Consider the following 144,179-nt stretch of genomic DNA (forward strand, 5'->3'; position numbering starts at 1 on the left):
AAGTTCAGAGTCAAACTTCATCACGAGGTTCAGCATCGAAATATATGCGAAAGTGGTATGAGTCATTCCTCTTCTTCATGATTTTCACTGGGGGACAATAAGCTGAAATTGAGAGTTAAATGATTCCAACTTCTAACATTATCTCTACTTCTTGCTTATTCAGGTCTCTCATTACACAGGGCATTTGGTAGGGCTTTATCTTGACTGGATTCCTAGTCATGGCCCCAAGCTTGTGTTGCACAATTTCTGTCTTGCTGTAATGGCACAATAGATCTTGTAGTTCTTTTTTTTCAACTTACAAGTCAGTTCTGTAGTATTTGTAAGTCTAATCTATACCCAGCAGTTACAGGTCTAATAGGTCTTTATCCTTTGTGAGGTCAGCGTCTTTTGGTTCTTCACATATGAGAGTCACAACTGCAATGTTCATCTGTGTTTCAATAGGCCTTCTTCCCTCTTAAAGTCTTTTCAACAAATTGGCGTGGTAGATGACGGTATAACCATCCACTTTCATATTATAGTTACATTACGTTAATCACTTTCTGCAATTCAAAAGGTCTTTTCCACTGCAGGTGAGTTTGTTTTGTCTGTGGGTAGCAAAACCAAGATCTTCTTTCCGAACTTGAGATATCGTTCTTTGGCCTTCTTGTCATAGAAGTGCTTCCGGCTGCCTTGAGTTGCATACAAAATTTTAAAGCAAGTTTACAGATCTTCTCCAGTTAGTTTCTAAGGTCTAACATGTAGTGGTGTGTGTTTCTTACTTCTGGCTCTTCTTCTCTTGTACACAGGATTTTCGATATCCGCATCAGACTTTATACCATTCTTTCATACAGCAGTTCAAAAGGTGAAAATCCTGTAATCACTTTGAGACTTTTCGCTAAACAAATAGTACTGTCTAAGGTAAATATCCAAGACACGTAGTCTCTCCTTGCACATTCTATGCCATACTCTTTAAGAATCCACTGTCTTTCTTACAAAGTTAATTACATCTGGAGTTGTAGAGGATAGTAAAGAATTCGTACTAGTGATGAGACTACGCATATCTTGCATCAGCTCTGAAATCAACTGTATCTCTCTCTCATTCAAGACTTTTTTGTAAAGCTGCTCTGCAGAAAAATCCCAGGAGTGCTTTTGTTACTCTCTATGTTTCTATCTTTAGTAATGCTGTGACTTTTGGGTAATATATCATACAGTTCAGTATTATCAGCACAGTCCAGTTACCCTTGTCAGTTATAAGTAATACTGGTCCAATCAAGTCTACAGCTACTCTGTTGAATGGATTTTCTATGAGAGGCATCTCATCCAATAGCATTTTGATTACCTTCTCTCTAGGTGTTGTCCTTTTGCAGATGTCAAGTGAGCTACAGCATCTCGTCACATTTTGCTAATATATTTTGACGATAATTCTGACTACTGTCTTCATTAGTTGAGGCCAGTATTCAGTTGGTACAATGATATGTTTAGCTTCCTCGTTTATGTTTAACATCTAGTACAATGGTCCCTTCTGATCCTCTACACTGCAAGGCCCTTTACCTTTACCTTGTGCTCGATTTTCTCTTTCGCACTGTGTCTAAAATATTTTGCAGTGAAGATTCCTTCTCCTATGTTTCATTCAACTCCTGTAGACCTACATTCGACATATTACCTTTTGAGACTTACAGAGACTTGGTGTCTTTGTTAATTTTTTTTAGCTCTTGTTTCTATTCTGTCTAATTTCTCTATACTTCAAATGCCTTCATAGATAAGTGCCTTCATACACACGGCCTCATGGTCTCCTACATAGTATTTAATGTCCAATTTTATTCTTTCTATAGCAATCTTTTTCATTGTACCACCAATCAGCACAAATGTGTACTTTGCTTATCATTTGGTTATCAGATACTTGATTGGTTCTCGCTGCTCCACTTTTTATCCAAACATAGCCTTTATCTTCTGGCATGTTGTGGTTTATTGGCACCTCTTGATATCTGCTACAGTTACGACAGAAAGTGTTCGTACACTTGCGTCCTGAGTGGTTTTTTGCTCATAACTTAAAAAGTATCACGATCAGGCTAATAGAAGTAGAATGTATTATAAATATTATACTAACACACATTTACATACATTTTTATGTAAATTAAACCACAACTAAGTGGTTTATAAACCTAATAAACTGTTTATAAACAAATAACCAAAAATAGGAGGAGCAGAAAGTGTTTGTACAATTCAGAACGTGTGAAAAAACTGATATTCCCGTAAAAACTTTGTTTAGTTTAGCGAATAAACTACATTATCCCATTCCAGAACTAGACACTGGGTTCATAATTATTGGAATGTAGCCAGTAAAAAATTTAAATCCGACAATTTAGCGCCGTCTCCGTCATTATCTGCTTGGTCATATGGCGAACAGAAAACAACTGTTCAGTGATTTAAAAAACTGAATTATTGTAAAATACAAGTCTCGTGTGTCTCTTTTCAGTATTGCTACACAACTTAATGTGCCGAAATCTACTGTTCCAAGCATAATTACCAAGTTTAAGGTTAGAGGATCAACTGCTAACCTCCCTTGTTCCGGACGCCCCACCAAAATTCCAGAGAGAACCAAGAGGAAGGTTCTCAGAGAAGTTAGTAGGAACCCTCGTTTAACACGTAACATACAGAAACTGGTAAGGAAAATTGAGGTTAAAGTAAGCACCTCTACAGTTACAAACATGTTACGCTCTTCTGGGTTCAAAGCATATCATCCTCGTAGATCTCCATATTTAAAGCCTGTTTATTTAGAAGCACGATTGAGGTATGCAAGAAAGCATGCAGATAAACCATTTACCAATTGGAAGAGTATTCTTTCTTTAGTCAGACGAGACTAAAATCGAGCTTTTCGGCCACAATGATATTTGCTATAATTTCCGTAAGAAGGGGGAACGACATCTTCCAAAGAACACTATCCCTACAGTTAAACACGGAGGTGGCTAGATCATGCTATGGAGTTCCTTCAGCTCTTCTGGTGTAGGCAGCCTTCACCGCTTCAACGGAAACATGAATAAAGAAGAATACGTTGATATATTAGGCACTTATATCAAGAATGATGCTCGGAACTTGCGGCTTGAGCGTCGTTGGATCTTCCATCACGACAATGACCCTAAGCACACATCGAAATATGTGCAATCCTAGTTGCAGAGAAACCATATAAGCATTCTGGGGTGGCCATCGCAGTCACCCGATCTTAACCCAATTGAAAACGTTTGGCATGAGTTGAAGACCAGGTTTCATCAGCGTCATCCGAAAAACTTGCAAGAGTTGGAGGCCATCTGCAAAGAAGAATGGGAAAAAATACCAGTCGAGTTCTTCAAAACTACCTTCACACTTGGCTATGTCAGTCCGTCTTGGCCCGGTAGGTTAGGTGGTTAAGGCATTCGACTTCTAATCCGAGGGTTGAGGGTTCTAATCCCAGTTACATCAGCCATACTGGCTTTTTCAGCTGTGTGGGCGTTATAATGTCACGGTCAATCCCACTATTCGTTAGTAAAATAGTAGCTCAAGAGTTGGTTGTGGGTGGTGATGACTAGCTGCCTTCCCTCTATTCTTACACTGCTAAATTAGGGACGGCTAGCGCAGATAGCCCTTGTATAGCTTTGCGCGAAATTGAGAAACAAACAAACAGTCCGTCTTATAAAGTATCGTTATAGACATGTCATAAACTAAAATTTTGTTCCTCCATGTGTGAAGTTTGACTTCTCTGAACTTCCAATGAAAACGTCTTTAGTAAGTTCATAGATCACGTTTTTTAAGCCCAAATCACTTGCATCTCTCTACGCACTTATCAAATTCAATTAACATTATTATAAGATGTGGTTGTGGCCTTTATAATATTTTCGCCACCACTACAATTGCACAAATATAAGCCTACTCACCACTGTTGCTCTAGCTTACTTGTATCACTCTTTACAACTTTAGATCCTGACTGACTTATCATGGCTAGGGTTTATACATATATATAGACTAGATCCTTCACAGTATTATCTATGACTTGTTGGTGGTAATAATTTTCAACAATAAATAATGCACACAGCCAATATGTTTTAAAATAATGTGTTAAAACAAGTCAGACGTGTATACAAATGTTTTATTTAAAATGCTAATTATCAAATTTGTATCCAGAACTTAATAATTGTCTTTTTTTTCCCTCAAATCCACACAGTCTGGCTTATTTACTTTAGAAGACAATTGACAAGACGAACTATTCTTTTTACTCTTTTATTACAATACAGTCTGTAATAATTTCATTTTAAAAATCGCCACGATGCACTCTTTACAGTTGTTTGTTACTAAGCACAAAATAACATAAAGGGTTATCTGTGCTTTGACCACCACGGGTATGAAAACCAGATTTCTATCCATATCAATTCCCAGACATACCGCTGTACCATTTAATGGCCACTCTTTATGGCAAAACACACAACCACATGGTCAAGATCTTTCTTTATAATTAAATGTTCGAAGTGTATTTCTACCCTAATAGAGGTCTAGAATGTTCCATGCACAACTTGATATTATGATACAATAATGCTCAATTAAAACAACGAAAAAAAACTCAGAATATTATATTAACATGAGACAATAACATATCAATCACCAATTTATAACCATTAAACTACACAATCTATGATTCATAAACAATTACATAAACAAACTTACGATATACTATTCCTTCTAAAAATAAATAAATATATCCCTCAAGCTGTATAAAACATTTGATTCATAATTCTGTATTAACTTAAATTGAAACAGCTGTGTGTATCTAATATCTGAAAACAATTGTTTAGCTAATTCAAACTTTAATACATCTTAAAACTAAAGAATTAAACTGCCTTTTTAATCAGATAAATTACACCAATTAGTTAGTTTGTTTATAAATAAACATAAATCTACACGATCAGCTAGCTATCAAAACCAGGTTTCTTGCGTTCTAGGTCTGCTGACACACTCCTGTGCCACAAGAGGTGATATTTAATTAATTCATTTCTGTATGATATAATCAAAGAGGAACTATGAGCTTTTAAAATGTCAAAATTATGGAAATAAATATTGACATTATTTAATATTTATGTTAAATTTGATTTTTGTAACTAGAATTTTAGTTTATATGGAAAAGATAATTATACTTGTAATATACTATTCTTCTAATTACAGAAATTAATGCCTCATTGCATGTAGAATACTTTCTTTATGATCAATATACCAAATCAAAATAAATCGATATCATAAAGAAAGTATGGCATCTGTTAGTCATTAAGTTGAGAGGGAAGCATGAACTCAATGGGAATAATAATACAAATGGAATATGTTTTCTTTGATAGATTGTTTAGGCAGAATATTCATGATGAAACTTCGTAGAATGGATGGCAACTGCCTGTTGTAAAGACACAAGAGTAGAGGACGACGTTTTGAAAGTATTCCACCTTTCGTCTTCAAGTTAGCGTGTGTGCAAATGCAAAAAACAAACGGCAAACAAACTTGGCAAGAGAGAGAGAAGTCTGAAGAATTCTCTCCCCAACAGGGGTGATCAGAAACGTTGTGGTTCCTTTTCGGCCCCTCACGTGAAAGATTATTTAACTTTGCATGGGAATTTCAGTGTGTGTGTGTGTAGGTGCTGACGGTCTTTTATAGTATCCTGGTTTGAATGTGGAAAGCGTGTTGTGATTGGTTGGATTATCACTGTTTCTGATTGGAGGAGGGATTTCCTGTAGATTCAACCAATGACAGCCACAGGTTACTCACTTCTTATCTGGAATCTCTGTTAAGTGAAGGTTTATTCGTGCTAATATAAAATGATTTTTTGAATTTTTTGTCTTCCAGAATTTGTCTGTATCGATGATTCTAGTTTTCTACCAGTTTATTCTGTGTCCAGTTGAGTGGCATGCTCTGCAATGGCTGAATTTTGTGTTTTCATGAGTCTTGTTCTATTTTTAAGTTCCTTTAAAACTATCAGGTTGTCCAGAAATAAAGGTCGTGTTTGAAGTGCAAAATTTCGAAAAGTATAAACCAGTGTTGTAAAACATGCTTTAAACAAAGTAAGCACCATTTGCTTCAACACACTTTTGCCAACGTGTAACGATGCTGTTTATGCCCCTGCTGTAGAAATCAGAGTTTCTATGGTCAATAAACTTCCTGAAAGCTTCTTCTGTAGCTCCCTGGTTTTAAAAGCGGTTATTATTCAAAATGTTGTCAAAGTGCTAAAAAATGAAAATGTGTAGAAGAAAGATCTGGGGAATAAGGTGGATGAAACAGAACCTTGATTCCTATTTGTTCAATTTTTGAAGCGTCATCCTTGACAGGTCTTATAACGCCGATTTTGTTTATTTTCAGTCAGCTCATGTAGAACCCACTTATTCAACTTTTTTTCTTTCCAATCGCACTCAGGTGGCCGGCAATGCTTGATTTGCTTGTGCCTGGCTTTTCTGTAAGCTCACGTACTGTTGTGTAAGGGTTTGTCTCAACTGCTTCCCTTAACGTTTTTTAATTTAAGGATGGCTTCCTTCCACGACCTTCGTGGTCTTCAAGAGTTTCATCTCCATGTCAAAGCCTTTGGAATTAATGCTGAACGGTACGTTCAGTGATAGATCCATGGCCGAATGCCTGGTTGATGTTCGGTGTAGTTTCGGTAGCTTTTCGTCCAGTACTGCCTTAGATGTTACGAAACTCACTCTGAGTTGAGTTAAGCCAACCAATCAACGATGAGTTACTCAATATTCAGCTTCTAAATGTAATATTGAGAATCCAGACATTTATTTCTGGACAATTTAATATACACGTATCTTCAAAATGTGTTTTATTAAATTACAATAGAATACTGATGCATACTTTAACTTGCATTCATCTTATAAGCAAATAATAAATATTCAATTTACTATCACATTTAATTAAAACTTCAAATAATTATTTTTTTAGACTCTAGATTATTTTAGATCGATATTTACAAGGCTTAATAAATACTTAACAAACGTCAATCTCTTTATACAATTGTTATTGTAATATCAAAAGTGATAATGACAGTTGAGAAATCTAATTAAACTTGCTCTTCTACAAACCTCGTATCTAGAAATAATAGGTGGTTTCCTATTGTATTTTTTGTTTTACATTTCTATTAGTAATTCGAGACTTGCTTAACGACTGTTAACTTTAAAGCTTTTACAATGAAACTAGTCGCGATCTGCAAACCGTTTGCAGTAGTTTTCATGCTCTTTGCTTGAATTTTCCTTATTCTATCGTTTCCACGTGCGTCATTTAAGCTATGCTTTCTTGCAGGGATTATGTATTGAATCAATACATTCTGGTTTATTTAAAAATAAATTACTCTGTCAGACAAATTGATGTATACGTAACTTTGTTTAATAAACTTACACGTAAACTAAACATTAAATTAAAGTAATGGTATTTATGATAGTGTGCATTGTACGAAACACTTATGAGCATTCAGTGTATGAAATTGTTTTAGGAATTGAAACAAAGAAATTCATAACAAGAAGAATAAACCCTCTAGTAACAAAAAAGTAACTAAAAGGTATTTATAGTAATTATAGTTAGTTGTCACGTGATGTCAAAACACAGTGCTATCAAATTGTGTTGAAAAAATTACTAAGCAAAAATCAGGTAAGATGGTTCTGAATTAAAAAACCAACACACAATCCACACTTCACGTAAAAACACCTAAGTAACGATATAATATTTGTGTGTGTTTGTTTATTTTTGAATTTCGCGCAAAGCTACTCAAGGGCTATCTGCGCTAGCCGTTCCTAATTTAGCAGTGTAAGACTAGAGGGAAGGCAGCTACTCATCACCACCCACAGACAACTCTCGGGCTACTCTTTTACCAACGAATAGTGTGATTGATCGCCACATTATTACGTCCCCACAGCTAAAAAGCGAGCATGTTTGGTGTGACGGTGACTCGAAGCAGCTACCCTCGGATTACGAGTCGAGTGCTTTAACCACCTGGCCATGCCGGACCAAACATTTACAGAAAAAGTTCTGTATTGGCCGTAGCAAGCGTAATATTTATATAGATTAAGTTCTCACCAAAGTTTAGTCACTTTTGAACAATTTTCCACTTACATTCATGATCAAAAACAAAATAAAGGCGTATGAAAATCAGTTAAGTAGCAGTCACGCCAAGAGAATTATGGCTATAGGCGAAAATGGCTTCATATAGACCTCAGTGTTTCGAAATTAAGATGTTAAATGGTGCGTAAACACATCGAAAATTGTATGTAATGACATATTTCTTTCCCTCAAATTTAACTTACTTTATTTAACTTTGATTTACTTTTTGTTTCTTTAATGTTTTAAAGTTAAACCTATTCTAGAACACTGTCAGTGAATAATTAAAACGGTACGTTATTGCCTTAGTCATTTCCATTGCAATATCCCTAAGGAGTTAAGGAAATTATACAAAGTTCGCTCCAACTTCCCTTTATAGTTTGAAAAAGACTTATAATGTTTAATAACATACGTAAAGCAATTTAAATGTACATTTCACTGCATTGATGAATTTTAATAGACTCAAATGTGACTACTAAGAATTGAGAACCATTAAGAAAGAATCTATTTATGGTAATTACGTAATTAATGTGGCCAATAAGAAAAGCAAATCCTTTAGAGCTAGAGAGAGTGGACAAGAAAGATGTCCCCCTTGAAAATATTGTTAATTTGTGATGTCTTTTTTTAAATAACAGAAAAAAGTAAAATAATGTGTTTTAGAACGTACTCGACGAGATCTGTTCAAGTATGATCCAAAATTCTAATTTAAACACTAACTTTCGTAAATACCTGGACTTTTCATGATTTTAGTTACATTTTCTCATGAAAGGCATTGAGTACCTGCTGTAGTTTCTTATATCTTCTTATTCCAATTTGTCTACAAAATGATCAAACATATTTCTGTGGAATAATCTAATGTAAAAGTGAAACCCAAAACCAAACAAACCAGTTTCACAAGTCACTATTTAGTCGGCATTCCCTTGTATTTCAGTCCTACTTCACGTCAACATGACATGTTTTCAATAAGTTTGTGCAGACATTCCAGACTGACTGACTCTCATCTTTCTTTGAGTACTTCAAAAAGCTCATCTTCCGTGTTTGTCTTGCGATCTTTCGTTAATAGGTTTAACTCAGTCCATAAATTTTTAATCGCACTGATATCAGGTGAATGACCTGGACATTCTATAACATCAATTCTCTTATTTATAAGATATATTTAAACGATTCTGTGGTAAAAAAAAATTGGGATGAAGTATAGTTTATGATAATTAAGTCCAGAAATAAGCATCTGTATAAAACCAGAGTTAATTATTATAAAAACGCTTATTTTCGAATTTATTAGAATTTGTTTCATTTTAACCGCTTGAAGATTTGAACTATCAGTAAGGACTGAGTTTTAGTGTCATACTTAAAGTGAAACGTTGAGTGTTTAATTGTATAACAACTAAATTGAGTGCTATACATTTGTTAACTATTAGTTACAAAGAACTAGAAATAGTTTTCTGCGCAGGTTTCGTTGCTATTCCTCTGGTTGATCGAATAAATCACTGAATTTTCTTGCTAACTGAAACTCTAATTATAAGCTGTTTCATATAATTTTTATGTTTACAATTATCATTTATATGTAAAATAATTTTTGTACAGTATCAGATATCTTATTAAGTGGAGAGTTTCTGAGATTACTTACATAGCTTGAAAGATAAGTTTAACTTGGAATGAATATAAAGAGCTTTCCTTATTTTATAGTAATTACTTCCTCTAACTACATGTTATTACTTAGAAATAATACCATTTTTTTAACTTGGCAACTATTTATTTTATTTAACTCAATATATTGAGCGTAGCCAGAAATGGCCATTGAGGGTAAGGTTTGCTTGAGTGCTTGATGCAAGCGCCGCAGGTGCCAAACCATGGTAGGGGGGATCCGGGGACATGCTCCCCGGGAAATTTTTTAATAAAAACATAAAAAAAAGACTGAATTATGCATTCTTAGACCACCTTTTTGGCAAATTTCAGAATGACACACTGAGGTGTTTGTCTTATTTTTTTAATCATAAATAAATATATATGCCTATATATATATAATATATAACTTAAAGTTATCAGGCCCAGCAAAGTATACCTACAGTCCTGTCATCAACATAAAATATAGAGTCATTCAGGATAGTGCAAAATATAAGTATAGTGTCTATGATCTGTATTCAAATATCATGGACAGTGTACGTTTAGATTCCCTGTGTTTACTTCACAAATCAACAGTGGGTGGCACTGTGGCAGGCTGACAGCACCATGGCACTAATCTAGTACCATTGGCGCCATCTATAGTGAATGATTCAACGTTTATCTAAAAGAGACAAAAAGAATGTGACGTTGACAAACAGAAGTTGCGATAAACAAGCATTCACTATGTCAAGCCTGAAAAAACAAAGGACACTGCATGGGTTCTTTAAACCCATTCATGAGGCTGAACCTAATCAATCTGCTGCAGCCAATCAGGTTGAACCAGAATTGTCAACTGAATTATCAGAGTCATCACCGTGGCCTTCTACCAGTGCTGCCACTACCACCTCAGGTCCAGTCTGGAACATTGGAAATTACATTTCTGATGTTGTCAGCATTGATAAACAGGTAAGTCGACTCCTCATTACATTAATTTTGTATTAAAAATCATGCAAACACTCTGATGAGTTTTAGACTGAATATTCTTTACTGCTAGTGATTGTAGGCCTACAGGATGTTAGGCCTGCTCTGTGAAGTACAGCTCTAAGCCTTTCTCTTCGAGGTTATTGTACTCTCATAAAAAACTTTCCTATGTGCAAAATAACTTAATTAGAACTATGTCTTTTTGACTCTTTTAGATAAACGCTGAAACCAAAAAATGCCTCCTTGAGAATGCCTGGAAGCCAGGAAGTGATTATGTTTTCCCCCAGTGTGGTCCAAGATAGCTGCGTTTTCAGCATCGTTGGCTTTAACAGTGGAGATGGCTACTTTACAGTCAATACAAAAAAGGTGCTTTCTGCAAGTACTGCTGTCTTTTTGCTCCTGATGGTGCTCGTGTTGGAAACCAGAAATTGGGGCAACTAGTGAAATTTCTATACACAAACTGGAAGAAGGCTGTTGAAGACTTCAAGGCACATGAATTGAAACAGTACTACTAAGACAGGAAAGAAAAAGCTAACAATTTTTTTACAGGTCGTAAACACAAGTTCATCTGTGCACTTGCAGCTTGATGCAATTTTCAAGCAAGAAATGGAACAGAACAGGCAATATTTAATGCCTATTATTGATACTGTATTGACGTGTGGGAGACAGGGTTTAGCTTTGAGGGGAAAATATGATCCTGGTCCAATGTTTGTTGGTGAAACTGATGAGGAGCCCATCAATAATGATGGGAATTTTCTGGCAATTTTGCACTATAGGGCAAAGGGTGATGTCAAGCTTTCAGCAAGCCTTAAGAGTACAAAGAGGAATGCTACGTATCTGAGACCTCAAATTCAAAATGAAATCATCAATGCCTGTAATATTCATGTTCTTTATGCTTTGGTCAACAGGGTTAATGCTGCAAAGTGTTTCTCAATATTAGCTGATGAAACAACAGATTCAGGCATTTGACAGTTTTTGCTGTGTGTTAGATATTTGCATGCCAATGACAACTCTGTTTCAATGAGAGAAGATTTTTTGCAATTTATACCTGTTTATGATGTGACAGATGGAAACTTGGCTGACGTTATCATAACCAATCTGACAAAATATGGTATTCACATGGCTTACCTGCGAGTACAAGAGTACGACGGCGCTGCCTCTATGAGTGGGAAATAATTCAATGGTGTCCAGAGACACATAACTGATAAATTCCCACTTGCACCCTAAGTACACTGCAGTACCCATTCCTTAAACTTGGCAATTTCTGATGCTTGTAAAGAAGTTCCTTTGCAAAATTGCAAAGTTAATTTATAGCATTGAAAACATTCTCAAAACATCCAAACGAAAGTACGTTTTGGCTCTTTCGGTGGAGAATAAAGCACCTGAATCGAAAAAAGAAGTTTGAAAGTTTTTGGCCCACCCGGTTGGTTGAGAGGCATGACTCAATCATTGTCTTTCTAGAATTAATCCATGCAGTTGCAGATGCCCTTGAGACCATATCAGGTTGGCAAGACAGAAATTCTGCCACGCAAGCCAATCAATTGTTGTGTTCTATAACACAGCCAGAATTCGTCATCACTCTACTTACCATTGCTAAATTGTTTTCCTTTAGTTTACCTCTGTGCAACTTACTGCAGCAACAAAACATTGATTTAGGTGTTGCGATGCATCATGCAGAAATAGTGGATGATTTAATCCGTTCACTCAGAAATAATACTGTGAATGAATTTAACAACATTTTTTGTGAGGCTCAAACTCTGTGTAGTGAGCTGCAAATTGACATCATAATGCCAAGGCAGGTTAAAAGACAGATGTACCGTGCTAACCCACAAACCACTAGCCCTGGGGAGTACATTCGTATTGTTGTATTTGTACCATTTGTTAATCACTTTCTTTCACAAATATGTGACCGTCTCTCCAGTCACAAAACTCTTCTTACAAATTTCGTGTGTCTACTACCATCAGAATTTACAACAGAAGGGCAGAACCTACAGCACAACAATGTGACCAAATTAAAGAGTTGGTTAATATATACAAGGCTGACATTGACAGCACTTCACTAGTTGCAGCAGGTGAACTTAGGATTTGGTACAAATCACTTGCGAACAACAGACCCAAAAATTTTATAAATGCATATGCAATGTGCAATGCAGAAATGTTCCCAGTCATTTCTAGACTGTTGAAAGTACTTGCCACGCTGCCTGTGTCAACGAGCTCAGTGGAGCGTTCGTTTTCAACTCTCAGAAGACTCTAAACGTATTTGAGAAATACCACCACTGAAGATCGATTGAATGGTCTGGCCTCATTATACATTCACCGTGATATTAAAGCTGAACCAAACTGTGTTGTAGATGTCCTGGCAAGAACGAACAGGCGTTTGAGTCTTTCATAAATATTCGATTGTATTTTTCTATTTCTGACAAAACTTGCTGTATTAAAAGAGTGTTCAATCAGAAACTTGCATTTGACCATTTGTTGTGTGTGGAATTTTCTGCCATGCAATCACGGATCTTATGAAACTTCACAGGTAGCAACTGAACTTGTCTAAAAAGTTTGGGTCCATGGGGGGTTAACCCCCAACTCCCTTGCTACGCCCCTGGTTCGTGTTTGTTCTATTTAGGATATTCGTCATCATAAGAAACCAAGTAGGATGCTGTTGTTGACATGAATATCACGCATGCGCGATACTTTTGATGGAGAATTAGCCACATCGTTTCTATTTTATGAGAATACTCGAAACTGTTTTATCTATTATGTTTTTTGTAACACTTGAAGGTAATATATATTTACATATTATTTAAATATTTACATATTATGTAAATATTCCTCATCTTGATTGTTTTTATATTTACAAAAAACACTGAATTGGGTTAACTTTGTTTATTCTTTTTCAAGAGTCACGCCTATTTCATGAAAGTGGTGAAAAACAAAATTAAAATACATTTTAATAAAAACGGTTTTATACCAGTTCGATATCCAGATTTTTATTGGAATTTGCTTTCGATCTTTAAACGTCGTTAACAGACTAAAAGAACAACAGCAATAAGGAACTTTTCTTATCAAAAATAACATTATATATATATATGTATCTTCGTGGTGTTTTTCCCATGAATTTGGCTTCATCATGACTTAAGACTGTTTGAATAAAATATTATAAAAATATTTATTTTTAAAAAATTGTTATTCAATACAAAGTTGAAGCGTTGAAATTTGAAATATAAAATTTCATATATTTCAGCTGTAACTTGTAACATCATTAAAATATCAAATATGTGTATTATCTATGAGGAAGCCTATGCAGTGGAAAAAATTGTTATTGGCCAAAGCCGTTCAGTTTAAAGTATAAGCTTAACAAAATGACTTACAACGCATGTAAGATTAAAAAACGGATAGATATCTGTTGGTTCTTGTTTTTGAATTTCGCACAAAACTACTCGAGGGCTATCTGTGCTAGCTGTCCCTAATTTAGCAGTGTAAGACTAGAGGGAAGGCAGCTAGTCATCACCACCCATATCCAACGAATAATGGGATTGACCGTAATATTATAACGCCCCTACGGCTGAAAGGGCGAGCATATTTGGTGCGACCGGAATTCAAATCCGCGACGAGTCGAACGCCTTAACCCACCTGGCCGTGCTGGGCCTATATAGACAACTGAAATTATCAGTTAAACTTGATGAAACCATCAGTTTACTTTATGAAACAAACCGCTAATTCTGAAACTCACAAAATGGTTTGTTTAAACATTTGTGTTGCGAAGAATTTCGTTAACGTAATGACAATTTCTGGGATTAAAAATCTAATTATTAAGACATTCCGATGGAAATTGAGAAAACTATAAAGATTACAATTAAAATGTAAGTTATATGTTTATGAAGACACTACTATGTATATAAGAAACTCACTAGATGTAAATATTTATCTGATTTAAACAAAATAACACATAATTATTAGAATGAATTGAATGTTTTGTTGGTTTGTTAATAATATCAATATTTCCAACAGCAAATATATTGGATTATTATTATACAGAAGATTGAATACATTATTTTTAAACGATTTTGAGTACACAAATCAGTATGTTACGTGGAATCCGTAACCTATATAAAGCCGCAGTGGAACAGAAAGTATCAAAACTACATTTTTGACATTACTTAACATTATATAAGAAGTGTGGTTCAACCAAAAATTAATCTTTCTTGGGAAGAATAAGTAATATATTTTTTTAGATACAAAAAATATGTACTAAGATTGTATAGGTATGTCTAGATCGGGGATTTAGAATTTCTATTACGGGGACATCTTTTAACTTAATTACTCTGTAACAGAATGATGTGTGTGTTTTTTCTAATAGCAAAGTCACTTCAGGCTATCTGCTCAGCCCACCGTGGGGAATCAAACTTCTGATTTTAGCATTGCAAATCCGTAGACATACCGCTGTACTAGCGGGGGATCTGTAAAAGAGTGGAATATAGATCAATCTGGATAAGCAGGACCATTTAATAAGAGATCTGAAACAAGTGAAAATCTATGAGCACATAGGTCAGAGGTAAAAACTGTCTACCTGACCTACAGGATGATCTCAGTCTAGAAGCGAAGCCAACAAGGTTTTGTTTCATCACGATAAAGTCAAATACTTTCATCAGCCGCAAAATGAAACAAATATCCACACTATTTCATAAAGAGATACATTCATCAAGTTGGAGGACGTAAAACTTAACAATTTTTGGGCGAGTGGACTGTGAAAACAAGCGTTTGGAAACCTTCGATCTCGTATACCAGATGGATTATGGAAATACCAGAGCGAAGTAGTGTGCTTTAGGTATAATAGACGTATAACGGAAACTCTTGAGATGGAAATTATGTGTGATGGCTATTATCAAAATATGCATTTGTTAGATAAAGCATGATTAGATGTAGTAACACAAACTGTAACAACGAGGTAATCCTCTAAAATATCGTTTTAATGTACCAAACTAAAAGTCTTTATCTCCTGGTTACATGTCTTGATATCGGAATAGTAGCTCAAAGTAATATTGTTTTATTTCTTCGTGGCCCGGCATGGCCAAGCGTGTTAAGGCGTACGACTGGTAATCTGAGGGTCTCTGGCTCGTATCCCCGTCGCACCAAACATGCTCGCCCTCCCAGTCGTGGGGGCGTTATATTGTGACGGTCAATCCCACTATTCGTTGGTAAAATCGTAGCTCAAGAGATGGAGGTGGGTGGTAATAACTAGCTGCCTTCCCTCTAATCTTACACTGCTAAATTAGGGACGGCTAGCACAGATAGCCCTCGAGTAGCTTTGTGCGAAATTCAAAAACAAAACAAACAAACACTTATTTCTTCGTTCTATGTGCTTGCCATGTGTCGTCGGAACTAGTGATAGTTCAATAAACACTGTGCAAAGGGAACTAAATTGTTTATGTAATTAAACAAGTAAGAGGGTATTATATTTATTCATAAGGTTAAAACTACATAAGATCATAAAACTTAAAAAGAATTAAACAAATCAATAATTTTACTGTCTATGACGAATGTTTTGGAAGTAAATTAATGAAAGGGTCTCAATATTTGATTAGCATTATATATTTTGATTTATCTATACCGCTGTTTGCGAACACTAGTAGTGCTTTATTCACTTTCAACATATAATATTAGAACCCGCAATACATTAGGTGAAGTTATACGTTAACTTTTTCTGATAAACGACGAAAATAAAAACATGAAAACAGAGAAAACTGCTCACTGTTTGCCTTTTCAAACCATACTCTCAATAGAGATTTTCTTATCTCGAACGTTAATGGATATTTTTATATTTAGAAAGCATTTACTGTTCGTAATTAAAAATTCCTGAAATAATATCCTATTTCAATACGTCTAGTTTTTGTATATTACAATACTTTATCAACACGACGTTTTTTTTCTTCTCTTATAAAATTTACGATTGTTTTTCATAAATATACGTTATAAATATTTTGTCTAATAATGTGTGTCTTAAAATACGGTCTTTTTTATTTATTTAAGAAACAGAATATACTTTAATTTGAATTTTTGAAGAATATTTTGTCAGTGATATGTAAGTATTTCCCGACATTACTAGCGCGGTTTATAATGATGTAAAATTCATTAAGTTTCTTATAACCACAAATATTTATCGATCATCTCATACAGAAAGAAAACAGTACACCTGGTGCACTGTGCAGTTTTGTGCTTAACTAGAAACAAACATATCATTTCTCTTTTGTCAATTTTATTAAAATGTGCATAATGAACGAAAACTAGTTTATTATCTTTATTATCTTCAGCGGAGTTGAAGAATCTTTAACCTATGAAGGTTAAAAGCCAATGAAATAATATATGTTCGTGTGTGCACTTGTCTTTGTTCATGACTGAAAGTTTCGACATGTCAACTTGTTTGAATTTTAGTATATAGGAAAAAATACAATAACGCTTACAAGAAATTTATAAAATATTACTTGCAATTACGACAGTCGTGCCTTGCTTACTCTACTTACTCTACCATTATAAGCACTTGATAATTTTATTCTAATGATTTTTGTCGACACTTTTTGTTAGCTAACCTTTTATATACAATTGCTTCTAATTAGTTTTCTATTCCTTGTAATTAAGTCATTACTTTATCTTTATAGGATATAATGGGTAACACGTTAAGTTATCTTTCATATAAACTGCTACGTCAAAGGGTGAAGCTTTATTTGATGCCGTTGTATTTACCCTGTTGTTGTAACCCGAATAACGAACGCAAGAAAATTTGATTATAAGCACTTTTGTTTCAAAATTTTAGCTTAGAAATGTCCCAAAAATCAATATAGCTTTAACTTAAGCCTTAATAATACGTTTTTCATCGAATACGATATAGTAAAGCAGATTTTGTCATAAAACGTGCTTTAACAATCCAAATTTATCAATCAGTCGATAAACATTCAATGCTTTGACAACATTTTACTTCACCATAACCTGATTAATCGTTTTCCCAAAGGAAAATGAGCTAAAATAAGCTAATTCACAATAACGAAAGCTCACTTGAAGAAGGAAATTTTAATAAATAAATTAAGAGTGAAGTAGTTTTCCACTTGATGCGTTTTGAAATGTTGTACAGAATTAGACTATTTTATGTAGAAATGATTTGAGAGTGTCACCATGTCATTTCATGTCACTGCGTCTGATCACGTTCGATATCACTGTGTGTCTTGATATTAAAACCGCAGCGTAAACTTAGCTACAAAAGACACCGTTTGCAGGTTAAGCTGTTTAAAGCAAACCCATCCTCCTTACTTGATTTTCATAGTCAGTCTAATGCGCGAGAACAACAGTTGTCTCAATTCAGTTTTAACAGTCCGATCGTACAGAAATCTATGGGACTTAAACAGCCGGTTTGGCTAGCATGTTTTCGAATGGAATAGCAAGATTACTCATTTTATTCTCAAACTGCTTGAGATATGCGAAGCTCAGACTGATATATAGCCAATGAAGCACTACCAACTAAAGCATTAAGTTAGTCATAAGCATTTGTGACCTATGTTGTATTTTACAAAGTCATATAAGTTCCATGTATCCACTTATACTTTCTTCTTTCATATCAAACTTCTAAGTATATTTCATGTTTATGTTGTATATTATTCTCGTATACTATTTTGTTTCTAACATTCAGTTATTAGTTCTGAGAAACTAGTTTCTTTTTTCAAATCGCTTTGGTTTATTTTGTTTTCATATCCAAATTTTTTACTTATCATTCAGTTTTATAGCTTCTTGCTTTCTTTCAACAGTACTTATTTAGCATTCTATTGTTCCTCATTTTTTGTAACAGGGTCTTACCCATGTATCACACTACACACTATCCTTCAAATGTAATTGATCAGGCGCTTAAAAAAATCCTTAATAACTGCTTTTGAATTTTTGTGCGGAAAAATTGCTTTTGGATCTCTACAGTGAATTAACTGAATTAATGACGTCATGGACGTCTGGATGCTTTAGCAAAAACTGGAAGTGTTAATACAGAAATGTTTTAAACTAATAAAACCATAAGACACTTTTCAAATTAATCAAACGTTTTAAGAAAGCTATAACAAGCATAATTAATAATAAACACCGATTATATTTCATGTACTATATTATAATCATTTTTAAAATTTGTTCTTTGGAGAAAACAAATCACTTGAATAGAATAATAGTCTTATAATTTATTTAAGTAGCGGCTTGTTTTTTTATTTTTGTTAATTTTTATTTGTATTTTTGAAGAGGTTGTAAAAGATAGTTTCTAAAAATCTTAAATTTCTGACTAGTGACCAGAGAAAAGGTATCCAGTTCGCAGTATTCTAATACACACCATTAACGATAAGGGTTTGTTTGTTTGTTTGTTGAATTTCGTGCAAAGTTGCAACAAAGCGATATGATTTAACAGTTTTTTAAAGTAGAGGTAATAGGGAAAGCAGCTAGTCAACCACACCCTCCGCCAACTCCTGAACTATTCTAGTGAAATAGTAAGAAGAGATCGTGACATCACAATGTCCTCACGACCTGATGAAATTCGTACCAGCCACCCGCAGACTGCGAGTCGAGAGCCCTAAACACTAGATCCTATTCTAAAGGATACTATTCAGAGCTCTAACGCATTTACGGCTTAAGCTGTTATTTCTAACCCGACTCGCGAAATAAGAAATACAAGCTAACCCTCGCCCTTTTATTTACCAAGAAACGTTTTCATACAATATAAGAGAATGGATTAATTTCAAAATTATTATGTAATTTTCAACCTACTTTAGAAGTTTCCACGATAAATTACAAGGAGATCACTAAGCAAAGAAACATTACTAAAATTAACGACATTTGTTCTGACCTTTATCCACCAGTAGTAAATGTCGTAGAAGGGGCCACCGTTACTTCATTATTATTTTATATATATGTACGCTAACAGTTTCATATTTTGTGCAGGATAAACACCCATATCAAAATAGCTCAATGGGCAGTTCGCGTTGCTTATTGTGATTGGTGGAAGAAAAAACAGAATAACCCTACAATACTGTGTATAATATTTCATGAGAATATATACAGAAAATGTTTTAAATATTTCTATCGAATTATAAAACAAATAAAACAATACTAATTGTGACATGACACTCATTTGAATATCATCATAGGCTGAACCAAAACAAAAGAGGTTAAAGATACAAAAATTATATCAATATATAAATTATATCATTATCCTCATAAAAGTTGTTAGTCATATTTTGAATATGACTAAGTTATTGAAAAAATAGTTCCACCCATTCATTAATAAAGCAAATAAGTAATCTAAAGTTGTTGTTTTATCAGAAAACAAAATACACTTTTATATAAGTAGAAAAAGTTAAGTAAACTATATTTTTTCAAAAAGAATACATTAATAATATTTTTAACAAGAGTGAGTGTTGGTATGTTTTCCCATAACAAGGCTATCTGCTGAGTCCACCTAGGAGAATCGAATCCCTGATTTTAACGTTGTAAATCCGTAGACTTGCCGCTGTACCAGCAAGGGACATTTTAATAAGACAAACTGCATTAAACTTACACTATGTAATAAAAATTCCACTTTTTCTTGTTCCTGGACAGAAAGTGTTATTTCCCAATTGATTATGCCTAAAGTACATGGAAAAGACCTATTTTTCTCTTCAAACTTTGCTTTTGTGACCTGGGTAATGAAATTTTAAAATTTACCCATTTTCAAGAACATTTCAGGCAGATTCAGTGCTGAGTAGCTGGTAGAGAATTTTCTGAAACTTACAAGAATTTTCAAGAACTTTTCATAGTAATATATATATACAGGGGCTCACCACTCACCACTTCAGTTTAGTTCTAGCTGCCTGAGTGAACACGTAGACCATCTGATTTTATCAGAGATGGCATCAAAAAGCTGCAAGCATTTTCCAGACGCACTCTGCTACGTATGTAGCCAATTTATCAAGACAAGAGCGAAAACGTACTTTGTGACAGCATCTGCTAAAATGTGTGAAGCCTACAAGGCATATTTCAACATGCCTGTCAGGGATCAAGACAAACCCTGGGCACCTTATTTTACCTGCGAGCACTGCAAAAAAAATACTCTAGAAGGTAAGACAGACAATTTTTGCTCTCTTGAATAGTAAGATTTTATATTATACAAAATTTAGACCTTTTTTTTTAAATTTCCAATAGTATAAAATATCTTACATTAACCTCTTACACATTAGTTATGGATGAAATAAAGTTATTCTTCATAATAAAAGTTTTATTTTGCTCTTTTGCAGGATGGTACAGAGGGAAAAAAGCCATGAAATTTGCTATTCCAAGAATTTGGCGTGAACTCACTGACCACTGAAACAATTGCTACTCTGCATGGTGGACCCTTCCAAATATTAGGCTGGTAAGAATGCATCTGCCATCATGTATCTAGATCTTCCATCATCCATTGCCCCAGTGCTATACTTCCCTAAGCTCCCTGTATCCATTCCGCCAGAGTGAAAACCGCCATCCTCAGAAGAGAGCTGCAAATCAAAAGAGGAGGTAGACGTTTAAGACGTTACAATTTCAGAGATGGAGCTGGTGAGAGAAACCCATACTACCACAACCAAAGAGATCTCAATGACTTGGTCAGAGATCTTGGTCTAACAATGTCGAATGCTGAGATTTTGACATCTAGGCTCAAGGAGTGGGATTTATCAAATGAAAGTGTGCAAGTCGCAAGTCAGAGGAAGCGTCAACCACATTTTTCAAGCTTCTTCACTCGTCAAGATCGGCTCTGCTTCTACAACAATGTATTCGGTCTGTGCGAGGCAATTGGAATTGTCTGTAACCCAAACGAGCGACACCTCTTCATTGATAGCTCATCCAGAAGCCTCAAAGCTGTGCTGCTCCATAACGGGAATAAGTATCCATCTCTTTCCCCTGGCTCATTCAGTGCATCTCAAAGAGGAATACAACAGCGTCAACACCTTGCTAGAAGCCTTGAAGTATGATGAGTATGGCTGGGAGGTTATCGGAGACTTCAAAATAGTGGCATTCCTGATAGGTCTCCAAGGAGTCTTCATCAAGCTTCCCTGTTATCTTGCCTTTGGGATCAGGGAAACCGCAGCGCACTACAACAGGAAGCACTGGCCACAACGGACCTAGTTTTCTGTGGGGAGGCACAATGTTAAGTGTAAGCTACTAGCAGACCTCCAGAAGGTGTCTTTCCCACCATTTCACATAAAATTGGGTCTTATGAAACAATTTGTCACAGCTCTTGATAAGGAGTGTGCAGCCTTCAAGTACCTTCGAGACTTTTTCCCTGAGCTGTCTGAGGCAAAGATCAAAGCTGGTGTCTTGGTTGGACCACAAATGAAGAAGATCCTGGAGTGCACAGAATTCCCCAAGAAGCTCAATGGGGAAGGTAAAGTTTAGGCAGCTTTGTCGCAGTGGTTCGGGGCTTCTTGGGCAATCACAAGGCCGAAAATTATGTGGAACTAGTTGAGGCTCTGGTGAAAAAACTACGTCAAAATGAGTTGCAGGATGTTTCTGAAAATCTATATTCTTGACGCTCATCTTAATAAATTCAAGGAGAACATGGAAGCATTCTCAAAGAAACAAGGCGAGCGCTTCCACCAAGATATACTGGACTTTGAACGCCGCTAACAAGGAGTGTATAACGAAAACATGATGGGAGACTATATTTGGAGGCTGATACGTGAAAGTGATTTACATTACAGTCACAAATCTCAAAAATCTACTTACTTCTAAACATTTTTGTATAACTTTAGTATACATACATGTAGATCTTGATTCATATGTTCTCTTATTCAGACCTTATGTAAATGAAAACGTTTTTATATAGAAAATAGGTTAATTTCTAAATTTTATTATTCAGGTCATAAAAGCAACGTTTGAAGGAAATAATGGCCATTTTTTCTACTTTTACAACATAAGCAATTAAGAATTAACACATACAATCCAGGAACAAAACTTGTGTTACGTAGTGTAATAGACTTTTACCTATTTCAGGAACAAATTTCAATCTAAAAACGACTTAGCTTATACACAAACTGAGACCAGAAAATAATCAGGATAGTTCTGTTTACAAGTTACTTCTGAATTGATACATCATTTTTCTTTCTTGAAGAATGTAATATTATAATTTAAGTAGATGACTACCTTTCGTCACAAGAACACACAATCGGATAAATCCGGAAACTTGTGGGTTGCATTATTGCCATTATATTAGTTTAGGAGGTGGAAAGTTTATTTCTAATTTAATGTTACTTGTTTGAACAACGTTGATTAGTTCTCACTTATGGGGAGCATGACAGCTTCTGGTTAGTGTTCGTTTTCCTTTTTCTTTCATAAAAATAATAGTAACTAATATGTTTTATTTTGTTTTTACACATTTAAACTGTATTTTTCGTTTCTGGAAGATCAGGGCGGTGTTTGTGTTTTATAAACCTACCACTCTGCTCAAAGTTTCTACGACTAACTTTAAACTGTAAATTTTTGAAGTAATTTTTAGTGATTTTTAAGCTTATTTTGAGTGACATTGAAAAGACATTATTAGCTTACTGTTAAATTATATATACTGAATAAGTTAAATTACTTTTTAAAATGTCAACAATTTTTCAACTTGCTGTCACATCGGCACACATGGTCTAATATATCTGGTGAGTATAATAATAACAAAATCCGAGTTAACTGAATAATGCTAATTACATTAACTAACTACTATGTTGAGACAGGAGGTGACATAATTCTAACAATAAGAAATTTTTAATTTTTGTAAAAGCAAGTGCATATGAAGAAAACTAAGTAACTTATGTAAAAATGGCAATAAATATAATTTCTATGTCTGATGAAAGGAACAACGCGGTTATTTTGGATAAAGAATAATACATAAGCAAGGCTGAATATCAAGTCTTTAAAAATATGTGGGCAGGATTTTTACAACAAACGTTTGTGACTTGTTAGCAACAAATAAATCGGAACAAGAAAGAAAGAGCACACACACCACTGGTTTTAAATAATATATTAAAACAAGTCAAACGTAGATGTAAATGCTCGTTATATTGTTGGTTATCCTAGTTGTATTCAGAGCTTTAAGTTATTGACTGTTTTCGTTAAAACCCCACAAAGGTATGTTTACTTACTTCAGAACACAATTGACAAAATTATTATTCTTTATTCTGTTGTTACAATACAATCTGCGATAATTTTGCTTTAGAAATCACCACTATACTTTCATATGGCTAAATTAATAAAGAAACAGTTTAGATCAATTTATCTGTATTTCTCACTTGTTTTTTTCTTTCTGGAACTAGGTTCTGGACTGGCATTTATAAATAGCCCAACTGAGACCTAGAACGTTTTACACGCAACTAAATATTATTATGAAATAACGCTCCGTACAAATATAGACTGGTCTAGTAAAATAATGAAATAATACAAGTGCCAAATCATAACAATGGAACTACACAAACATAATTAATACACAGTTACGTAAACAAACCAGCGATAAACTATGTTTTTAAAATAACTGAATTTAAACTTGTCGTGTATAGCTAACACTGTAAATGCTTTGATTGTTTCAATTTCGTTTGTGAATTTACAATAGCATTATTCTGATAACAGGCAAACTAGCTCAAAAACATTTACTGATTGATTTTAAATAATGATTCACACCTTAGAAGAGCTTTAAACGTTTAGAACATAATGAATTTTGCCTGTTACCACTTTTAATATGAAGCACTACAGCTTATATTCATGTTTTTACTTATTTTTAGTTGACTCTTTACAAAAATTACTTTATTAAGAATATGCTTTCAAAACTGTTCTGCGTTTCGAATAAAGCATACAATTTTCATTTTAAAAGTTATTCTTATTTCGCTAGTTTTTATGTTCCACCTTCATGTACTGATATTTCTTCAGAAGAAACTATACAGTTAAGTTGTAATTTGATTTTTAATAGTAACTCAGGTGTTATGACTATTTTTGAAACTGGAGAATACTGAAACCAAGTAATTTAATTTTCGGTTTAATGGTAGTTTCTGTGAAAATGTGTATGGAATGGCTATAGATTTTAGATGCAGTGTTTAAAATTCTGATTCTGATGTATTATGATATAAATAAAATGTATGAAAAATTTCATTTCACCAACTTAATCCAGTTTACGCCTCATTGCTTGTCAAACTTGTTATTACTACAGCTATCTGCTCCCTGTTCACAGCGGGGAAACTAACCCAGAATTTTACAGTTGAAAGAACGTAGATTTACCGGTGACTCACCGAAATGCTGTTTTCAGGCAATTTATTATTTTATAAATAGTGTTTCAACTAATACTGTGTCTTTCATATCCCAGCTGACTTGAAGAATACTGACATTGGGTGAAAGGCATCGTCTCTAGCGGATATTGAAGATAAAGAATGGTTCACTTATTATTATACAACATTATTTACTTTATTTCGAAAAGTCTTATTAATAATAATAGATTTCATCGACGAATATAAATAGTGTTATTAAACTCTCATTTGTGGATCCATTAATTCATAAATGTAATGATAATTTAGAAATATAAAGTACTACGTATATATATATGTAAAACGTCTACTAGCTTGTAAGTTCACAATATTATACTTACGTTATTTAAAGAAACGTTTTTCAGATCTTATATCATTGTTCTTATCAAATTTCAAATGCACCAAATAATTATTGTGCAAGAGTGTGAGGGCTCGAACACTTCGTGAATATTCGAAGAAACAAAATGTTTCCTTTTCGATTCCAGGTTACTCCTTTTATTCTTCATCTTCTGGTCTAAATAAGGCTAGTGGAGTGGCAGTTTTTGTTAAATTTGAGATACTGACTATGGTAAAAGAAGTACAGTACATTAAGTCTGATGCTTTAATTTTATTTTGTATGATTCAAAATAAGAAATTTAATCTCTTTGTTGTTTATCGATCTCCTAGATTGCCTGTATTGAAATTTATTGATGAGCTTTCATTAGAATTGAATTTATATAAATATGATATTAATATACTTGTTGGTGATTTTAATATAGATGTTTTGGCATTTGATGATGTTTGTTATAAGAATGCATATTTTAAGTTTTTGTCTGAGAACAATCTTCGTATTATTATTTCTTCTCCTACACGGATAACCAATGTTACTAATTCTTGTATTGATCATTTTTAATTAGTGGAAATACTGTTAAAAATTGTTATTCTTATATTGTTGAGAGTTTTTGACCGATCATTTTCCAATTGTTTTATGTATAGACATTTTATCGGATCTAGAACATGTCTCAAATGTTCAAAAGATTAAGTTTAATGAATTGAGTTCTTGTTTGAATTTTTCAGATTGGTCCTGTGTTATGAATTGTTCTGATGTTAATGTTGCTTATGATAATTTTGCTGAAGTGTTAACTGATTGTATTCAAAGTTGTACTACTACTGTTTCCGTGTCACGAAAGTTTAGAAAAATTAAGCCATGGATTACCAGTGAATTGGTTTTGTTAATGATTAAAAGAGATAAGTTAAAAAGAAAGTACATCAATTTCCTGATGATATTTATCTAAAGATTAGATTTAAGTGTTTAAGGAATTATGTTGTTAGCTTGACCCGTAAGACTAAATGGACTTATTATCATAACCTGTTTAAGAATGCTAAAACTATTAAACAGAATTGGAATATTGTTAACTCTATTATTGATGTTAAAAAAAAAAAAGAAATTTTGTAATTTTGGTACTACTGATTTATCTGATTTGAATTATTTTTTTGTTAATGTTGCTAAATCTACTTGCTCCGATCCTAAATTTTGTTCTCAGGGTATGCCTCCTGCTCCTTCTTCTTCTTGTTACCTATATCCTGTTACTGTATCTGAAACTATGAATAATATTTTCTCCTTATCAAATTCAGCTTCTAATGGTGTAGATGGTGTTTCGGTTAAGATTTTGAAAGCTAATGCTAATCTTTTGCACCAATTTTGACTTTTTTAATTAATTTATCTTTTACTCAAGGGAAGTTTCCTAATGCTTTAAAGTTATCATTGGTCATTCCTATTTATAAATCTGGTAATATTTCTGATTTTACGAATTATAGACCTATTTCCTTATTAATACATTTCTCTAAACTATTTGAAAAATCTATGAAGATTAGAATTTTATCATTTCTTGATAGACATTCAGTTTTGTCTCCTTCTCAATTTGGCTTTCGGCCTGGGCTTGGAACGGAGGTTGCTGTTGCTAAACTTGTGGGAAGTATTACAGAAGCTTTGGATTCTGATCTTCATCCAATTGCTGTTTTTCTTGACTTAGCCAAAGCTTTTGATTCTGTTAATCATAAAATATTGTTAAATAAATTATCTTATTATGGTTTGAGAGGCATTGTTTTTGATTGGTTTTTTTCTTACTTTCACAATAGAAAGCAGTCGGTTTGTATCCATAATAATTATAGTGATTGGCTTACAATTAATGTTGGAGTACCACAAGGTTCTGTTCTGGGCCCTTTATTATTTCTCATTTATATAAATGATATTCTTTACCAACAGTTTTTGGAGATATCCAAGCCTATGCCGATGATATTGCTGTTGTTTATAGTAAACCAAATCTAATTAATGAAGCCATTATTTCTAGTGATCTTAATAAAATTAAAATTGGCTTTTCTGTAATGACTTATCCTTAAATATATCTAAATCTTTTCTTCTTCAGTTTAACCTTTATGGTGTCATTCCAGCTTTTCCTTCTATTTTTTATCATTCTAGTGATTGTTATACTTACCCTAATTGTAAGTGTCCCAAATTGACTCAAGTTTCCTCTGTTAAATATTTAGGAATTATTTTAGATCGAAAATTAAATTGGCAATTTCATATTAATTCTTTAGTTAATAAATTAAAATATAGTTCTATGCTAATTTTTGAACTTAGTCATTGTGCTCCTTATCATATTTTGTTAAGTGTATATTATGCTCTCTTTCAATCTTTCTTACAATATTGTATTTCAATTTGGGGTGGCACATATAAGACTTTTTAATTCCTATTCACAAGTTGCAAAAGTGTTTTCTCTCTTATTTTTACTCATAGGCTTGATACCGATTTCAGTAAATTTAACTCCCTCTTTCATATGATAAACTTTATTTATATTTTTTAGCTTTATCTACATTGCATGTTTCTTTTAATAGGCCTTTTAAAGTCACTTCATATTTTACACGACTTCAATCTTTTTTTCCAATTAATGTACCCACACCACGTAAAACAGTTACACTTCATCAATATCTTTATTTGGCACCTTGTATTCATAATTTTATTCCTTATAGTATAAGATCTTCTATTAATCGTGTTAATCAAAAGAAATACTTAAAACAATGGATCTTAAATACTGATGATAATATTCTGGGAACTTTATATTGATTTTGTAAGTTTTGATTTTACTTTATTATGTGTTTAACCATCACAGGACGAGTTAACTCTTTGTTGATGGTTTTATATTGATATTTGATTTTTTGTGTCTAATTTATTGCTTAATAAATTTATTATTATTATTATATTATTATCTATCTATATACAGTATTCCTAAATATATGATTGTTATATGTTTGTCGTATATGATAAATACTCTGTTTTACGAACCATACTCCGTAAAGTATATTTGCTAATGCAGTTAATGTATTTTTTAAAAATCTGATTGTTTTTTGCAGCTTTATATATTTAAAAAGCGCACTTCTTCATTGAAATTGCTAAACGTTTTCTACAGTTTCATCAGTCCTTGCTATAAACTTGGTTATATTTGTTCTATTACAAGAAAAATGTTGGCTCGCCTGATGGAACATGCAGATTTAATGTGTTGGAGTATGATCAAGTGTAGTGGAACAAGCGCTGAATTAGTGTGACGTAGTTTTCCACTAAAATTGTTTTACGATCTCAACAAGGACGGAGAAACGATAAACAGAATCTCCATATAAAAGAGAACTTACTTACACAAACGGAGGCCAGAAATCAGTCACATTTAGTTTTATAACCACATTCGTTTATTTGTAGAATTAAACAAATTAGGCGAATTTTATCCGCATTTTAACCTAACTGTTAGTAATAAAGGTATCTTGTTCTCTGTAATTCGTAATATATAGTTTTTATTTTTATTCAGTCTTAAATATGATATTATAAATCTATGTTTTTATGTTATCCTGACAGAAATGTTTAATGTTAAATTTTTATAAATCCAAAACTTATCTCGCAATAATAATGGTCTAAGAGCTCAGAACCTGAAAGGCATGGTTCAGTATGTTTGTTTGTGTAAAAAATTTGTTTCTTTGTTTTTAATTTCGCGCAAAGCTACTCGAGGGCTATCTGCGTTAGCCGTCCCTAATTTAGCAGTGTAAGACTAGAGGGAAAGCAGCTAGTCATTAACACCCATCGCCAACTCTTGGACTACTCTTTTACCAACGAATAGTGGGATTGACCGTCACATTATAACGCCCCGGCGGCTGGGAGGGCGAGCATGTTTGGCGCGACGGGGATGCGAACCCGCGACCCTCAGATTACGAGTCGCACGCCTTAACACGCTTGGCCATGCCGGGCCTGGATAAGTGTGAATACCCTTTTTTAATTTTGAAATAATAGGCTAAAGTAATAGCAGCTAGATTGGTCTCCTCTGATCGGATAGTGGGGTGTGAATAACAATCTTATAACACAGCTATAGCCCCAATGTACCGATTGGGTTTTCTGAGTCAATGAAACGAGAACCATGAAATCTAGGAGTAACAATCCAGATACTTAGCCAAAGAAGGAACCATCAACCATTTGTAAAACATCATGATCGATGTTTTAAAATACTTCAGTTAATGAAATGTTATCCTTTTTACTGTAACACAATCGTGAATAAACATACTATCATACAATGAATGTATTTACTCCATTTGAGTCAGCTAAGAGCGAATTGTGGAAAGAGTACGAATATAATTGTAACTTTTCACTATAATAGTTATTCTAAAGGTATTCAAAACAGAGTAAAGAGTTTTAATTTATTGTTTAATATTAATTTGTTAACGTTGACCATTGTATCAAGCAGGATTGACAATGAGTTGTAAACCAAGCTATTATCTGAATTCTTAATTTTTCCTTTCCTTTATATTCATGCATATAAACAAAATCGCAACACAACTTTACTTTAAAATTCATAGCATCAGGAAAATATACTTTGAATATCAAAATACCAACAATATAAGAATCAACATCAATTATTTAAAATATAAAATTCTTTTTTTTTCTCTTTTGCAGTATGAAAATTATCAACATAATTTTATACATATTTCTACTACATTTCTCTAGTGTATCACTTCGAAATAAGAAACAGGTAAAACAAATAGCCCTCAGTTAACAATATGCGATTATTTTTATACAACATGGCCAAGCGTGTTAAGGCGTGCGACTCGTCATCTGAGGGTCACGAGTTTACATCGCCATGGTGCCAAACATGCTCACTCTTTCAGCCGTGGGGGCGTTATAATGTGACGGTCAATCCCACTATTCGTTGGTAAAAGAGTAGCCCAACAGTTGGCGATGGGTGGTGATGACTAGCTGCTTTTCCTCTAGTCTTACACTGCTAAAGTAGGGACGGCTAGCACAAATAGCCCTCAAGTAGCTTTGTACGAAATTCAAAAAACAAACAAACACAATTATCCAATATTTAATTACTCGCAAAATATTTAAAAGAAATAAATTGATGATTTAAAAACACAATCGTATCTATGAACTCTGTAATGTTCTGTAACAGATGAATAGTAGTTAAAATGGAACTATAAACCTTATATCTCTTCTTGTAGTTAACAATTAGGTATTCAGTATTGGAAAATCTCTTAGGTTAAATACGAAAAAAAACCATCATACTTAAAATGATTATGTATAATAAATCACTTACCGAAAAAGAGTAATAAAATTTATCTAGAGGGTTGTGGAGAATTAATCATTCTATATGGGAAATTGTGGATAGGATACAAAGAGTCTGAAAAACGTGATAATATATTTTTCGCAAACAAGCGTTGTTTGTATTGGTATTTTAGCACTCTCTTTTAACAATATGAGATTCTTCTCTTGAATAAAATAGGTTTCTATCTGCAGGTAATGCGGCAGTTCTGCGATTCAACTTTCAAAATAGTGAAAGTTTTATTTTGATCAAAAATGCAACTTCAAAGGAAACATCATCGCTCGTTTCGTTACAATGACCTAAACGTACAATGAAACTTGTTCGTCCCCTCGAGACAGATGGATTCATAGAATATGTACAGCGGTGTTATGTATTATGGAAAGAATTGCAGAGGAAATGGATGAAGTTTCGTCAGAATATAGAAATATCTATTAGTAGAGGCAAGAGAAACAGATACTGCGCGAGAACATGAGCTGCTACTAAACACACTGTAAAAAATGAGAATAATATTTATCAAAAAATATCGTAATTTATAATTTTAAACGAAGTGTGCTGTCAAGTGATTTTGCGCACTGGATTTTGGTTAGGTCATTGACCACCAAAACATGACTAGAAGCATCCTCTGGATATAAGAAGCCAACTTCTTATTATTAAATATATTAAATGAAGACTTACTGCTATTTATCTACACCTATGAAATTCCACAAGCAGTTCACCCTATACCCACTCAGTTTCCTTATGTTACTATTTGGTGAGTTTTCACATAACTTTTATCGTAGGTCTTTAGCTCTTTGAAATCATCCATGAAACTGACGTTGCACTAATTGTTACAGTAAATTGCGTTGAGTTTGAGAAAGTATTGAAATAACACTTTATTCCACGCCCGGTGGAACGAGAATTTGATAAGATTGTTTTCCAGCAACAATACTTTTACCCATACTTATATGGTTGATCTAGACCGTTAAACATTGTACTAGTTTTTTTTTATGCGAAGCTCCATTAAAAAAAATGCTTATCTGAATAACCCACAACTTTAGGAGGATCCTAAAATGTACAATGGAAATTAGATTGCAGAAATCAATGAGTACCGTCTACATCAGATGATAACTAAGAATTACAGAAAGCATGGTGAATACTTCCGAAAACGTTTGGCGTACTCTATACCATAAAGTTTCCTTAATAAAACCTTCAGTTTCTGGTGTTTTTGTTGTTTTTTGTGAAATTAGTTGCCTTGGAATAAGTACTTTTCTATACAGTAATTGTTTATACGGGTTTTACTTGTAACCAACCAGTCTTAAAATATACTGTTATTTCTTCACATTCATTATCGAAATCACGATTATGCATACATATATATATAATTTATTCTAGCTTCTTCTTCTTTAACTAACAGCCACTTTAACTGTGTGATGCCTAAACATGTTTTTAAATAGTATCCATGGTGGATTTATTATGAACGTAAAACTGGTATTGCATTACGTAAGCAAAGCATGTTCTCATGCAAGAGGAAGAATTTATATATGCAGTATGTTACGCTTAACTAATCCGTTTAAGATTTTCAGGAAAAAATCGGGTGGCAGATCCGTTACACTTAATCACAGAATAAATCTATAAAGATTAAATTTGTTTTCGTTGTTTGTTGCCAGAAATCCAAGAAAAGTCCCCCCTGATATCCATAACAAAATATAATTATTCGTTTTCAAAACGAAATGTGGAATTAAATAAGAACGAATTCAATTTTACTTTAGCTGAAAAATGAATAAAACATTAAAAATCGTAGAAATGTAAAAATCAGATACAATTTTAAAGTTACAGTGTCAAATATAAAGAAAATGCGTGAAATATATTATAATCCACCAAAATTTTCTTTCTAATTACATCTGCATTCCTGTCTCATAATTGGCAACTTTAAAGAAATTATTTTTCTGCCACTGAAAACAAATACTGTTCACAATTTAAGATTTTATTTAACATCTAATTTATTATACCAGTTATTAAGTATTGAGCACCTTTGAATTCCATAAGAATTATGAAATGAAAAAATATATATAAGGAAACTGTGATCCAGATGAGAAAGACCAGTATGTGGGTGACCAAAAAGAAACACAGAAAGTACGTTTATACTCCATTCATAAAACGAAAATGTAAATAATATATGACTTGAAGAATAAGCATTGTAATATTATTGTATGTTAAAATAGATTTAAATTAGATTAATTGTAATAAAGACAATGTTAACAGATTTATATGTTGCTTAATAATATATTTAGTTACGATCTGCTCTCGTCTTTCTTTTTCTCAGATTGTATACTTTTCATTCTTTATGCTTTCTAAGGAGTATAACCTTTTAAACTAGATAGCATGGTACTATGAGAGGTTTTTTGTTTTGGAGGGGGGGTGTAGGGCTTCAAACACAACTAGCAATTCATTCATTATTACCCAAGTAATAATTCCAGTTTCTTTAATACACTTGAGAAGATGTCCTTTTTAAAAGGAATTTCATCTTTCACAAAACACGTATTCTCATTATTTTTACATTGAAGTTTTATTTGCTTCAAAGTGAAACAATTTTGTCATTTTGTTTTATTTCAATTGAGTTGGCTCGTTCTAAGCTCTTTTAACTTTCCTTAACAATCTCATGTTATTATTTGTTGGAAAATTGTGTCTTGAAACACTGTAGCTATTATATAATTTTGTTGCCTTTATTGAAGGATTTGGTGGAGTTTAAGCTATATACGCTTTTTTTTTTGAAGTTGTATCATCTACGCTAGCCGTCCCTAATAGTGCAGTGTAAGAATAGAGGGAAGCCAGTCAGTCATCACTACCCACTGCTAACTTTTGGGCTACTCTTTTACCAACGAATAGTGGGATTGACCGTCACAATGTAACGCCCTCACGGCTGAAAAGGTAAGCATGTTTGGTGCGACGGGTTTTCGAACCCGCGACCCTCGGATTACGAGTCGAACGCTTTAACACGCTTGGCCATGCCGGGCTATACTAACACATATCCACATAAATTTTTATGTAAATTAAACGACAAATAAACTGTTTATAAAAAAATAACCAAAAATAGAAGGAGCATAAAGTGTTCGTACAGTTCAGAACGTGCAAAAAACTAATACTCTCGTAAGAATTTTGTTTAGTTTGGCGAATAAACTACATTATACCATTCCAGAACTAGACACTTGGTTCATAATTATTAGAATTTAGCCAGCAAAAAATGTACTTCCGTCAGTTTAGCGCTGTCTCCCTTATTATCTGCTTGGTCATCATGGCGAACAGAAAACAACTGTCCAGTGATTTAAAAAACTGAATTATTGTAAAATACAAGTCTCGTGTGCGTGTTGCTACACAACTTAATGTGCCGAAATCTACTGTTCAAAGCATAATTACCAAGTTTAAGGTTAAAGGATCAACTGCACCAAACTTCCAGAGAGAACCAAGAGGAAGGACCTCAGAGAAGTTAGTAGGAACCCTCGTTAAACACGTAATGACATACAAACACCGGTAAGGAAAAATTGGGGTTGAAGTAAGCATCTCTACAGTTACAAACATGTTACGCTCTTCTGAGTTCAAAGCATGTCGTCCTCGTAGATCTCCATATTTAAAGCCTGTTTATTTAGAAGCACGATTGAGGTATGCAAGAAAACATGTAGATAAACCATTTACCTATTGGAAGAGTATTTTTCTTTAGTCAGACGAGACTAAAATCGAGCTTTTCTGCCACAATGATGTTCGCTATATTTTCTGTAAAAAGGGAGAACGAAATCTTCCAAAGAACACCGTCCCTAAGTTAAATACGGAGTTGGCTCAATCATGCTATGAAGTTCCTTCAGCTCTTCTGGTGTAGGCAGCCTTCACCGCGTCAAATGAATCATGAAAAAAGAAGAATACGTTGATATATTAGGCACTTATATCAAGAACGATGCTCGGAATTTGCGGCTTGGGCGTCGTTAAATCTTTCAGCACGACAATGACCCTAAGCACACATTGAAATATGTGCAATCCTGGTTGCAGAGGAACCATATAAGCGTTCTGGGGTGGCCATCGCAGTCACCCGATCTCAACCCAGTTGAAAACGTTTGGCATGAAATCAAGACCAGGGTTCATCAGCGTCATCCGAAAAACTTGCAAGAGTTGGAGGTCTTCTGTAAAGAAGAATGGAAGAAAATACCAGTCGAGTACCGTCAAACGATCATGGAGGGCTATGAGGAGAGATTGCGCCAAGTAATTTACCTGAAAGGCTACACAACTGACCATTAAAGTAGACGCACGAACACTCTCTGCCCCTCCTATGTTTGGCTATTTGTTTATAAACAGTTTATTTGTCGTTCAATTTGCATAAAAGTGTATGTATACGTGTGCTAGTATAATATTTATAATATACTGTAATTTTATTATCCTAATCGTGATACTTTTTTAAGTTATAAGGAAAAAACTACTCACGACACTCAATAGTTTTGAATAAATTAGCATTGAGTTGGCCTTGAGTCTTGAATAGAAGACTATTTTTAGCGATTTTTAACTAGTTAATCCTGTTTGTAATAGTACAATGTACATTCTTCTGTACTATAGCTTCCAGAGGTTGTAAATCTAAAATGTAACTAAAACTTGTTTTCTTTCCTTATCAGCTTTATAAACGAATATGGTTTCCATGTCAACTGAGTTTAACGTAGAGATATGAAAAAAATGATAGAAACGTAGATTGGTGACATGTCATAAAAAGACATATTAATGTTTACTTTATCATTTAACACTTTAGTTGAATAATTATGTTGCAGTATGATAGAAAGAGAAAAGTATCTTGTGGAAACACGGAGTAGACTTAGTTAACTAATTGATAATCAACCATATCAAGTTTCCTTTCTCTGATAAAGCTGTTGTTTTAAGTTTTTCTCACATTAGACTTTGTCGTGCATGTTACTGCTTGAAATGACAAGTAAAACATATATAAAGAATGTAAAATGGAATTACAGGTTTCAAATTATTACATATATTAAATTATTTTTTTATTAAAAATGCAAGAGTCGGTTTAACATGAATTTTGGTATGATGAAAAAGCAAGCTACTTTTATTGTATGCCAGTTATTATAAATACGGTGAAACTACACATGCAGTATTTTCGAATCAAAACAAATATAAAATTGACAATTTCATGAAATAATGACTCTGTAGGAAAGTTGTAACGAGAAAGTATATAAGTCAGCCACAGTGGCAAAGAAGTAAATCTGGCTTAAAACACTAGAAACGGAGATGTGCAAAGCACAAATAACTCACTGTGTAGTTTTCCTTTCTTATCTACAGATAAACAAATATTAAAATAGGCATTTTAGTTGTTTCTTAAAAATATGACAATGACGTACTTTCGAAATTTCAAAGTTGCGAATACATAAGAATATCGAATCAAAATAAAACATTTTATTGACAAAAGATACATAACATTTAGAAACTTCTTCTGAATACTAAAACTATTTCATTCTGTAATTTGTTTTCCAATGTCATCAAACAACCAACATGGCAGGTCTATGGTAATCTGTGTTAATAAAAGCTACATTGTAAATTAGGTCATATGATTTCAGAAACTAAATGATACAACAATTAATCATTCTTTCCAATACTTGAAAAGGATAATTAGTCAATACAAGAGGTATTTACAATTATTGAGACTAATGTATTCCTTTTCAAGTTGTCAAAAAGGGAAGACAATATATTATCCAATACAACAAATAAAGAAAAATTTCCCCCTGCTAAAAGCGGTTAGAAAAAGAATAAAACAAAATAATATACAATCCGTGTGGGAGATAATACAGCAAGTTTGACCAGAAGTTCCTGGAGGGAAATACAAGTAGAAGTTTAGTATTTGAACAAGACCCCAACATAATCACAATTGCAATGAAAATATCGACTCTAATTTCACTAAATGAAAGTAGCCACAAATGTAGTAGTTTCAAAATGTGACATCAAAAAAATTCAATATCCCTGTCGACGTGGACTGATTTAAAATCTCGAGTGGATTCTGTCTTAGGAACTAAAAGGTTTTTAGATATAGAGAGAAAGATTCAGATCTCTTTCTGCAGAAAGTTGCTGTGTAATAATGGTGATTGTTAAACTTCTTGTATTAAGACTTGTCTTATTAATGTTAGTACAGTCAAACACCAAGTAACGAAGTACAAACATAAAAACTTTCGAAAATAGTTTACGTATTCTCAATAAACCATCTAGGTGATGAAAACTAATTTCACTGAGTCGAAATATCAATACATTTGGCCATATATAATTAAATTAATGTCCTGATCAATCATAAGTAACCTCTTTTCATGCAACGCTTTTGCACTCTGCCAATATTTTTTCTCATTTCGTTAATCATTAAAACATAAGACCTGGAACAGACCTGCTGGCGGTAGCATTGTGGTACCTGTTAGTCATTAACCTCTTTGATGTCTTCATTACTTTATATACACAACAGAATTCAACACTATTTTACCTTTATTAACTATAGGATTACAATCTTTCTACTTTAATAGTCAAGAAGGGAAAATGTTGGTCAAACAAATCGTTGTCATCTTTCTCATTGGACACTGTCTCTGTACTCGTTCTTATCGAGATCGTACTGACAGAAATATACAAATGCAGCTCTTTGAAGTACCTATCATTTACTCACAATAACTCCCTCTTGAACTCCGATGTAATGACATAATTCCATAACTTGAGTTAGTTAGAACAAAAGTTCAAAACTAAGTTAAAATAGCTCCGATGATTCAGTGATAAGCTTGTAATATTATAAAGTTAAAATGTCTACCTCCATTCCTCCTACTGGCACATAGCAGGAAGTATATTTTCTGGCTCCTCAACGGCACAGCTGTATGTCTGCGGACTTAAAACGATAGCAACGCGGTTTCGATATTCGTGGTAAGCAGAGCACAGATAACCCATTGTGTAGCTTCGTATTTAATTCAAAACAAACTAAGCAGTTTTGAGTTTGATGGAAAAAATAGAAAAAGTTGAAAGTTATAAATATGTCTTTGAATATACATTGTTTCTTGCGTTATTCAACATTAAGTAATGAGAACTTATATCCTTATATAGAAGACATAATATATATATATAAATAGCTATATAAAATATGATAAATACCACGTCACTATAAAATAAATTTAATTTACTTACCATATGAAACTGTAATTAATTTGAAATACTAATATTGTATAATATGTTCAAATAATTGCATACATATTCTTATATACTATGTTCATGACAAACGTACATAGAATTTATGATTATTACATCTTTATATAAGAAAGGTCCGGCATGGCCAGGAGGTTAAGGCACTCGACTCGTAACCTGAGGATCATGGGATCGAATCCCCGCCAGATCAAACACGCTTGCTCTTTTAACTGTGAAATAGTTATAAAGTGACTGTCAATCCCACTATTTGTTGGTAAAAGAGTAGCTCAAGAGTTGGCGGTGGGTGGTGATGACTAGTTAGCTGCTTTCTGTTTAGCATTACACTGCTAAATTATGGATAGGTAACGCAGGTAGTCCTTGTATAACTTTGCGCGAAATTCAAAAACATATAACAAAATGTTTGTATAAACTGTTTTATACACACTGAAAAGGAATGTTAGTGTGAATAACTAATCGTTAATTTTTATTTTATTTTTACAAAATGGAAGGAGTTGATGTTTTAATAAGTGACCTAGATTTTTGCACTTGTTTTTTTTTTCTGTTTGGGAAACGTTTCAACTGCCAAGTACTTTTAAGTAGGTGACAAATGAAGATATGAATCATTGTATAAAATGAGTTAGATCTGGAGACCCAAGTACTTTTAAGTAGGTGACAAATGAAGATATGAATCATTGTATAAAATGAGTTAGATCTGGAGACCCATCTTTTGTCAAAGTTTAAATATTTGTTCCACACGAGAAAATTAAATATCAGTAGTTTAAATATCTGTTCCACACGAGAAAATTGTACATTAGTAGTTTAAATATCTGTTCCACACATTAAAATACTGTACACCAATAGTTTAGTTATCTGTTCCACACATTAAAACTGCACACCAATAGTTTAGTTATCTGTTCCACACACTAAAAAACTGTACACCAATAGTTTAGTTATCTGTTCTACGCATAAAAAAATGTAACCAATAATTGAAATAGATGTTCCACACATTACAAAATGTACACCAAAAGTTGAAATAGATGCTCCACACATTACAAAATGTACACCATAAGTTGAAATAGATGTTCCACACATTACAAAATGTACACAAATAATTGAAATAGATGTTCCACACATAAAAAATGTACATCTCCTCTTCCAGCTAGATTTGACGTGTATAAAATATCGGAAACCGACAAGACCGTTTTATTTAAGAGAAATCAAAAATGTTTACATACTCTTACCACAGATCTTGTAAAAATGTGAAATGACACACGTTTGTTTTTTGAAACAGAGCAGAGGTTTTTCTTTAAAAAAAAACATTAAAATTCATATTTCTTATTGAACGACCACACTCGCCATATCATCCTGTTGAAAATTTTACTATTATTAAAACTATTGTCACTCCAATATCTGGTAATGCATGTAATACACATTTGTTTCTTGATAACTGGGCAAACAGTTTAATTTAAGACCGATATCTCTGGAATGGAAGTAATGCACTTTCATTTCATACATGTAAAAGAGACACGTACGGTGAGAAACTGTTTAAACCTAAGAAAATTCCGTCCCTCATTTTCATGTTTCCATGACAACATTATGTTGTAGATTAATCCAGTTCTTTTTCAACGTTTGCGTGCTTATCTTGGATGTGTTACGTATTTGGGAACTTGTTTCTTCTTGGGTGTTCGGAAATGCGACAATTCTCCTTCACCTTTATTACCTATACCTCCTTTTGTTTGAAGTTAATAAGTAAAGTGTAAATTAAATTTCTGCTGTTAAGAGACGTGGACAATGAACCCTCAGATTCACCACCAGAGGTACACTAGCCACTAGACAACACCTGGTACAGGAATTCTTTGCACTAAATAACATTCCAGGACTGTGGATCTTCATGTATAAAATTAGTTTAACCACAACTTTGTGAAATAACAAAGTTTGACGCTTCACTTCCATGGACTTTACAGATTATCACACAGCTTTTCTATTGTTATAGCTTCAGGAGGCCCGGCATGGCCAGGTGGGTTAAGGGGTTCGACTCGTAATCTGAGGGTTACAGGTTCGAATCCCCGTAACACCAAACATGTTTGCCCTTTCAGCCGTGGAGGCGTTATAATGTAACGGTCAATCCCACTATTCGTTGTTAAAAGAGTAGCCCAAGAGTTGGTGGTGGGTGATGATGACTAGCTGCCTTCTATATAGTCTTACATTGCTAAATTAGGGACGGCTATCGCAGATAGCCCTCGAGTAGCTTTGCGCGAAATTCGTAAACAACAAACAAAAGCTTCAGGAAACCTGTTACTTGCCTCTAGCGCGAGCTTTGCTTGCATTTTATTAAAAACTTAATTCAGTCTGTATCCAGTGTAAACTTTAATAACATGAATACGCTTGAAAAAAAGTATAGATTTTTATTTCTGTTATCATTATTGTATCGTACTTCTCTCGCTTTATCCATACTAAAAAGTCAATAAGAAAACAATAAGTCAAAAATAACATTGTTTCAATAATAAAAGTAAGCACACGCCATACAGATGAATAATTAGAACAGGCAAATACTTATTTAAGATATTTCATTATATAGTGTATCTATAAGCTAGAATGTAGACACAACTTTATTTCTTCCCCACATGTATATACGTACATGAGTGTTTGTGTTGTGTTTGTACTTACTACCATCAAACAGTAGGTCAAGAGGTTACTAAATGTTTTACAAATAACATAAACACATAATCTAAGGATAATAAACCCGGTTTCGCAAATAACGCTGGCATTGCTAGCTGTGATATAGGGAAAACCAACCTTTACAAATGATACTTGGCGAAACAAAAAAATAGAGCCTTTTATGTTGTAAAAGAGAAATGCTTGATTTTAGTGTAAACATATATATATATATTATTGATACAGACGAACAGCGATACGTCTAACTGTAAGTAAGATACTTGGGAGTTATCCAAAAAGCAAACATGTGCTTCAGTAAAGCTCTTAGAAATCGTCTAAGAAAAAAGTGTATATTTTAGTACTAAATTTACGAATCATTTAAAGAAATTACTCATCTTTCAGTTAGATACTTAGAGACGCTACCCAAATCAAACGCAGTTTTTCATAAGGAAATTAGAAATTATTCAAAAAATACGTATATGTATCTATAGGTGTGTGTGTTTAAGTTAAAAATTTAGAATTAAAGCATGAATATGCTGTAGTAAGCTACTTAAGAAGTGTCTAGAAAATCACTTCTAACTTTAAATAAAGCTCATAAGGTTTTTGTTCATAAGTAATATGTATTCCTATTTAATTTACAGCATACCGGTAATCTGTAAACTTTCCTCATTTACAAAGCTAAAGTAAGGCACAAGATGTAGAATAACACAAGATTATTTGAATTCATCGAAATTAATGTTAATTATCTAAATCAATTAATACAACATAAAGAAAATGGCTTATGCGTTAAATAACTATATACTCATGTTTTTAATTATTAGAATTATCTGTTAAGAATAGAATAAAAGAGAGGTCAGTGACATTAAGTACCTGTTAAGGAACTACAATTATCACGTATTTTTCATCATTTTTGAGCAATTATCTATATAGTTTCTGTATAGCTAGAAAGTTCTGAGTCATATATCTTTCTCAACTGGAATTTTTTTGGTTTATCTTAATGTCATAAACAAACTTTTAGATAATTATTAAAGTAAACGAAAAGCTCAGACTTTAAATAAATTTCAGGGAAAAAAGTTTTAATTAGAGTTCATGACAAAATTGTATAGTTATATCAGACAAGTTAGACTACTTTTAAAAAATGGCATTATTCTGTGGGATACTATTGAGTTTGTAAAATCCAGTATTAATCCTAACAAAACTAGAGAAGTTAAACACAAATTACAAAGACACCTTCTGAAAGCGTTAAGACAAACAAAATGTTTATATAATCGGACTATCAGAAAAACAACCCAAAACATTTCATTGGTTTCCTAAAATCAAGCGTGAATAATAAATGTTTATAATAATTCAGTTGTGTGGGATTTGACAAGAATCCTGAAAATAAAATTTGTAGAATATATTGTGAAGGAAAGCGTTAAATTTTCGCGTCTAAAATTTTGTAGTAAGTATAATAAAATTTTCCAAATAAAGGAAAGCTAAGATCGTAGATTAGAAACAGAAATTGACTTATTAGTTAATGAAGTCTATTTCACTACACAAACACAACAAATTATGATATATCAACTTAACTGATTGAAAATGTCAAGTAAGTTTTGAGAAATCTTTAAGTAGATATATATTTATACTTAACAAAAGGTGAATCGTAAGAAAATTATAAATATACCAAGAAAAAATATTTTTATAATGGTATATGTTCAAAAGGTATTATTCACTATAAAAGTTAGCTTACCTGCTCCAACCATATCAACACTAGAGCTAAATCTTTCCAAAATATTCAGTAGTAGAAACCCAACAGAGCACTGTAAGCCGGTAGTTAGAAAGTGCACCATCGCCACACAAACACAGACTATCCAGCCCCAACCACCTTCAGTGTAATAATGTTGAAACAGTGTCTGTGCCTTACTCTCGTCAAGTGGTAATGTGATACCGTCATAAACTACATTACTATTACGAATCTCACCATTTTGATTTAAATACAGTTTTCCCTCATTTAGTGACGAAGACTTCCAGTTACCACGTGCTTTTTTATATTTGTATTTTAAATTGTTTTCAGGAAACATATTTCTAAATTCCTTGTTAAAGGTTTTAGCTTTTTCAGGATCTTTTGTATCAGTTTCAACACTTTTAATTTCAGAAGATATTGACGTAATTTTATTTTGATCATTAGGTGATGAAGATCTAGCCAGTACATTTGTTTCAGAGCACGTTTCGACTGGCGTATCCGTATTGTGTTTACTGTCTGTGACCGCCAATGTTTTAAATTCTGTTTCCAGAAACTCACTTTGAACACTTGACTGAATCACACGTGACTTTACCTTCTCTCTACTCTTCTCTACATATTCTACTGAGAGAGAAACATAATTTCTGTTATTCGACGAAGAACGAAATGTTTGGCTGTTAATCTCGGTGAGAAATACAACACAACCAGCATTTTCATAAACGTTGCTTCTAGGCCTTTCATCCACGGAGTGAATCATGTAGTTTCGTCTATTTGAGTATTCATTTCTGTCTTTGTTGGAAACAGAAAATGTATCATCCGGCAACGAAAAGGCTTTTAGATCGGACAAGACTAATGACTTGGAACGAAATAGCCTATTGAATGACTTACAGCTTTTACTTGTTTTACTTCTTTGAGATCCATTGGAATCGAAAGTCTTACTGTCAACAGCTTCAATACGTCGATAATGTGTTCCACAGTTAATGAGGTGAGAATGCCATGATGGAAGTGTAGCATAATCAACGACGTCAAGCGGTTTCGACTGGGATTGGTGTGTGTCAGACTTTTGAAGATACTGGGCTTTTAAAAAGTAATCGTTTGTTTTAGAAGCTATCTTATCACATGTTTCCATGACATCTGAAACTTTATTTATATTAATAATAATTGGATAATAATATCTCCAATGCCAAGAGATAATAAATATTAATTTACTTTCTAATGATAATAAAACCTATGAATCGCTTTTTCAGTGTACCAAAACCATGAAACAATTTTTACTTTTTGTTCTAAAAAACGTAAGATCAAAACTTCACTGAATACCTGTAGCTGTGAGACTGTAATGGAATAAGATAGGTAATTTTACATCAATTTCTTCATCTATTTCATTCCCATGAATGATGTGGCAGCTGTACACGTATTACCGCTGGCTTGTGAATCGAGTGTTACGATTAGATGTGAAATTATAAGATACGCGCACCAGAGTAAGACTGCTGCCGAACTAGGTTTCTAGTTTATCACAAGAACTACGGGGGCGCCACCTGAAATTATTTACTTTGCAAAGACATTATTGTAAGTATTCTTTCAACACAAAGCTTAACAAGTTGTACTCTGTTGATGAAACACTTATAGAAGTAAAATATCATTGTGAGTGAACCGGAATGGTTGAAGCACATTCAGTTTTAGTAAAATTGAAAATGAATTTGTTTTTCGGACTATATAGTACGATGAATCATACAGAATATTTGTAAAGAAATTGCAATAAAACTACCTCGTTTCAAGTTGAACACAAGACTACAATACGCTATCTGTGCTCTGTCCATCACTTGTATCGAAACCTCATTTCTAGAGTTGTATATATGAAGACACCCTGCTATGCCACTGGGGAGCTAAAGGAAGCCCGGTTATTAGTGGTGTATGTCCGAAGACATACAGCTGAGCCACTGGGTAGCAAAATTGTCCTTAATTATTTTTACAAGCATTTTATTTAATTACGTATTATAGTTTGATGTAACAACTTCTATAGGTAATTAAATAACAAACTATATATTTTTATTTTACTTGTTTAAAAACGATAATGTGAACAAAAGTTAAAGAATTAAAATTTACGTGAACCATTTTTATTCTGAGAATAATTGTCATCAAATTTGCTTTAAGCTCACACTCCAAATTGTATTTCTCTCAGTTTCTCTTTCTTATGATGTGACCCGACATGACCAGGTGGCTAAGGCACTCGACTCGTATTCTGAGGGTTGCGGATTCAAATCCCCATCGCACCAAACATGCTCGCCTTTTGAACCGTGGGGGCGTTGTAATTTGACGGTCAATCACATTATTCGTTGGTAAAAGAGTAGCCTAAAAGCCATTGGTTGGTGATGATGACTAGTTGCCTTCCCACTATTCTTACACTGCTAAATTAGGGACAGATAGCGCAAATAGCCCTCGTGTAGTTTTGCGCGAAATTCATAACAAACCAAACTTTTTTATGATAATTAATAATAAAAATAGTACTAAAAATAAAAATTATTGAATTCTAGTTCTTTAAAATTTCTAAATTTTTCCGATTTACACAAAGTAATAATAAAACTTTATTCATTTGGAACATTTACATTCAAAGTAACGCCGGTTTTACCTGGTGAAAAATATAAATAAGATTAGCTTCATTCATTTTCAAGAACACTTCTGTGTTTAGTTGTTTGTCAAAATGAACAAGATCTCAATCACAAAATGGGTTAGACTCTCCCAAGGTTTAGAGGTTTCTAATTTTGAGCAAAGTGTTAGAGGGAAATCAACCACCTGAAACGGCTACTCTCAGACTAAAATAATTTCAGTATTTCACCAGTGTGAAAATACACACAATATATATATATATATTTCAATCATATGTAACTCAGTTACTGTGGTTTTAACTATCTTATTTCAATACTTTTTGTAGCCTAAAACTGTCTATATTACTATTGCTAGCTGGGTTGCGTGTGTATCTATCACAGCTTGTAGTATTTAAAACTTATAGTGTGATATTATTTAATAAAACGCACATAAACGAACATCATCTCATCCGAGTTTTTTTGTAAGCTGTACATTCAGAATCAACTTATTAAATACAATTTCTTTATTAAAAGTAACTTACATAAGCAAATTAACGTTAACTACTAATGTAATAAAGATTTGTAAGACAAGTTCCTAACCTCTTTTTCTACCAAAGATATTTTAACTCTATCTTGTATATTGTAAAACTTCGTTTTTCAATATGGGTGACGTTTGATAACTATTTTTAAAGCTAGCAAAAACAGTTGTCCTTTGTTCGATTAAAATTTTATATCGAACTAAAAATTACGTGATACTGCATCAGCATATAATATGTTAATATTGTTATTGTATTTTTTATTAAATAATAAACTGGATCTCTTTTTTGTAGACAAACATATAAAAAGTTTAGGATGATTTTGATTATAACTTACAACAAATTTGAACTATTTTACCTACAAACATAAAATATTACTGTAAAAATATTCATAAATCATAAGAATAACATTTCTGTTACAACACGAACAAACAATTTTATTATTATAGTGCACTCCATAATTTAGACAGATAGTTGTTATAACCCCAGTTATCGTTTACTATTAGGATTTAATTCAGGATCTCGAAATTTCCAAAAGTCTTTTTTTCTCACAACCAACAAGAACCTTTCTCATTGAAAGAAAACCCGCACTTTGAGTAATGTTTGAGCTACCAGATACATTCTACGTCATTTTTATATTTAATATTATGTTGATTTCTAAAAACTTATACTAAAACGTCATTGTTATAGATTGTCATGTTTCGCTTTAACGCAATTTGTGACAGATTGTTTATTGCTAACGTGTTATTCAATTACAGTAGTAAGTGCACGTTTGACAAATATAACCATCAGTGCTAATGTAAGTTTATGACTAGCATTTTGAATTGTAAAAGTCGAATAAAAACGTCGTGTTTAAACCAACAATTCAAAGTTGAAATAGTTCATAGGAACATTAAGACATTATTCCAAATTATATTTCTCGTGCTTATTTTGCATCAAATTCTAGCGTATAGATTCGATCTGTTTTTTCTCACCATAGACTGGAAATTAAAACATCGATTTTACAGAAGTAATGTCTTTTTTAAGAAATTGATAAATAGAAGAGTTGCAACATTTCTGTTTGTTTTTCGATTCCCTCTACTATACTAAGATATCTAGTGGTCAAATATTGAAAATAAAACATCTTAAATATAACTTTATCGTTGTCTATTGTTAACAGTTTTTCATCTGAATAACCGATAAGAGGCGGTATTTTATGAAACCAGTGTAAACCAGAGCAGTAAGAGAAAACAAATATCTCACAGAGAAGTAATGTGAAAAAAGAATCAAGAAAATATTCAAATAATATTATTTATTTCAGAAATTAGCAAAGTAATTGGAGCTTATTGCCTATCGTCCTTCTTAAAAAATAATAATTTTTCGCCACGTAAATAATTTATGCAATTATTAGTATTTTCCAAAATGTTTTTGGTTAGTTTTGGTTTGAATTTCGCGCAAAGCTACACAAGGGCTACCTGCGCTAGCCGTCCCTAATTTTGCAGTATAAGACTAGAAGGAAAACAACTTGTTATTGCCATCCACCGCCATCCCTTGCGCTACTTTTTACCAAATAATAGTGGAATTGACCGTCACATTATAACGCCCTTTCGGCTGAAAAGGTGAGCATGTTTGGTGTGATAGAAATGCGAACCTGCGACTCTTAGATTACGAGTCGAGTGCCTTAACCACCTGGCCATGCCGGGCCTTAGAATAAGGTAAAGTCATATATTTTAGATTATATACTCTTGTTTCTATATTTGAAGAACACGATCTTCATTCAAATATTACTAGAAGACCTGAATAAAAAATACTTTAGAAAGGAACGTGAGAATAATATTATAACGATATTTTATTAAATATGTTGTTGCGATAATACCTGTTAAACTGTTGTCAGTGCAGTTCACTTTCACAAAAAGGGTACAAACCAAACTGAGAATAACTTTAATTAACTTTCTCTTATCAATATTTAAAATGATTTTATGATGTCTGCTGCTAAATTTAAAATTTTTTCCACAAGTGAATGATTACTGAGTATTGTTATAGATTATGTAAAAATAATTCACTTACATAGTCATGATATTCTTTTAGTTAATTACTGAGTATTGTTATAGATTATGTACAAATAATTCACTTACATAGTCATGATATTCTTTTAGTTGATTACTGAGTATTGTTATAGATTATGTACAAATATTTCACTTACGTAGTCATGATATTCTTTTAGTTGATTACTGAGTATTGTTATAGATTATGTACAAATATTTCACTTACGTAGTCATGATATTCTTTTAGTTGATTACTGAGTATTGTTATAGATTATGTACAAATATTTCACTTACGTAGTCATGATATTCTTTCAGTTGATTACTGAGTATTCTTATAAATTATGTACAAATAATTCACTTACGTAGTCATGATATTCTTTCAGTTGATTACTGAGTATTCTTATAAATTATGTACAAATAATTGTACATAATTATTGTTATAGATTATGTACAAATATTTCACTTACGTAGTCATGATATTCTTTTAGTTGATTACTGAGTATTGTTATAGATTATGTACAAATATTTCACTTACGTAGTCATGGTATTCTTTCAGTTGATTACTGAGTATTCTTATAAATTATGTACAAATAATTCACTTACGTAGTCATGATATTCTTTCAGTTGATTACTGAGTATTCTTATAAATTATGTACAAATAATTCACTTACGTAGTCATGATATTCTTTCAGTGGCTCAACGATCAGTTTAAAAGTTTATAGGCTGAAAATCTGGTTCCGATACCACCATAGCCCAGATATTCCATTATATAGCTTTGCGTTCAACAAAAAAAAAATGTGGTTAAAATAAATGTTTTTTCACACAATGAATATTCACACTTTGTAGAATTGAAGTCGCTGTCTCTTACTTTTTTATAATAAGGATATGTCATAAGACAAAATAATAATAGAATTCATATAAATATAATAGCATTGTTTATCGTGTGTCCATGTAACTATTTCCTAGGGTGTGGATTGGTCTGAAGACTCATTAGGTCCATGCGGGGAATATAAAAACACCCACTTTTTGCGTTTCAATAGTATTTTGGACGTTTTTTGTTGTTTTTTTATTACCAGCACTTCGTCATCTATTGATCAATTTTCGACAAATTTGGCTTGTAGGTTTATAAGGTCAATTGAAATATACACACATATCTGTGGCTTAACATTTCGTGTTTTTGCATTTTTTCTACAACTAATATCAAAGAGGGAACTTTTCATGTCTTAAGTTAACCTTCCACTAATCGAGAATTTACATACGTTGAGTCTTGTGGGCGGGTACTCCAGCTAATATAGAAATAAGCTTGATTTATATAATATACAGACAGAGTATGCTTGTTTGTTTTGAAATTTCGCACAAAGCTACTCGAGGGCTATCTGTGCTAGCCGTCCCTAATTTAGCAGTGTAAGACTAGAGGGAAGGTAGCTAGTCACCACTACCCACCGCCAACTCTTGGGCTACTCCTTTACCAACGAATAGTGGGATTGATCGTCACATTATAACGCCCCCACGGCTAAAACGGCGAGCATGTTTGGCGCGACGCGGGCACAAACCCGCGACCCTCGGATTACGAGTCGCACGCCTTACGCGCTAGGCGACAGAGCATGCACGCATAATACCATTTCTTATCTTTTCTTCGAGCTCGGGAAGCTTTGCCATAGATATGTTTAGAAAAAAGTAAATGGGCTTAAGAAGTGCGTTTATTTCTGTAAAATTCGGCCTAATATGAAATATGACATATTAGTAGAACTTGTGTAAGATCATTTTCCTTCAGCTGAGAAAGTGTAAAATCAACAAATTCTGGTCTTGTAAAATATAGCCACAATGGCTCACAATAAATCCTTCGTGTGTGACGTAGTTTTGTAATATCGTGCAATTGTGCAGGCGCGTGCTTTTTAATAATCAGGTTCTCAAACTATATGTCAGGCACCAGAAGTTTATAATTAGATCTTCGAGCAGCCGTTTCACTTAACAGCCATTGGATAGTTTATATTTATATATACATGCAGGGGATGGATAAAAAAGTGCCCCCCCTTGAAAATGTTTTGTCTGTTTCTTTTTGAATTTCTGCAAAGCTACACGAGACTTATCTGCGCTAACCGTCCATAACTTAGAATTGTAAGACTAGAGGGAAGGCAGCTAGTCATCACCATCCACCGCCAACTCTTGGGTTACTCTTTTACCAAAGAATACTGAGATTGATCGTTCCATTATAACGACCCCACGGCTGAAAGGCCGAACATGTTTATTCTGACGGGAATTCGGACCCACGACCTTCAGATTATGAGTTGAGCGCCTTAAGCATCTGGCCATGCTGCCCCTCTTTGAAAATGTTGTTAATTTGCTATATATTTTACTAGATAACAGAAAAATATGTGCAGTAAAACTTTAATTTTGTAGAACGCTCTCCACGAGATCTGTTTCAATATGATTTAAATCTTAATTTTAACACTGGCATAACACTGAACTTTTCATGATTTTAGTTATATTATCTCATAAAAATGTTGTGCATCTGCTGTAGTTTCTTAAATATACTTATTCTAATTAGCCTAAAAATGATTAAACAGGGGGGAGGATAACAATACTAGTTCTTCTAGAGAAACCAACAAAGTTCAGTAACGACGTACTAATCATATGCTTTCTTATATTATAAAATGATATTAATTGAAAAGTCTGTTTCACGCAAGTGAATTTTACACAAATTCTATTTTGAGAAACAATTAGATAAAATTCCTAGAGCACTAGTCACATCCTTTTCATTAGTTTTCGATAATTCGACGTTACGGTGTCGTTGAAATAAAACTAGAGAACACGGAAGAGGCTTCAGCTTGTATAATGTTTAAATGAACAAATCAGTAGATAAAGAAAAAATAAGTCTGATTAGAACGATGGTATTTGACAGGGAAACAGTTCGTTATCTTTCTATGTACTGATTATATAACACCTTACAGTCAGTTAAACATTAGGAAAAAAATCTATAGAAACCTACGTCCTTAAAACCATCCCGAGATGAAATGGTAAATAAATTTCTCTGTTTAGAGTTAAACACAAAGCTACACAATGGGCTATCTGTGCTCTGCCCACCACGGGTATCGAAAGCAAGTTTTAGCGGTGTGAGGCCGCAGACATGCCGTTGTGCCACTGTGGAGCGGTAAATAATTATCACAGGTTTATTGTTATCTCACGTTGACAGACAAACTATATTCACCAGATATTGGCTCTGCTGTGGAAATTTAAAATAACCAGGCCTGGCATGGCCAGGTAGGTTAAGACTTTCAACTTGTAATATGAGAGTCGCGGGTTCGAATTCCGGTCGCACCAAATATGCTCGCCCTCTCAACTGTAGGGGAGTTATAATGTGACAGTCAACCCCACTATTCGTTGGTAAAAGAGTAGCCCAAGAGTTGGCGGTGGGTGGTGATGACTAGCTGCCTTCCCTCTAGTCTTACACTGCTAAATTAGGAACGACTAGCGCAGATTGCTCTCGAGTAGCTTTGTGCGAAATTCAAAAAAAAAAAAACAATCAAAATAACCGCAGAGGAAAAAAAATGCAGTGAGCTTCAAGAATATTTCCAATTTAATCTTAAATGTTTTATTTCAAACTATATCTTCACTGTCCTCAGCATTTCAACTAGTTTATGAAACTTACGTTTTTGCGCTTAACCTGTTACTTATGAAGATAAACTTACAGGTTGTTCCAAAAGAACCAACAAACTACGTTAAAATACAAAGCAATTATTTGGCGAAGTAATTATATTAACTGTTTTGGTTCATGAGTTTCTAGTGAATAACTGAATATATTACACAAAACTTGAACGTTACTGTGATTCTAGTGTTATTATTTATTCAGTGATGCGTCATATACTTATTAGCTTCACTAATTTTGCATGCTTGTGGTTGGTTCTACGATGAAGGTCTTAAACAGTAATACCTTAAAAAGAGATAACGCGGTTTTGAATTCCCGTCACATCAAGCATTTTGTTTGGTGTTATGTTAAGGTGAACAGAATATTTTAATGTGTGTTACAGTTTAGTATAGCTTTAAATACAATATATCTAAACCAAACAATATTATAACTCTAAATGTAGTTTGTGTAACTATTAATGGCCTCTCCTTCTCAGGAGTTGGTGGGTATTACAAAATTAGTCTAAATTTGTTTCTTAAGTTTCGAGATGCACTTTCTGTTAATGCAATATTCAATAAACAGCAGTCATCATAAACAAAGATTGGGCTTACTACTAATATTTTATCTCAGTTTGATTTGTATTTTTCTGACACAGCGACTAAGGCTCTTAGAGAAAAATGTAAGTAAAAATGATAGTTATGTATATAACAGACTGTCTCTTAAGAATAGTAGAATCGCACATCCGTTTAGAGTTAGCTAGATAACCTCCTTCACCTTGCATCGTAACATGAAACTTATTATTGCCACTCTTACTAAATATGATCACTACCTGGTGGGTTCTGATACATGGAACTGATTATTGTCACTCTTACTAAATATGATCAATACTTGGTGGGTCTGATACATGGAACTGATTATTGTCACTCTTACTAAATATGATCACTACCTGGTGGGTTCTTATACATGGAACTGATTATTGGCACTCTTACTAAATATGATCACTATCTGGTGGGTTCTGATTTATCCTTCAAAATTTGATAGAAAAAACACACGCTGAACAGATAAAACATCAATATTAATAAATGTCCAACTTTTGTTATAAAACAATGTCATGACACCAAAGATCACAGGGATATCTATCATTACTATTTCTATCAATACAATCCCAAAATTCATTGCTTCCAAGGAAAACTGAAGGATATGATAACTGATCTATGAGATCTTTAGAATCCAACTGATTAGCATTTTTTCTAAGGTAAAGGAACAGAACACAAACTGTGATTCTGCAGTTAATGGCTACCTAAATAGAAATTTCTTCCAGCGGTATGTAAAATATTGGGGTACAGATAGAAAATGATGGTTCTCCAGCACAACCACGCCACTATCACAGAAATCATTCTTCCACTCCATAGACTTCTGGAGGATCATGATATTAGTAGGAGGCCATGGTAAATAAAAATAAAAATAAAAGAGTTCTGTCTTATTCAACTAACATATTACGTTCTCAAGACGGCTGGTATGGGTATTAGCACTTTAATTAAAATGAAGTATAGAACAACGTTTTCTTAACCTGAAGATGACTTAAGGAAGTCGAAATGTTGTTCTATACATTATTTTAATTAAATTGCTAACACCCACACCAGCCGTCTTGAGAATACAGTTTTATTTCAAATTGGTTTCTCGTCATCACGACATTAAGTAATTATAAATAGAAATAGGTTTTCAAGCTGTAAACTTTGATTACAAAACACAATAGGCTACATTTGGTAATTACTTTATTGGGTTAATTTAAAGTTTTGTGAGAAGTATTATCCCTCGGAATCTTTCTAAAATTTTTATATGTCAAACTGAGCTCATTGTTTTTGACTTACAGGCCCCCTGAACAAAATATTTTTATAAAACTAAGGAAAGCCAATGAGCTCCTCTAAACATTTTTCGTAAAGAATTGTGCAATCTCAGTCAAAAAACAATGTATCATATAATGAATGGATGCTAAGGAACAGGGCAGAAGTGATTGTTTATAAGAAGGTGTTGATGTGGTAGACATCGTACCCAACATCATAACAACAGAAAAACCATTCGACTATAATAATTCGAGATTAAAACAGTGTGGTCTGTAAACACAAACATTTAATAAAGTTCATTTAACACTTTAGGAAACCAAAATGTTCCTCATTTCAGGAATTACTATTCATAAAAAATAAAATCCTGAGGCTTGAACTAAAACTAATAATAAAACACACAAGTAAAATCTTACTGAGGGAATTCCCTTCACTAGAAGCATTTACTTCTAATAAATGTTCTTCGAGCATCATAACTAGATGACTGTTCATATAGAAGACTAGTTAATTAAACATGTCCTCTGAAACGTTCGATGATTTATGGACATCGTCACTTTAAAATATTTGTAATTTATCATTACAGAATTGAACTCTGAGCTTAAGAGTCACACTTTAGGGACAGACCAAACGAGACGGGGAGTTTGATAAACACAACGGTGCAGATAAAAGAAACAAAGTTCAATTTAAAGATAGAAACAATGTTTTTATGCATTTGCAATTTAAAAAATATATATAATCGGCTATGCTAGATGTGACCATTATTTACAAGAGTTATTTAATCCTAGTCTAGAATGGAATTAAAAGTGCAAGAAATATCAAACAACCAAGGAATTTAATTAGGAAAGAAATATTACAAACCTAAGATAAAATACCTAATTAAATTAATATCTGATAAGCATATTTTTTCAAATACTCTTTGCTGTGTATATAAAGTGTAATATCAAAATTAATAGAATCGCCCAGAAGTAATAAAACCAATGATAAATAAGCAAACGACCCCCGCTAGTACAACGGTATGTCTCCAGATTTACGACACTAAAATCAGGGGTTCGATTCTCCTCGTTGGGCTGAGCAGGTAGCCTGATGTGGCTTTGCAATAAGAAAAACAAACAGTAAGCAAATGCACAATGTATTTTTCATTCACCTTACTAAATAACTGTAATATACATCTTAGAAATTTAAAAGTACGTAATGCAGGTTGCTATTTGTGATGAAATTGTATTGGAATATACTAACTTGTTTGCTTGTAATATATAAGACAATCAGTTTTGAGTACATACGGTTATTCACAACGACGAAGCTTTACAGATAGAACAAATTACTCTTGGTAAAGGAAGAGCAGGCCAAAAGCTGTAGTTATTTGAAATGTGCTGTTTTTCAACTGTGTGAGATTGCAAGAAATTCATAAAAATGATTTTTGTCTGGTACAGTCTGTGGGAGTTGTATGATGTTTTGTGTAAAGTGCTATATAGACTCATCGAAATATAAAGACATAGCAGCCCGAAACTTAATTTTGCAAATGTCTCCGTCATAGGACATCTCTAAAATAAAAAAAATGCAGGAATTTCAAATATGTATGATATTTGTCTGTGGGAGTAGTGGTAAGATGAATTTTACGTTTCATCTCGAATGGTTGACATATAAATAACCGACATTCCAAAAACTCAACTTCTGTAAAGATGTTTATATTTAACATCGACAGAAAGATACAAATAATAAAAATATCTTATTCATTTTTGAGGAAATTGTCGCAGAGAATCGTATCTCAAACCATCGTAGAGATTAATTGAACTCTAGAGGAATGACGGACCAAAATTCCGTATTCCTTGTAAAATCGTTATAAGGAAACACATTACATATCTTTTAGTTGAGTGTGTAAGAAGTGTCGTAAGATACTTCTGTGTAAAGTGTTATCTTTAGTGGTCAGAGTATAAATAAATAATAGGCTAAAGATTCAAATTTTGTAAATATTTTACACTTTTAAACCTGTGGAATAACACGAAAGGTAAATATCTCAAACATGTTTGTTTGCTTTATGTTGCGGGGCCAGGAAACTATCTTTGAGCCAAATATCATTTTGATTGTTTGTTTGTTCTGAATTTCGAGCAAAGCTACACTAGGGCTATCTGTGCTAGGAAATTTAGCACTGTAAGACTAGAGGGAAGGTAGCTAGTCATTACCACCCACCTCCATCTCTTGAGCTACGATTTTACCAACGAATGGAGGAGTTGGTCATGACATTATCACGCCCCCACGGCTGAAAGGGTGAGCATATTTGGTGTGATGGTGATGTGAATTCACAACCCTCAGATTAAGAATCGAGTGCTATAACCACGTGGCTATGGCCGGACCCATTTCGATTGATGAAAATATAAGGAAACTGAAAGTTAAAATATGTTTAACCTTTAACCCTTTAAAACCGGGGCTTAGATCAAAACAGTTAGAAGAAAGTGTCTGGTTTGATTGATAAAGGATATATTCCCAAAGAAACTACCAATATTAATAATTCTTGGAAAAAGAAAGAAACTTAAGAAACAAATATATTTTCCTTCCTCCGGGGTAGACGTAATTAACTGAAGGGAGACAAATCTTAATTCAAACCAGCACGTTTTCATTTGAGAAGCTGAAAAAAAATGCATTCCTGTATTGTTGGTATTAACAGTGTTAATAGATCTTTTAAATTAACCTGTTGTGAATACTTGGTCACAAGAGCTACAGTGATAGAAAATACAGTTTGTTCCTACAACTTTAAGTTTTTTTTTTTTACATATATTAAAGATTGTGTTTTCTGGGTATGCTTTTCAATATACACATGTCGATAACTAGTTTTTTGTTTGTTTTTTAAATTGAGTTTACACATAATTTCCATTCAAGTTATATCAATAAAATCATTTCAAATTACAACTTAAATATTTCCTTACAACATTAAAGTTCGTAGTTTTACTTATTCAAAGGTAATATATTGATAGGAGCAAGAATTTACTGCAAATCAATAACAGAAGCTATATATAACATTTTCATTATGTAATTGTGTGTTTATACATATTAAATTATTTATACTGTTTTGATAAATTGTTTAACACCATATTTATTTAGGGTTAGCTTGAAAGGTTGAAATGATGTTCTTCGCTACTTTCATGCAGCCAAAAATATATACCTACAGCAAACTAAAGATAGTTGTCCCAAGATATGATTTTCAAGGTTTGTCTTTATAAAGATGTTGTTGTACTATGGACGTCCAGAACACTTTTCTAATGGTGCACCTGCATATCTTTGAGAGCACTAAAACAATAAGGCTTATTTGCTTCTAAATTAATTTCTATTGTGATCTTAAACGTTTTTCATATGTTATGTACGTGAGTGTAACTGGCAGCATAAATTTTCAATACTTCACATATTAAAACAATAGTGAACACTGAAGAACAAGTAAATGAAATATTTTGGGTTTATGCGCTTATCTATTGTTCATAGCCACTGATAAAACGGAAGTGAACGAAAGTATTCTGTAAGAATAACTGTGTGAAAATAAATGTTAGTAAATGAAACATTCTATTGTTTATGTTTCAAATATCAGGCAGTAACAGTCAATGACATGTTATTAAGAAACATGTTCAGTTTTATCTATTTATTTTTGTATACTTATAACTAATAAAATACAGGTATGTGACATCTTCCTTTCTTATATAATTATCTACCATATAAAGGAAGGTGTGTGTCCGCGAAAAAAAATAGATGTTCCTTATAGGTTTCCACATTTCTTGATCAATTAGTACCAAAACTGACACATTGATACAGTATGGCATGAGAAAGGTCATTAGGGAAATGGGTTAAACCCATATCTAATTTCAGAAAATCTATTAGATCAGCGCAGCTTAATACAGGATTATATGAAGCTGAGTTCCCATGTAATTTTATATTGATATCATTCTTGAAAACAGTATATTTTTCTTATAATTATTGGTACAATTACGCATTTTTAAGAACAAAACATTGTAAAATAATTGTGATAACAATACATCAAATTGTCTTTACAAAATAATTTAATTCATTATTTCTTATGATAAAAGATATTGCTTTTCACATTTTAAAAATCCATCACGTCTACTTCTACCCTTACAGAACAAGCAGTATGTTTACTATACGTCAACTCTAACAAGGAAGATAACATTTCATATTTAGAAATAATACAAATTAAAATATGTATGAATTATAAATACTACTGGATTCCCAAGAATAAATTAACTTTCATACAGGTCTGGTACATTAGAGTTCGTGTACATTTCACGTATACTTTCTACTCGGTTAGACTCTCGTGTTTCATCTGATATATAATAAAACAGAACAATGATTGCAGCTCTAGCAGGATATAAAGAACATAAAATATTATAAAATGTTTATTATAAGTTTTATTATCTCAAAACAAAAGATATGGTCTGTAAGAAAAGACATGTATATCGTTTACATGAAATCAGTTTATTAAGAGCATTCGTATAAACTCATATAAAATTATTCACCAACATGATTAGTAACATTTTCGTCCTGTACAGACATAAATAAATGTAATATAAGATATAAGACATAAAATCTGTATGCTTTCCCATTGAGGTATTGAAACAGTTTCAATAAAAGGTAAGCAAAAAATGTAAGTTGATATTTGTATGCAGTACTATTAAAAATTATCTGCCTTTGCAAAACAAGCACCTAGTAACAACATCCGCGGCCCGGCATGGTCAGGTGGTTAAGGCACTCGACTCGTTGTCCAAGGGTCGTGGGTTCGAACCCTCATCACACCAAACATACTCGCCCTTTCAGCCGTGGGGGCATTATCAAATGACCCTCAATCCCACTCTTCGTTGGTAAAAGAGTAGCCCAAGAGTTGGCGATAGGTGGTGATGACTAGCTGCCTTTCCTCTAGCCTTACACTTCTAAATTAAGGAAGGCTAGCGCAGATAGCCACTGTGTAGCTTTGTGTGAAATTCAAAAACTAACAAACAAACAACATCCGCCTATAGAACCTCAATTGGTCTAGCAACACCATTTGTTTATAGAACTCTAGTAACACTATCTGCCTTTGTAAAACTTATGGATATTGAAACTATAAAGTAACATGTGTAAAATAAAATGTTTTGTAAAGAACAATAAAAGACATAATTATATGGATAGCATAATGACAAATAAAGTTAAACAGTAAAATTATGGTAAGTTTTATGCTAAATAAGTGTTCTTTTCAGGACTAAAAGTGATTTACATATAAAAGGTCAGGAAATGTCAAAGTATAATTAGGTATGGAACTAATGAATTAGAAAACTGTTTTACGTAAAGTGACTGTTTTACTTTTAGGTCATAATTAAATGTAGCCATTAATTATATGTTTAAAAAATTGGGACATTTATTACGAAATCATCATGATTGGGGTGCCTCTTTGTGGGACTATGATGACATCGTCTGAGGTGTTGTCTACTTGTAATAGCAACCTCGTAACCCACTCTATGATGACACTTTGTAGAATTATTACGTAATCGTCTCTTATGACATCATCATATCCTCTTACTGCCTGAGGTCGACATTGTTGTTGTAACTTCTTGTGGTGTATGTCAAGTGCAGGAATAAGTATTGGTCTATTTTCTTCAAGTTGTAAGGTAAATGTAATGTTTAGATGCTTGTTATTCAGATGAAAAATAACCAATTACAGTGTGTAAAGCATGACATCAGGTAAAAAATATCATTTACACACGTTTCAAAGTTTTTGTAAATTTTATACAAAGAACGTCATTTATTAATTTTTGCTGAAAGCTACTGTTAATGAAGGAGACAAGAAAACCCACTGATAAACCATGAAGTTGTTCATAAATAAATCTCAGGCCTAATGATTATAATAATGTTACCAAAACTAATCAATTGGAACAACTCGTAAAGTCTTACTGTATCTTTAATTATGCCATGAAACGTCGTTTTGATTCTTGGTTTCTTTGGAATTTCGCGAAAAGCTACATGACGGCTATGTACGCTATCTATCCTTAATTTAGCATTGCAAAACTAGAGGGAAGACAGCCATTCATCACCGCCCACCGCCAACTCTTGGGCTACTCTTTTATCCACGAATAGTGGGATTAACCGACACATTATAATGTCCCCACGGCTGAAAGGGCGAACATTTTTCTACCTCAGTCATGACATATTATTAGCCAACAGAGTTAGGGTTAATGACGCGGTAAATGTTTTATGCATCACTTTCCGGTCAATAATAACCAACAATATATAAGTCAATATATGTGTCAATAAAGTAATTTATAAACAATTAAGATCAGGCAAATCATACGAGGTCAACAGGTGTTTTTCATTCCAGACAATAGTGAGAAATGAAACGTACAGTATAGGGAATAGTGTTAATTTGTTTATAAAAACACATATTTACCAATAAGATGCATATTAATAGAGATGCTAAATGTTATACAGATAATTACATATCTTTTTGTAAGGACACACTGCGCAGCTTTAATGAGCCATTTTTTTTATTTTATACATTTATTTACAGGCATTAATATGTAGTGAGCTTAACGAAGCCGCACAATCTAGTTTTATGTGCTTATTACCACACAAAAGTAACGAGTTTTCTTTTTAACTCTTTAATTCCTAAGATTGTTGACTGTAAATGGAACGAAAAATTATTTCTTATTTATATGTATAACTTGCTTAATAAGCAAGTAGCCGACGCCTTTATGTTAAGGTGTTTCTCACAAGACATTATTCTTTATAACTATCACGTAAGAGATACGGTCTATTCTGTTAACATTTCTTTCTACAATATTATAGAACACACAGTTTTTATACACGCAGTTGCAGCCAGTATTCATCACTATATTTTGATCCATTTATTTCCAACTTATTTTACGTATCAAGAAACAAGTAAACGACACTTATGGTTCTTATGAGTTTTTTTTATATAACTAGTCAAGAAACTGAATTTTGAAGGATATGTACTTGTTTCTAAGCCATAATGACTTTTGAGATTTAGGCAAGCGATGTTTGCTGTGTTTATATATTTTTATCTGTTCAGTAGAGACTTTTCAGATGTAAAACGTAGCAATTTCAGCTCTTACATTTGATATCCCAACAAGAATGACAAATAGTATTCAACTCAGTGTTACGTCTTATTTGTTGGCATTTCTTTACCAACATTAGATGATAAACAAGTAGTCTTTCGAAATATATGTAATTGCATTCAAACATCGAACATTTTGTTACTTAACCAAAGTGGAAAGTCGAACATGGTATCTATAGCTTTTTTTTAAACTTTTAACGTTTAAAGTAAGTGTTTGTATTTTCCGAGCAAATGTCATAGGGTAATTGTGCAAACTGTAAAAAGGAACTGTTTCTTTGTGTACGTTTGTTAATTATTACAACGTTTGAATATTATAAGAGATAGATCATTAAGCATCTGAAGTATTATAATAATCTCTCTTTACTGAACATCAGAAATTCCACCAATTTCTGAAATTTAAATTATACTGTCATTAACCTCTCCACTTGTTTTCCTTAGAGAAGAATCTTTTTCTTTCCTTGGAATGTAAATGGTGCTCCATGTAACCCTGATCACTCTCCTATCAGTTTTTAAGGTCATTGTTATCTGGTTCACGTAGCACAGTGGAGCCTGCAGAAAGCTGACTTGATCATTCTGCTTCTACATTCTCTAAATCTTGATCCTATCTCGTTTCTAACGCTGAAACATTAAAATTTCCCATTACGTTCTCATCCAGAGCAGACTCCTAACTCCCGAGAAACAGTAGATAGATACGAACCTGGAGTACCTTCCAGAGATACCATAACCTTACAACTTCATAAACTTTGAGCCCTGATGATCCTACATGAAAGTCAAAAAGAATCCTGAACCAGATCTGATACCAGCTTTCTTCCATAACCAATTAAAATATAATTTGGAAAAATATTGAAAGATGAAAGGAAGATACACAATTCTTACCCTATTGTTTTTACAATCTAACAGTCTAGAAGTGACTGACTTACAGGGAATTATTAATACTCTTAAAGAAACATTTTACCATATTTCTAGTTCCTCTCTGAACTTTCACCTTCAAGATACGAACCAGAAAATTTATTTTTCCTCTTTGACATTATATTCTTATAGGCTATAACAGGCCGTTCATTGAGTAGATCTAAGATGGTTTTACACCTTGTTTCACAATATATCCATCACACCAAATTATATGTATCTCACAATTTTGCATTATTTCTCTTACACTTGTTTAGATCATACAGTGGTTCTTTTTCAAAGGATCTTATAGGATGAAACATTTCCTGATTTATAGCATTAGACTATTATCTTTTTTTTTTGAAAGCTCAGAAAGAGTTCTAATATTCATCTCAATTATAGACCCGCTGCTTTGATTTACTCGTTTTTTTAGCTACTCGAATCAAACAGTCTACTCTTTAAAACCCATTGTAGTTTTTCATAAAAAGATCTGTCACAGACTACGTGATTAATTTGAAATATCAATGCAGAAAACCTTTATGAACAGAGAGCGTTTTGTTTACGTATTGCTTAGTCTAGACAAATTGTATGGTATTTTATATCCCCGAGAATATAAATATATCTTCATGTTTCCGCCGGAGAATCTACAATGAAGGTGTTGGACCGTGTGCATCTCTTTATAAGAGCTTTCTGAACTATCTGCTCTACATATTGTATACCTAGTCATAAGAATCTCCGATTCATGATTAAAATATAAAACTTTCCTTGAGGTATGCTTCGAAAATAAGACCCATATTCCAATGTGTTTTAATATTTCAATGGGCCATTATATTTACAAAAAAAATTGTTTGACATCCATGCTTTTGTTATTTCTATCCAGACACAGTTGCATAAGATGAATCTGACATTGACTGTAGTTTCTAAATACAATGGCCAGTACATCCCTTAATAGGTTATTATCATTCTCTTTGTCTGATCTTTGTCTGAGTCTTCTGGAGAAGTAATATCTTCTGATTAGAAGTATTAACTTCTGTATATCGAATAACTCTTGAGCCAATCTTTCACAAAAATCTCTACTGATGGCTCAAAATTAAATGACTTTAAGGAAATCTAATTTGGCTTGATGTATATGAGTCTGTGATATCTAACATGACTTGATGTAGATGATTGGTTTGATGTGACAATTTAATTATTTACAATCCATCTTAGGTATCTGTATTCATTTTACAAATTTCACTTGCTCTACATAACATCAAACTGAGCAATGCTGTCACTTTATTTTATGAATATGTTTGTTTCATAACATCATTTTGTTGATCTTTAGTCAGCTCATGTATCAGCCCACTTATCCAACGTTTTCGCCTTTCCAATTGCATTCAGGTGGTTGACAATGCATGATTTGCTTGTGCCTAGCTTTTCTGCAAGCTCACGTACTGTTGTGTGAGAATCTGTTTCAATTGCTTTCCTTGATGTGTTTTCATCTAAGTATGGGTTTCTTCCATGACGATTATGGTATTCAAGACGTTCATTCGTATGTCGAAACTTTTGGAACCAACGCTGAACTGTGCGTTCAGTAACAGGTCCAAGTTTGAAGTCGTAGAGGAAAATCAGACGAAAGTCCTTTTTGTCCATGCTGCCTCATTCTGAGTAGAGTTGAAAGAGCAGACAATTAAGACACCTTTTAAGCTACAACACCAACGATAAGTTACTCAATATTCGGCTTCTAAATGTTATCGTGAAAATTCTGACATTTATTTCCGGACAACCTAATAGCTTCAAAATCCAAAATAAGCATGAACAACATTACATTATAACAAAGAGCATTGTAGAACTACATCAGCGACATAAATCTAAGAGAAAATCTAATATGTAATGTATAGTGTATCTGTTTAACTAAGACAGTTTTAATAAACTATAAACTGGCATTACGAAAAAGCATTTAAAGCTATCCACGACAAACAAGAGTCAAGGTTTGTAGAACAATTTTTAAGCATATGACAAAAAACTTCAATGGTGTATAAAATACATATGAACAATTTTCAAAGAATGGGTAAACATACGCGAACAGCCTTGCCTTCAGTGGGGGTCTGGTTTGTGAAATAACAGAATCATTTGATAAAGTGGCGTATAACGAACGACGTTGTTGCCTGTTACACGTATCGGATTTGAAGGTAAAAAACAAATCTTTTCTTTAAAATTTGTTAACGGTTCGCTCAGCTGTCAATAGCTCTTATCTACATATACATTCATAAAAACGAAATTTTGTATGGTAAGTTCAGCGTAACAATAACAAGAAAACACTAAGATAAACTGATCGATTTTTCTGCCGTTCCATTTAATTTTTCTAAAAATGTTTTCTGTCATAAACAAATTTCATAGGCACATATCACTTCAACGACATTCTCGTTTAATAATAAAAATTCGTGTGTTTTTTTTTCTTCGGTAAGCTTAGGTATAGGCTTACTAAAATATTTAATATAAATGATAATATAATATAATATACATTTAATACATATAATATAGATATGTATTTTAATTAGAAAATTAAAAATAGTACGAACATGTGCCCAAAAGTATCAACCCATAGAGAAATGAAACATTTAATTGATTTACTCGATTTGATTTTTTCGGAGTTGTGTGCTGAAACTCTCGGATATATTAATTACATGCATAATGTAAGAGATAAAAGCATGGAGGCTAGATATTTCGTGAGATCTCCATTGTAAGGGACAAGCCTAAATTAGCTAAATGCATTTGGACTATTGCAAATTATTCTTACCGTTTTATTGTTTGTTTTTGTATTTTGCGTAAAGCTACATGATGGGTATCTGTGCTAGCTCTACCTAATTTAGCAGTGTATGACTAGAGGGAAGGTAGCTAGTCATCACCATCCATCGCCAACTCTTGGGCTACTTTTTTTTTTACCAAGTAATAGTGGGATTGATCGAACTATTATAACGCTCCCACGGCTGAAAGGGTGAGTATGCTTAGTGTTACAAGGATTCGAACCCACGACCTTCAGATTACGAGTCGAGCGCCCGAGCCATCTAGCCATGCCAGGCCTTTCGTCATTTTAACCCATTTGCATGAATTTCTGCTGCTACCTTGGAATGCATCTTGCTCACATGTTTCATATTAGTATCTCCCGTTTCTCTTTTTGTAAGTAAAAAGATATTTTTTTTCTATTGTCGCCGTATCAAATTCAAACGAGAATACAAATAAAGAATTAATAAATCGCCGAATAAAAAAAATTATCTTGTACACATTATGTCTATTACCACGAGTGTTAGCATTCCATACTTTTAACTTTGCAAATAATATTTTAGTGTAAATATAATAGGATATTATAATAATAAATAATACACTTACACTTTAGAAACTATTTTTGGCGTGCAAAAACAAATGACGTCACCTTTAATTACTTACTTAGTATTTCTGTAAAGCTTATTTTAGTTCATAAGTAAAATTAATAGGCGAAAAACATACTAAATAAATCTATGTAACTAAAATTGTAACGTGTACGGGTGCATTGGAAGTTATTTTTTTAAACTTCATTAAACAATACAAAAGTTAAATTAAGAATAGAAGAGGTGTGGGTGTGGATAGTGCTATGCGTTCCAAAGTAGAATGTGTTTGTGAGATGGTTCTTCCATTCTTCATAGTTCCATCTCAAACGACAGTGTTTGTGTGTTAAAGCTTTGTACGTGAATTTCTTCGTTTGTTTATATACACTTAGAGTAATGGTACAGTCATCCTGTTGAGTTTTAATACTTTCCTCGATACCTATGTTTTGAAAACGTTTCGTGACTTTTAATAACAAGTCAAACAGTTAGTCATTTTTCATCACACAATTAGGTTTAAAGTGTCATCCGTATTAGAGGTGTTTGGTGGGTATTAAATGTTGTGAAAAAGGTTTAACCTCGCAATCATTGAGGCACCCCACATGGTTATCAGATTCGATGAGAATTATATGGATCTAACCTCATGTGTCAATAGTTCAAGCAGGTCACTTAACTGTTTTAATTATTTTTAATACCAATCGCTGTCTTTACTTCTATACACATTATGCATTGAAATACAAAATATTACAATACCAAAAAGGTATTCTACTCGAAGTACGACTTTTCTCCCTAATACCACTATACGTAGGCATGCACGATATTTTATTATACTGATGAAACAAAAGTACTGAGAGCAAATAAATGAAGGTATTTAATCTCGTTTTGTATTTATAATTTGCGATTTTAAATGTAGTTAAGAATTTACGATTAAACTGCTTTTGATGAAATAATGATATTCGCTATGCTGCAAAGAAAAAACTTGACTTCCTCTGAAGGTATAAAATTTCAGGCCTAACATCATGTCTCTGAAAGGTTAAAATTTTAATTACATTATACAGAGTGGCCCAAAAATAGATATATAGTAGTATGTGGACTTCTTCCTCTAAGGAGTACTTTAGTATAAAGTTTACAGCAGGTAATCACAGAATGTTGAAATTAAAGGGTACATCAAAGACACCCTTAGAGAACTTGATGGACTGACACACTTGTGTCAGAAAGTTTACAGAATTGTGAAACGCAGCTAATATAGCGGCTTCATTTATTTACTATACTGTTTTGTTGTCCGGTTTCTCACGCGGTGCCTGTGGTACGCAACAACTGAAATACGTTTCCTAGCATCTGATTAAAAGAATAACGTTCGTTTGGGGACCGTCTACATATACTCTAGCAGCAGTCTGCATATACTGACGATATGCCCTATTGAGTACTTCCATGTTAAGCTTTCTTCAGTTGGATACTGCGTCAATATTCAGATTATTTCAGAGCTGCTTCAGTGCAATGGTTGTATGCTACCCTTAGTGATAGAGGAGCTTTTATATACCTTTATACTTTGGACTTTGAAAATACAAATAGCCTGCTTATTTTAAAGTGTTTTATTTGTTACATATTAGGTGCATCATAGACATTAATAAAATTTACGAAGGACATAGCTTTGAAGATAAATGTACTTCAAATATCTTGTCACATCATTCCATACTACTAATGGTTATTTAACCGTACCTCTCAATTTCTGAACTATTTGTATGTCGGTAGTCTGTTGACATGCGCTGTAGATAAATAAATAACTAGTTGTAAACAACAACCGTATTTAATTTGCACAAAATAATTTACGTTGTATAAGACTGATCTAACGTATATAATAAAATTAATTTTACTGTGTGAACTAAACAAAATTATTGTTACTTTAAACTTTTTTTATTTATTTATGATACTACATAAATATTAAAGAAGTTTACTCTGTACATTTATGAATGTGTGTGAGAGTGTTTGCCTAGCTAATTCCCTATATCTTTGTTTCTTAATAACTTTAATATGTTTCCTTTTAAAAACAAATGAAAATCAGAACCATATATATGACATAAAATTTCTAATACAGTTACTGTAATTTACTTCGTAAAATCTCAAACAGTATCATGTTGATAGTATTCACCCTAGATACAAAAATAACAGTTATTTCAAATTGTCTAGAAAACTATTCCTTACTTACAATAATAAGAGAGTTACAGAAATGAGGAGTTACAGTTTATAAACATGCAAATAAATATCATCATGGAAATGTGCGTTTGTTTTGATACCAACGTAATTGCAAAAAACAAATTACGGTAGATTTACAGATTTACAGTATTAAGAACTAGGTTTCGATACTCATGAGGCACAAAACTCAGATAACCCGTGGTGAAGCTTTGTGTTTAACTTCAAACAATTAAATACTATGTGTATTAAACATAAAGATATTTTATTTCTTTAAAGTTATTAATGTTTATATGAAAGACATATACCTATATACATAAAGCACAAACTTCTGTCTATCTGTCCCTTATTTAACTATTCCTAGGTTGCCAGGCCAATTTCAACCAAACTATGTGGTATGATAGTTTAAAACAAGTAGTATGTTATTGGATGGTTATAAATTTCCTCCACCCCTATTAAGATATTGTGGACGGGTCACAAGTTTACTCGTGTTTCGAGCAAAACGTTAAAACGTTGAGTTTGAAAGGAGTCGAACGCGTTTTATTTTGATCTAGATGATCAATATTTTCATGATTTTAGCTCACAATATCCATATTTTTATAAATGGCTTCCCGCAGTAAACGTAACGTGTTGAGTGAAGATGAGATAATTACTGAACTATTTGATGATAATTTGTCAGAACGTCCAAGTGAAGGTGAAGATGTGATTATGAATCATTCTGACAGTGACTCTAGTTACAGTGACTTTGTTAGACCTACAAAGATAAGTAAAGTTGTCGTGTTCCCAACTGATTCTGAATCAGAATGTGATGATGATTCTACAAATATTCATTTTAGTGATTTGTTTTCCGTTGTGATAGTAATAATTGATCAAAATAAATATTCCATCAAACTTGGAAATGTTTGAAGGAAATGCAGGGGTGACAAAGGTATTGCTGTCGTGACAAGACAATGTTTGGTTATGATTTGCTTGAAATGTTTTGTCAGGTAACATGTACCTGCATAACCAAATAATAGAGAAATATAATGTGTCATCTGAAGGGTTTCAATAGTCTGAGGTTACACCTACCAAAATGATGAAATTCCTAGATCTTATTCTACTAATGGGACAGAGAAAGAAATTCAACTAAAAATAGTATTAATCTACATATCAATTTTTATTAGTGCAATATTTTTGCAGACAATGAGCCGAGACAAATTTGAAGAAATTTGGGAATTTTTGAATTTCAATTGCAATAGGAAAACATGGAAACTTTTCAAGATTAAACCAGTACTGGATTATTTCCTGAATTTACTGAGAAACAGTTTACAAAAACCAAAGCAACAGTTTTCACTTAATGAGGACACGATTCCATGTAGAGGACGTCTAAGATTCCGAACATACAACCCTGTAAAAACTGTAAAATGTGGCCTACTGGTGAAAATGGTGTGTAAGAGTTACGCAGGTTATACTTGCAACATGGAGATTTATACTGGTGAAGGAATAAAACTGGAGGAAACGGTTTTATTTCTTGTTCCCAATCTATGATTATCGCACTACGTGTACCAGGACAATTATTACAAAATACTTCCATTGTAGACGTCTTCCTAGAACGTAAAACAAGAGTCTGTGGAACAATGAGACTGAATCAAAGGTTACAGCTAAGTCTGAAAACTAGAGTTTCTATAATGCCAAAAAATGTAAACCAGCTTTCCGTAAAAAATATGATGTTATCACTTTCATGGGATAAGACAAGTGAGAAGTGAAAATGACTTCAACCATCCACGAGTCATCTGTTTCTACCACAGGAAAGAAAAATAGAATAACTGGAAAAGAAATTTTAAAAAAATGTGCGTTTGTCCTCTAACACAAAGTCCACATGAAAGATATAGATCTTCCCTCTAACACAAAGTCCACATGAAAGATATAGATCTTCCCTCTAACACAAAGTCTACATGAAAGATATAGATCTTCCCTCTAACACAAAGTCCACATGAAAGATATAGATCTTCCCTCTAACACAAAGTCCACATGAAAGATATAGATCTTGCAAATCAGTACCTTTCATACTACACCATTCTCATAAAAAAAACAGTGAAATGGACCAAAACTATAATGTCTTACCTAATAAATTCCAACTTTTTCCATTCATATATAATCTACAAAGTCCTGAATCAACAGATAAAAAATGCAGTTCCTCCTCTGTGGTAAGGGAATGGATCATTCATAAAGTGAAAGAAGGAACTAGGGAGGAACAAATCCAGTTTATCATATGAAGGTACAGGTAGAGCCCCACATGAGAATTCTCCAGGAAGACTATATTGTGACATGAAGCAACATATTCCTGTGTTTATTTCATGTAGAGAAAAAAATATATACTACGGGAATCTGTACAACCAATATTAAAACAAGTGAAACGCGATACATATGTTATTTTTGTGCGATTCCACTCCGCATAGAAAAGCCTTTTACAAGATGCCACACTTTCAAAATTTACTAGGTATCTTCATGTACATACAATGTAAGTTTTAAATACGTAAGAAAAATAAGGTCGAGTTATGAAAAAAATTAAATGCGTCCAACTCTTTTCAAACTCAACGTTTTAAAGCTTTTATGAAACATAAGTAAATTTGTGTCAGTAATGCGTTAAGGAGTGTGGAGGAAACTGTTAATCCTCCAATAAAATGTTCCAAACTATCATCGCACGTAATTTGTTGAGATTGGCCTACCAACCAAGGAGCAGTTAGATACAAGACAGGCAGGCAGACTTTTGTGCTTTGTGTATAACATTAATAACTCTAGAGATAAAATATCTTTATAATATATACACGTACAATTTAATTGTTTGAAGTTAAACACAAATATACACCACGGATTATCTGTGCCTCACTAGTATCGAAACCCGATTCCTAATACTGTAAGTCTGTAAACATACTAGGGTGCAACAATAGAGTAAATTTTTTATTCTTAAGTTTCCTTTTCCGTGTCCTTCTTTGGGGTGGATGCAATTACGTTAGTATCAAAACAAACACACATTTCCATGGTGATACGTATTTGCATGTTTATAAACTATAAATCCTCATTTGTGTAACTCACTTTTTCTTGTAAGGAATTGTTTTTAAATAGTTTGGAATAACTGTTATTTTTGTAACTAGGGTGGATATTATTAACATGTTACGGTTTAAGGTTTTGCGAAGTAAATTACAGTGATTGAGAATTGTTAGAAATTATATGTAATGTATATACGGTACTGATTTTGATTTGTTTTTTAAAGGAAACATATTTAAGCTGTTAAGGTTGTTTGTTTGTTTGTTTTTTGGAATTTCACGCAAAACTACACGAAGGCTATTTGCGCTTACCGTTCCTAATTTTGCAGTGTAAGACTAGAGGTAAGACAGCTAGTCTTCACTACCCATCGCCAACTCTTGGACTACTCTTTTTCCAACGAATAATGGGATTGACTGTCACATTATAACGCCCCATGGCTGAAAGGGCGAGCATGTTTGATGGGACGGGGATTCGAACCCGCGACCCCCAGATTATGAGTCGAACGCCTTAACCCACATGGTCATGCCAAGCCAGCTGTTAAGAAACAAAGATGCAGGGAACTAGATAGGCAAACGCTCTCACACGCATTCATAAATGTACAGGTAAACTTCTTTAACATTTATGTGATATCATAAATAAATAAATACAGTTAAAAGGAGCATTTTTTGTTTACACATTAAAATTAATTGTATTATATACGTTAGATCATTCTTAAACAAAATTATTTTGTGTAAACTAAATACGGTTGTTGTTTACAAATAGTTGTTTATTTATCTACAGCGAGTGTCAACTGACTACTGACAGACCAATAATTCAGAAATTGAGAGGTATGGTTAAATAACCGTTAAGGGTATGGAATGATATGTTGTAATCCTGTTCTGTGACAATATATTCGAAGTACATGTACCTTCAAGGCTAAGTCCTTCGTAACTTTTATTAATGTCTATGATGCACCCAATATATAACTAATAAAACATTTTAATTCGGTTATTAACCATTTATTATCTTTATATAAATTAACATTAACTGCACTCAAAGACGACACTACGCCTTTAAAACAAAAAAAAAGTTAGATTTTCTGTGACAGAATATGCACTAAATGTAATGGAGTGAACACAGGAGTGCCGTGAAAACATGGCTGACACTATTAGAATAATACAAAAACTCAGCTAAAGGTTCTGTCCAAACAGTCACCATGACATGAAATGCAGCAGCTTGAGTTATAACAACTTCCTACTTTGACCTGTGACCTTTTAACTTCGGCCCGTAAGACACTTCTGCAGTAATGAGTGTCTAATAATTACTCACGTGAAACACTTGGAGGACATTAAAAGCTAGATGATGAAAACAGGTAACAGAAAACACCCCCACTACACCACTGTTTTTTTCGCTACCTCTTCCTAGAAATTCACTCTGGCCATCGCACATCGTGTTTTAATTTACACGTAAAAACTTATACAAAACATTTCTGAAGTAATAATGAACACTAATAATATCTAATGCTATAACTAAATTTTGTGACAATTTGGGTATTTTTGTTATTTATCATTACATCAGTCCACACTTTTACTTTCAGTTCATAACCCGGACAAAAGACAACTACCTCGGTTTCCTATATATATAATAAATAAACAAGGGGTTCTTCCCTGTTCTTAGAACATAAATCTAAATAATTATTATTTTTTGAAATGAAAACATTTAGAATAAATTAAGAGCATTTCTATTTTTATTGGGTAATATTGAGGTAGATGTAATATCAATTCATTTATCCTGTGTTTAACATATTTATTTTTATTTTTTTAATTAAGCACAAGGCTACACAATGGGCTATCTGTGCTCTGCCCACCACGGGTATTGAGACCCGGTTTTAGCATTGTAAGTCCGCAGAAATGCCGCTGAGCCACTGGAGGGCGTTTTCGTTTTACCAACAGAACCTTCTCTGTTTTTCTCACTTTACAAGGACGATCTCACACGTAGTAAGGCTCAGTAGTAACTTTGTTTTCTCTGAAATATATTTGATTTATACTAACTACTTTCTATATATTATTCACTGACAGCGAACTTATGTAACTTGTCAAAATATAAACAATTTAATCAAACATAATTTAATGAATAAAGAATATTAAAATGAACTAGTAGATTTAGTCTCACCTGAGGAAAGTGAGTGTATCGGAACTAATGAAGACTATGGATTTATGTTAGATCTTCTGTATAAACTCACCAGAATGTTTTCAGTATATTAATTATGTAAGTAACCCTTTTTGTCCCTCTTTGGAGTCGACTGAATGAGCTTGTCACTTAGGATAATGATTCTTGTCAAGCAAAAAAAAAAACTTACAAAATAAATGAAGGATCTAGGTATTCAGTAGCAATAATATATTATTTTTGTGTTAGCTTTGAATTTTGCACAAACTTACCCGAGAATTATCTGCGCTCGCTATCCGTACTTTAACAGTGAAGGACAAGAGAGAAGACAACTAGTCGTCACCAACCACAGCCAACTCTTGGACTTCTCTTTTACCAACGAAGAATTGGATTGATTGTTACATTATAACACCCCAACGGAGAGCATGTTTTGTCGGACGGGGATTTAAACCAGTGATCCTTAGATTGCTAGTTATGCTTTCTAACCACCCAGCTATGCTTATCTACATAAACATGTGAAACGTTTTTTAGGCTTATATTTTATTTTCCCTCAGAAATGTTAAAATTTTGCTGGCCCAATGATATCTTTCTGGACGTCATACGATAGTGAGGAGTTTTACGAAAAATGTTACATATAATGAAACTTGCACAGACATTAAAGAAATGTTTTGGCTATTCACCTAGTTATTTAAAAGTTGTAAGTTTATTTGCTTAAACCATAGAAGCATAGAAATTGTTATTACTGAAGAAAGAACCATGGTATGAGATTTAATTTGTTTTGAATTTCGCACAAAGCTACATTAGGGCTATCTGCGCTAACCGTCCCTAATTTACAGGTGTAAGACTAGAAGAAAGACAGCTAGTCATCACATTCTACCGCCAACTCTTGGCCTATTCTTTTACCAACGAATAATGAGATGGACTGTTACATTATAACGTTCCCACAGCAAAAAGGGCCAGCATTTTTGGTGTGATGTGACGGGGCTTTGTATGAGAAGGATGATAAAGAAATGTGGTAAATTATCTTATACTTAAACTGAAATCTACATCGATTAATTAAAGCAATTTGTATATATTATCTTAACATCCTATTTAACGTTTCCTACTGTTAAAATGCAGTTAGAATGCATGATAGAATGTATGTTTATTTTACTTACAGGTTTACGACAAGTTTCATTTCCCAAGTTTGTCACTCTTAGAAGACAGAAGTAGGGTAAAACTCCTGTCATATTCCTGGCACTAACTGTCACTGATCGTTTTCTTTTTAACTCGAACGGATAGAAAGTAAACAAGGGGAGAGATGTGATGTTTATATTTCCTACTCTACTTTTCTCGTCTTCGATACTGTATAGATTGGGCCTTTCAGTTTCTTACATAAATAGTTTTAATGACAGTCTTGCATGGCCTGATTTTTAAGGGACGCGATTCACAATCTGAGGGTCGTGGATTCAAATCCCGTTCATTGCACATGCTTGTCTTTTCAACGGTGAAAGTGGTAAAAGAGTTTCCTAAAATTAGCAGTGGGTGGTGTTGACTATCTGCCTTTCCTTTAGTTTATTACTGCTTGTTTGTTTGTTTGTTTTGAATTTTCCACAAAGCTACTCGAGAGCTATCTGTGCTAGCCGTCCATAATTTAGTAGTGTAAGACTAGAGGGAAGGCAGCTAGTCATCACCACCCACCGCCAACTCTCGGGCTGCTCTTTTACCAACGAATAGTGGGATTGACCGTCACATTATAACGTCCCCACGGCTGAAAGGGCGAGCATGCTTGGCGCGACGGGGATGCGAACCCGCGACCCTCAGATTACGAGTCGCACGCCTTAACGCGCTTTACCATGCCGGGCCTATTATTATGCTAAATTAGGGACAGCTGTTGCAGATATCTCTCGTATAGCTTTGCGAAAAATTCAAAACAAACAAAACAGATATTTTAACAGATACCTACGAACTAACCATACTTTTTTTTTGTGCTTGAAATGTGATTTCACTGTTGAGAATATCACCATAGCGCTATGTTTATATTATCTAATTTTATTTTGAACTTCTTAGTTTATTTCATCCGCTAACATATAAATCACTTTAAGTAATAATGAACAATGTACCAGCCTACACAATTCATATATAATATACAGATTTTCTTTACTACTAACAAATTTGTTCACATAAACTTTAAACTACAACTTTTATCAGTGCAGACAGAGGATTAACCACACTTTATAAATATTATATTTACAAAAAATAACGCAGTGACGTTTCGTCGTAAGTGTAGTGTGGCAACATGGTTGAATTTTTAACATTTGGCACACGACAAATGTCCAACCATTATAGTTCCGGCATGGTTAGGGCGCTCGACTCGTAATCGACAAGCTAATAAACTAACCATCAGACAGTACAATTTCACAACTGTAACGACTTATGGTTGGAAATAAGTAACACAACCATTTAAGAAAAAGGATATTCGTATGCTTAGCTTCTTAAATCGTGTAGAATCAAACCACACAACATTTCAAAGAAGTGAGTTTTTTTTTATTTATCCATGAAAATGGACAAACACACAAAGCTAGTATAACAACTACAAGCTCTGAATTCACAATCTTAGTCAATCCAGAACGACCCTAGTAAACAAGAGAAAGGTTGAAATATTTCTAGTCATAATTTTAAAAATTACAGCAATCCAATCACGGTCGACCAAATGCTTATCAAGCCCTCGGTGCAAGTCTAATACATGTTAACGTGTGTTTATTGTGATTAAACATAATATCGGAAGCTGACATCGATGTGCAATGGAGGTTATGTGGTAATATCTTCAAAATAATTGATATAAGACTAGTCTCGCCGTTATCTTCAGAACTCTATAACAACGTCAAGCAATAGTGATTGATCATGACTAGGTGGTAAGTGAATGTGACTAAACACTTGTTCTTTAAGATCTCAAAATATGGTTTCTCTATCTATTCCTTAAAATAGAAAGCGTTTTATGGTTCGCTTTCAGTACCAATTGAAAACCGATGTGTGCCGCTGAGTTTGTTTTAAACAGTTAGTTTCTTATAAACCCAGTACTTCTTCCGATAATACCTAAAGCACATATCTGTACTGTTCACAAGTTAGCTGAGCGGTGATTTCCACTCTGGTTTTCACGCATTATTTTCGCATTTGGCCCGGCATGGCCAAGCGTGTTAAGGCATGCGATTCGTACTCTGAGGGTCGCGGGTTTGCATCCCAGTCGCGCTAAACATGCTCGCCCTTTCAGCCGTGGGGGCATTATAATGTGACGGTCAATCCTACTATACGTTGGTAAAAGAGTAGCCCAAGAGTTGGCGGTGGGTGGTGATGACTAGCTGCTTTCCCTCTAGTCTTACACTACTAAATTAGGGACGGCTGCACAGATAGCCCTCGAGTAGCTTTGTGCGAAATTCAAAAAACAAACAAACAATTTTCGCATTTAATATAAATTGCTTAACGTTAAGGAAAATGTGTTTATATTCAAGAAGCATGCAATTCAGACAGTTTTCAAATTTCTATATATAACTTCAAGCGCTTTTGACAACTGTAATCTCTTATAATGACAGAGATTGAACACTTGAAATGTTTACTCAAAAAATAAGTCATTAAAAATATCAGCAAGTTTTTCTTTGTTGGTTTATAAAACTTCATTATCATACGCCCAAGATATAAAACAGAGTCAGGTGTGCGTAATATCCTTCCGTGATACATCGGTCCGGCAAGACCAGGTGGTTAAAGTACTCGACTCGTATTCTGAGGGTCGCGGGTTCGAATTCCCGTCACATCAAAAATGCTCGCTCTTTTAGCCTTGTTGGCGATATAATGTGACGGTCAATCCCACTATTCGTTAGTAAAAGTTTAGCCCAAGAATTGGCGATGGGTGGTGATGACTAGCTTCCTTCCTTCTAGTTTTACATTGCTAAATTAGGGACGGCTAACGGATATAGTCCTCGAGTAGCTTTGCGCGAAATTCAAAACAAATCAAACAAACGGTTGTACATCAACTTGGTAGAATAAACTCGGTTAACTTCATGAACTTTTCACAGTTCCACTTATTAATGTAGAAGTTGTTTTATTTACACAAATAAAATATCTTTCATGATAGTGAGCTAATACACTGACACTGTTTAATAACGGCAGTTCATCGAAATAAAACAGCACAGTGGTAATGGTAAAAATAAATCGCTAGAAATATAAATTGTTGTTGTTTTTAATTTCAGGAGTATTTAGAAAAATTACAAACATATGTCTTGATAGCCGATTAGAAAATTTTGATGTAAACAGTACATTTTATGTGTCTACCAGTTTACGATTTCCGATAGAGAGTTTATGTGAACAATGATTTTGTACGTGGTTTCATTATGTTATTTGTATCTTTTAAACAGCCTGGTACAATGAGTAAACTATTAATCATCTTGAAAAACAAAAAATACCGCACAATAGCCTCGAAAAGAAATAATATACCAACATTCGTTTCTGTACTGATAAAATGCGCGTATTACAATTAAATGTATCTAATTTCACATCATCCATCATTTAAGTGCATTCTATCTACAAAAATGAAAATGCTCAAGGAAAGCCTATTAGATTCCATGCGTTTTTGTTTTTTTTATCCGTACGTGTCGGTTCTGCTTATTGCAAAGGGTTTGTACTGCTGAATAAGAAATAATTCTTAGGGTTAAACATTAACGAAGCTGATAATCATTTTTCCATGTTGCACTTGAATGGAAAAAACTTACTATTAATCAAATCTTTTTCGAACCACTCATCTCATTGACTGTTCATCTAACTCACGTAACAACAATACACAAATCTATTGAATCTAATTTCTGAATGTGTCCGTTTTAGATTCACTTTCGTCATCAGGTCAGATGACTGAATACAAAGGAACTATTCAGACTAACTAATCTTAAATTTTTATATATATTTCCAAATAATTTCTCAATAACGCCTCAAAATTTATTTTATTTTATGTTATTTCAGCTAGATTTCTGTGCATTTTCAAAATTGTTTTAAAATTAAGATACTTTATATGAAAATAAGATTTTATCTTGTAAGATATGTATATATTATTTCGGGAATTATTTAAGTTAAATCATCATTGCTTTTAAAGCACATAGTGGGAGATGATATCTGCCACTAGGTAAACAGTGTTAATAATAGTTTATTAACTAGTAAAGGATTTTATGAAAGTTATTTAATTATGCAAGTACCGCTGAGATGGAAATTATGATAGTACTTGCACAGTCAATAAAATTCATTTATTTTTCGGATCATTTGCACAGAACGAGTAATGTTTACCTTGTGTTATTTTGCTCACATTTCACATTACACCAAATATTACGTAAACTATTAATTTTGTACTTAAAACTTGTCTCACAGACAATGTTACTAACATCTTGGACACTTTAAATGAAAATTGTTTTCCTAACATTCAAGATATACATATTTTTATTTTGATTATTTCTTTTCATGTGCATGTTTCTAAACAAACATGTGCGCTTCTGATATCAGGTTAGGATAAAATCTCAAATATATATATTTTTTTTCTGTGGTTTGTATTAAAGTTTAGTTTGAATTAGCCGCTGGAATGTTGTCTTTGCAATACTTCAGGACAATGTCGCAAAAGCACAGACACAAAGTTTGCACTGTTCATCCCAGCAATTATCACTTTAATAAATCTGGTTTCAACAAGTTATTATCAATTACGTAATCGAAAAAACAAAGTAACTATCGTAAAGGATAAATGAACGGAAAGATAATATCGTTTAGTTTTGTTATTCTGTATCTTACAATCCATTCTCTCATATTTTTAGTGTTAAAAATGCAAATAAGCTCTATAAATCTCTAGGAGGAAATGAAACAAGTAAAGTGTTCTAATGCATGTGTTTAGATGGATATATAATCTAGATACCTGGCAATAGAGAAACTATGATCTATCTAACAAAACTATATGTTGTGTTAGCAGATTGATTGTTTTGGCGTTCTTAACATTCCTGTAGTTTTTATTTGGGTACATAATTTCTTTCTATAGAGCATTTAATGATTCTACATAATTATAACTAAACTGAGTCTGAAATAGTTGGAACACTGTGATGATACGTAAGCGGTTGCAACGTGACTATCATGAATTAATAACATAAAGCAATGAATACATTTAAATTTACCTAAAATTATGTTCTGCTGTGACTGACCAATCGTATTAATACAAATTCAGTTATACAAAACACCCTCATAAAACGTTTTCATCAAAATAACAACCAGCTGTGGATTACGTTATAGAAGAATTACGTATTGTGAACACCTTTTTCTGTAAACAGAGTAATAATTTCAAGATTTAAAACTAAAGTACTGCCATCTTTTGAGCATTATTGTACTTTTTTAGAATTGCTCTATCATTTCGTGGTTATGATTTATGACTAACTTCATGTCATTTAGATATGCTATTAATCTCACTATAACCTCTAAGAATTGACCTCAAAATTGTAATCTCTCTTATATATTATTCTATTTTAAATTAAAGTAAATAAAAATACAAATAATTGATAATGCTTATGAATGTAATTATATGTATATACACTGCTGGCCAAAATTTTAAGGCCAATGTACATAAAGAAAAAATATGCATTTTGTATTGTTAAACTCAACCACTTATATGAGAAGAGCTTCGAAAGACGAAAATAAGAAAAGGTAAAATAAAAAAAAAAAACTTTTAGCATTTAATATGGAAAATGTGAACACTATGAAATTAACCTAAATACTAGCTGGTCAAAAGTTTAAAACCATACTGAAACGAAGCGTTAATCGGTAAGCACGTAACGAAATTAAGTCATTTGTGTTTAAGCATTAGCGTTGTCAACATTATCCACTGACATCTCCTGTATTATATTGGGTAAAAACATGACAAAGACTAAAACGTTGACAGTTTAAACGTGGCAGAATTGTCGAGCTGCAAAAGTAAGGTCTCTTTCAACGTGCCATCGCTGGTGAGATTGGGTGTAGTAAAACTGCTGTTGTAAATTTCTTAAAAGACCCTGAGGGATACGGAAGGAGAACTTCAAATGGTCGGCCGAAGAAAATTTCGACAGCGTTGAGCAGGAGGATTCGACGGGTTGTCTGGCCTGACACCAGCCGATCGTCGAACCAGATCAAGGCCCTTACGGATGCAGAATGCAGCTCAAGAACAATAAGACGGCATCTCCGAGAGAAAGGCTTTAAAAACCGTAAACGTCTTCAAAGGCCACGCCTCCTTCCACACCACGAAACAGTTCGGTTAAATTTTGCTGAGAAGCACCAAACATGGAACGTAGAAAAGTAGAAGAAGAATTTGTTCTCTGATAAAAAAAATTAACCTGGATGGTCCAGATGGCATCCAACGCTACTGGCACGATAAGAATATCCCACCGGAGATATTTTCTACACGACACAGTGGATGAGGTTCCATCATGATCTGGGGTGCTTTCTCCTTCCATGGAACAATGGAGCTTCAATTTGTAGAGGGGCATCAAACAGCGGCTGGCAACATTCATATGTTGTAGAGAGCATCCTTATTGAGTGAAGGCCCTCGCTTGAGTGGAAATGACTGGATCTTTCAGCAGAAAAACGCTGCAATCTACAATGCCCGCAGAACAAAAAACTTTTTCATGGCAAATAACGTGATTTTTTTGGACCATCAAGCGTATTCGACCGAACTAAACCCCATTGAAAATGGGAAGTCTATAGAAATGAACGTCAATTACAAACAGTGCATGATCTTCGTGATGCCAACTTCACCACTTGGAATAACATTCCAGCCAGCCTTCAGCAAACGCTTATATCGACCATGCCAAAGCGAATGTTTGAAGTTATTTGCAATGACGGCCATGCCACTTATTACTAAGACCTCTAGTTGGGCATTTTCTACCCTGTTTAGGACTTCTTTTATGGTCTTAAACTTTTGACCAGCTAGTATTTAGGCTAACTTCATAGTGTTCACATTTTCCCTATTAAATGCTAGAAAAGTTTATTTTTCTTATTTTCATCTTTTGAAGCTCTACTCAAATAAGTGGTTGAGTCTAACAACGCAAAATGCATATTTTTTCTTTACATTCACTGGCCTTAAGATTTTAGCCAACAGTGTATGTAAACACAAAATAAAACGATATATAAAAAAACAAAGTCACAAACCACCCAGTTTATCAGTATTAACCTTTGATTTTAAGATAAAGCCGTATGTCCCGACATATAATTATAAAAAGCCGAAAATAAACTTACGGTTATTGTCTTCTTCTTCATCAAAAACTAGAGGAAGAAACTTATTTATCAGCTCATTCTCCCTTTTTGTTTTCTTAAACTTCATGTTTTTACTTAAACTTCACGCCATGTATTCACCTCATTAGGTGGCAGACCACAAACGCTTTCATCAAAACAATAACCAGTTGTGGATTAACAAGTAATGAAATCGCATGAGTTTTGAGCAGTATAGAAAATGTATCCGTCAGTTTCACCTTTGTATTGTTTGTTGTCTAATGAAATCTGAGGTAGCAAATTGCAAGAGAGGAAATAAGAGTCGTAGTTTGTAACCACTATCATACAGTGACGAAACAATATATGCTTGATATTTCAGAAGCAGAGTTTTTTAGGTAGAAAAGATTACCTACATTTAAAATATTAATATGAAACAATTTATTTCTTGTTTGCTACATATTATTGTTAAAAACAAATAAAATATTAGATGATAAAATCCTTATAAGATAACAAATAGTTAATATTTCTTGAATGGAATAATTTCTCTTACGTGAATCGAAATATAAATAATAGTGTAAATCACCCACAGATGGCGAAACGGAGAGGTTAGTATTGTTTGTTTTAGAATTTCGCGCAAAATTACATGAGGACTATCTGCGCTAGTCGTCCCTAATTTAGCAGTGTAAGACTAGAGGGAAGGCAGCTAGTCATCATCACCCACAGCCAACTCTTGGGTTACTCTTTTGCCAACAAATAGTGGGATTGACCGTCACATTAGAACGCCCCTAGAGCTGAAAGGGCAAGCATGTTTGGTGTGATGGGAATTCAAAGCCGCGGCCCTCAGATTACGAGTCCAGTACCTTAACCACCTCCCCATGCCAGGCCGATGTACAACGGAAGGAAATTATGCACAGGTGATTGACTCATATTTCAAACATCAGTCTCTGCCATTATAAGATATTACTGTTGTAGCGCTTGAAGTTATATATATAAGTTTGAAAACTGTCTGAACTGCATGGCTCTTGTATATAAACACATTTTCCTTAACGTCAAACAATATATATTAAATGTGAAAATAATACGTGAAAACCAGCGTAAAAGTCATCGCTTAGCTAACTTGTGAATAGTACAGATAGATGCTTTAGGTATTACCGGAAGAAAGTACTGGGTTTATAAGAAACTAACTGTTTAAAACACACTCGGCAACACACAGTGGTTTTACATTGGTACTGAAACCGAACCAGACACGTTTTCTAGTTTAAAGAATAGAGAGAGAAAAACCATATCTTGAAATCTTAAGGAACAAGTGTTTCGTCGCATTCATTAACCACCTGGCCATACCGGGCCAGTTTTCTTATTAAATAACAAACCCGTGAAGTACTACACAAATAAATAAATACATATATAAACACTTATTACAAAATAAAGTGTCAATAAGTGTTCTGTTAACGTTATTGCTACGTATCGAAGTTAAATAGTACGCAAGCAAATAATAATTTCAACCTACAATACTGTCTTACCTACTTATTGGGCCCCCCTGTGGCTCATCGGTGTGCCTGCAGACTTACAACGCTAAAAACCGAGTTTCATACCCGTGGTGGGCAGAGCACAGATAGCCCTTTGTGTAGCTTTGTGCTTAATTCAATACAACAACAACCTACTTGTTGGTCCTTTATGGTGAATGTATTTCCAGTCTCCAGATGCATGTTCTCTCATACGTGTTTTAAACAATCTGTTTTTACACCGATCATATCTACAACATCATAAACAACGTTAGGTATTTTTGGTGTCAATATCTTATCTTTAAATCTTAAGAAATTTTGTAATCTGCAATGAGGTTTAAACACAGCTCTTAAATCTTATGTTAGACAGACTCTACGTAAAGTTTACGCAGTTGTTTTTATTTCCTTCACACTGGTACTCTATGTTTGCTAAAATCTGGAATATTATTTATTCTATTTTTGTGACACCAAATTTACTTTTTTAATATTTCCTGACGTCTGCCAAAAAGCGTTATGTATGTGTTTTCTTATAGCCAAGCCACATGTGGCTATATGCTGTGTCCACCCTTGATTTTAACGTTATCAGTCTGAAGACTTGCTGCTGTTTCACCGGGTGACGAAAAAAAAACGTTGTATAGAGTTGTCCGTGATATTTTCAAGCCCTTTGTGTAAATAATGATACTTGCTGACGATCTTGTAAGCATGAATAGTCAATATAGCTATATTTCTCTTAGATAGAAATAGGATGAAACTAACAAAGTAGAAATGTAAACCACTATATACCTGGATTTGCTTTCATCATGATTCACAAATACATCCTCAAAGATAGCTTAATAAGCTTGACGTTATACAACATACTTTAGTCTTTCATGTCCACTGTTGATACACTAACAACTGATTCACGTGTTCAAAATAATCAAGTGACAAAAGTACCATGAAGTAATTGCGATACTATCCGACTTTAAAACATGAAGGATAATCCTTCAGCTAATGTGTTTGATAGCCACACACAGACAAGTTGCTAAGTGATGGTGCCAACCTCGAACCCATCACTACACCATCAGTGTGTTCGTAAATGATATCGTTAAAAATGCTATTCTGTAATGGAAGTTCAGAAGTTGCGAAAATGTAATTTGGTAACACTGTTTTGTTACTTTTATTCTGATGAACTTGACCCAAATAAACGTCTATTCTAAAGGAATATTAGTATAGCTTACATCAAAACTTGAACAGTAAACATTGTTATCAAATATTAAATTATATATTTAATTAGAGAAAACAAAACTGCATTTGATGGTGTAATATTTATGTGTAAATTGTTCCAGTGTAGAAACCTGAAAAACAAACAAAAAACTCCCATTCTTGGACACATTTTTGCGTGATAGTGGAGGAAGTGTGAAATCGCCTTGTGGCTAGGATGTTAGCTTGCAATATACGAGTCGGTGGATCAAAACTCGTCAACAAGCATTCTCGTCTTTTCATCCATGGGAGGCGTTGTAATGTACAATCAATTCTAATATTCGTTGTTAAACAATAGCGTAAGAGTTGGCGGAGGTTGAATTTTACCGGTTGCCTTCCCTCTATTTTATCACTTCACAATTAGGAAGGGCTAATGTATATAGCCCTCGAACAGCTTCGTGAGAAATTGAAAAACAGCAGATAAAATGTGTAATTGTTTAGTTAAACGTCAACTTTGCCAGTTTTATCTCTATCGTATTAAAGAAAACGTTAGTTAAAATCTTAGTTCATTGCGCTTTTAAAAACACCAGCTAGGATTAATATTTAGATAAAAAACTTGAACATATAAACAAGTTTTCAAGGAATAATTATGGCTTTCGTAAAACCATTATGGATAAAGTCATAGATAAATATTTGGGTGACAACGTAACCAATCAACTACATTATAATGTTAGAAACAAGTAGTGTCGATAGCATTGTAAAGAAACTGGTAAACATGAACAATTAGTTAAAAAAAACTAGCTAAACGCTTCTAAAACTTATCCATGAAGATGTTTACGAGTTGTTTTCAAACCTGAATATATGTTACAACTTTCTTCATATTTAAAGACAGGATATTACTGTTGTTAACATCTGATAATGTCAATGAATTTAAATATTCTAGATGCCATCCAAGAACACTTAAGTTCATAAAATGATATTTTGCACCGTGGACGTATGCGAGACGAATATAACAATGCTTAAATGGTACATTTCTTCTTTCTGACATTGTATCGAATCACCAGCACTGTATAAAGTTTGGGTTGTTGGCCTTACTAAGCATCTTCTCTGAATGAATACCATTTGAAATTTAATTATAGATATTGCCTTACTTAAACAAGTGTAGTTTTATTCTATTAAATATTCTACTACTGTATGATATTGGTGAACAAACACTTTTGAAACAAAAGGATGACGTAACCAGAAAGAAAAATAGAACAGTAAAGAAAAGAGTTCGTTGTAACCCCAAGAGATGGTAATTGTTGTGCAATATAACGTGCAACCATATGTCATCATTGATAACGAAAAGCTCACAGAATCATAAAATAAGGTACCAAACAGAATCGTTGAAATGTCCAAAGAAGCACTTCCTAGTATAGTGAACTCAAAAGACTTTAGATATAATATTAGGTAAGTCCTCATTGTCTACTTTTGAAAGTCAAAACATGTATTTTCTTTCAAAACAAGCATTGCGTGTGTATGTTAAAAATTAAGTAATTTGATACAATATAGAATAATCATTCAGTAAAATATCACCGACACCATTTTAAGGTCGTCATAGCTTTTGTTGGAAACCTTAAACAGGTGCACATATTTTACTTTCCCCTCCATGTAAAATATCGTCCAATTTTAAGCTTGTTGATCTACCCAATTATAAATTATATATCATTTTCAACAGTATATAAATATCCTTAAATTTGTTTCAAAAGTTGAAATAGCCCTTCGTCTAAAGATTGCCTTTTACCATTTATGCATGGTCGTACAGAACAACCACAACTTTACGATACACAATTAATAAACGATAGGTAATCTGAGAGTCGCGGATACGAATTCCCGTCACGCCAAACAAGCTCGCCTTCTCAGTCGTAAGGGCGTCATTATGTAACGGTTGGTCACACTATTTGTTCGTAAAATAGTAACCCAAAAGTTAGCGGCAGGTAGGTGTGACTAGCTGCCTTCCCTCTAAACTTACACTACTAAATTAGAAGCGACAAACGCAGATAGCACTCGTGTAGTTTTGCGCGAAATTCAAAACAAACAAAGAAATAAACAATAACGAACAGAAAACCAAAAAGTTTTTTTTAAGCTATCGGCTTTTTACTTAACCCAAAATTATATTACTAATTTATAGAAACCTTAGCAGAACAGTTTGTATTGATAGTAATATACTTCATATTTTACGGCGAAAAAAAAATTTAAAATCGAGCAGGAAATTGAGGCGGCTTTATGTGTTCTTTACACCAATATGCACTGCAGAAATTATGTAATAATGTTAACGTATTCAGTTCGATATAAATTATTATTATTGTACCTCTAATGCTTTAAAATGGAATCATATAACATAAAATTAAGTATATTGTATTGCTAGAAAGAAATTTATTTAATTAAATATAAATTCTGGTGAATAAGCTAGTGCCTATTGATTACGCCTACTCTCTAAAACATTTTTTCTCAACTATCTTTTGTAATATCAGTTTTATAATGTGCACACAGTTTTCAACTATATACAGCGACATAATGTAATTCAAAGTTGGATTGTTCTTAACAAAATGAGTAATGTGGTGGAAATTGAAACTGGAAATAATTTAAAGAGAAAAATAATACATTTCAAGATCGCACATTAGTCTGAAGAATGATGGAATATAAATTCTATTACTTATTTTTCAACAAAAAATTCAACACAGCACTGAAAATTACGGATATAATCTTAAACAAAAATACGTATGTGCACTAGTTACGTTTAATTTATAACTAAAATTCACAACAATGACTCTTATTAGCTATATCTTTTATTATCACCTTAATACAAAACTTTCATAATACCCAGCATCTATAGGAAATATACACTGTTTTTAAAAAAATGCATATCTTGCATAAGCGTGTTCTTAAAAAGTTGGAATAGTTTTGTGTATAAACTTTGGTAAGTAACATATTCCAGCGAGGACATTTTGTTTTGTAATACGTCGTTCATTCAATATCATGTGTTTTATATATTTAAAGTAGTCTTGAATTAATATACTTTTACATCTTACAAACTGATCCCTATAGCTTTTTCACATTCGGAAGAAAAATATGCTTTGAAAAAGAACTATAGATGAATGTTTAATATACTTAAAGATATTATTTTTCTTTAAACGTTGTTTATGGAAATTTCTTTAATTATAGATTATAAAAACTTAACAAAATGGAAAGTAATATGCTAGTTGTGATTTTAGTTGTGTAAGTGAACATTGGCTAATTTACAAAAATATTCTGAGATTTTGCTTCTTATACTTATGAAACTGAAAACAGGTATATAGAATATCTAATCATGAATTTTGCTATTGTACTTCATATGTTTTCTAATACCAAGTTTTGAAGACTTATCATTATCAATCAGTCTATCATTTCAGGATAATACAAAACTAAATTATTTTGTACCCTACCATATCAAACGTATCCCGGTGTGTATTCATGCAGGGAGGAGAGATAGTTAGAGAGATCCTACTTTTGAACAATCTCTTACTGTGTCGGATATTCTCTTAATAGCGTTCTGGCAGCTGTGTGGTGAAATATTCCATGCTGTTTTGTTTGTTTTTCTAATCCCCGATCAGTTGATGACTGTTAGAAGGTTATGCTTTGACTTTTTTGAATAAGCTCCTCTAGATGGTCTTAAAGTATTCTATGGCGCTTAGGTCTGAGCCTAGACTTTGGTTGTTCCATTTTAAGAGTTTGTTATTCTTCTATTGAAACTGGATATAAGCCTTTCGTATTTTATGACACGAACCATTATTCTATCGGAACAGTAAGGGTTTTATGTCAAATACAGATCATATTATTGCAGTGAAACATAACATTGTATTTCACAGATGGTATAACACAGTACTTGTTGACTTGTTCATCTACTAGCCACATGTTTAGCCATTACTTTTGAGCTGATTCTGGGGCAGAAATATCGCAATGGAAAGAGTACAGATAACCCATTGTGTAGCTTTGCACTACGAAAGCGCCAATAACAAACTGGCACATACTCTAGCATTGTGACATTAAATCTTCTGGCCTCTGTTCCATTATTTGTGCATCACGCAATGCCTGAAGTAAACTTTTAAAAAATCTTCCTACGTTTCACTGAATAAACTTGGCAGACTTCCAAGCAACAATAAGTGAATATCACATCATTCTCTACGTTTTTCTTTATTACCAATAGCGCTCTTACCTCACAGAGAAGTAGATTTTATATAGACGAATTTTATAAATAAAGGCTGTTTAAGTAAATGGTGTTAAGAGAGTGAACAATGAATTCTTTGTCGTTTTTAGGGCCCGCTTCTTCTGGCTACAAACTGAATAGTTTGAACTGCAGTCATCATGATTTTAAAGCTTTTTCCTTTAAGTTTCTGTTTCTAAATCAAAAATATCTAGTGAAATTTAAACACCTGTTAAAGTATTTTATATTTTTGACTATTGTCCCTGTGTAACATATACACTGCATATCGGAGAAACTTCAATAGAACATTTTAAAATTCAAAACGAACACACTCGACTAACATACAATTTCAAACATTAAAAATATGATAACTGGCTGAAATATTTATGCTGTTGCTGTTTTATAAATATATTAAAATCATTTTATAACTGTTTCTAGTTAGATTTTTGTCACGGAAAGGTATAGAGTGTTTTGTTAGTGAAACATGGACGAAACTCAATATTCTTTTGTAATACTTCTGTTTCCAGTTAGTTTAATTACAGACAATGAATCCTCAATTTATCGTAGTAGTACTTACATTTCACAGTGACCTAAAAACTGCACGGGAATGTTCAACTTGAATAGTGCATTATACGTGCTTGGGAATAAGAGAAAGAGCAGATAAATCTAAATTTCATTTATTCATCTCTAGTTTGAATTACCAACCAGAGGTAAAGCAGATATCCACCAGAAAGATTTTTTCCGGTTCTTTGAACAGTATAACAGGATTAATTGCAAAACATAAACACATATAATGCGTTTGAAGCTTAAAGTGTTGAGAACTTTCATCACCATTACCTCTCAAACTCTAGACTTTTCTGTGTGTGTGTGCTTTCTTACAGCAAAGCCATATAGGGCTATCTGCTGAGTCCACCGAGATAAGTTGAATTCCTGATTTTAGCGTTGTAACTCCGTAGACTTGCCGCTGTGCCAGCGAGACAGACTTTTCTATCCGCAGCCCGATCACAATTCAACAGTCTAAGCTCAACTCACACAGTAAGAGTTTAGACATTTTAATTTTATCTGACACACTTAGAAAACAGTTTTTAAATATTATCTTTAAAGTTCTTTTCAATTATTAACTAGTTTGAAACTATGAATATGGTTATTTTTTGGACTAAACGTTTTAATTATCGAAGTTTTCCTATGTTTTTGTTTGTGTTGTTTATTAGAGCTGATCCACATTTCGTCATAATTTGGTTTCCTTAAATAATTAAATTTAATACAAAACGTTCTACATATAAGTTTGTTTGTTTGTAAGTAAGCATAAAGCTACACAAAGGCTTATCTGTGCTCTGCCCACCACGGTATCGAAACCCGGGTTCTAGCGTTGTAAGTTCACTGATATACAGCTATGCCACTAAGGGGCTGTACATGTTAAAAATCGCATATATCGTAATACAAGAGTTTTGATTTTGAGATAAAATTTCCAACAGGTAAAGATAAGTAGATTAAATGTAGATCAAAGTTCGAGTAAGTTAAAACATTAAAATTGTTTAATAAACTTTTAAATTATTAAAATTTTACTTGATGTTAAGTACAGTAAATCTAGTTAAACAATGATAAGTACAAAATATTATATGAAACAACGGTTTTACAGTCGTTGTATTGTTAATAGACTTCGAGTCTAATTAGAAAAATAAATAACTGTAATGCATATTTAAACCACACTTAGTACAACAGATTTTTACTCGATTATATTTTATAATTTGGTTATCAGTACCACATATCATCACCTATTAGGTTATATTTAAAGTTCCGATTAATGAACAGAAAGGCTGATACAAAATCTAATGAATAGTGTGGAAAGTTAATTTAAGGTAATTTTATGATACTAAGGAAATATATTTTTAGATATACACAAAAGAGAGGAAGGCAGAAAATCATATCACGTTATTATTTACAGAACAATAGATAGCCCTCGAGTAGCTTTTTGCGAAATTCAAAAACAAACAAACAAACTCAGTGGAAGAAGTAGAAAAAAATATCATTTTTCAGATATTTCTTTATTTCATGCCTTCTTAACGACTCAGCAGTAAACTTGCGATTGAACTTTGTATTGAGCAAACAGAAAGGAAACACAATGCCCGCGACAAATAATTTTGATTTATTTTTTAGAGAAATAAGCAAAATAGATTTATTTTTCAAGATACTAGTTAAATAATGCAATGAAAGATAATGATATTCTTAAAACTATTTGTTATAAATATTGATAAAATAAATTAAACTTTTAAACTACTTTTTTAAACATATAGCAAAGATAAGCTACATGTAATCGCCTTGTGGTTGAATAAATAAAATCAGTTTATTACACATTTCAAATACATGATTTAACCACCCACAGTTATATTTATTTTACGTAAATTCAAGTGATTTGATTTAAATAGTACTGTTTTATTTATTGTAGTTTTCTTAAGCTCTTACAGATATTTCAGTTAATTTCTCGTTTATTTTTGAGAATACAATAGATTATTTGACATTGGGCAGCTTTATACTAAATTATTAGTACTTTCCTTTGCTCAGTCGCTATAGTTTTGAGAAGATGTCAAACAGTAAGTCTCTTCTACTGTGTCTACTTTACCACGTTGTTTGTCATTTAAATTTTCTTTGTAAAAAAAATAGTTCAACTCTTTTATACCTATTCCTATGCCCCAATTTAATTTTGTTTTAATTTGCAATCTAATGTGTATTCTATAACGTGGTAAAGTTTTACATAAAATCTACTCTAATAAATGTTTTGGACCTAAACCCTTCTTTAAGATATGAAACGCCGTAAGGAACAATCAGAACGCTTTATATACAACTTTACCAATATTTATTTTACATTTTTAAAGTCACTTAGTAAGTCTATTAATTAACTGTTAAGATATTAAAGTTTGGGAAAACTTCAAAACGTAAAAACAACTTTAGGCCTGACTATGGTTAAGACAAATAACCGGATTCATCTTTTTTAAAACATATATATTAATTATTATTAAATAAAATATTAAATAGCATTATATCAAATATAAATATGAGTAATTTATTCAAATGGTTAAGATATAAAAGTTTTTATTCAAAAGAACTGTAGTTAAAATGTTAATATTCTTCTTCCTAAATGATGGTAAATATCTTAATTAATTTTGTGTTGTTTTGAAAATAGAATAGTTAACTTGGATGAAACGTTTTACTTTGGCCAGTTATATACCAGATTGTAGCCGTTAGCCTTGACTTGTTTTTGTATTGATTTCCACTTTTTTACAATAAAGCCCTGCAGTGTCACACCTATAATTTTGCGGACTTATAATTCTAAAAACTGGGTTTTGATACCCGTGGTGTGCACAACACATATGGCCCATTGTAAACCTTTGTACTTCACTATAAGCAATTAAACAAATATTCATAATAAAAGTGCAATTACCTTGGTGTGAATGAAAATACATATATTTGTTGATAAAAATTATTAAGCTGATTAATAAACAGCTACATGGCATGACAATACCCATAGACTATTTCTACCCAATCTCCTCTCTGTCTCTTGAACTGCACACTGAAACACATATGTGAAACGTCCTATAACTAGAAGAAGGAGAGTTTGTTTTAGGGCTAATACTAAAAATACGTCGATCATGTGACCAAAAACCATAACTATTTGTTTAATCATGTTCTAGTGTTGTTAATTTAATCAAATTGGATGCCTATGTAGTAATTATTTTTTCATTATTTTAACACCACAGAATCCTTTTAACATTATTAGTATAATAAAATAATGCCAAGTGATTTTATAGACCAAAACTTTACTCACTTTATTAATCTATAATCTGTTAAAAACACTTTCAATAGTGTCTTGTTGAAACCAAGATAACTATCAAAACTAACAAAGGCCCAGCATGAGTGATGGTTAGGGCACTCAACTCGTAATCTGAGAATCGCAAGTATGAGTCTCCATCACACCAAACATGCTCGTGGGGGCGTTATTATGTGAGGACCAATCCCATTATTCGTTGATAAAAGAGTAAGCAAAGAGTTAGCGGTGGATGGCGATAACTAGCTTCCTTTCTCCGAATCTCACACTGCTAAATTAGGGACGGCTAGCACAGCTAGGCCTCATGTAGTTTTACGCAAAAATAAAAAAAAAAAAACAAAATTGACAAATTTCTTGGAAACAAACCAAATATTTCTAATTATAAAATACTCTATTCTGTGGTAAGAATATAATTCACATTGCAAACTATTTCCTACCAAACAAACAGACGTATGTACGGAAATTTAAACCTTTATTAAGTGTGTCGGTTTGAGCTTAAAAATTATGTTTAGTAAAAGAGTTATAACACTACTCCTGTACCATTACATTAAGATTTTCTAGGGAAAATTATATTTAAAAGTTTGACATTACTCAACTAATCAGAATATATCTTCATTTATTAATTTTATACCCGGAGTTCTTGTATATAAAAACAAAAACTGAAAAATCGCGAGGTGAAAAATAGCTTTTTGTTTTTATTGGGTTACTTCACTTCATACTTACTACATTTGATCTGATCAGGCCTGGCATGGCCAGGTGGTTTAGGCACTCGACTCGTAATCTGAGGATCGAGGGTTCGAATCCCTGTCACATCAAACATGCTCGTTCTTTCAACCGCGGAAGCGTTATTATGTAACGGTCAATCCCATTATTCGTTGATAAAAGAGTAGCCCAAGAGTTGGCGGTAGGTAGTGATGACTAGTTACCTTCCCTTTAGTCTTACACTGCTAAATTAGGGACAGCTAGTGCACATAGCCCTCGAATAGCTTTGCGCTAAATTCAAGACAAAAACAAAACCCTAACTATTTTCTTTCTTTTCAACAAATGAATAAATTTCATGGATATAAATTAGGGCAATTCATGGTGATACCTCGGATCTATAAAAGAGACAGTTTTCGATAAATAACGTAAAATTAAGGGACCACCGCACCACTTAATTAATAAAAAAAAAGTAACAGGGAATGATATATTTCCAATCATATTGTTGAGTTTGTGACATGTTTAAAAATCTTTTCATTAACACTTCATCGGTCAACTTAAAAGACTTAGTCGCAACAACTTAGCTGGCATTGGAAACATATGTTGTTAATCAAAAGAACACAATGATGTGTACAGCAGCATAGTAAAATATCTTTGAAGAATGGCATGTATATACTTGTATTTTACTGATGCAGCACACTAACATATTTAATTGCTTCGTGTGAAAACCATCCTAACCTTTTCATCACTCCTCTTATCTCATCCGTAATATCATTGTCTTTGTAGCTTGTATTATTACTGTTAATTATCAGTATCACCAACGTGCTCAGCATATAAATCAATTAATGATAGTACAATGTCCCATAAACCGTACATACATACAAGTATTTTGCTGCAATGCCATTAATCAATTATAATTCTTGCAAACAAATCTTTTTTTCTTAAATAAGATGACAGAAAGCTTTTGATATTTAGAAGGGTAAATGTTTGTAGTATGTCTGTGTTATATATATGTAGATTTTATTGTGTACATTTACATGAAACTGGCTGCGTTTACAATATGCTCTGGCACATTTGCCATTAACCATGCATTGTTGTAAGCCTAGTATGCAGTGTTGCCAGACCTGTTTCGGTCAATTCATTATGATTATATGACTTTGAACTCATGGTATTTGCCAGATAAAAAAAGCTTGTATTCTCAGCAATGTCTAAATCTTTCTCTCTCATCCCAGAGTCTAGAAGACCAATGTATGGATGCTAACACTTCTTTTAGTTAACAAATACTTAGTGCACCGTTTCCACATTTCTAAAATCATAACAATTCTTTCTCTGCAACAAATGTACCTTTTCTTGTAGCATAACATTTCATGGCATGACAGGAATAGTGAAGAGATAACAAGAATAAGAATAGTGATTTAGGTCAACCTTTAGTCAATCATGTTACCAGAACTTAACAGCAGTTCTGTTGTGGTAGTATCAGGAATTTTTGGAAAACCCAACCATAGCTTGTTGGAAGAGATCCACAGTTACAATGTTTCAAACAATAAATCTTTAGTGCTCATTGCAGCTCATATTTAATTCAAACCCCAACCATTGATAGTTCTCCCATAAACACAAGGTTATAGGAGTCCTTATGTATCTCATATACACCACAATACACTACAATTGAAAACCTTGCGTGACATTTCGAGAGTGTTTAGGAATTAATCGTCTTCAACAACTAGTACAAGGTGTGAAAACTTTCTTCAATTTTATGTTTTTAATTTTTTTATATTATAAAATGCTCAAATGAATATGGAGTTTTTATATTTATGGAAAAATTAATATTAAGTAATGATCATATAATTATATTATGCAGTGTTTGTTATGTTCGACTCTGTTACAATTAACTTTTCAGGAACTGATCGTATATTTTACCTACCGGTGCTTGTATTGGTAGGGTTAACTGAGATCGTTGTTGTTGCGCCTCTTTTTCTTCAAATCGTTTTGTTAGACTTGTTCACTGAGGCTTCCTTATTGTTAAAATTGATACTTGGTTCGGTTCATTATGCTACATAGTAACATACTTGATTTGTTTGTTATGAATACGAAAATAAAGCAGCAGAATCATATTTCAGGGATGGAATTGTAAAATTAAAACTGGCTACCAACCAGTTATTTTAAAACAATAAGAAGTGCTGCGGGACTATTTGCTATTTGCTTATAATGATACATGGTATAAATGAAAGAGAATCACTAAAAGCCTCCCTATATACTATACATACACACTTCAGTTCCAACTATACGTCTTACGCAAAGAGTTTCTTTTTTTTTGTTTTTTTTTTTGAATTTTGCACAAAGCTACTCGAGGGCTATCTCTGTCAGCCGTCCCTAATTTAGCAGTGGAAGACTAGAGGGAAGGCAGCTAGTCATCACCACCCACCGCCAACTCATGGGCTACTCTTTTTCCAACGAATAGTAGAATTGACCGTCACATTATAACGCCCTCACAGCTGAAAGAGCGAGCATGTTTGGTGCGACCGGAATTCGAACCTGGATTACGAGTCGAACGCCTTAACCCACCTGGCTATGCCGGGGTATTATTTACGCAAAGAGAGATTCAGTAGTAGCAATATTAAAATATACATGCGAGATAGATTATTTATGTGGCTGAGACTGTGAATTCCATGAAGTAGTGTTAAGAGTAATTGGACACGACATACAACGATTTTATTCACTAAACCTACGGTATCCACACAGTCCTGTACGTAGCAATTCTGCTATACGACTTTTACCCAAATATATAAAACCGTCCGAGTTACATCAAACTGGAAATAAACAGAAACAGTTACATTGTTTAAAAACACTACTCCAGCTGTTTCTTATACCGGTATTACTATAATTGAATATATCTAGACAAGCAATACAGTTCGTGTAAATCTTTTCTATAGTTGATAAAAAATAAGAATGAAACAAACGCTTTTAGAGTCACATCTGGGATATTTCATGAGAACGTATTGTAACAAAATACCACTATTGTTATATATTCAAGTATGTGGTACACTAAATAATTTATTTTTATTTGTTTTAATCTTCAAGTTGACACCATGGATGGCTATAATCCCAATAAACGTTGCGCGAGAGACACATAATTAACGATTTAATTAATGCATTTTCGCGCAGTAATTTCCATTTGCTGACATGGTAACACATTCTTTACAAATCAACAACCCACAATAGATCAGATAATTTATGTTCCCAAATTTTTCTCTAAAATGCCGTTAACATTATTATGCAGAATGTCTTGAACATCTTCCATCTAGTATATGATGTACATGAGGAAAAATGACCATAAAAAAGGTATATTTATATTTGAATCATTGAAACCATTAAGGTATTTTATAAAAGAAGAAATATATTTTGGTAACTATAGTGTACAACTCTAAAAGCAGTCCCTCCAGTGATACAGCGTTATGTCTGCAGACTTACACCGCTAAAAACCGGGTTTCGATACCAGTGGTGGGCAGAACATGGATAGCCCATTGTGTAGCTTTGTGCTTTATCCTAAACAAACAAAAAAGTAATTAAAGCAGATAAATCGAAACCAAACCATTCAAAACTAATAATAGACATGTTCAGAATTGATATCCAATGTTAAAGATTATTCTGATTTCTTGATCTTCTATCTATTCGTGATCTAATTATATGATTATTTTTATTGTAAACCAATTTGCTACCAGAGATTCATATCAAACTGAACCACTTAGATTTTAAGTCATAACTGGTATTGTTTACGTGTTTTCGGTAAAGTGATCTACGGTTGAGTAGAATCACTAATAGTATTACTTTGAGATTTTGGTATAGTATACAGTTTTAGATATATTGAGATTTTCATTACAACTGAATATTCATTTACGGACGCGCATACTTTTTCTAAGAGATTTCGACAACAATAACAAGCAATTTTGGATTCGAGTAAATAAGCACAGAACAATGCAGTTTTATCAAGTTAGATGCCAGATCCAGGTCAGAGACAAAATGAATGATATAACAAAGTGATGGCCTGATACCTTAACATGTTTTTAATAGTTATAAAAGGCTTTAAAAATGTATGAAAAGAAAGTACCAATTTTTAAAATATATTTTGCCAAACGAGTAAAGTGATGAGCTTACATAAAACGCCGATAGAGTACAATTTTTAAAAAATGCTGTTGGTTGTTAGACGCATTCTATTAACTAGTTAAAGGTAATATATCAATGATATGTTTATTTGAAGCAACAACAGTGTCATAACAAAAATGTCAGCGATAAAGAAATTAGTCACGATGATTATGACCAGTGAGTATCAGATAGCACTTTATATCTCTAAGGGTTCACTCGTTGTGTTAATATCACGAGCTACAATCAGTGAGTATCAAATAGCACTTTATATCTCTAAGGGTTCACTCGTTGTGTTAATACAACGAGCTACAATCAGTGAGTATCAAATAGCACTTTATATCTCTAAGGGTTCACTCGTTGTGTTAATATCATTAGCTACAATCAGTGAGTATTAGACAGTACTTTATTTCTCTAAGGGTTCACTCGTTGTGTTAATATCACGAGCTACAATCAGTGAGTATTAGACAGTACTTTATATCTCTTAGGGTTCACTCGTTGTGTTATTATCACGATAGCTACAATCAGCGAGTATTAGACAGTACTTTATATCTCTGTTTAAGGGCTCAGTTATTGTCTTAATATCACGATGGATTGCCCGCCATAGCCAGGTGGTTAAGGCACTCGATTCGTAATCTGACAGTTGCGGGTTCGAATCCCCATCACGCCAAACATGCTCGCCAATTCAGTGTTATAAAGTGACTGTCAAACCCACTGTTCGTTGTTAAAAGAGTAGTCAAAGAGTTGGCGATGGGTAGTGATGAAGAACTGCTTTTACTCTATCTAATCTTATAATGCTAAATCAGGGACGACTAGCGCAATAGCCCTCGGATACCTTTACGCGAAATTCAAAACAAACCAAACCATATCACGATGGCTACAATCAGTGAGTATTAGATCGCACTTTATTTTCCTGTTTAAGGGTTCATTGGTTCTGTTAACATTGGGCAAATGAAGTATTAAACTAACCATTGTGTCTGGTAATGATTTCTGTTTTTAAAAAAACAGTAATTTTAGACACCTAAATTTACAACAATTAAAATACAACGTGTTTACGTGTTAAAATAATTAAATTCTGAAGAAAGTTGAGGATATTTTGAGGGTACGTTGTGGCTTTTCACATACTCTGATATTGCAAAAAAACATAAACATTAATTTTCATTCAAAGAATTACGCCAGATTAGCAATATATATATATACATTATTAAATTTGAAACAAATAATTGGTTACTCAAGAATAAGATTAAGAAATGAATTTTGTGGGTTAATTTCTAATATTTTTCTTATAAACAGAGTAATTATAAGTAGATACAAATTTTTTGTATAGATATCTCAATAGTGAGATATGTTTTATATGATAAAAGCATCATAATGTATTTATTAAAGAACTTATAATAATCCTTAAAAATTGTTAAATCGAATGTTGTTACTCAACTTACATGCTATTTTAGTATTGACCTATAAAAAAAGCTCTACCGACGCTTTAAATAAGTTTTTAGGCATTTTGAATACTTGTGAATAATTAAGATACAAATGATGTTAAATTACTGAGTTAAACAATAATCCTATAATATTTCGTGGATTACAAAACTAATTTCCACTCCAAAGTTTCTGCATATTTCTTCTCTTTTAAATATTCATTCTTTTGACAAAAAGAGCTTGGCTAATTTAGGTTTCTTTTACATAAATCATGTTGATTATATATATATATATTTCTTTAACTTCTACCGACATAACCTGACAAGCGGACTGTAATAGAGATTAAAACAAGTATCATTGAAGAAATATTAAATTCCATTGTCCAACTGAATAGTAAACGAAAAGGTCGTGCAGTGAACAGACAAATACGGGTAACGACAATTCAGTAAAGAATTAGATAGTGTTAGAAGTGTTCGTAGACAAATAGCCAGATACAACCGGAAGGACAGAAACAAAAGTGCAATAATAAGTAAATAAATAGCTGGAGGGAGTGAAAACAGAGATAAGTACACAGAAATCAAAGAGATGAGTAAACAAACACATTAATTCTTATGAGTTCTGTGTATTTACTTTTAATTAATTTCCGGCATATGTCAGAAGAATATCAATTGCAAGGATAACTGTATGGCTAATACAGTTGAACCTTTCTGCAGAACGATCTCAGTCTCTGACCTCTCGAGCAGAAGAAGATTGAAGACTTCGGGGCGAGATTAAATAGAGAGAAACTTGGAAAGAGAGGAAATCCATGAAAACAAAGATCGATCAATGGGTTCGGTGCCGACGACAAAGCAGAAAAGAGAATGCACGTGTTAAGAGATAGAACTGGCTCTCCTAGATTAACGAAAGAAAACGAAATCAAAGCTCTTAGTTCCTAATGCTACACAGCTGAACCTTTCTAATTGTTTTAAAAATATTTTGACAGAGATAAGACCTAAATATACTCGTTATTACTGTACTAACTTTGCTGCAGAAAGGAAGTGATGGTTTGTAAAAATATTCAAATTTCGCGCATAGCTAATCGAGGGCTATCTGCGCTAGCCGTCTCTAATTTAGCAGTGTAAGACTAGAGGGAAGTGTCATCACCACCCACCGCCAACTTTTGGGCTACTTATTTACTAAAGAAAAGTGGGATTGGCCGTCACTTATAACGCCCCCACGGCTGAAAAGGCGATCATGTTTGATGCGACGGGGATGCGGACCCGCAACCCTCAGATTGCGAGACGCACACCTTAACCCACCTGGCCACCTATTCATCTTTATAAGGTTTATTCCATTGTTAGCATAAAGTGAAGAAATATAATATAAATATTATTTCTTTTCAATTTATTTTTCTTTAACATATTGATTTATCAATCCATACAAGTTATCATTAAAGACTTCTAAAAATCAAAATAATGGTTTAGATACCAGACAATTTTTATTCAAACTTTTTCTGACTTTAAATTAGAAAATGTTTTAACTGGATCATGATTTTAGGTGGGACTATTTTAATTTATCGTTTAACACATTAACACACGATTTAACTTATCAATGAAGGTTGTAACTGTGGCTAACGTTATGCATTATTATGCAGTGAATTCTATATCTATGAAGAACATATTTGTGGTTTTAGTGACTTTAATATCTCAGAAAACCTTGCTTATGTAGTGTAATTTAAAATATACCTTAGAGAAGTTTATTCGTTTTATGCAGAAAATTTCGTATCTCAGAGAAACAAATATGTGTTACGTAGTGAAGCTTTTAACTTAAATGACGCATGCGTGTTTTACGGTGAAACATATATCTATAAGATAAACCCTTGCTTATTAGGTAGTGAAATTTATCTGTCAGGTGAAACTGAATGTTATAAAGTGAGGTTTATACTTTTAGAAAGTTCGGGAGTCTTTTGTAAGCAAACCATGCCTCTGATGTGATTATCAGTATTATAAAGACAAGTGTATTTGTTTTGGAACAAAACAGCAATGTGCGCTCATAAAAAAGGAAAAACAGGAAGGAAAGGTAATAAGTTGTTATACATTATGAGTTATGTGAGGTAAAACAAAGGCAGCATTATCAGTATACCTGTAGATGTTCTAAAATGTTTAATAAATATCATATCAAATTCTATTAATGTGTACAGAGCAGTAAAAGTAAAGTTTGATTGAGTAAACAAACATAAAGAGACTAAAAAACACGTCCACCATAGAGGTAGACAAGGAGAGATGGGTGAAAACACATGTTTACTTAAGGTGTCAAACGTTTCGTGAAATAGCGTCTGTTATAAAGTTTTAAAAATTGAAACTATTTTTTTTGTTTCTCTTTGTGAACAAATCGTTAATTCCAGTTATCGTTGACCTTAGAGAAAAAATTACATTTTGTAGTTTGTAAGCAAATATCACATAGGTTTTTATGTATGGAACAAAGAAAACCAGTACGTTTTGCAAATAAAAATACGCTTTAAAATGTAACTTGTGATTTAAGGTATTCACAGTTTTTTATTGTGCAATACAAGGAATGAGTGTTGAAAACAGAGAACGTGTTACGAAAACAACGAATGGTATATATAACTGTAACAATTGTGCATTACTTAACAGGCTATTTAACAGTTACAATTGTGCATTACTTAACAGGCATTTTGAAAAACTGAAATAATGTACACGTATATAATAAAAATTATAAATTTGTGAATCCATTCTTATCTTGATTTATCAACAAAAAATAACAATAGTTTAAATAATATATTCGTGATGGCTTTATGTCAAGATAAACATATCTTGATAAGAAAAATTCAATTTGCTAGGAATGTCTACTTGTGCAATATTAAGTAATATGTTTCGTAGACTGCACAAAAATCAAAAGTGTTCTGAATAATAAACCCAATCTATAACAGACACTGTTTGCAGTGTTTAGTAGCTTTTATATTTGTATAGAAAAAGCAATAACACTAAAATATTGAGAATAAAAATAATTGTGTAATATAATAAACTAACAGAAAGTCAAACGTTTGTTAAACGTTAAACAGATTTCAAAAAGATCCATGCCCCGTAACTAACAAGAAACGATGACTGTTTGGAAAGTGTCATAACTTCTAATGCTACTAGTTTTCAAAGGAACACCACGACTTAATATCTGTGTGAAATACTGGAAGTGTTGGATGTTGTGAAAGAAATAATGAATTGCGTGTCACACTCTTACGTACGGAAGGACAGGTTCCTGTAGAAGATGATGTCTATGATATCCGTACAGAAACTTACGCACGAGGTGAAAAATTGTATTGTTTTTTTTTTCATCCTAAACTGGATGCCTCTTGGTACACAATGTCTCCTTAATGACAAGTTTCATTCTAAGATTTGTGCGTACTGGACTATGAGCATAATAAACCTGGACCATGAAACAACAATAAATTTTTTTAGGATGTTGAGGAAAAAATGTGAGAGATATTCAATGTCATCCTGTACTTCATACCCCCAGTGGCATAGCGGCATGTCTGCATACTCATAGCAATAAAAACCGGGTTTCGATACTCGTGGTGGACAGAGCACAGATAGCCCATTGTACAGTTTTGTGCTTAATTTTAAACAAACAAAGAAAATATTGACGTCATTATAAGTATAGAGTGCCGTGCTGACTAATAAGAAATTATTTTGTACTCTCTTTAAAAATAAAGTGACTATTATAAAGAATAGAAGTCAGGTTAGTTTGCTAAAAAGATTATCAAATAATTTCTTTTTAGTCAACATAGAACTCTATACACCTACAAGTCTTAGATGATGGACAATTTTAAATAATTTGTAATTGTCAGTCTGTATGTTTTGTTGGAGACGAATCAGAGGCCCTAACCAATTTATTTCATAGACATAGAATTTTTTTAAGCTATGAAAGGAAAATATTCATTGATGGTAATGATCATAATGCTAAAATAAAAGTGAGTCACTTAAGACACAGCCATGAGCCATTTCGAGACTTTGTTTGAATTATCGAGATAGTGTATATCCCCATGTACACAGAATGAATTATCTTTTAAAATATTACATATAAAATGAGCTAGTAGCTTGACAACATATAAGAAAGATACCCCATAACTACTGACGTTGCATGTAGTGTCATGAAATTTCTCAAGTTAAAGAAAAACACAAAAAGATCCACATTTAAGGTAAGATTAATATTTTTGCTTTACTGAATATAAATTCTCGAACTTATGTTTAAAGTGTAATGTTTTAGCTCACTGATGAAAGTTTTATGATGGAGTAAGTAACAAATGTTTTTGTGTCATTGTGGATCTCAAGTTTTAAACGAATCAGTCTTCAAAAGGTTCATTCTCCACCAACAGCTACGACTGACAATATCACAGGAAGTTCTGTAGAAACGGAGAAATTTTTTGTATTCTATTCTACACACCCCAACAAAGCTCTTTTTTCCATAATTTAAAATCTCACTTCCTAATGAGTTGGCTTTTATTTTAATAAAAGGAAACAATACAAAAAATATCATTTATTTTTATATAATGTATTTAACTGTAACAAGCTAGTTTTGTTGGAAAGGATACTCCAATATTCTTTGATTTGTTTGTTTTTGAATTTCGCACAAAGCTACTCGAGGGCTATCTGTGCTAGCCGTCCCTCATTTAGCAGTGTAAGACTAGAGAGAAGGCAGCTAGTCATCGCCACCCACCGCCAACTCTTGGGCTACTCATTTACCAACGAATAGTAGGATTGACCGTAACATTATAACGCCCTCACGGCTGAAAGGGCGAGCATGTTTGGTGCGACCGGATGCTAACCCAACCCTCAGATTACGAGTCGCACGCCTTAACACCTGGCCATGCCGGGATATTATTTACGCAAAGAGAGATTCAGTAGTAGCAATATTAAAATATAGATGCGAGATAGATTATTTATGTGGCTGAGACTGTGAATTCCATGAAGTAGTGTTAAGAGTAATTGGACACGACATACAACGATTTTATTCACTAAACCTACGGTATCCACACAGTCCTGTACGTAGCAATTCTGCTATACGACTTTTACCCAGATATATAAAACCGTCCGAGTTACATCAAACTGGAAATAAACAGAAACAGTTACATTGTTTAAAAACACTACTCCAGCTGTTTCTTATACCGGTATTACTATAATTGAATATATCTAGACAAGCAATACCGTTCGTGTAAATCTTTTCTATAGTTGATAAAAAATAAGAATGAAACAAACGCTTTTAGAGTCACATCTGGGATATTTCATGAGAACGTATTGTAACAAAATACCACTATTGTTATATATTCAAGTATGTGGTACACTAAATAATTTATTTTTATTTGTTTTAATCTTCAAGTTGACACCATGGATGGCTATAATCCCAATAAACGTTGCGCGAGAGACACATAATTAACGATTTAATTAATGCATTTTTGCGCAGTAATTTCCATTTGCTGACATGGTAACACATTCTTTACAAATCAACAACCCAAAATAGATCAGATAATTTATGTTCCCAAATTTTTCTCTAAAATGCCGTTAACATTACTATGCAGAATGTCTTGAATATCTTCCATCCAGTATATGATGTACATGAGGAAAAATGACCATAAAAAAGGTATATTTGTATTTGAATCATTAAAACCATTAAGGTATTTTATAAAAGAAGAAATATATTTTGGTAACTATAGTGTACAACTCTAAAAGCAGTCCCCCCAGTGATACAGCGTTATGTCTGCAGACTTACACCGCTAAAAACCGGGTTTCGATACCAGTGGTGGGCAGAACATGAATAGCCCATTGTGTAGCTTTGTGCTTTATTCTAAACAAACAAAAAGTAATTAAAAGCAGAATAATCGAAACCAAACCATTCAAAACCAGTAATAGACCTGTTCAGAATTGATATCCAATGTTAAAGATTATTCTGATTTCTTGATCTTCTATCTATTCGTGATCTAATTATATGATTATTTTTATTGTAAACCAATTTGCTACCAGAGATTCATATCAAACTGAACCACTTAGATTTTAAGTCATAACTGGTATTGTTTACGTGTTTTCAGTAAAGTGATCTACGGTTGAGTAGAATCACTAATAGTATTACTTTGGGATTTTGGTATAGTATACAGTTTTAGATATATTGAGATTTTCATTACAACTGAATATTCATTTACGGACGCGCATACTTTTTCTAAGAGATTTCGACAACAATAACAAGCAATTTTGGATTCGAGTAAATAAGCACAGAACAATGCAGTTTTATCAAGTTAGATGCCAGATCCAGGTCAGAGACACAATGAATGATATAACAAAGTGATGGCCTGATACCTTAACATGCTTTTAATAGTTATAAAAGGCTTTAAAAATGTATGAAAAGAAAGTACCAGTTTTTAAAATATATTTTGCCAAACGAGTAAAGTGATGAGCTTACATAAAACGCCGATAGAGTACAATTTTTAAAAAATGCTATTGGTTGTTAAGACGCATTCTATTAACTAGTTAAAGGTAATATATCAATGATATGTTTATCTGAAGCAACAACAGTGTCATAACAAAAATGTCAGCGATAAAGAAATTAGTCACGATGATTATGACCAGTGAGTATCAGATAGCACTTTATATCTCTAAGGGTTCACTCGTTGTGTTATTATCACGAGCTACAATCAGTGAGTATCAAATAGCACTTTATATCTCTAAGGATTTACTCGTTGTGTTAATATCATTAGCTACAATCAGTGAGTATTAGACAGTACTTTATTTCTCTAAGGGTTCACTCGTTGTGTTAATATCACGAGCTACAATCAGTGAGTATTAGAAAGTACTTTATATCTCTTAGGGTTCACTCGTTGTGTTATTATCATGATAGCTACAATCAGCGAGTATTAGACAGTACTTTATATCTCTCTTTAAGGGTTCAGTTATTGTCTTAATATCACGATGGATTGCCCACCATAGCCAGGTGGTTAAGGTACTCGATTCGTAATCTGACAGTTGCGGGTTCGAATCCCCATCACGCCAAACATGCTCGCCAATTCAGCGTTATAAAGTGACTGTCAAACCCACTGTTCGTTGTTAAAAGAGTAGTCAAAGAGTTGGCGATGGGTAGTGATGAGGAGCTGCGTTTACTCTATCTAATCTTATAATGCCAAATCAGGGACGACTAGCGCAATAGCCCTCGGATACCTTTACGCGAAATTCAAAACAAACCAAACCATATCACGATGGCTACAATCAGTGAGTATTAGATCGCACTTTATTTTCCTGTTTAAGGGTTCATTGGTTCTGTTAACATTGGGCAAATGAAGTATTAGACTAACCATTGTGTCTGATAATGATTTCTGTTTTTAAAAAAACAGTAATTTTAGTCACCTAAATTCACAACAATTAAAATACAACGTGTTTATGTGTTAAAATAATTAAATTCTGAAGAAAGTTGAGGATATTTTGAGTGTACGTTGTGGCTTTTCACATACTCTGATATTGCAAAAAAACATAAACATTAATTTTCATTCAAAGAATTACGCCAGATTAGCAATATATATATATACATTATTAAATTTGAAACAAATAATTGGTTACTCAAGAATAAGATTAAGAAATGAATTTTGTGGGTTAATTTCTAATATTTTTCTTATAAACAGAGTAATTATAAGTAGATACAAATTCTTTGTATAGATATCTCAATAGTGAGATATGTTTTATATGATAAAAGCATCATAAAGTATTTATTAAAGAACTTATAATAATCCTTAAAAATTGTTAAATCGAATGTTGTTACTCAACTTACATGCTATTTTAGTATTGACCTATAAAAAAAAGCTCTACCGACGCTTTAAATAAGTTTTTAGGCATTTTGAATACTTGTGAATAATTAAGATACAAATGATGTTAAATTACTGAGTTAAACAATAATCCTATAATATTTCGTGGATTACAAAACTAATTTCCACTCCAAAGTTTCTGCATATTTCTTCTCTTTTAAATATTCATTCTTTTGACAAAAAGAGCTTGGCTAATTTAGGTTTCTTTTACATAAATCATGTTGATTATATATATATATATTTCTTTAACTTCTACCGACATAATCTGACAAACGGACTGTAATAGAGATTAAAACAAGTATCATTGAAGAAATATTAAATTCCATTGTCCAACTGAATAGTAAACGAAAAGGTCGTGCAGTGAACAGACAAATACAGGTAACGACAATTCAGTAAAGAATTAGATAGTGTTAGAAGTGTTCGTAGACAAATAGCCAGATACAACCGGAAGGACAGAAACAAAAGTGCAATAATAAGTAAATAAATAGCTGGAGAGAGTGAAAACAGAGATAAGTACACAGAAATCAAAGAGATGAGTAAACAAACACATTAATTCTTATGAGTTCTGTGTATTTACTTTTAATTAATTTCCGGCATATGTCAGAAGAATATCAATTGCAAGGATAACTGTATGGCTAATACAGTTGAACCTTTCTGCAGAACGATCTCAGTCTTTGACCTCTCGAGCAGAAGAAGATTGAAGACTTCGGGGCGAGATTAAATAGAGAGAAACTTGGAAAGAGAGGAAATCCATGAAAACAAAGATCGATCAATAGGTTCGGTGCCGACGACCAAGCAGAAAAGAGAATGCACGTGTTAAGAGATAGAACTGGCTCTCCTAGATTAACGAAAGAAAACGAAATCAAAGCTCTTAGTTCCTAATGCTACACAGCTGAACCTTTCTAATTGTTTTAAAAATATTTTGACAGAGATAAGACCTAAACATACTCGTTATTACTGTACTAACTTTGCTGCAGAAAGGAAGTGATGGTTTGTAAAAATATTCAAATTTCGCGCATAGCTAATCGAGGGCTATCTGCGCTAGCCGTCTCTAATTTAGCAGTGTAAGACTAGAGGGAAGTGTCATCACCACCCACCGCCAACTTTTGGGCTACTTTTTTACTAAAGAAAAGTGGGATTGGTCGTCACTTATAACGCCCCCACGGCTGAAAAGGCGATCATGTTTGATGCGACGGGGATGCGGACCCGCAACCCTCAGATTGCGAGACGCACACCTTAACCCACCTGGCCACCTATTCATCTTTATAAGGTTTATTTCATTGTTAGCATAAAGTGAAGAAATATAATCAGTATTATTTATTTTCAATTTATTTTTCTTTAACATATTGATTTATCAATCCATACAAGTTATCATTAAAGACTTCTAAAAATCAAAATAATGGTTTAGATACCAGACAATTTTTATTCAAACTTTTTCTGACTTTAAATTAGAAAATGTTTTAACTGGATCATGATTTTAGGTGGGACTATTTTAATTTATCGTTTAACACATTAACACACGATTTAACTTATCAATGAAGGTTGTAACTGTGGCTAACGTTATGCATTATTATGCAGTGAATTCTATATCTATGAAGAACATATTTGTGGTTTTAGTGACTTTAATATCTCAGAAAACCTTGCTTATGTAGTGTAATTTAAAATATACCTTAGAGAAGTTTATTCGTTTTATGCAGAAAATTTCGTATCTCAGAGAAACAAATATGTGTTACGTAGTGAAGCTTTTAACTTAAATGACGCATGCGTGTTTTACGGTGAAACATATATCTATAAGATAAACCCTTGCTTATTAGGTAGTGAAATTTATCTGTCAGGTGAAACTGAATGTTATAAAGTGAGGTTTATACTTTTAGAAAGTTCGGGAGTCTTTTGTAAGCAAACCATGCCTCTGATGTGATTATCAGTATTATAAAGACAAGTGTATTTGTTTTGGAACAAAACAGCAATGTGCGCTCATAAAAAAGGAAAAACAGGAAGGAAAGGTAATAAGTTGTTATACATTATGAGTTATGTGAGGTAAAACAAAGGCAGCATTATCAGTATACCTGTAGATGTTCTAAAATGTTTAATAAATATCATATCAAATTCTATTAATGTGTACAGAGCAGTAAAAGTAAAGTTTGATTGAGTAAACAAACATAAAGAGACTAAAAAACACGTCCACCATAGAGGTAGACAAGGAGAGATGGGTGAAAACACATGTTTACTTAAGGTGTCAAACGTTTCGTGAAATAGCATCTGTTATAAAGTTTTAAAAATTGAAACTATTTTTTTTGTTTCTCTTTGTGAACAAATCGTTAATTCCAGTTATCGTTGACCTTAGAGAAAAAAATTACATTTTGTAGTTTGTAAGCAAATATCACATAGGTTTTTATGTATGGAACAAAGAAAACCAGTACGTTTTGCAAATAAAAATACGCTTTGAAATGTAACTTGTGATTTAAGGTATTCACAGTTTTTTATTGTGCAATACAAGGAATGAGTGTTGAAAACAGAGAACGTGTTACGAAAACAACGAATGGTATATATAACTGTAACAATTGTGCATTACTTAACAGGCTATTTAACAGTTACAATTGTGCATTACTTAACAGGCATTTTGAAAAACTGAAATAATGTACACGTATATAATAAAAATTATAAATTTGTGAATCCATTCTTATCTTGATTTATCAACAAAAAATAACAATAGTTTAAATAATATATTCGTGATGGCTTTATGTCAAGATAAACATATCTTGATAAGAAAAATTCAATTTGCTAGGAATGTCTACTTGTGCAATATTAAGTAATATGTTTCGTAGACTGCACAAAAATCAAAAGTGTTCTGAATAATAAACCCAATCTATAACAGACACTGTTTGCAGTGTTTAGTAGCTTTTATATTTGTATAGAAAAAGCAATAACACTAAAATATTGAGAATAAAAATAATTGTAATATAATAAACTAACAGAAAGTCAAACGTTTGTTAAACGTTAAACAGATTTCAAAAAGATCCATGCCCCGTAACTAACAAGAAACGATGACTGTTTGGAAAGTGTCATAACTTCTAATGCTACTGGTTGTCAAAAGAACACCATGACTTAATATCTGTGTGAAATACTGGAAGTGTTGGATGTTGTGAAAGAAATAATGAATTGCGTGTCACACTCTTACGTACGGAAGGACAGATTCCTGTAGAAGATGATGTCTATGATATCCGTACAGAAACTTACGCACGAGGTGAAAAATTGTATTGTTTTGTTTTTTTTCATCCTAAACTGGATGCCTCTTGGTACACAATGTCTCCTTAATGACAAGTTTCATTCTAAGATTTGTGCGTACTGGACTATGAGCATAATAAACCTGGACCATGAAACAACAATACATTTTTTTAGGATGTTGAGGAAAAAATGTGAGAGATATTCAATGTCATCCTGTACTTCATACCCCCAGTGGCACAGCGGCATGTCTGCATACTGATAGCAATAGAAACCGGGTTTCGATACTCGTGGTGGACAGAGCACAGATAGCCCATTGTACAGCTTTGTGCTTAATTTTAAACAAACAAAGAAAATATTGACGTCATTATAAGTATAGAATGCCGTGCTGACTAATAAGAAATTATTTTGTACTCTCTTTAAGAATAAACTGACTATTATAAAGAATAGAAGTCATGTTAGTTTGCTAAAAAAGATTATCAAATAATTTATTTTTAGTCAACATAAAACTTTATACACCTACAAGTCTTAGATGATGGACAATTTTAAATAATTTGTAATTGTCAGTCTGTATGTTTTGTTGGAGACAAATCAGAGGCCCTAACCAATTTATTTCATAGACATAGAATTTTTTTTAAGCTATGGAAGGAAAATATTCATTGATGGTAATGATCATAATGTTAAAATAAAAGTGAGTCACTTAAGACACAGCCATGAGCCACTTCGAGACTTTGAATTATCGAGATAGTGTATATCCTCATGTACACAGAATGAGTTATCTTTTAAAATATTACATATAAAATGAGCTAGTAGCTTGACAACATATAAGAAAGATACCCCATAACTACTGACGTTGCATGTAGTGTCATGAAATTTCTCAAGTTAAAGAAAAACACAAAAAGATCCACATTTAAGGTAAGATTAATATTTTTGCTTCACTGAATATAAATTCTCGAACTTATGTTTAAAGTGTAATGTTTTAGCTCACTGATGAAAGTTTTATGATGGAATAAGTAACAAAATGTTTTTGTGTCATTGTGGATCTCAAGTTTTAAACGAATCAGTCTTCAAAAGGTTCATTCTCCACCAACAGCTACGACTGACAATATCACAGGAAGTTCTGTAGAAACGGAGAAATTTTTTGTATTCTATTCTACACACCCCAACAAAGCTCTTTTTTCCATAATTTAAAATCTCACTTCCTAATGAGTTGGCTTTTATTTTAATAAAAGGAAACAATACAAAAAATATCATTTATTTTTATATAATGTATTTAACTGTAACAAGCTAGTTTTGTTGGAAAGGATACTCCAATATTCTTTGATTTGTTTGTTTTTGAATTTCGCACAAAGCTACTCGAGGGCTATCTGTGCTAGCCGTCCCTAATTTAGCAGTGTAAGACTAGAGAGAAGGCAGCTAGTCATCGCCACCCACCGCCAACTCTTGGGCTACTCATTTACCAACGAATAGTGGGATTGACCGTAACATTATAACGCCCCCACGGCTGAAAGGGCGAGCATGTTTGGCGCGACGGGGATGCTAACCCACGACCCTCAGATTAGGAGTCGCACGCCTTAACACGCTTGGCCATGCCGGGCCAGCTAACATTCCTTAGCTGAATAAGCATTGATAGCCTTACAAAGTGAAATAAATATTACATATAAAACAAAATGGATGAACATTACTGTTGTGATTGAACACAATATAATACATCATGACAACTTAAATAAAATATTTTCTTTATAAATTAGTGACAATAATTCAAATCTAAACGTTTTTTTTCAGTTCACTCACAACTCCACATTTACAGGTTCATTGTTACTTCCTTATACTTCTGAGAAATCATTTATTTTGACGACGTGAAAGATACCGAAAACCGTACCTAAATTGATTTTATATGACAGAATATGGTGCTGGGTTTGATATACTACTTAAATATATCATAGAAATTTATCGACTTTTCTAGCAATTGCTTAAGACGTCCACCAAAGAAACGTTTCCCACTGTTTACAGACTTTAAATAAATCATGATATATTAATAAGAGTACATAAATTTTTAACTGTGATAAGGCTATAAAGCTATTTTTGAAAGAATGACATTAGAATGAGTATTTCTGTTAAAATGTACGTATTCCTTTACAACTAAAAATTATTTTATAAATCACTATTTAGATAGTTAATGTACATTGCTTTTCTGATATGTTTCTTATTTTTAACTTTTATTTTCTGGAAAAGACGATTATCTACATCCTCTGTTTCCTTTGGTTTTGCCTTTGTTCATTTTAAGATCGAAAATGCTTTATCCTTAATTACGTAGTGTTTTTTAACTAAAAGCCAACCAAATATATTTGTATAATACAAGTAGCAAAATACTGTAAATAACTACATTTTTAAATAGTCAAGTACCTAGAAACGAAAGTAAAAAAACAACTTAACACTGCAGTTATATACACATACCCCAACACCACAATAAAAGAAGTGCTACTGCTCTGACATCTGTTGTTTCTAATCTTAATTTAATTATATATAGTGTAAGAGACTTCGCACAAAAGCATTAGTACACTAACAGTTGTTACTTATATTTTTATTCTCATGAACAACATACTGATGTATTTATTAAGTTGCTATAAACTGTTTATATTTTAACAACACTTTTTGTTGGTTTCATTGCACTCATGTTGGCCAAAATACAGTAATTAAGCTACAAAAATGGTTCAAACCTGTGTTAGCATTACTTGCAGGCAACAAAGAGACATTTGGATAATAAAAAACAAATATGAAAGCATAACCTTGCACCTCATTTTATAGAAAATTATTTATTTTCCTCTTAAACTCTTAAAACCTTTAATATGGCTAATTACTCTAGTTAAACAAATTAAACTTGTCTCAACTAGAATGTCTCAACTGGAACCTATTCTGACCTTTTTAACTCTTAACATTCTTTCGTTTCGTCCAGTTGTCATCAGAACAAAGCGCAATTAATCAGAAATCTTTATCGTATTAACTCTTTCAGACAATCTTCTAAACTTCAATATTATCACGAGCTAACCTTCTTTTATAAAGATAAAATAATTTTAAAATTTGTAACTTATCCCCAAAAGCTAACCATTCATCTCAAAGAATCATCTTTTTAGCCCACTTTTGTGCTAATTCCAATATGTTAATATCCTTTTTTTAATAAGGAGACTATAACTGTATCGAAACTTAATTGATGGTTTGTATATAGAGAGCATTACCTTTTTCAACTTTTAATCAGCATGTCTAATGGCTTCACTACTAGCAACAAAGTACTGCTTTGGTACCTTCTTCAGTGAGTCATCCACTTTTGTACTAAGGTCCTTTTCTTTTATTACGCCACTGGGTGAGTTCACATGTAAATAAAATTATGGCAACCCAAGTGCATTATCTTGCACTTACGAAAATTGATAGTAATTTACTGAATACCTATCAAACTAACTGATTGGTCCGAAGCATTTTGTAGTATCTTAGCATGACCAGTACAGCTACAAATACCAAAGAGTTCATTGTCATTTGCTTACTAGTAGTAACGATCCTACCGATATAACTAATGTAATAAAATAAATAAAGGGACCATTGCAACACTTTAATGTTTCATGTTTTGAGTTTAATGTGATGAGTTCTTGAAAACTATACACTACTATATGCATTCGAATAATAAATAATGAAGTAAGCGCAACTAACAATAATATGTGAAAATATGACTCATTAACTTTGTCGTGTGGTTCTCACGTTTTTTTTAGTTTCTGAAAGTTCTAGTACGGATCAAAAGCAACTATAAAACTATATAGAAAGCGATGAACAAAGGTTTAGAGAGAATGGCTGTAAAAACGAAAATAAATGCAAAACTGTCTTGCACAGCATGAAACATATTATAATAGTCAGTGATGTGAAGTGAATAGGACAAAGCAGATATAATAAATAAGATACGGAAAAAAAAATGTTGGAAAATGTGTGAATGGGAAGTCAATAACTTGTTTATAGGATACTCATCTATGGCAAATGGGCGAGCAGTGGACTTACAATAATAATAATTCTTAAAGAGAGAACGTGCTCTCTGGTGACTTCTCTTAGAGTTCCAATCCACAAAACAAGTCACATATTACACACATCTGACAGTGAACGAACTAATACTGGTTTCGTACCACTACATTCCTATAGTACCCTTTTTAAGAAATATAAAATTAATTCATCAGTTGATCTGGCAGGAGGTTGTCTATGTTTCGTGAATTTTTCATTATGAGAAAAGGTAATATGGCAAGCTTATACATTGAAACAGACATCTAAACTCGTCCCAGTTGACCAATCCCTTCAACGATGGCAATTATTCTTCTCTTTATAACTGTAATATGAGAATACCATTAAGAGTACTGCCACATGATAACTTGGTTTTAGTGGAATTTAGCTCTAAAATTGCTTACAATAAATGCTTGGGAGCATTTCATGTTATCTAATGAGAAATGAAAAACATACCGAGAAAAATAGCAAAACACAACTCTAGATTTTTATTGTTCTAACGGTAAACGTTGCAGGAGTTTGTAAGATAGTGTGAAGAAAGTAATCGTGGAAACAGTTTGTTTCCTTGATTCCTATAAAAGAAATGAATAGTATCAAGATACGACTACTTCACATTGTTGCATTTTTACCTTGATAAAACACGATATAACATCAATTTACTTCCAAGTATTATTTCGTATTTGCTCAAAGAGCACGGAATTCACTTTACTTTATTTTCTTCTTCAATATAGATCTCATATTTCTATCTGATTGGGTATATTTTTAAAAATAACTTAAACGCCACATTAACCAATGTAATCTCCTTTCGTTAAATATAAGCCAATTGCAAGAAATACTTTTTTAAGAGAGCTGGACGTGGTTTAGTGATTTGCGTACCGTGTAATGAATAGGTACGTCTGATGCTCAAACCAGTATATGTCACTGAACATACTTCACATATTTCAACTGAGGGATATTACAACTGCAACAGTGGATCTCGTAATCGGTAATTTCAGTATATTTGCTTCCTGGTTGCTGGTCAGCTTTCTAAAATTAATTATCGTTGCGCCCGAACCTTAAGAGTTTGTGACGAAACTTTTCTTTTCACCTTCGTTAAAAGTAAAAAACAAGTTTTATTTCATCTCGAGAAACCTAAATATATAATTTAACTTTCAAAATATCAATGTCAGGGTTGATGAGAGGCATTTTGAGATAAACATTATCAACTGCAAGTAAAAATTCCAAGAAACGCCAACTCCCCGTGGAGACTTACAATGTTGAAATCGCCATTCAATTTTCTACTGTAGACACAGAAGAGAGTCCAATGATAGTTCATGTATTGAGACAGTTATGTATGAAAACATCTCTAAAGATGTTAATTATCGATGGAAATTCATGAAATAGCAACAAAGCATTCACACTACTCGTATTCTTATCATACACATTTATCACATTCGCTTCTCCGGGTATATATTTTGTTCACATTCACTCTTCCAGGTGTACATTTTTTTGGAAATGAGCTCCAAATGTTAGCGTTGTAAATCCACAGACAATATGTGTTTTAATTGTCTGATACTCTGTAACTATGGAACTGATATGACACAAAGTCTAAGATATTTGACACTGATATGCAAGCCCAAAACATCTAATATATAATTATTCATACACATAAAAATACATTAAAAAATTCAACCAAACCAAACACTTCTCTAATTGGCTCAGATATTGTCACATATGTACAGATGTATCTCTTAAGAAATATTGTGACTTCAAAAGCTATTTTATAGTAAAATAAATGACATGCTGGATTATTTTCAGATTTAAAAATGTGTTACAAATGTTACTTGATTTTTAGACATTTCCAGAAGTCCAACATATCACAGTCATACTTTTGATGTAGTGAATCTATTCAGTCGTTTTATTTTATTGTTTCTGGTGATATCTCTTTTCATGTTAGTACTGATAAAAACCAGTTATACTTTTGTATTTGTTTAATAATAACATAGTTACTTGTTATAAAAATGAAAATAACATCAGTAATAACATAAAAATTGGTGATTTTTATTTCCAAACTAAAATAACTTCAATTAATTTTTTATGATTTATCACTGTCCTCGAAACCATCAGAAAACTATCAGTTATAAAAACTTACAAATTCAAGTAAAACCGTTACTTTCAATTTAAAAAATAAACAATAATTAGTTATTGCATGACACGCAAAACTAACTTATGAATCTTGAACGTATAACAGTTCAGAAAAGACAGACTTATTTGTTATAAGTAGAATAAAAATAAATAAGGTATGACTTGATGAGTAAGGAATAAAATTTAAAATAGGTGGTAGACAGAGAGGTAATCTTATGATCTGATGAACAAATTCAGCCATTACTTATTGAAACATCTTAAATTTTCGAAAAATAATAGTATAAAACTATAACAAACTAAAACATAGATTGCTTATATTTTTAATTAAATAATTTATTTAGACAGGAAAAAATGACAAATTAATCTGGTTAAAATAGTAAGTTGATGGTAATTGAGTATGTGCCTATCACTAACCCAGTTAAGTATTCGAAACTGTGTCGCTTCGTTTTCATACTTCTAGCTTCAGTTAGCCTTTTAGATAAAGATATTGACACATTATTTTACGTCTATTCATTCCAACGAGTAATCTTTGATTAATCTTTGATTAATCTAGATATTCGATTCACATGCTTGAATCAGGTTTTAGTCCAGTTCTAATAAAAGCGTTGTATGGATAATAGTTGTTCGTTATCTTTTCATTTCATCAAATATTAAAAATATTTCCTATAAGTTAAAATAACTTTTATAAAATATAAGAACAATACTATCTAAGGTGCGCAATGTTATCTTTAAGTAAAATAATGTAACGAAGAACACGCGATATACTATATTTGTGATACAATGTTTTCATACTTATCGAGAATAAACTGAAAGGCCAACTTGTGACATTTTGCTTATTTGTTATTTTTAACACTCTAATACAGTAAAAGCGTTTCAATGTTATAGATTAAGTTTTTATTAAAGAACTTCAAACAAATTATTGTAACGTGAATAAAATATTCTTACCTGTCCCAAAAGGGGTGGCAGAGAAACGTAATTCACTAAGTATAAACAGACTAAACATTCCAAATCCGCTTTGCAGGCCCACAGTCAGTCCATTAACAGCATTGGCACATCCAGAAATAACCCAACCCCACCCACCTTCTGGATAGTAATGTTGGTTTATAGTTGCAGTTTTTGTTTCGCTCCAACCAGTGTAGGGGTTGTCAGGGATATTCAGGTTTAGTCCAAAGTTCTCAGTTTTTTTATTTGTTCCAACAGACTCTCGACTTGTTCCTACAGGTAAAGACAAAACGTCCCCCAAACTTTCGCGTCTACTTAACCCTACTGCTCCATGAACTTGAGTTAGATTTAACACAGCCGGAGCACTGCATCGTCTCGATGACTTACTATAAGAACTAGGAGAAGATGTCAATTTTGACTGGAGGGTTTTTTCCACAGAAACGTTCTGTAGCCTTTGTTTTAATGTCTCCAAATCTTCTTGTGTGGATTCAGAAGTGTCGTGACCTGAAGATACATGAGGTGACGGGGACCTCACGACTTCCAATACTGATACTGGGGTCTTTTGTCTGTTCTCTGTAGTAATGGAACATCCGGAAGAAGTAATATTCATTATTTCACCTGTTGTCTAGTTTCTGTGGGTTTTTTTTCCTATTTCGAAAACTACATGAATTCAAATAGAACCTGGAATCTAACTGGCATATTGACTTTTTCGGGGAAAGAAAAGAAAACGGTGAGAATCACAAGGAGGCCTATCGTAGAACATGACGCAATGATATCTAGAAGAAATATAAGGGCATATATATAAAAATCGATTAAACTTATTGTGCCGTAGAAGTTGGCACGGCCGTAAGGTCCGGTCACTTCAGACTCCAAGGGGGAAGTTAGACGCACACTGTGTTGGCATGAACAAAATCGGCAGTAGTGATTGGACCAATCGAGTCGAATCTATCTCGAGTATTTTAGTGTAAGCAGAAGTAAGTAGAGATAAAAGTAAAACCCAGTTCTAGAAGGTCTATACGTTAACTGACAAAATAATTTACGTTGCTTCTTATTCGTTTCACAGACCTGTCAGTTTTCAAGTTCCGCTACAGCTCTAATATATAAAACGTCTGTCTGCCTTCAACTGAGACGATTGCGTTAATAGCTGAATGGGTGAATAATTGAATCAATATCCTATGGCCATAAATTATGAAAACTAAAATATATTTTTCTATTTAATTTTTAATAGCTAATGGAAGTAATAAGTTTTTGCAAAAAATATCCAAATGTGTTTGTTTATTGTTTTTTGGAGTACGTGAATTACAGTTTTAGAATATTATTTGTGTAAGCTTTTGGATCATTTCTATTTCAATTCATTTCACTGAGCTCAATGGTATGAATAAACATGGTTTTCATCTTCTTTGTTAGGCTCGTTTATTTATCGTGGTTATTCCAACAAAAATATTTAAACGTTTTATTCTAGCAATAGAAGATATGATTCTGGATTTCATGTTTTAATAATTATTTGAGATTATTCATAATTCATTTAATATATTACACATGAAGATGGTTCTCTTTGTTTGTTTTTGAATTTCGCGAAAAGCTACACGACAACTATCTGCCCTGGCCGTCCTTTATTTGGCAGTAAAACGGATAGCGAAATTGACCGAACCTTTATAACGCCCTCATGGCTGAGAGAGCAAACATATTTGGTTGGATGGGGGATTCAAACCTGCGACTCTCATATTGCGAATCAAGCATTCTAAATACCTAGCCGTACCGGGCGCTATCCGCTTTCAAATGTGCTTCTTTGTGACTTGACAATAAGCTTTATAAACATTGGGAAGTTTATTTATTTAACAACCAACAAATATGTTTATTAATAACAATGCAGTAGAAGTTCATAAGAAAAAATAATTAAGCTCTTTAAAAGTTGAGTGGATTACAAAGCATGGCAGTTTGAAGATTTTCTTTCTACGATGACCAAATGAAATATTTTGTAAATTATAATAATAAACAAAAGTAAAATAATAATCGCTCATTTCTGTTATTTTATCAGCAGCAAGGAATATCATATGAATTTATTTTCAAGAAGAAACATAAAAACCCAGTAAAATAAATATAACAATTGTGGTACAGTTCAGTTAATAAATGTAAGAATTATGGTACAGTTCAATTAATAAATATAAGAATTATGGTACAGTTCAGTTCCTTTCAAATACATTTTTCTCTCTCTCTTATCATAACAGAAACAACGCTTTAAATCATATGAATGCGTCAAAAATGTTTTCCACTCTTCTTTTCCAGTTTCTTGATTTTTTTTAAAGCAGTACAGCATGTTTTACAAAATTTGAAGAAACTTGAACACTTTTTAAACTGTTGGTGGGCTATTTGTGCTCTGTCCACCACGGATATTGAAACCTGTTTTCTAGCGGTGGGAGTCTGCAGACATACCGCTGTACCAGTGGGAAATGATTTTACTGAGTTACAGCTATTTACATTTAATTTTTAGTGTAAATCACAAAAGAATCTTCCTTAACTAGATGTATTAGAGTAACTAAAGATATAAAACTAACCCTAACTTCATTAATTGGATGTATTAGAATAACTAACGAAGGAAAACTAGCCTCTATTTATCGCATATCGTTTTATTTTTGCAGATATTTTTTTCTTCCTGTATCTAGCAGTTAAAGCTTCATCACAGTTGTGTTGTAGGGAAAGCTACTGGAGTGAGCAGAAACTAAATGTTTTGATTAACTGTTTCATAATAATTTACGTTTAAAATAACGTTCTCAGTTTACCTTATTAACATCTGAATTAACATCCTTTATGTTGCTTATTTAGTTTGTCTTCCTGACTTTACCTGATCAACTGCACACATTCTTAAAATCTTTTCAATAAAGTGGATTATATCACTGTCAGATATCCTGAACACTTTCACATTATCATTGAATCAATAATTGATTGAACCACTTAATAACTTATAAAATATATTTTGTAGCTATTATATCACACACTTTACTCACAAGTTTTATATTTTTACATGTTATTATTATCTTCATTAAATCTTAACTGATTTAAACACATGACACAACACAAGTAATACACTGGCATTATTTTACGTATAGATGAATTAGGGAGGTTAAAGATGTAATTGAGCTAACCTGAGAATTAATACAAAACAATAATTTTAAGATTGAGGCAGTTCGTACTGTGTAATGCTTAAGATATTAATATATATATATATATATGTTATTATTATTTCTTTATGGAAATCTAGTATCAGTAGATTTGTTTTTGCCACGCGATCCATTTTTAAAATACAGTTACAATAATCTATGATTCCTTTTCTATGAGAATAATTAGATTTGTTTCCTGTTTTCCATGAATTATCATTTAAAAATAAATTGATAGTTAAATCTAATAGCTTTACTTTTATTGAAATCGTGTAAGGGTTAAAACCTACCAACAGCTAGGTGGATTGCAGAGGGAAACGTAAGTATTTAAAAATTACCGTTTCCAATTTAAATTTTGAAATGTGATGTAATGCAAAGAGTGTTCTTAAAGATGTAGTTGTATTTCATAGAATTGTGCACATATATATATATATATATTTGTTTCAGGAAAAAAATTACTCGATATATGACTGACCATCAATCTTCAACCTAATCACTTTGTCGTTAAATGTCACTTAAAATTTCCACTTAATTATGAAACATCTCACTTATCTGAACAATCTCTTATTGGTTAAATGGCTGAGTCAGATACCTTTATGGATCAGGGATGACTACCCTTATTTTGAACTACTGAGTAAAGCGAAGGTTACCGACTGGTATTATCCAAAGAGGTAACTTTTAACCAATTAGTTGGATCAACTGTCACTCTTATAACACGTTCACAGTTGAACATTTTAAGCTGTTTAGTATTATCACGTCTCGAATTAAAAATTATTCAATTGCTAGTCCGATACCTAACTAAAATAAAAATGGATTTCGAGAAATGCAATTTACTCATTGGTATATTATTTATTAATACGTCAGCCAATAGTCTCTTTGACTGATGTGTCACAAAATACTACGTAAGTTCGTAAAAACATAGTTACTTACCACACACAATATAGCGTTCTTGTTATCTATTTAAACAAAATTAAACCTACCAAGATAATGTGGTCAGAGCGTTCAAATCACAATATACGAGACGTGGAATCGAAATCCGTTACTGAACATAGTCAGTCTTTTCAGTCCTGTGGGGTTGTAATGTTACGGACAATGGCGCTTTTCGTTGGTAAAGAGTAGACCAATAATCGACCATAAGTAGTCTTAATAAGCTGTATTTCCTCTAGTCTGTCACTTTGCAGTTAGAGATGGTTAGTGCAGATAGCCCTCAAATAACTGTGCGCGAAATTCAACAAACAAACAAACAAAAATACAACTTAAGCCTAACTCATACTTATAAACTAGTCATTAGGAAGCTGAATTAATGTTGCATTCTGCTAGAAATGTGATATTTTTCTTGTTGTTTCGTGTAATTGATTTTTTCTTCTACAAATGAAATGTTCGTGATAATTTAAACAAGAAAGTTTTATGTTCAAATTTTTCTTTGCTCGTAATGAAACAACTGGTCAGGTTGTTATATAATGTTTAATGTAAGTATTTTTCCCATTTTGATGAGAGTTTTTCTACACAAACTTCATATATTTTTCGAAAGCAGTGTGCCCGGAAAGAAACATTTGCGGCGACTTCACGAAATGTTGTCATACAGTTACCGTTATTAAAACTGTCAAGTTTAATAAATACTTTGAGTAGCAAAAATTCCCCACGAGGGTGGTAAATATTTTTGGTTCAATCTTCTTGTTGGGTGTTTAGAACAGGACCTTTCAAACCTCGACATGCGAGAGGCGAATGATGAAAAGTACACAAAGTCGTCATAAATATTTCATTTGATGGGTATTAGGAAGTATCAGGTTTAAAATACTTTATTCAGAAGCTTAATTTTTATAGGTCTCTATATGGGATTATTTGTGTATAAATTAACAATGAAACGTTTGAATTTAAACAATTTTTATGAGATCTCAGAATTAATTTTTTTATCCCAAAAGCGCTGCCCAGAAAGTTGTCTGCCCAGGAGAAGAAAAATTTAATTATATGTTATAAGTTCATTGATAAGTTCCCAGTAGTTGTCTGATTCGTCTAATAAAATAAATATTTTTTGCTAACAATCAGGTTTCTGTACTGGTGGTGGAAACGGCACAGATAGCCCATTGTGTAGCTTTATGTTTAAAAAACAACAACATGGTTTAGTTGTATGATTTGTTACAGGTATTTGAGTGTGAATATTTTGTGTCATAAAGGCTCTAGCTTATCTCTTTTGGGTTAACTTGTGTTCGGGGTACTGATGAACAGTGAAATTATCCGAAACTAATAAAACCCAATAGCATATGCTGGTCAAAATGCAAAATGAAATGGACCTCCATTGTACATAGACTCTGAAATAAAACAATTTTCAGAATTCTAAGCTTATTTATTATTGTCATAAAATATTGTTATATTCCTTTCTAGAGACCGATCCGTCTCTATTGAAAAACATTATTGTCAAGAGAGAAATTTCTTAAAACTAAAACGCTTCATTTCAATTGTTTAACTTATATCCTAGTAATTTATCTTCATTATCTCTTAGTATGTTGTTCTTACTTAAAGTATAATCACTCGTTTTTTATCAGCATTATAATTATAAAATATACTTTCCCATGACAAAAGTGTTTTTTTTACTAAAGTCATGCGTACTTAGAGTCTCTTACAATACTACAGTACCATATTCCCTGAATCTAAAATACTAAACTTTCCTAACAATCTTGAAAGTAATTGCAATTGAAGCACAAATCTTGTAATACCTCTTAAAAGTACAAATAATTAAAGCATTAAAAAGTATTACGTTTTTTTTCTATTATTTTCTTATTTTATACATTATTTCTCTCTTTTCTGCACTTACGAAAACTAGCTATAGCCTACATTCTTCAGTATCTTCATTAAGTTCCATCTTATTCTGTTCTTCATTACTATCAACGCTTTTTTATATTCCTTCTAATGTCTTGTCTATTATACTTACATAACCTATTAAATTTCAGTTACAATGTTTATAGTTATTGTTACTGGTGCACTTATGTATATTTATTGATTTTGCAAAAAAAAAGACTGAAAACTCGTTTAAGTAAATATATATAATAAATTCATGGGCAAAACTGAGTAGGTCCATCATATGTGGAGTTTTTAAAGCTAAGATAAACATAGCTGTGTAAATCCTAGATGGAAAATGAGGTGATTAGAGAAAAATAGTTGTGCTTACCTAAACGTAAGTGAATTGAAAAAGAGAGTCGTATATACCATAGATTATTATACCAATCTCAAATACATTAAGTAAATTGCTCGAACACTAATACTGTGTATCAATCATGTTTAGACTTTATTTGTTTACTTGATAAGAAACTGACTGTTGAAATTATTAAATAGTAATGGGTTACTTAGTATAAATATTTATTGTCTAACATTTGTAATGACTCCATTATCTCTGTTCTTTAAATCAATAGGATATTTAATCAGCATTAAAAAAATGTTTAAATTTAACGTTAATATTTTCTCATCTTAGAAGAAGCTTATAAATGGGTTTGGAATTCTTAGCGTATAGAGCACTCCATGCAACACACAGGTTAAAGAGTCAGACCAGAGGATCTATTAGCTGTTTGTGCATTTTCTACAGCGTGATATCGAACAACAAATATTAGTGTCGTAAATCCATAAACTTATCATTGATCCATCAGTTGTAAACAACCCTAATTTTTAACCGTCAATTCTTAAAATTAATGGTGACTTTTTCCATTAAGTCAAACCTATAAATGGTAAAATCAGTGGTAAAATCTTAACAGACACAAGAAAAGCACAGAGAAGGAAACCATTTGCAGCCCCCACCATCGTAAGGGCTTTCTCCGTCTCTTTGAACCGGATAACAGAAATAACTATCACCTTTGTAACACATCTATAACTGAAATTATTGAACGTATCCATTAGCATCGTCGCTTGAGGTCGGACACTTTGTTCCATAGCCATTAACTCTAAACTTGTAACATCAAAGTAAAAAACAGTAACAAACTGTCGGCTCATCTAGGCCATTTCACTTACTTAAATTAAAAAAGAAGTCACAACTATTTTTAGTTAATAGTTTTAATATTCATTTAATACTTTATCTAGTCTGAAGGCAATGTTTTTCAAAGGTCAACACTCCTGTCAGAAAAATAAAACTGTTTTAGCTAAAGATAGCTTTTTCCTGCTGAAATTGATTTTTGTGTCCCTTATTTTTACTATTCTCACCATTAAGTACGAAAAAATATGATCTAGTTATGTTATCAATATTATAATCGGCCCGGCATGGCCAAGCGTGTTAAGGCGTGCGACTCGTAATCTGAGGGTCACGGGTTCTCATCCCGGTCGCGCCAAGCATGCTCGCCCTTTCAGCCGTGGGGGCGTTATGATGTGACGGTAAATCTCACTATTCGTTGGTTAGAGAGTTAGCCCAAGAGTTGGCGGTGGGTGGTGATGACTAGCTGTCTTCCCTCTAGTCTTACACTACTAAATTAGGGACAGCTAGCACAGATAGCCCTCGAGTAGCTTTGTGCGAAATTACAAAACAAACAAACAATATTTTAATCATTTTTAAATGTCTCAATTAGAAAACATTTCCAAAAGTATTAACTTATCTTCGTATAAAAACTTTCCCATTTCAGATATCATTCTAGTAGCTCTCTCTTTAACCCTTTTCAACAATGTGATGTCTTTTCTAAGGTAAAGAACCGAAGACTGGACACAATATTCTAAATTTGGTCTAACAAGTGACCTATACAATTAAATTATAAGCACTTTAGAGTATCAATAACTTTTGTATGTCTGTATGTACAAAGTAATATTTTAGTTGCTCTACAACTAGCAACAGTACACTACCACTTAATCAGAACATCATTTTTTTCCTCCATAGCACTTTAAGAATACTTCTATCAAATCATGTTTATAAATCAAAATAATATTCCACATATATTACCGTATGCTTATTGTATTTAAAAGCCATTTTTCATTTATTTGTAATACACGAACTGATATAAATTCTTTGCAAAGGCAGCCGCATCCACCTCGCATCTAGTTTGATCCATTGTCAATTTATCAGCAAATTCAAGTTATTTATTGTTCATTTCTTCACCTATGTGTGTGTATTTTCTTATAGCAAAGCCATCTGCTGAGTCCACCGAGGGGAGTCAAACCTCTGAGTTTAGCGTTGTAAATCCGTATACTTACCACTGTCTGAACAGGGAACCCTTCATTCATATCACTAATATAAATAAAAAAATAGTAAAGGCCCAAATACTAAGCTCCGACTTAGACTTATAAGGCAATATTTTCTTCTAGGTAAATCACGAAGGCTATTCACATACGCTCCAGATTATTAGTGTAAATAATATATAACGTTATGTTCAAACTTTTCATTAATACCATTTGTTCTCGAAGCAGTTCCTTGTTTTCTATAAATATAATTAATACTAGTAAAAACAGTGATACTTATTTTGATGCTTCTTTGTCAGTTGCTTTGAAAATACTGTCACATTAATTAATATATTCTTTTTTTCATTAATACAAAAAAATTCTTTAATCGCAGTGTTTGAAAAGCGATATTTCACGTAGTTTGATTATTAAAAATATATGATGTTATTTAAATCACTCTTTAACAAGAGTATGGGCATGTTAGCTTACAACTGATGATTGTCACCAAACTTGACGTTTGTCCTTAGCCCTACCCGTACAGAGAAATAATATTGGAGATTTAGGTTCGCACACGATTTACCTATGTCACTCCGCGTGAGCTGTATGTCTTCAGAGAAATTGAACGGGTATGTAAAATACTCTAGACTACATGTATCACAAGATTGGAACTATTACAAAGTATTAATTGTTATACATGTTGTATTATGCAGCCAGGAATTAAAGAAGTCAAAAAACACGTAGGTTCAAAAGCGCTCGGGTTATAGGATTTCTATCGTTTGAAGCATTAAGAAATTAACCGTTACTCAGACATTTCAGGAATAGGTTGTTATGTTATATGGCGACAGAATGGTATGATTCATTATAACTGATAGCGTTAAATGGCTGAGAGGAAGTTTCTCCAAACGTTTAGTTACAAACTTCTTGTGATCCTCTTTGAAGACTTTAAAAATACCATCTTATGTTAAAAATGTATGTAACCGTTATTTTGCCCTCCGCTAGTACAGCGGTATGTCTCCGGATTTACAACGCTAAAATCAGGGGTTTGATTTCCCTCGGTGGGCTGAGCATATAGCCCGATGTGGCTTTGCTATAAGAATAACACACACAAACCATTATTTTGAAAATTATATGAAAGGCTCCATTTTTACACCTCAGATATGTAATTTAATATTTTATCCAATGAATATTACTTATTATTTTGTTGAAATCATTAAACTTTTATAATTGGTTTGTCTGCTAATTAAAATAAGGATCCGTAGCTAAACCTTTGTTATAAAACGTTCAATGATTTCTCTTTTTCTTTTCATTTGTCTACACCCAATCTCAGTCTTTAGCGGACTGTGTTAAAAGGTTTCAAGTCATTCAAACACTTCTTAAATAAAGTTCGCTTTTTCTTTTTTATAATTCATTAAGTGTTATTTAACGGTACGTATAGATATAATTCGAAGAAAACTATCCTCATCTTTACAGAAAAAAAATAAAACCTCTGTTCAACATATGCTGCTGCTATACACAATAAAGGTGAATAATTACAGCTTGATTTTTAAACGACATTAAGCTTATTTTCAGCTTTCCAGCCTCACAAAGAATTAAGTCGATAAGAAACCCATTAAGTTGAAGCCTATAGATGACAAAGTTAGCGGTAGGATGGATCTTAATGGACACAGAAAATGTGGCTTCTGAAGTGAGTTGTTAAATGGTTTGTGAAGAAAAGTTTTGGATCAGAGATTATTAGCTAAATACATACAAACTACATATATATATGAAGTTACAAAGTTAACGTATGAGTTTACTGCACGAAACAGTATGACACTCGAAAGGAACAAGAAGAGATATAATCGAAGGTGACTCTAAGAGTACAATCTTTTAAAAGAAACATTACATTGTGTAAAGTACATCTAAGGTCTGACAAAATTTACTGAAGACAGCTAAGGAATGAAGACATCTGGTGTTTGCCTTATGTGCCGCATGATGGCACTGGAGGACTGATTCTCAGTGATATTCTACGAACTTGTGTTATAAGAGTAAAATCACTAAACTCGTTAAACATCATGACACATAGAATATATAAGTGTTACAGATCATCGATCCGAATAATTATACTTAATTATCTAATTAATCTGGACGAAAACTTCATTCACAGGCTTAACTAACATTCACTTTGATTGAATCGTTTGCTCATTTGTGATTATAGTCTCAAATTGGCTGTCAACCAGTACAGAAGTGCATTTCTTTGAATATAAAATATGCACATATATTACAGTAATTAAATACTTATTAATACTGTTTTATTTAACGCTATTTCTGTCATACTATATTTGTTGAGACTTAAGAAAGAAGCTTTCTTTAAATAATTAAAAAAGAAAAGTATACTATTAGATTTTAAAATAGTAATGCAACCGTCATAACTTGTATTAATCTTCTGCTATTAAAAAAAAATAATGTGTTTTTGCTTCTGTAAGTTTTAATTTTTGAAACTTTTTTTTGAAACATATTATATCACGTACTACAAATTTCAACTCATTAAGATTTCATACCCGTAGTAACAGGACACGACACAGATAGCGTATTGTGTAGCTTTTTTTGTTTAAAAGCAAATAAATTACAAGCTTTTACAAGTACTACACTACATTTGCTATAAAATTCATGTTTTAAGTAAATTCACAACAACTAACGTATTTCAAATTCTATTTATAAATATATATCTTATATGGTCATTAATTCTGTATAATAAATTAAACTATTATTAAAAACGTATAATAGAAGTGTATGAAATTATAACAAATAGTAGTTTTGGTAAAATTCTAAGACTTGTGTTAAGCTCAAACTTGGAAATTACAGACGTTTACTCTGCATTTACATTATGGACAAAACAGAATATATCAGGTCATCCCATAAGTAATGTCCGAAAATTTAATACAGAAAGCACATTATCATTTCTGTCTTTGTAAAAGGCTTTAATGACTAAAATATGTAGTAGGACGTGTATAGAAATGTTCAGACAAATCAAAGAAATCCAACTTCACTTTTTCAAATCAATTAATCAAATAAACCCTTATGAAGATGGATGTGTCTGAGGAGCACATTAGGCATATAATGCTTTATGAGTTTAAAAAAGGCAATAGTGGAGCAGAAACTACACGAAACATTCAAAGTGTTTATGGTGCGGAGTCTCTCAATGAAAGAAAATGTTGAAGGTGGTTTCAGAAGTTTATATCAGGTGACTACAGTTTAAGTGATGCACCACGTTCAGGTCGTTCTGTTGCGTTTAATGATGACGTGCTGCTGGCTGAACTTGATTAAGATTGTGTTGTAACAGTTGAAGAACGAGCACAGAAGCTTAATTGAACCCATTCAACAGTTCACCGTCATCTGCAGCAGCTTGGAAAAGTGCCAACACTTGAAAAATGGGTCCCCCATGATTTGAAAGAAGCCAATCTCAGAGCAAGAGTGGACATTTGCACTTCTCTGCACTCTCGTGAACGTAACTCACCTTTCCTGGACCGATTAGTGACTGAAGATGAAAAATTGATATATTATAAAAATGTTAAACGCCAGAACAAACTATCCAAATATTTCCAGTTGGTTTCTTATTCCAAAGATCAGTAAACATTGTATTAGACTACCTTGTTCTGCATTATGATAATTTCTGCTAGTCAGTTTCCCAGAAATCAAACGATACGGCTCACATCACATTGTTTACTTTACAAAGTTTACATTGACGTAGACAGACAAAAATCTCTTTTATCTAATCATTTTAGTCTTTGATTGTATCTTCGATCGAGGTTACAATTTATTGATTACACTGGGGAACACTTTTTCAGTAACTTTGAGTTGCATTGGATATTTTAACTGATTCTGAAGGAGTTTTAGGCGCTGATTTCAAATCTGAAATTAGATTTTCTCTACAAGCTCTAGTTTGTATGCAATTTGAGGTTAATGAAATTGTAGAAATGTGAACTTGCGTAAACCATGTATAAGCATTTCCACGTCCATATATATAGATAGCTTCTAATATTTTGATCATTCTTCTTTTGTTTCAGATCAAACATGGCTTCCAAAAATAGATATCATTGCAGAAACAAGCCTGATGCCTTCTGCTACATATGTGGATGCTACACACTCAATCGTCAGAGACGTAACATATCCTCGTACGTCAAGCGTGCCTACAAGGCATATTTTGAAGTTCATCTTGGTTATCAAGACAAGCAATGGGCTCCTCATGTTGTGTGCCACAATTGTGAGGAAATGCTTCGAGACTGGACCAAAGGAAAACGCAATGGTCTGCCTTTTGGTGTTCCAATGATTTGGCGCGAACCCACCAACCATGTAACTGACTGTTATTTCTGCATGGTAAACACAACGGGTGTTGGGAAGAAAAACCGACATAAGATTACGTATCCGAACATTCCCTCAGCTATTCGGCCTGCTCCGCACACTGAAGAAGTTCCTGTTCCAGTTTTCAAAGGCTTGCCTTCATTGGACGATAAAGACATTGGACATGATACAAGCGAACAAGACAGTTGTGACAGTGAATTGTCAGAAAAGTGTACACAATCGGAGAACTGTTCTTCAGACACTGAACCTTTCCCCGTCCCCAAGCCTCTTCCTCAGGCTGAACTGAATGATTTAGTGCGGGATTTAGGTCTTTCAAAGAAAGCAGCAGAGCTTTTGGCATCAAGATTACAAGGCAGAAATCTTGTTGATCACTCTGTTAAAGTATCATATTTCAGAAAGCGTGACCAGCTTTTAGTGACCTTCTTTTCAGAAGACAGACAGTTTGTTTACTGCCATGACATCCAAGGGCTTCTCAAAGAACTGGGTGTACCTTACTATAGTCCTGCTGAATGGAGACTCTTTTTAGACAGTTCAAAACGCAGTCTAAAGTGTGTTCTTTTACATAATGGGAATGTTTATGGAGCAGTACCTGTCGGTCACTCAGTGCATTTGCGGGAAGACTATAATGATATGAGAATGGTCATGGACTTATTAAAATATCATGAGCACAATTGGATCATTTGTGTAGACTTAAAGATGGTCAACTTTCTTCTTGGACAACAGAAAGGTTTCACCATGTTTCTTCTGTATGTGGGACAGCCGAGCACGAGACAGACATTGGGTCCAGAAGGACTGGCTTATTCGTGACACCCTTGAAGCAGGCATGCCAAATATCATACAAGACTCAATTGTAAGCAGAGATATGATCATCTTTCCTCCTCTTCACATCAAATTAGGTTTGATGAAGCAATTTGTCAAGGCACTGGAAACCGAAGGTGAATGTTTCCAACACATCATCACAGCTTTACCAGGGTTATCATTTGAGAAGATCAAAGCAGGCGTGTTTGATGGCCCACAGATTCGAACCCTAATTCGTGATGATCAGTTTGTTGCTAAGATGACCGCTTTAGAAAAGGCAGCATGGTTATCCTTTGTGGCAGTTGTTCAGAACTTCCTTGGAAACAATAAGGCGGAGAACTACAGTGAACTTGTGAACAGAATGCTCCTCGCTTTTCGTGATCTCGGGTGCAACATGAGCATCAAGCTTCATTTTTTGAACAGCCACCTTGATAAGTTCCCTGACAACCTGGGGGCTGTGAGTGACGAACAAGTAGAACGATTCCACCAAGACCTAAAGGTCATGGAAGAACGCTACCAAGGGCGCTGGGACAAAAGTATGATGGCTGACTACTGCTGGAGCATTAAACGAGATTGTCCAGATGAAGTGTACAAACGCAAATTCCTACCTGAATAAAATACACAAACAAATTGATAAGCTATTCCCATAATTTCCTATAATAACGAAAAATTAAAAAATAAATAAAAATGTCAAATTGCATAAAATCTGTAGCTTGCAGACAAAAACCTACTTCAGATTTGAAATCAACACACTCAAATTGACTATAGAAAGGTCTTTTTTTAAATGCAACAAAATAAGTGTTCCCCAGTGTTATTTTCCTCCTTTTTTGGTTTAATTAGCATTAAGAAACAAAACTAGGTTCAGAATCATAATAATTTGTTATAAGTTTATAAACCAGTAATAAAAAGTATGCAGAGAAAGTTGAAAAGATTGTTTCTTGACTTCATGTAGAATTTACCCTAAACAACTTACATTTTGAGCATTTAAACATATTGAAGTGAGATTTATATCTATCTCAATATGTATTTTAAAAATGAAGAAACGAGCTTTAAATTGCAAGTAGAGTGCTCAAAACCACAGATAGGATTCAAGAATCATTTTATTGCTTAGAGTTCAAATTGATATTACACTAACATTTCTACTCAGGTTGCTTGAAGTTATAGTTATATCAAAGCGGGATTCTAAATGGGTAGGTCGTCCATAATTCAAAAGAACCAATCTCTTTTCCTGAAAGAAGGAAATCAAAATGATGCCTTTATAATTAATATAATCAAAAACGCCCGGCAAAGCCAGGTGGGTTAAGGCGTTCGACTCGTAATCTGAGGGTCGCGGGTTCGAATCCCAGTCGTACCAATCATGCTTGCCCTTTCAGCTGTGGGGGCGTTATAATGTTACGGTTAATCCCACTATTCGTTGATAAAGGAGTAGCCCAAGAGTTGGCGGTGGGTGGTGATGACTAGCTGCCTTCCCTCTAGTCTTACACTGCTAAATGAGGAACGGCTAGCACAGATAGCCCTCGAGTAGCTTTGTGCGAAATTCAAAAACAAACAAACAAAATAACCCATTTTAAAACTCGTGTAAGATTATGTAACGTGTATAAATATTTTGTCATAAATTACTAAAGATTTAAATTATTACACAGATACTTTTGAATAACGATGTAAGTTGTGTTTAAATAAAAGTTTATATTATTGTATGATATTGGCCTTATTAGGGCGACTTAAATATATATTCATGTACCATATGAGTCAGAATGAATAAAATATTGTTTTGTTTTTCTAGTACAGTAAATGTAATTTAGTGCTGAAATTCTTCAAACGCTTGATTGAGTAAGTTTTAATTATTGACTTGTCCTTGTAGGACTAATTATTGGTAAGCAATTGTAATGTCCTTTTTTTAGAATTCCATCTTTGTAAAACATGAAATTAAGTAACCTGTGTAAATTATTTTGTTTACAAAAATATTTCTGATTTTGTACAAATAGGGAAGTTAACCCATTTTAGACATGCTTGGCCATGCCGTGTCTAAAATGGGTTAACTTCCCTATTTGTACAAAATCAGAAATATATTTCAGTGTAATATGTTTGAATAAGGTAACACATTATACTACATATGATTAATTACTATTATAGAATAGGCAACACAAATGTAATAAATTGTCAAAACATTATTTAACGTAACATGTTTGAATGATATTACAAGTCATTGAAAAAAGCATACGTCTGGAATACACACATATATTTTGCAATATTGCATTATTAGTCTAAGGACCAAATGATGAAAATTTCAACAACAATTAAGTATTTGTAGGAAAAAAAACATCGGCTACTGTAGTAATATTTATAATAATAATAAACTCTAATTAATATTTGCATTACACAAGTAGCCAAAGTTCTATTTTAGAAATTATCCAAAACATTTGAAAACTAAATCATCCGTACGCTTTACTTATATTTTACAATTAACCTTCAGTATACAAATTAAGACTTGTAAAATGTCACACTTTAGGGAATATTTAATGTTTACTTATATGATGGTGTAAATAAAACAAATCTATTAAACACATATAGAAAGATATGCAAAGAAAACAAATATTTCGATCGTTTATATAAAATGGTAGTTTACGTAGAAATTATATTTCAGCATCTTTCAAATTCCTTATGATAAAAAATAATATATACATTTTATTTCACGTTTTATAAATTTGGTATGTTTACAATCCGAATTAGCTGTTATCCTCATTATGCTATGTTTTGGTCTTGAACTCGCATAAATATTGTTTAAATATAACACACAAATCTCTCATAAGTTAATGTCGCCATCTGGTGACACTTTGTTAAACTATGACATCATAACTATCTTTCATGGCGGCCTTGCAATGCGTCTATGATGACTTCCCCTCTGGTTGCAGCCTCTGGAACTATGACGTGTTCATCTTTGATAACATCCCCGCTCCCAGGAGGAAGCCAATCAGCGTCAAGCGGTATCCTTTAGACACGATAAGGTAGGGCTAGCTACGAGCACCATTTAGTCTTTATCAAAACTCATAAAACTAATCAGTCGTAAGCCCTAATTTAATCCCACTAACTACCAACAATCTTGCCATTTTACGTTATCTTTTAAATATAGGAAATACATAATTACCAATCTTTCAAATAACAAAGAAGGTGATGGTTAGCTTTGAAGTTACCTTTCTATTTATTAACATAGTCTTAACTTACTACATTTGGAGATTTTGCAACGGAATTATAACATTTGTCTGCCACAAATTTTCCTTCACGACACTAACTTGTAAAGTGACTTGACCAGTTATAATTATATCAACTTCTTATCTTCACTCACATAAAAAAGCAACTCTAACGAATAGCTGCCGTTACAGTTTGTTTATTTCTAAGTCTGAAATTCATCGATCCTTTTCATGTTTGCCCTAGTGACTTTCAACCTGTATTCTGCAGAAGGTATATTGAATCTAAATCAAAAATTTCTTCTCGAAACAAAGCATTTCTCTCTCTTTAATTTGTCTACACTCATGACATCCTAACTAATATACAATTTACCTGTGAAATGTAAAAAAAAAACAAATGGTCAGTTTTCATATTCTTTTGTAAAAAAAACACAGTTTCTCAACATCTGTTTATCCCAGTCAATGTTCACTAGTCTCTTTACTAATTTTACACTTTTATTTTCATTATAAACAAAGTTTTATCTCTTATTATCTTGATAAAGGTTGCAAAATATGTTTATATTACCAGAGTATCTACACTTAAGCAATTTCTTACACATCATCTTGAAAAAACCAGAAGCTCTCAAAACTGGTTTGTTTCTTAAATACCAATTTGAAATCAGATCCTCCCGTGAGTCAGCAGTAAGCTTTCGGACTTACAGGGCTAAAATCGGGGGTTCGAATTCCCTTGATGGTACAGTGTATAGCCTGATGTCGCTTTGTTATAAAATCACATGCATATCCTTGGAAACTATACTCCACATCTGTCTGTATTTCCATCCCTGAAAGAAACAAAACCTAAAATAAAATATAAATCAACTAAAATAGTTCACAAATATTACACTAAATATAAATTTAGAATAATTTTCAAGTTTACTTTCATATCAAAAAGACTTATTCTCACATAAAGGTACTCTATCATTAACTTGTGCTTACACTGAAGGTAAATTATCATTAACTTATGCTTACACTGACAAGACTAAAAGCTGTATCTTGCCATGCGTGCTCATAAATATCTCTGTACAACTCGTTGATGGTTACACATGCTTTGGTACGTATTTCTTTAAACAAGTTTAATCTTACACGCGTCCCTCGGAATACGAGTTGAGTGCCTTAACCACTTGATCATACCGGGCCGTTTAGTCTTGAATTTCGTCTAAAGTAACACGAGGGCTGTTGGATTTTCAATTCAGTATTAACATTTCATTGAACCGAATGAAACCAAACTAAAATATCTCAAGTATTCGTTTAATTAAAATGAACTTAAATGTATATTCCCTAACATATTTTAAAAGTTAATTAATATATCTCACTACTTTAATGGTTATGTGAATATTCTTCATGAATGATATCCGACATTGATAATGATATGATGCCGATTTTTTATTGTTCGGATTTTCCGTCGTTTTCGTCACATTTAACTTTTAAGGACTGTGCGAAATGAATTGAGTATAACTTACATCAGAACGAAATGTTTAATAATTAATTAATAACCTAATCAATGTCTTTTGTACTTTTAATCTATTCAGTATATTTAAAATTGCAACTTCAAGTGTTTGTTTGGTTTTGATTGGTTTGGCTTGTTTCGAATTTCGCCTAAAGTAACACAAGGGCTATCTGCGCTAGCCGTCCTTAATTTAGCACTGACAAACCAGCTAGTCATCACCACCCACCGCTAACTTTTGAGCTACTCGTTTACCAACGAATAGCGGGGTTGATCAAAAACATTATAACTCACCCATGGCTGAAAGGGCGAATATGTTTGATGAGGTTGGGATTCGAACTCTCGACACTCATATTGCGAGTCTAGCGCACAAAGAACCTCCTATTCAACTGATCTCTTGTTTACTCTTAAATTGTGATTAAGAGGAGGTTGAGTTTCACAAGCTTGAAACTTTACTTTTATTGTTTGATATTACTGTAGTTGATTGATAACTATTAAACAAACAATGTTTGATATTACTGTAGTTGATTGATAACTATTAAACAAACAATGTTTGATATTATTGTACTTGGTTGATAATTATTAAACAAACAATGTTTGATATTATTGTACTTGGTTGATAACTATTAAACAAACAATGCTTGATATTATTGTACTTGGTTGATAACTATTAAACAAACAATGTTTGATATTATTGTACTTGGTTGATAATTATTAAACAAACAATGCTTGATATTATTGTACTTGGTTGATAACTATTAATAACTATTAAACAAACAATGCTTGATATTATTGTACTTGGTTGATAATTATTAAACAAACAATGTTTGATATTATTCTACTTGGTTGATAATTATTAAACAAACAATGCATATTATTGTACTTGGTTGATAACTATTAAACAAACAATGCTTGATATTATTGTACTTGGTTGATAACTATTAAGCAAACAATGTTTGATATTATTGTACTTGGTTGATAACTATTAAACAAACAATGCTTGATATTATTGTACTTGGTTGATAACTATTAAACAAACAATGTTTGATATTATTGTACTTGGTTGATAACTATTAAACAAACAATGTTTGATATTATTGTACTTGGTTGATAACTATTAAACAAACAATGTTTGATATTATTGTACTTGGTTGATAACTATTAAACAAACAATGTTTGATATTATTATACTTGGTTGATAACTATTAAACAAACAATGCTTGATATTATAGTACTTGATTGATAACTGTTAAAGAAACAAAAAATTGGGGGTAAACCTTTACATGTCATTTGTTTCAAAAATAAAGCTAATAATTATTTTTGAATTGAATCTGTCAGTTATGAGATATTAATACGAACAAGAAATACTGAAGCCAATTTTTTTAACTTTGAAATAAATTAAAAATAAAACTTGAGAGGAAAATAGAGTATCGAATAAAAATAGTAAAATGCAATGAACCAGAGACAGGTTTGGTAGATTTATCTCATCATTTTGTTTGTCTTCGAGAAAGTCATCATCTCACTCTTTCCTTTAGGGATTTTTTTGTCCTTTTTTAGACTAATCTACTTTACCAGACGTTAAAAAACCTTTTTACAGATTCGGTAGAGCTGCATGGAACGGAACTAAAGCATAATTTGCAGCCAATTCAGCTGAGGAATCAAGACATACTAAAATATATATAAGAAACAAGATGTATGATCCGACTGCTGGCTTGTCAGTCACAAAGATACCAAGAAAATGGGTGAAGTGTCCATGCTATATGGAAGGTATATAATTCTGTATCAAATGGAAAAGAAAGGAACAATTTTGGATCAGAGTAGAAGACGAGAGTTATCGAATATCAAATCCTAAGAGGCTACTAGTAACTTGATTTAAGAGTGGTGTAAAATACAACTATTTTATTTCTTATTAACTCAAGTGTATTTTATTACATTAGTAAAAAAATATTTTTTCTTAAAAACCTTTCTGATGTTTATAATTATTTTTTGCATATTGACAGCTTGATCAAATATTTCATGACAGTATTTCACCAAAATGTTTCGTGAATATGTTTTGAACATATTAAAACAATCAGTTTACACAATGGGTTTAATTCACTGAAAACGAAGTTCACACATCGATTCTGTATTTCTTTTGTTTTCTATTTGATTGTTCTTATTTGATCCAATTGAAATGTAGTGTTATTAAATTTTATTGAATTGAACTAATAATATAATCTAATAGTGACAGTATTGTGGTTTTGGGCCGAAAGAAACCGAAGGTTTGCTGAAAATCTGTTCACACCGAAATTTAAAATTTACACTGCAGTAAACTTGTTTTGTTAAGTTGCCAATTACATAAGATTACTGGTTAAGTGTTTCTAGAAACCTAGTTATTTCAAAATGTAAAGCAAAATAGGGTTAGAAAAAGTGTTAAATTGTTTGTAAGTTAACGTTAAATCTCGTTATGATTTGCCGAATTTGGTTTTGGTTTGTTTCAAATTTCGCGCAACGAGGGCTATCTGCGCTAGCCGTCTCTAATTTTGCAGTGTAAGACTAGAGGGAAGGCAGCTAGTCATCACCACCCACCGCCAACTCTTGGGCTACTCTTTTACCATCGAATAATGGGATTGACTGTCACGTTATAACGCCCCCATGGCTGAAAGGGCTAACATGCTTGGTGCGACCAAGGTTCGAACCTGTGACCCTCAGATTACAAGTCAAACGCCTTTATGTTACCTATAAATTAATCATAGTGTAAAACAAACAGTTTTACTTCAAAGAACTGCATTACATTACACAGATTTTGTTTAAATACTTGAAGTCGTATTACAATTTATAACACTTATGATAATTTTATATATACGTAATGTGACAAACATGTATGATCTCAACTGCTAACCACTGTAGAAAAACCCTACCTTTGTTCTCAATCGTAATAACAGGAGTTTTAAAATAAAATGCAATCATATATATATACATTTTAACAATTTGTTTGCCAACATTCATTTGTAAAATGTAATCTAGATAATGAGTCACTGGAAGAAATTGACAAATTAAGTAATCATTACTCCTATTGTTTACAAATAGAATGCAACAACTGCTTTCCATAAGACTTAATTGCTTGAGATTGTGTTAAATGTAATAATCCACGAAAGATTTGATAAATGAGGCAGACATTACTTAACTCAAAAAAAATTATACATTGGCTTATGAAGAGATATTTCTTTCAACGACACTTTGGTAATCAGAACCATGTTCTAGAAGTAAAATAAAATTTATAATAAAGATAATTTAAACCTTATAATGTTTTATAATACTTAAATAATTACTCTCTCGTTTGCTTTAAGGAATATATTTATTTAGTAACTCTTTCAGAGGTTTTAATAAAATGTGGAGAAAAACTCAGTACTACTGCTAGATTATTATTTATAGCTAGGTCATTTAACTCATTTATTGCACGTAGTAGGGACAGTAATAGATTATTGTGACCATAAGAATTCAGCTAATTATTGAATTGTGTCCTGAAAACGATCTTCGTTAAGTAAGATCGGAAGTTTCATTTTTGCTCATCCATTCTGATCAAAGTAAAGACATCTAAAAGCATTGACCAAATAGTATATAATTGTTAAATATTCCTTTTATGAAATGTGAAAATTAGGCACATCGATGAAATTGTTTTTTGATTAATAAAGTAAATGTTTGGTGAAATTTGAATAAACTTTATGATCAAAATAGTTGAAGCGTAAACTACAATAATCCACTTCTTTTGTTGACAACAGACAGAAAAAAATGATGAAAATATTAATACAAGGAAGAAAAGGTATTATTATTATTTCATTATATTTTTCATTGTTTTGGCAAATATTGATTATGTGTATAATAAACATTTCGACAGTGACAACTAAAAGCTATAAGAAAACAAAAATATTGATACTGAGGCAAATATGGTGAGTAAAATAATTCAGACTTTGAAACTGAGGAGCCATGGTTCGAGCTTTGCATTTTTGGGAATATTTGTATTTTATAAGAATGATGTTCAGATCTTACTGTTTGATTAAAGTAGCCTAAAAGTTCTCTCTAGTATATCAGTTCAAAAGTAGAATGGGCTAGTGGTCATACATATTTTTTGAAATAAGATAACTGTAGCGATATCTCGTGACAATTTTGTATAATTTGATAAGTATATCATACACATATAATGTAGGTTAAAATAACTATTAATTGCACTCATATAAATAGTGGCTGTTATTTATTTTTTTTTGCTTCTTATTGTTGAATTAAGCACAAAGCTACACAAGGGGCTCTCAGTACTCTACCCACCACAGGTCTCGAAACCCGGTTTCTAACGTTGTAAGTCCCCCGACATACCGCTGAGACACTGGGGTGTGTGAAAATGGGTATCTAAGTTATAATGAAGTATTATTTACTTTAGTTTCTAATAGTGTATTTTTTTAATTATATTTATATGCCCATATTTTTGCTTTAAAAATATTCAGCGCTCTCATATCGAAATCGATATTGAAATTGTAAATGTATAATATTGTAAATATACTTTAAGTTTATATATCTTGATGGAAATATTTACGTACATAAATAATGAAATCTTATAAAAATAATGTGTGTAAGATAACCTGTTACATAAAATAATTACTGTAGAAGCCTATAGGAAACTTGTTCTAAATAGTGAATTACAAAAATAGTTATCATTGAAATTCATAAAAACATTAGTGCAAAGCATTGCATTACAGAGAATAATTATAATATAAAACATAATAAATTAGTGTAAAATAGTGTGTTACAGAGGATAGCTATTGTAGCATTACTTAAGAAATTAAATAATAAATTTCGTCTTATAAACCCTGTAAATTACTTACATACAGCTACTGAATAAACCATTTAAATGTTTGTTTATTATTATTATTTTATTTTAGCACATGTGATAACGTGAACAATGAAAGTCAGGAAGCCTCAAATGAAACTTTTAAAATATATGTTAACACTTTAAACTGTCATATTATTTTATGATGAACATAAATTCAGATACCTAGATAGTTTTCACAGAACAATATTTAAGTCAAACTGAAAATCTTAATTGATACCTTACTATACTGTTCTACACTCACTATTAATATAACATTTTAACTTATTCTATGCACGTTAATATCTAAAATATTTTTTTATTTAATTTTTATATATTTGAATTTTAAATGCACTTTTCTATATTTAACGTCACTTATGCTTCATAAAGTTCGCAGTAAATAAATGTTCAGGCTGACGTCAGAAATAGTTTCATGTTTAATCAAGACACTTGGTTATACTTGAAATTCACTACATCTGCACATTGTTTTTAGTCTTAATCTTCTATTGGATTTTAAAACTTATTACTACTTCATTTAAAATGTAATAATTACCTAAATAAAAACGTAGCTTCTGAAGAGCACTACAACATGATAATAGTTTGAGCACAGAATGTTTCAAACGTATCACTGATTTCTTAATCACGTAAATATATTCATAAATTTTAAATTATAATGTCATCAAAAAGTTTTAAAAACATTGTGAGAGGTCAGGAATTCGTACAAGTAATAAAGGATCAATAAGTGGCATATGCCATAATTTTGAAAAAAAAATTAAAATTAGATATTATATATCGACATTTTTAGTCTGTTTTGCTTATTTCATAAAGTAATTACTAAAGGTTAAAATTAAAGACAACAGAACTTATTGTTTACAATGATTATGACAAGCTCAGGCAAAAATAATTTGCTTTCACAAGTTAGTGTTAAATATTTGTTTGTTTGTTTTGGAATTTCGCACAAAGTTACTCGAGGGCTATCTGTGCTAGCCGTCCCTAATTTAGCAGTGTAAGACTATAGGGAAGGCAGCTAGTCATCACCGCCAACTCTTGGGCTACTCTTTTACCAACGAAAAGTGGGATTGACCGTCACTTTATAACGCCCCCACGGCTGGGAGGGCGAGCATGTTTTGGCGCGACGCGGGCGCTAGTGTTATATCAAGAACAGCGTACATACAATTCAAAGATAAAGTGGAGTAGAATTCGTGCTTAGAATGATATCGGTGAAATAGGGCAGAGATAAGTTTATCAGGATAAAAATAAATTTCTAGTTTTTTAGTTGTTTCTGTTTGTTTATTTCATGGAAAGCTACACAAAGGCTATCACCTGTCGTCCCTAATTTAACAGTGTAAGATCGCAAACTCTTAGATCACTCTTTTTCCAACGAAGAGTAAGATTGACCGTCACATAAAATGCTCTCACGGCTCTCACGTGGTTTCAAAGATTTAAGTGAAATTAAGAGGCATAATATCACTGAATAGAAGAACACATAAAGACTAATAAAAATATCATAGGAAGCACAACTTAGATATCGTTTGTAGTAACATTGAAAAATACCGAAAACAAATCAGAAATAATTCTAAAACGTCTATAATGGAAAAAAAAATTGATGTCACCTATCTATTAATATGTATAAGAGGCCAATGAATGTCCATCGCAAAAATGAAGAATATTATAAAACAAACTCTCGTTAACATTAGAAAAAATTATACGACCTTATTTTATAATATTTTTCTCAAATCGCTTCCTTTATAGAAAAATTATAATTCTTTCCATTTTTATAGCGTACGTTAATTTTGTGCATTTATTACTATTAACAACGCCCCCTAGTGGCTCAGCGGTATGTCTGCGGACTTACAACGCTAAAAATCGGGTTCCGATACCCATGGTGGGCAGAGCACAGATAGCCCATTGAGAAGCTTTGTGCTTAATTCAAAACAACAACTATTAATTTTTTTTAAATAAAACTTCTAAAATTATGGTAAAATGAGTTTAATTGATAATTTAAAATGAGTCTTCCTAGTAGAGAATAATCGTGATATTTGAGAAGAAAAATAACTTATTCTGCTCGAGAATTAAATGTACACTATGAACTGAATTTCCTGTGACCGAAGGAATCACAAGTCTTATATGATGTTACATACAGATTTGAAGTGATTTTGTAGTAACTCATTCTTCGTAAGTTACACAAATATTTGTTATTTCAGTATGAGTATAGAGTGACCAAAAATCACCGAATTTACCAAATGAGAAATTAGCATGTCAAAAATGTAGTCTGAAACTTTGAAACATAAAACGAAACGTCAAGATGTAAGTTACAGAAAGAAAGAGCAAAAGAGATAAAGGCATGCCCATCAAGTTATGTGGTAAGATTCAGTGAGAAGAAGTCAGTAATAAACCTGAATTACAGAAGTCTTTTAACTGCAGTCAAGATGCAGTTAGAAGGAGTTTGGAGCAGTCTCATAACACAGGAGTACACCGTTCAACCTGTTGCTTCTAATAACGAGTAATTCTCGAAAAGACCCCAACATTGAAATGACTAACACCGAAAGTTCTAAGAACATATGAGAGAAAAAGTTAATAAAATGTCGTATTTTATTTATTTATTTAAATTTACTGAAGGAACTGTCACTAATGCTATTAAAATCAATTGTATGGAAAAGAATACAAACAAAAAAAAAGAAAAGAAGCGTAGAGGTTTAATACTATAGTTATAGTTTCGGCTAATAGATGTCGCGATAATTTGAAATGAAAAAGCTTGTAGGTTTTGAATAAGAAAGAAAATACACATTTTTAAAATGCGTAGAAATATCAAGCAGAGATTTAATCATTTAACTTATTCAAAGCCATCTTTAATAAACGTGTTCGAAATTATAATAACAAGTGAAATTGATCATTTGGATAGGTATATTTTGTTTATTTTAACTATAAAGCTATCTATCTATGAACTGGCTGTTCTGATTTTCAATATTATAAGTTCTCATAGTTACCACTAAGTATGTTTTTTCTTGTAATTAGCCATAATGCCACACAATGGGCTACCTGCGCTCTTCCTATCACGGTAATCGAAACCCGGTTTACAGCCATCTAAGTCAGAAGACTTCCACTATGCCACTGGGGACATTGTGAAATATATCATTATTTGCCTCTAAGTGCTGAATGAAGCTTATATGGTTGAAGAAAGGGTCTGTTTATTGGCTGTCCTCCCTCTGGTACGTAGTTCAAAATGATAGACGGCTATCCACTAAAGTTAGGCCCGGCATGGCCAGTTGGGTTAAGGCATTCGACTCATAATCTGAAGGTCGCGGGATTGAATCTCCGTCGTACCAAACATGCTCGTCCTTTCAGCCGTGGGGGGATATTATAACGTGACGGTCAATCCTACTATTTGTTGGCAAATGAGTAGCTCAAAAATTAGCAGTGGGTGGTGATGACTAGCTGCCTTCTCTCTAGTCTTACACTATTTAATTAGGGACAACTAGTGCAGATAACCTTCGTGTAGCTTCACGCGAAATTCAAAACAAACAAAACAAACACCAACATTAATGGTTTCTGGCTTACTAATTCAACTGACGTGCACATGAGATACTTTTCATGTTGAAATTACATTTCCATAAAAAGAAAACGGTGTTTTATGGACGAAAAAAAAAATGCAGATCTATTGAAGCTGAAGAATACAGTAGCATCAGATAGTGCACTATCTCTATTGGTTAACAAACATTTTAGTTACCATGTAATGAAGCAATATATGATAAATATTTAACTTGTAGATATATGAAATATTGTAACATACATCATCAACTGGTATTTTAAGTGTTTTTCTAGCATGGAACCTTCTATAAACGTAAACTTTCACATAATTTAAAATAGTTGATATCATGGTTCATCGCTTGTATGGAACATAAAATTCAGAAAACCCCAATGAAATGCACAATTATATTTCACAAATAAAATACTTCTGTTTGTAACATACTCATTTTTCCAATTCATCTAAAAGTAGGTTCGAATTTTGTCTTTTCTTGAGTAGGGGCGGATACTAAATAAACGCTTATTTCTTGTGTGTTTTAGTGTTTTATGTTTTAATGACTAGCATGTATTTATATTCAAAAATGCTTGCGTAAATATTTGCGTTTTTAAGTAATTGTGTCAATATTTATGTATCTTTCAAAATTCTATGAAAGAATACTCTGTAAATGAGTTTCAAAATGATAAATAATATCATAGATCATTTATCGATCTGGTAAAGGTATAAAAATATTAAATTCAATAGAAAAACCAAATATAATAAACACACACTATTTTCAGTAGATCAGCAGTGATAGATGGAAAACGATTAGAAACTTCGTTAGTGCAAAGAATCCTGAACTTTATCAACACAATTCTCCTCCTTCTCCTGAACATTTAGAATCCTGGTTTAGGATTTCACTCAATGAATTTGCAAATACTGAATACTAGTATTCATTTCTACACTTTCTACAGACATCTGACACTTTTTAGTGACCTCGTGTTATAGATCCCCCTACATTAGTGCATGTCTTCATGGAATCTTAAGTTGAAGCTTCGTCTCTGGCGATTAGAGGTTACAAACACATTGACTATGTTAAGTAGCAAACTTTTTGATGTAATAAAAGGGAGAGACACATAATTATATTGTCTATCATCTGAATAAGCTATCTTCTTTAATTTTACATCATTTCGTCACTTTCAAATGCTGGAATATTAAAATTATTTAAAACATTATATATACTTACAGAGAGTGGGTGTTTTCTTATAGCAAAGCCACATCGGGCTATCTGCTGAGTCCATCGAAAGGAATCGAACCCCTGATTTTAGCGCTGTAAATCCAAATACGTACTACTGCCCCTGAATGAAAGAGAGAAATATATTGATATTATTATTCATTAACGCTAACTGTTTATAATGTTTCTCCTAGTTCTTGAGTTTTGATCTTTATATCTAATATATACTAGCTATTATGCGATAAAAAATCTACATTGTTCTCATAATTTAATTAACATATTGGAACTTATACTTAATATATCATTCAGTGTGTAAGTGTATGTCTGAAGAAAACAATGGAAATCAGGCAATCCTTCAGTCCTTAAATATTTCTTATTGTCAGCAAATAAGCATAATGTGGCATTTTCTCCTGATAAAGGAAAGTTTACTTCCCGAAAACATTAAAGTTGTTGGTTTAACCTGTTGGTACTGAATACCTTGTACTATCATGAGTACTAACTTATTGAATAATTTTCACTTTTTAAATGCTATTTATTAGTAGATAAAATAGTATATTTGTACTTACACATAAAAAGGATAATTTGCGACTAAACAGTAAGATACTAGAACTAATTAACAGAGGCCCGGCATAGCCAAGCGTGTTAAGGCGTGCGACTCGTAATCTGAGGGTCGCGGGTTCGCATCCCCGTCGCGCCAAACATGCTCGCCCTTTCAGCCGTTGGGGCATTATAATGTGCGGTCAATCCCCCTATTCGTTGGTAAAAGAGTAGCCCAAGAGTTGGCGGTGGGTGGTGATGACTAGCTGCCTTCCCTCTAGTCTTATACTGCTAAATTAGGGACGGCTAGCACAGACAGCCCTCGAGTATCTTTGTGCGAAATTCAAAAACAAACAAACAAACAAACTAATTAACACGCTGTTTAGAAAGAGCGTAGATTCATTTCCCCCTTCACACAACAATATTTCATGAAGTTCAAAGGAACGCTTTTCAGCAGGTTTACATATAACACCCGTACACATGAATCAATATTAATGTCATGAATACAAATCTGCCAAACTACAGTATTTTAACAGTTTTAATTCCAGTGTTAGTCTGTAGAAAACTACTCATATTAAAATTTACACTTCTTTCTTTTTATTTAGCCTAATGTAGCATAGTGGTTATGGTGCCGAACTGAGGATCGAGACCACGATATTCCGTTGTACACGTCCTGCACTTTTAACCATGGACAGTCAGTTCAATCATTTGACTGAGAGAGCCTCTTTAGGCCGCAAGTGCTGTTCACTGATTGTCCTTCCTATGATCAGCAGTTCTGATGTAGAAAATGACAGATCTCTGACTCGAACTCTCATGTGTTACATCTTGAAAATATACTGTACAATTCGTGTTTACATGCCACAGAATTATTCACTTGTACTACTTTTCCACATTCTTGAGAAACAATAATTTCAAATCTTACAGTCTATGCAAACAAACATAAAGATCTGGACTGAATAGTATCATTTCTTCAATATTAAAACTGTTTTTTACTCTACTTCTCAGCCCCAACAGAAAGATACAACTTTTTTAATGTTTTCTAGTTATTGAAGTTCTTTTACAGTTTCAGTAATCGTTCGACTTCGTGTTGGAAACTTGGTGTTTGTGTATACGTGATATTATGTTAATCTCACGACCCATTGCATTATGATTACAACTACAATATCATATATATCTTCGCAGCTAAAAGATAAAAAATCTTAGAACTAGCACCTTTT

This window comes from Tachypleus tridentatus, chromosome 10, assembly GCF_004210375.1.
Source record: "Tachypleus tridentatus isolate NWPU-2018 chromosome 10, ASM421037v1, whole genome shotgun sequence".
NCBI classification, from domain to species: domain Eukaryota; kingdom Metazoa; phylum Arthropoda; class Merostomata; order Xiphosura; family Limulidae; genus Tachypleus; species Tachypleus tridentatus.